We start from the raw sequence: 119570 nt of genomic DNA, 5'->3' as shown, positions 1-119570 counted from the left end.
GATAAGACTAATCATGATGTGAGTGTGCAGTTATGTCATATGCTCACAAAAATAGAGCTTGTAAGCACCATGAGCAGCAAGGCATACTTCTAGATGCCCAAAATCCAAGCCAAAACAAATATTTAAAAGGAAATTCATATACCTTCTGGTAGCAGAAAGGCAGAAATGTATCCCAGATGTCAATAACCCTTGAGTGTATGTACATTTGCAGTGTGAGTGAGAAGCTAGAATAGGACGTCTTTCATTTCTATTTGTCCAAAACATTCTCCTGCAGCTCTGGAAGTACGTTTCCCAGCTGTGATATGTTCAGAATGCAGTTCACAGGGAACAACTTGAATGCATTTCAGAGGGACAAGTCATTCCAATCCCCCTCAGTATTTAAATTGTATGTTTCAGCAGTATGCTCCTCGACTTAAGCCACACACATGAGTGGGAAAGAAACACTTTACCTTCAGAAAGCTGAACAGAGGTTCATAAAAGTTACTATAAGGTTATGTGGCCTTTAAGACACCAAAATAAATCAAATAGTTGTTCTCAATATCAAGAGGACAAAATGGACAACTGTCATGGCAGTGTCTAACGCTGTGTCTGCATCCATACATATGCATTATTCCCAGGACTGCAAACACTGGATTGAAACAGAGCACCTATATTTCTGTTACATAACATATGGCTCAGTTCTCTTTTTGATTACATGACTAGACAAAAGTTTAATTGAAAGTAAGAATGATTTTATAAAGTCAAATTTATAAATAAGTATATTTTCCTATTTCTAAAGGACATAGTGTTACTTTTTACTAGCCAAGACAACTATTTTTAGCTTAATCCAGGTACTGTTGAAATTGTCCGTATAACAAATGCTAGTTTAACAGATAACACATAAAATACATGACAGCATCTCTATATGAATCAACTTTAAATGTTAGTTTGCATTGCCATTCAGGAATACAGAGACACCAATCCGTGTAAAGCTCATGGAAGATGCTGGAGAATACACCACTGCAAATCCAATTCAGAACTAACTGCATAGTTTATAAATCTGTGCTCTGGTTGCTATGGTAGTTTTAGTTTTGGTTTTTGTGACTCAGGATTATGCAGCATCAAAAAGTAACCCACCTTGAAATGTCAGGTTTCTGTACAAGAATCTTACTCAGAACTGACTAAAGAGCAAGAAGTCTGCTTCTTATGTAGTTTTATGTCTTTTTTTCTGGATAAGGATTGTACCAGAGATTTCATTATTACATGTGTGGATGCATCACACAATCAGGGTAGAGAGTACACCAGATTTAAAGATAGAAATGACTATGACTATCAAGTAAAACAATGAAAGAAATGCCTTATTCTTATGGTAAGTATTTCTGTTCATTTGAAAAGATACTTTTATACTTTGTTATCCTTTCTCTCATTTTACCATCCATGATTCCTTCTAAGAATCTATTAAATGTATTCGAAAGTTTTGTGTCTATATATATATATGCAATATTTGTCACTATCCTTCAAATTACCCTTTTCTTCCCAGAGCCAGAATTGATGACATTAACTTTGATATATTAATTTTCCTTCAAAAAAGAGAGAAAAATATTAAGACAATTTTTTTAGAAGCCACACTGTGTGTAATGCTGTTCAAAATGAGAGACAAGGCAGCAATTATCCAGTTGAAGGTCAGAACAAAATTCTACATCCCAAAAGATGATGATTTTGAGTAGTGCAAAAGCTTCATCCGTGAACGTCTGTTGTCTAGAAGCCTGTGTGAAATAGCTTTGAACAATGGTTGTAATGCTTTCAAGAATAAAAATGGAAAACCAGAAAGCACACTGATAGCAATCTCATTGCTAAATCATTGTATTGATCACTTGAAGCCTGTTGTTAAATTAACTGGAAATATGTATACATGTAGATGTTATCTCTGTAAAATGTTTACATGGTTACCTCTACAGAAAAGCAGTCCTACTGAATTAAGTGCTAATATTTGTATGCGGAAAATTACATACTTCATCACCTTTAGTGTTGTGTATATACACGCAAACAAAGGATTTAACAGGACACCTAGTGTGTTGGGTTGCTTGATAGCAATACATCAAAAAGCCCGATAAAACTAGGTCTTAGTGTGTCCTTAAGTTGCACTCATAATGTAGCTCAAATGGTTAAGCATCTCTTGTTAGCATACTATGATCACTGTAAACACACTTGCACACTTATGCAGTTATCTAATTCACTCTTGATACTCTCTTGCAAGTAGTGACACTTTCAGAATTAATTTGATGCTCATTTTTAATATGGTCTTTAAAGACAGCTTTAATATATGTTTGCTCTAGTCCTCTGCACAAGTAAATTTAACACTCCATTCTTAGACGGATAATGGGAAAAGAATTTCATATTTCTACAGAAATTATTATTGGTATTTACATATATTTATCTCAATTAGTACAGAATTAGAATCTGTACAGTTTCAGCTTCTCTCAGCTACACTGAGAGAATGAAATGGAATGACATTAAATATGGGGTAGAATGGCATTACAATGGGGTAAAGAATATGGTCCAATATGCCTTTGCTATTGAAATTAAAAACCTTTATGGGATATATGAGATAGGAAAAAATTAGAAATTAAAAATATTATTAGTAGTATTATTTTTCCCTTCTTGAAGTGTGAACATTTGTGGATATTAACTAGTTTACATCAATGACAGCTCTACTTTTTGCTTAAGGAAGACCGTATGCTTTGCTAGATTTAAGAACTACATATAATTTCCTTCAGAGCACACAGCTATCTCCAGAATACCTTTATATTCAATATATATGGAATTTCTGAGTTTCAGCTGACTGTACAAATGAATCATATCTTGCCTGTAGTGTCTGCAAAACCTCTCAAACATAACTCCCAGCCATGAGGTGCAATCCAAAAAAATTTAAAAGTCAAGGAAAATAATGTCAAGAATGAGGAACATGCAAATAGCTGCAGTGTATGGAAAAATATTTGCTGAAGTTCTCTGAAAAGCTGGAGCTGAATCAGTGAAAAATTTCCTGGAAAGAAGAATAAAAGGAAAGTATGAGACCTGGTTTTTAAAGTCAAACTAACTGTATGATACTTAAGAACAAAATTGAGTTATGGAACCTCTGCATTTCACTAACAAGCCAAGAAGACCAAGTTGGAATTAAAAGAAGGTCCATGACCAGAAAGAAAAAGCTGAGCTGGAAAATTGAAATCAAGGAGAAGGGATTGGAGCTCTGATGAAAACTTAGTAACATGCTCCATGACATTGAAATTCCTGACATAGTGCATTTTGAACATGCGCCTATCGATTTGCCTAGAATTGCTTTGTTGCTAATAAAGCACTCTATATAAATATTTTTGTTGAAATCAAACATTCTTCAGGTATGAGGTTTCTTGAAGAGTCAAATTTTCAGACAGCCAACTGAGAGAGAAGCAGCATGATGGAAAGGTGACTTGTAAAATATCTGAGACATCTGGGGCAGGAGAATGCAATTTTTATCTTGCATTACCTTTTTCTGGGTTACAGTTTTCAAGTCCTTAGGAAATGGCATTGGGTTGAGAGTCTGTCCCCAAGGGAGTTTGCCCACAAGGACAAGACAACAGCAGGAGGCTGGAGCCAGTGCAAATTCCCTCCTTAGACATGAGTCAGGTGATGCAGCCAAGCTCCTGGCTGGTAACTGTCCCTGCCATGCTGATGGTACCAATGCTATTCCAAAGCACAACTAAATCACTCGTGTGAGTAATAAACACTGCAAAGACTGGTTTTGAATTGTACTCTGCAGTCAGCCATATTTTCAAACCCAGGAGTCTATAAAATGTACCCCTGGATAGTCACACAAGCTGCCAACGGGAAGGTATAAATTAGGTGCCAGGTAATCTTTCATCCACCTACTTAGACTGCAAATCTTTCCCTGGCAAATCTTTCATCTTGACTACCAGATGTTGTCTTTTGTTCTCAATCACATTACGCCTGCAAACTGTCAGTGCATGTATCTCATGCACTGCTGTATGAGTAAATCTGATGGTTATTATGCAAATATCTCCAGATGAAAATCTGTTCTGAAAGACATTAAGAACAGCACGTTGCTGCAGGTACCTTGCAACTACTACTTCTTGTGAAATGTCATTGACATCTTTATCAATAAAAATGGAAATAAGAGCCTGAGTGAGCTGCAAAGCTGCCCACCGTGAGGAGACATTATAAAAAGCACAAATCATGCAAAATTTGAAGTGTATGAGGTTTGGTGACCCTCTCAAACTATATTTTGTTTCCTATAATTAGTTGAAAATAAAACTTATTTTCCAGTAAGTTCAAAACCACATTTTATCCCCAGAGATTATTCCATTTAAAGCAAAATACATATTGCGTTTAGCTAAAGAAAACATGCTGTGCATAGAAAAAAACTTTATTATCTGTAATAGCTTGGTTCCTAGAAGTTGTATCTCTGAACAAATACATTTTAGTCTTTGTATCTTCAAACGCTGTGTGGTTTGTAACTACTTGTTTTCTCCCAAGAGAAAGGATGGCTGTGCTACCCCAGATTTTGACATCATGGAAGTCAACTGTAAGTGAAATGGACAATAAGCACAGGGCTTTGTCCACTGCCATGTAGAATATTAGAATAATAGAAAATTATCAGGTTGGAATGGATTTTAAAAATCATCTAATCCCAATCCCCTGCCATGGGCAGCAGCGACTCCCACTAGACCAGCTTTATCAAACCGGCTTTGATCACTGCCTTGGCTGGGGCATGCACAACCTCCCGGGGCAGCCTGTTCCGGTGTCTCACCACACTCCCAATAAAGAATTTTTGTAAAAATATCTAGTCTAATTTGTACCCATTACTCCTGGTTCTATCACTTCAGTTCCAGACACGGAGACCCTCTCCAGCTTCCCTGGAGTCCCCCTAAAGTGTAGAGGCAAATGGGAGTCGGTGCTTTCGTACATCAAGCTGGTATGAGGTGGTCATGTCTAACCTCCCAAAATAAGGGAGCCTCAAGCAAGTTGCTCCGTTTGTTTCCTGTTTTCCCGTCAAGTGGCTGCACGTGCCCCGTCTGCCAGAACGCAGGCAGAAACACCGATGTCGCCGCAGGTGACAGAGGCCGCAGGCAGGGACGGGCACCGCTTGTAGCGAAGCTGCCCGACAGACGAGGGACTGCCCTCCCACTCCCACTCCCACTCCCACTCCCACTCCCACTCCCACTCCCACTCCCACTCCCACTCCCACTCCCACTCCCACTCCCGCCCGGCCCCGCCTCGCTCGCGCACTGCCTCCCGCCCCTCTGCCCGCCCCCCGGAAATCTCGCGGGATTATGCTAACGCCGCAGCCACCGCCCCGCCCCGCCTCTCCGCCCCCCGCCCGCCCCGCGCCCTCCCTGGGCGGGTGAGCGCGCGCGGCCGCGGTGCGCTGTGGGATAGTGGCGGTATAAAGTGTACGCTCGGCGCGGCCGTGGCTGAGGGGGCCGGCACGAGCGGGGTATGAAGATGGCGGACGCCAAGCAGAAGCGGAACGAGCAGCTGAAGCGCTGGATCGGCTCCGAGACCGACCTGGAGCCGCCCGTGGTCAAACGCAAGAAGACCAAGGTGAAGTTCGACGACGGCGCCGTCTTCTTGGCCGCCTGCTCCAGCGGAGACACCGAGGAGGTGCTGCGACTGCTGGAGCGGGGCGCCGACATCAACTACGCCAATGTGGACGGGCTCACCGCTCTCCACCAGGTCGGTGCTGGGCCGATCGAGGGACCCGTGGCCGGACTGGGGTGGAGGGGGCGGCGAGGTCGGCCGAGAGCCCCCCCTGAAGGAGGAGGTGGAGGAGGAAGGGGCCGGAGGCGGCTGCGCTCCCTCCGCTGGGGGGTGTCGGGGCGGGGAGGTGGCGGCAGGGTCAGCCTGGGATCGGCCGCGGGCCGAGCCCCGGGCCGGCGGGGCTGCAGGGGCGGGAGGCTGAGCCCCCTCCCCGCGGGCAGGGCGTTGGAAGGGGCGGAAGGGCCTTTCCTCCGGCGGGAAGGAGGTGCTGCTGACCCTCTTTCGTTTTCCCCTCTTGTCAGCGCCTCCTTCGGAGGGCCGAGGGGAGCGGGCCCTGCCCCGTATGTGCTGAGGGGGCCGGAGGCAGGTGCCCCCCGGCATGGGAGGGTGACCGCAGGTGAGAGAAGCGGTCTGGCCTCGGGGGGCGCTTCCGCCACTGCCCCTTTCCCAGGATCCCGGTAGTAGTTCCCTGCTTCCCTCGTCTTCCCGGTTCCGCAGTAGTTGAGCCGATTAAAGCCCGCTCGTGTGTGCGGGCGGCCGTGTTGAGAGACGGATCATCTATTTCTTTCTGGTTTCCAGGGGAAACCGGTGTTTTGTTCATTATACAGAAACGCGTATCAGTAAGGGGCCGTTTGTTTTCGTTACCGATGGCTCCCGCCGCAGTGTGAAGGCTGAACTTAAAGCGGAGCAGAGGTCTTAAATTTTTCTTCCGTGCGTTGGAAAGTAGTAAAAAACCCAGTCTATATAGCTTTGTTCTCGTGTGGGTATGTGGAAGAAGGGGCTGGTGCCGAGGGAGGTTACTTTCACTTGGGCCAGGGGGGGAATGGACGGGAAACTGGCTGTGAAGTTTCCTCAAAATGGATGCTTTGTGCATGTTGAACTTCATAGCAGTCTGATTGGAATCTCAAAACGTTAGCCAAATAAGGAAAGGCTGTGGCAATCCGGAGATAATGCGGGTTTGGCTGAATAGTTTTTTTTCTCTAGAAGGCCAAAAGCTTCCACACAATATTAGATTTGCTAAATATCTGGAAAGCAAATCTTTGACAGGCTAACTTCTTGTTCTTAAGTTTAGAAGTTGTTCAGTAGATTAAAACAACGTCTTAATGGTTCTGTGTTGTAGGTTGATCAAGTAGAAATCTTCCCAAAATGGTTAGGTGGTTTCTTACATTAAAAAAAATGAGATGGTGAATTTTTTTTCTCTATCCTGTATACGCTTTTCAAGGATGTGAGGCTCTAGAAATACATAAACTGCCTTGCAGAACTTGATATAATCCACTCTTGAACATTGGGTATAAAATTCTACGACTCTTTGCTTTTTTGCTGTATTTGAGTTGTCACTTGCTCCACTGTAAAGGGTGTTGGTTTACTTTCAGTTGTGAACTGAACTGGAAGAATGAGTGTGTGTTGTGGTTAAGCCTGTCAGCGTGTTACTGCAGCACGGTTACCTGACTGCAGGCTAGCCTGTCACTTCACTGCAAAGTTTTTTGTCTTTATCCTCTTCTAATCAAGTTATGGTAGCTTCATGCTTCCAGGGAGCTCTGTATGAGAAGCCATACCTTAACTGGTTAGATCCTTGGGTCTGCACATTGCTGTACTCCAGCCATTGGTAGGGAAGGATGACGTTAAGTTTAACTCTATTGTTAGAATAAGAGATGGTGTTCTCTCTTTCTGATGTCCAGATGGCATTTTTAAGATATCTTTAATACTATATACAAAAAAGCTTTCATCAGGATAATTTTTTTTTTTTAACAATGTAGTCAGCTTGCAGTTTGGAAGGGCAAAGTCTAAGGGAACAGAGGTAAAGATTTACATTACTGCTAAAATTCTTGCTCATGCTCCTGCTTCCCTCTTTTTTTAGTGATACCAAAAGACCTTTTCGGATTTCATGATACTGAAAGCAAATAAGATCAGTTGTGAAGTTACAATCCTCTTGAGGCAGTACAGTAAGTCAAGGTTACCTGTTGCTATAAAAAAAGGCATAAAACAAATCCCTACCATGGCCAAATCTGAATGGTTTCACTTCGTTATTAACACAAAATCTTATTTTCCTCTGATATGCCGTATTAAAGGTACAAATCACACATGATGCAGCCTATTACATGAAGTAATTTAATAAAATTTGGCTGCAGCGTGAATAAAGCTGTATCCGTTCTCAAAGGAAACTCTTCAAAAACTTGTCATTCTTCTTGAAAGTTTTGACTGACTGATGATAATTGTGTTTAAGTCCATGTTATTGTGTTTAAGATTGCCATGGTGTGCTGTTGCTTTGTGGTTCTTTGACTGGTTGGGTTTTTTGTTTTGTGTCGTCTGTCAGATCCCATGTAGACATTGCTGCTTCAAAGGAATAAATTTATCTTAGCGAAGATAAAATTACTGTACTTTTTTGGGTTGTGTCTTTTATCGTCTTCCATGAATTTACTTTTTTCCAGTTATTAAGAGCATACGTGTGAAATAGCAATAGAATTAAATATTTAAGATTTAGCCTTTGATTTTCCTGCTTCATGTGGCAGTTATAGGAAGAGACTTAAGCTTTATTTTTCACAATAAAGTGTAAGTGCTGAGGGGAAAGTACCATTAATCCTGAAATTCTGGTGAACTTCACGTCTAGTCTTTAATGGAGCATCAAGCTTTGTTGCTGAAGCCATTAGCTAAGCTTTTCCTCTGAGTAGAATGCCGTGACCATCAGAAAGCTGCATGTAGAATTGTTTCTCTTCATGCATACAGGAAAGAAAACAATTACTTGACTTGGTAGCTGAGAGGAGGAAAGGGGGAGGATATATATAGGTACTTGCTTCAGCTCTTGACAGTGCCAGTGAGCAGATTTTGTTTTATATCTGCATGTGCAGAAATGAGTGGACTTGAGTGCATCATATATGAGGACAGATGAGTTAAATTGTTTAGTATCTTGCAGAAGAGGAAGAATTGTCATTAGGTGATGGTTATCTTTCCTCTGTGTAATTTTGAGTTCAAAGCTGGCTTTAAGAACTTGTTCTGCACAAGTCTTCAAGTTAGATCTTCGGCACAAGGGCCAAAACTGTTATATGCTGTTTTCCTATCTATGACATATATATGCATTGTAGGATATTGCAGCAGGATAGTATGTGTTGTGCTGCATAGTCTGCATTATATACATATTGTGTGTATGTATCTGTAAGACCAGAAAACTTCTAAATGAGAACTTAAATTTACAATGAGATATCAGTGCCATTACTCTAGTGGAGGTGGAAGTTTTGAATGTTGCACTCCCAGACAGCTGTTACACAAGAGGAGATCTGACTTAAAAGTGCAACTTTTCTAATCTGCAATAACAGTGGCATGTAAGGGGAACTTGAGAAAAGAAAGAAGCCCAAAGGTGAGCTTGCAGATTATTAGTGTCTCCAGAGTGAGGGGTAGAAGTGGCATATTCTGAAATAATCTTGAGAAGAGGCTATATAGTATTTTCAATAAAACCTGATCTCTTCTTAGGCAGACATATTTCTTCAGAGTGGGATTCGGTTCTCTCTCCCAAAAGCTTAACACCTATCGTTCCTCAGAGTTTGGATTCTCTTCTGCTTTCCTTGGCTTTCATTAAAGAGGATTTAGTTCACTAGCTCTGACTGGAATTTGTTGCTTAAATGGCTGAAAGTAGTTAGTCTAGAAGTTACATAAAGCTTTGCACAGGAAAGTGGAGTCCCCCATTTCTGGACAGCACCACGTAAAGGCTGCATGTAATAGGGAGGGACCATGATGTGGCCTGTTTCCTGGAAGACTGGATTTCCTGTGCACATTGCTCCCCTGGGAACATCGGATGTGTAGTGTGGCGTACCTGCACACACCTCAGCACTGGCTGAGATTAGTGCTCAGGTATCGCAATTTATGCGACCTCCTTTTTCACTGACCTTTTTCTTTGAGGCTGCTCAAACTCAGAGCATGGTAACCTTGTCTTTGGCCTCATTCTCTCTGGGTGAGGAAGGTGACTGCTGTAGCCTGATTCCACCACACAGCATGAAAAGGACATGTCCTGCTGTGCTGATCTTACCTTTTCTGGGGAGAGTACTGCTTGTGAGGTAAGGGAAGGGAAATTGTCATGGCTCTTTGTGCATGGGGATCATTATGCACCCAGAGGGGTTTTGTTGGTGAAGGATTCATGTCATCCTTTTTGTCTGTGACAACTACAGTTTAATTAAGCAAAATTCCTTGAAGACCATCTCTCTATCAAGTAGTGTTTTTCTGCAATTCTTTAGGTGCTCAATTGAATGTGAAGGTGAGACTTTGTCATTTATGTACTAGTTTGCAGATAGAGTAGTATGCAGTGTTAAATAGAAGTTTTGATTTGCTGCCACTGTTATAGGACTCTGCTGTGTTTATCCCTGAATACTAAGTAAGACAGTGTGTTTGACAGAATGCTTGCTTACTCTTTTTGGGTAAGGACAGTTATTGCTATCTTAATATTCCCGTTGGGTTCTGTGAGATTTATTTCTTAGATAAGAAGTACCTTCCTTTGCAGGAGTTTTTGCAACTGTTTATGAAAAGTTCTGTCAAGGCTTCTGGTGGCATATTCTTAGTACCTGATATGGTAACGAGTATGGATACCTTTGGCACCAGCTGTGTCCTTGTTATGACACCCTTTCAAACTGCAAACAGTGATGCAAAAGGGACATAAAAACCTACCAGCACTGGATCCCTTTGCTTTGGAACTTGATAAAGGGTATTATGGCTGCACTGTCCAAATTCCTTCTGATGAATGATAACACAGGTCATGTATTTGAGCTGGGGCTGCAGCACATCAAGATGTAAGCGCAAAGACCTGGTTGCCAGAGTCTTAAATCTCTAGAATGTTACTCTAGGATACTAGATAGCTCGAAGCTATCCTAGTAACCTCCTGGCTGTGACTTCTCCCATGAGTCTTTTGGAGAATGAAAATGCTGGAGCATACGGTAAACTTGTTAACTTTTCAAAACTGTTGCGTAGGAGGACTTCATTTTGTACAGGAAGGTTTGTACTCTGTTACAAAACTGATGTCGAAGTCTCACTGTTTGGAGGGGAGCCAACCTACTTATCACCAAACCTCCTAATGTTCTCGCTGTGGATGTTCTACCACTGAGAATTTTGGAATCATTTTCTGGCTTGTTTTGTTGTTCTTTTATCATGGCTTCTTTTTTTTTTTTTTTTCTATTTTTTATCTGTGCAACAAAGCACAGGGAAAAGGGGTCCAGAAATAAATGTACTGTTGACTTCACTCAGTGATCAGACTACAGGGGCATATTTGTTTAAATTCCTTTTTGTAATTGATTTTTGTGTGGGTTACAGATCTTTCTCTCTGTAGTTACAGTAGCTAGGTTCAGATGGTACAGTAAGTACTTGTTAACTTCCTACTGATATTGTCATCTAAGATTTTAATTTTTTTAATCTTTGAAATGGAGGCAATAAGAGTGGGGGGAAAAGGTGTGATTTTTTTTTTTTTCATAATATACTATGAGTATAATAGTGGAAATTTAATTACTGTATTCAAAAAATTGTGTTCTCCTTGGTGTTTTATGAAAAAAATGAGTAACAATCTCTTCAGCTTTTTAGATTTATTGTTTTTGAGTGGTCTGTTAAGTCTGAATCTGGGATTTCTATGTATTTTCATTGCTATGGATATTTCTTGTGCACAAACCGAATAACCCAAGTGAATTCTAGCATATAGAAATTACTTAAAGTATTTAAAGCCAGTTTAGTGTTAGTGCAACTGACAGGTTTCTTAAACTTTCTGGTCATAGAGGAAGAGTTCTGCATTCCAGTGTAAGGATGAATTCAGCTGGTAGAGCTTTAGTATTTACTGAAGCTAATGTTCAGGCACAATTTCTGCTGGTCTCTAGATATGAATTTCACTGTAGCATTAATGCTGCTTTTACAGTACAGCTTTGTCTGTAGTGTTTTATGCATTCTAGTCTATTTTTGGTATTGTTAAAACACTTCCTCCTGGTAAGTAATCAAAAAGCACCTTGAAAGGGTAGATGAGATGTGCTTTTGTATGTATGAATAAAATTGATATGAACACACTTGATTTAAGGCCTTTATGATTTTGACATTGTAGTAGCAAGAATGCTGTTTTAACCAAATCATTGAATTTCAGTTGTTAGCTAGATCTGAGGCTAGGAAACAGAAGCAGTCAGTATAAATCACTAGTAGATGTACCACTCCGGAGGGATCTGTATTCCAGGCTTAATGATATATGCTACATTTTAGTTGGAACAGATGGTTTAACAGGCTCTGGTCCAGTTCTTTATTTGTTTATCCCTTTGCTCATGCTCTCAGTTGCTCCCTTTATCAGAGTTATTACTTAGGCTAGTAAGACACTTAGTGCAATCCTCTCAAAAACTGAAAGCCCTGTAAATTGGTAGTCTCTCTGTGTAATTGTGTTTCCTGAGGCTGGGCTCACACCATGTGAAACTGAGGAAAATGCATGTGTTGTAGCAAATACTGAAATTTTATCCAAGGATATATTAAGATGGGTTAGACTTAGACAAACTAATACACTCTGAAAGTAATGTGGAGGTAGTTTTGAACAACATTTTTTTGTAGTGTGAGTACACTTCTCTGGGATTCTTGTAACCAAGAAACTGTAAATTGCATCTTATTATTGCTGTATTGTAGTATAAGTATAGAACATACTAAGAAAGACATGCAGCATATGAGGACATTTGCCAAATAAATGTGTTGTCAGTGCCCAACAGTATATTTTTCTTCATTGATCCTGACAGCTGTAAAATTCAAACTGGAATGCAGCTGTAAGGCAGTGGAGCCACCCCTAAGCTGGTCAGCCTCTGATGCTGTTGGATGGGTGGAGACATTCCAAGCTCCTTTACTTTCCTATATGCATTCCTGAAATGACAGTCAATGGAAAGCGTGGCATAAGAGCAGCAGCATTCCTCAGCTGTTTCCTTTCTAGTGATTTCAAGTCTGTAAGATAAGAATACAAGAAGGCAAAAGATGATCATAGTACTGGGGCAGGGGGAGGGGGCACTGTTGAATTTTTTTTTTATTTTTCTTTTTTCTTTTTAATTCATTGTTTTGACAAAACCTGGTACCCAGCTCTTGTGTTTCAGTTACTGAGCACACTGAATCAGCCACTGTGCTTATCCTGGAAACACTGAATCTTTGCCGGCTCGCTGACAAAACCAAAATTAGAGCAATATGGAGAAGTCTTTGAACAGGACTGTTTCCCGTTTATGCCTGAGTGGTGTTAGCACTTACCCCATTAACAATATATTTGTTAGGCTAACAGCTTCTAAAGGTCTGTTAAACAGAGTGAACTGTGGAGTTGGCTTTAAGAAGAGGGTGAAGCCCCTGAGAATCAAATGTAGCCTCCTTTTGGGCCTACACACAGAAGTAGGTTTATCTTCAAGATGGCAAATAAATAGTTCCTGTACTACTGTGGTTTCTGAATGCTTAGATTTGGTCTATAACTAGCACATGACCATTGACTGATACTAATTTTTCTTTAAGCTATGGTTATCAGTGAGACCATTTGAATGTTCTAGGACTAGAATAATTTCTAATATTTCTTAAAAATTCTTTTTAGTTCAGTCTGAATTATGTTACGATTGTAGTTCAGGGTCTTGAGTTGGAACTATGACAGCTTGCTTTTATGTGATTGCTTTGCCAGCCAGTGGTGATTATTATACAAGTTTTAGTTCTGGGGTGATTACTTAGTTTTGGAGCTTGTTTTACCACCCTGACTGTGAAGTTAGATGACTAAGTCGAGTCATATATATATATAGATATAGATATACTTCTTGAGTATTTGAGGTTTCTTGTACATCAGGGAATTACTTGCAAGTGTTAGCTTTGTGTTATGGATCTGTGTATATATGTGGTTTTTTATGTATATATGTATATCTTTCGTTTTTTTCAGTTTTCTAGGTTTTTTTTAAATTATTATTTCACAGAACGACTGAGATGAATGTTAGCATGAAACCTATTTGTTTGTAGTTCTAACAAATCTCCAAACTTATTGGATGAACTTACCTTACCAGTTTTCTTAAAATTTCACGCTTGAAGCAAGTATTTGTCTAAGGCAAAATAACAGTATCTTCATCTGGTAACCAAGGTGAACACTTGTGAAAAGCGTGTACACTGTATGTGTGTGGTCAGTGCTGCCTTCTAAAACAGTTAACTTAGATGAAGCTTTCACTGAAGAGCTGCATTCCTCTGTCAAAGCCAGGATCCTTGTGGGCCCCTTTTGAAACTGGAATACCATCTCAGACTTATGGCTTTGGAACTTTCAGCTTACAAATCTCCTGAAATTTGCTTTGCTGTTCTTGACTGACAACCTACGCTTTTCTTGCTCAAGTGGAAAAGTTGTTATTTTAAGGCTGCAAAGCACGTTGCCCCAAGTTTTAAGGAAAGTGTTGTTGCAGTGTGTTTGCAAATAGATGCAATTATACTTGAATAAGTAGGCTTAATTAAGTGAATAATTTTATCAAAATAAATCCATTTTCCAAAAGTGTGCTTCCCCATCCCAGAGATGAAACAATCTGAAACTACTTGTATTTTCTCAATCAGTGTGAATTATGACTACTAATCCCATATTCTAGAAAATATAAGTAACCCTGCTTATTGTTGTTGCAGTATTAAGTTATTTATTTTTATTTATATTTTTATGAAAAGTCAATGCTCTTAAACTTGTTTTGCTAATCTGCTGTTTGGAAATGTTTTTAAACATGGTGCTTTAGGTGCTGAACCTGCAAATATTTGGGCAAAATGAATTGCCTTAGGTTTTATCCAAAATGAAGACTGAAAATGGGGATGCCAGCATTGTGTCCGCAGGCCAAATGTGGATTCCTGATAAGTAATAATCTCATTTCTATCCAGTCATATGAAACAGTATCTTTAGAAAGCTTGCCAAACTTCACAATTTCCCACTTTTATTCAGCTACTGTAGCAAAATTAATTATTTTAGGGCCTTTTTTTTTTTAATGAGGAGCCTGCACTTCATCTCCTCAGTAGAAAATAAGAGTTTAGTGTTTACCTCTGAAAGGAGAATTTTTGTGTAGTGTCAGTTTCTTGGTTTCTGAGTATAACAGAGCAGAGGGGTGAGTTGTGCTAGCACTGGGACTGTCAGTGGGTTTTTGTTTATGAACCTCTCTGAACGTGGCTTTCTGGTCACTCATTGTCTACTTCCTTGCAGACAGCCTAGACGAATACTTGGCACTGGTGTCTCTAGCTGTGTTTGTATGTGTTTAATAGTGGTCGTGAGTGCTAATGCTAATGTTAGTGTTTATCAGGTATTTGTACACTTAGGAAGAGAAACAGCTTTCCTTTATCTCTGCAGAGGAGTAACTGAACAGGTCTAGTGTCTCTTGTATTTAACATTTCTAATAGACTTATTAAATATTGAAGGTGTGCTTTGGCCAGATCTATCAAACATGACTCCTAAGAAAGCTCATGAAGTTACTGTAGTAACAAGTTTTATCTCTAGCTCTAGGTAAATACAGGAGTGGTGGTTTAAAAACCACCATTTTTAAGGAAAATAGGGAACAACTTAGTACGAAAGACAGAAGATACATAATGTATTTTGTCAAGTGTTTTATCAGTTACCTATGTGGGATCTGGAGGTAGGAGAGCTCTTTCACAATTATTTTCTCAGCAATTGAAGAGGTTGCAGTACTCTATAATAGTAAAAAACCTGTCAGTTGTAATTATAGCAAATAGCACTTGCAAGCTCAAGTAGCTGTTAGGATGTAACTGCTGTAGATAAGCACTATTAGAATTTTTTGCTGCAAGGAGCCTAACTTTGTGAGAATTGCTGTACCTATGAACAAAGTGTCAGCTTTCTGGAGGAGCCTTATTAGTAAGTTCTATGGCCCAAGGAACATGGAGACAGGAGTTTTTCTGGATGTGGATGGAGCAGTTCCCAAGCGAAGGTCTGCAGCTTCAGTTTGACTTTGAAAATCTTTACAAAAGCCAGGAAAGCCTACTAAAACAAAATGCATGATTATTAAGATCGTGGATTTTAAAAGCTGTTGCTGCAATTGTGGTTTGGCATCCTTTTTTAGAATAAGGCACCTGCCATGTCAGGTGCATATGCTGGATTAAAACATGAAACTGAGAAAGCTCTGGCATAGAAAAGCTTGCATTATAGTAGTCCTATTAAAAATACTTTTCTTTTTAAGTTTATTATTAAGATTTTTGTGTTGGTTTTCTTGTGTGTGTGGTAGGTTTTGTTTTGTTTCCAAAACACAGCATATAAATGAAAGCATCACTAAAAGTTGAAGGCAGGCAAACTGTGGGGATTCAAATAAAAGGCCAAATAGCACTTAGGCACTTGTTAAGGAGCCTTGGCATCAGAACCATATCTTCTTCAGTGACATAATTTATCGTTAGCTACACAGAGATTTGACTGAAGTGTTTGCTTTAAGATCTGATGTGTAATATCCCCCTTTTGGGAGATCCTCCAAGGGCTTTGTTTCTCAATAGCTGCTTACTTACTTGCACATATTGTAACAAGTACTTTGTCTTTTCAAGACAAACTCTCATGACAGATTTTGAAAGACTTTGTTCCTTAATTTCTTGTAGGATTTTGAGCCCTTTTAATTTCTTCGCTGTAATTATCTAATTTTTATATTGTTAAATGACTTAAATGTGGGAGAATTTTCTTGGTGCTTTTTTTCCCCTGTTCATTTTGCTTTGTCGTGTTTCACTGCTGATAATGTATTTGATAACATGCTTTGAATTCTGTTAATACTTGAAGGGTGCTTATGCACCCTATGTCAACTGATTCGGACTGCTTCATTGCACCTTAAACTGCAAATATTACTTGGGTTTTAAACTTTAAGTCAGAATCTTCACTTTTTAAAACAAAAATTATTTAAAATCTGGGTTCAGCTGTTCTGCAGTTGAGCTCATGATAGGCTGTAAAGCTGAGGAGTGTCACTTAACTAGGAGTGACATCACAAACTTTATTGATACACTTCTGTGCTTATCTTTTAGTAGCAGTGATTCATGAGACCCATATTACACCATGCAGCTTCATAAGTTTCTCTTTTTAAGAAGTTCTGTGACCTAGATGAAGGTGGGCATTGGGAAACAGGGTGGAAAAATCATTTTCTGATCCTAAGATAGAACAGTGACAGAGGTAGGAATTCTTTTAATCCAGGTGAATTGCCCCCCTTCTTCTGTCCTCCTGTCTTCTTGCTCTACTCCTGTTACAGAAACTGGGTTTTTGACAGTCAAATCCATCTGCCTTGTAGCTTTTAATAAATAAGCAGTGCTGGTTGGTTATTGGTGCTTCTAGAGTTATAAAAGCAGTCTCCAAATTCAAGTCTTAATCTGTAGAGACCTTAAAAAGGTGCTGGTGTTCTTAGAAACCCAGCATGTGCCCTGCTTTGATTTCTTTCTTCAAGAAAGGTCTGATGAGTGTTGGTTCTTTTAGTACTATCAGCAACCATTGAGTCACATGGTGTTTACATGTCTGCTTTTCCTCCTCCTTGTTAGGATACCTAAGATGACTCTCCATACCCTCCAAACCCATGAGTGCATTATAAATTTCTCTCTGTAATGTTTTAACTTTGCTTAATGCAAGGAATTGCAGAATACAAGGAATTGTTCCTGTAAAGCCAAATATGTAAACCAAAGATTTCCATATACTTTGGCTCTTGTCAGCCTCAGAGTGTACATTGTGAAATGCTTCTGGCACTTCCGGTGACTTGATTCACTGAGAATATGACTCTGTTAAGGTATTTACATTCTTAATCCCAATTATTTTTCATATAATCATGGAATGTTAAGGGTTAGAAGGGACCTTAAAGATCATCTAATCTCAACCAAGCCCCTGCCATGGGCAGTGACACCTCCTGCTAGATCAGGTTGGTCAAGGCCTTACCAAAACTGACTTTGAACACTGTCAGGGCTGGGTCATCCACAACCTCCCTGGGCAGCCTGTTCCAGTGTCTCACCACATTCACAGTTAAAAATTTTTCACAGTTAAATATTAAGTTTAAATTTCCCTTCTTTCTGTTTGTACCCTTTACTTCTGCTTCTGTCACTACAGTTCCTGACAAAAAGTCCTTCTCCAGCTTCCTGGTAGACCCTCTTCAGGTACTGGAAGATTGCTATGAGGTCTCCAGGCACCCTTTTCTTCTCTGGGCTGAACAGCCCTCATTCTCTCAGCCTGGCTCTACAGGGGAGGTGCTCTAGTCAACTTCATGGTCCTCCTCTGGGCTTGCTCCAACAGTTTCATGCCCTTAAGTTGGGAGCATCAGAACTGTACACACCACTCCAGGTAGGGCCTCACAAGAGCAGAGGAGAGGGTAAGAATCTTCTCCCTTGACCTCTGACTGCACTCCTTTTGACACTGCCCAGGGTATGGTTTGCCTTCTGGGCTGTGACTGCATGCTGACGGCTCCTGTTGAGTTTTTCATCAGACATCACCCCCAATTCATTTTCCGCAGAGCTGCTCTCAGTCATCTCTCTGCCCAACCTGTAGGTGTGTCAGGGTGAAGTCCACTTCTAGTAATGCTCTGGCTTTAGAAGTTGCATATAAGAATATCTCTTAAAGTCTTAGGTTAAGATGCAGATAGTACATCTAGTTTAGACACAGTGTGATGGGGGGGGTTCTGCAGTCTTCTTACTTTCTGCATGTAGGACTTTAAAGTTCTAGACAAATGCAGTGCTTGAATTTTATCAGTTGGTGGAACGTGACTCTGTGATAACAGATGTTTGGAAAGAAGTTATTAACCACTGTAGTTGCTATTGCAGAAAGTTGTCAATTTCTTAGAGGATAAATGATTTCCTCATTACCCTAAACACTGTATTCATACAATGGCAATACTGTTGCCAGTTTAGCCAGAATGAGAAGGAAAGTTCTTCCTAATACATGATCATAGAATCAGCTAGGTTGGAAAAGACCTTTGAGGTCCGGTCCAACCTATGAGCTTAAACCACCTTGTCAGCTAGACCATGGCACTAAGTGCCACATCCAGTCTTTCCTTAGACACCTCTAGGGATGGTGACCACCACCTCTTTGGGCAGCCCATTCCAATGCCCAGTGACCCTTTCCATGAGGAATTTCTTCTTTATGTCCAACCTAAGCCTCCCCTGGCGCATTCTGAGTCTATGTGCTCTTGTCCTATAGCTTGTTGCCTGGGAGAAGAGACTGACCCCTACCTGGCTACAGCTCCCTTCAGGGAGATGTAGAGAGTGATAGGGTCTCCCCTGAGCCTTTTCTCCAGGCTAAACGTCCCCAGCTCCTTCAGCTGCTCCTCACTGGACTGGTGTTCCTCACCAGCCGTGTTGCCCTCCTCGGGACATGTTCCGGCACCTCAACATCCTTCCTAAACTGAGGAGCCCAGCACTGGACACAGCACTCAAGGTGCAGCCTCACCAGTGCTGAGTACCAGGGAAGAATCACTGCCATGGTCCTGGTGGCCTCACTATTTCAAATACAGGCCAGGATGCCGCTGGCCTCTTGGCCACCAGGGCACACTGCTGGCTCACGTTCAGCTGCTGTTAATCAGTACCCCCGGGTCCCTTTCTGCCTGGCTGGTGTCCAGCCACGCTGGCCTCAGCCTGTAGTGCTGCGTGGGGTTGTTGTGGCCAAAGTACAGGACACAGCACTTGGTCTTGTTGAGCCTCTTATTATTGAAGCCCATGGATCCAGCCTGTCCAGGGCCTTCTGCAGAGACCTCCTCCCCTCCAGCCGTTCAACACACACACACACCCAACTTGGTGTTGTCTGCGAATTTCCTCATGGTAGACTCGATCTCCTCATCCCGATCATCATTAAAGATATTAAAGAGGACTGGGCCCAAAGCTGGTCTGTGGGGGATGCCATCAGGGACCATCCTCCACCATGCAGCACTGTTCACCACCACTCATTGGGCCCAGCCATCCAGGAAGTTCTTAACCCAGTGAAGGGTGCACTTGTCCAAGCCATGAGCTGGCAGCTCTTCCAGGAGTATGGTGTGGGAGATGGTGTCAAAGCTGATGAGTAGCAGAGTGATGAGGTCTTCTGGAATAACTAGGGAGAAGTGTTGTCTGCTCCATTCTCTGCAAGAGGGCTGGAGGGAATGAGAATAGCCTTTAATTTGAAAGTGATGCTAGGCACAGTGTCTAAACTGAAACATACAGCAGGACTGTAATATACTGGCTAAATGGGCTGGTCTGTCATGATAAGAGAGTCCTCTCTTCAGCCAGCAAGGGGTGAGTTTCTGCAGTTGAGTCAGTGGTGTGGCTACTTTGCTGTCTTGGTTTTTGATATGTACTCTGAGGCTTGTTTAATATGAGACTTTTGACTTGCCATCAAGTGCATCCCTTTGTCTCTGTCACAGGTAATGTCAGGAAAGCCAGGAAACAAAGGGAACTGCTGCATCTCATCAATATAGTGCAAAAGGTCCAATTGAACTGGTTATGGTTCAGTAACTGTAGGACTTAGAGTATTGAGGAAAACTTATTGGAAATATCTTTCTGAAGATGCTATAGTTACAAGCAGTTGTGGTCAAGAAAAGCTGCATTTTTGCAACAGGAATAGGTATTTTTATAGGCAAGTTATAGATAGATCAGAAGGTTATAGATTAGAGCAAACTCATAATGGTTTTGTTTGTTTACTTAGCTTCAGAAGTATTTGGAGACTTGACTTTCTATTCTATTTCTCTTAAACAACTTTTCCTTTCTACCCCAAAGAGTGGTAGCCTGTTTTTAAAACAGGCTGCTATGATGGCTATGGTCTAAGTGGATATACTTTTCTCCCCTCCCATTTCAAGTGTAAGTTATATTTTATGGTTAATAATTCTTAACATTGAGTGGCTTTTCTTTGCGTCGATTAAGAGGTGTTTTCATGTCATTTAGTTTTTATTGACTCTTGTGATGTCCCCTGGATTCAGGGTTGAATAGGCAGGTGTGCTGTAGAACCTTCAGATGTATAGTAGTGATGGAATTAATCTGCAATATCGCCATGTCTTCAAATTGTTTTTACTAGAGTTTACAGTTACTACAGTTACTGTATGGGTAGAACATATGCTTAGCTGATTGACAGTGCTCTTCAGCCATAAAACAAGGACCTAAAATGTTGGATTTAAATCTCTGAATCCTTGATGCAATAAACTTTTGCAGCATTCTTTTTGAGCTTGGGAATTGAAGCCAATGTCAGTAATTTATTTTTTTTAGAAGAATGTTCAAATAGACAAGCTTTAACTTCCAAGTCTCTACTTTAGTGTTAGTGTTGGCTTTCACCTGTGATTTCAATATACATGTCACAAACAATTGAATAATTTCTGTATCACCATAATTCTTTCCTGTATTTTGCTGGTAGTTGTAGCAACTTGTACTTCCACTAAGCGCCATAAATCACTATTCCTTTTTTCTTTTTCCCCCCTGAGTTCTTGCAAAGGACTGTAGGGAAGGAGAAAAATTGATGTTCTGTGTTTGTTAATTGGTAAATATGAGGTGTACATGCCATTGAATTTGGAGATAGAGAAATCTTTGAATGTACGAAGCCAAAATCCTGGCTCTCCATCACTGTGATATGGGATTATTTAATTTGTAATTTCATCCAGCATTTGAGCTAAAACTGCTAGAAGTAAATACTAAATTCTCCAGTAGCAGCTGAATCTCGGAAGTGTAGTTCAGTGCAGCTTTTGCCTTGATGAAGTCCTGTAAACTTGCTTTGATGAACTTAGATTTTATTTTGTGCATGTGCTGGCACAGGCAGCTCCTTCAGCTTGTAACCAACTATGATGTGTAATCAAGTATAGCCAGATTGCTCTGACCTCCTGCAAGCTGGTCTCCTAAAATGGAAATTATTCATTTTGCAGATGGAAATTGGAGCCAAGCAGCTGTGAATTCCAGGAGACAAATACTGAAGCAAACTCATAACTTTGTTCTTCTGTTTAAAAACCAAAGCTGAGTCTTGCATTTGCCACTTGCTTTCAATATGTGATTTTTTCCAAAAAATCAGCAAGTATTTGTGTGAAGGCACTGCTTACTATCTGAAGTTTTTTTGTTTCTTTTTTCACATAAGTCTTTCCTTCATAATTCTTACTTACCCGAACTTCCTCTCCTAAAACAACAAACCATTGCTATTTCCCAACCTTTACTTCTGTGGCTATTGTTTTAGGGAGTTAGTGTAGATTTGGACTGAATAAGCTTTTACTGATTGAATGGCAGGAAACCAGGATAAGTTGACAAATATGTATATTTTCATGTAGCAGTGATGCTGATCACCTGCAGTTGTAGAGGTTGGTGTGGAATTGCTTAGCTAAAAAGCTTATTGAAAGCAGAAGTGACAAATTATATGCTTAAAAGGACACTTGCATGAATCTGTGGCTCAGAATTAAATGTACTGCCTAGATGAAAGATTTACTGTTTTATCCTGGGTTTAGCTTTAGAAATTGAAGACAAAAATTGGGTGAAATTGTATTAGTTGCTAGTGTTCTGTGCTGTTCCCAGGAGACTACTTATTTAAACTTATAAAACCGTCATTTAACTGTTGTAAACATCTTTAGTTTGTGTGAAAGCTTGCTGCATATTTTAGGTTTTCATGGAGGCTTGCTACCAGCATTACTTCAGATTTAGTTTTTGACAAAAATCTGACTTGTAGGCAGAAGCAAAGCTGGCAATATATGCAGGCAAACCACCAAACAGTTCTCCTAACATGTTCCCAAGGGTCCTACATAAACTGGAAGGAAAATTATGCAGCCTTCTTAATCTGCATTCCTAGTAGCTATACTGAAACTTTGCCTTTAAAGAAAAAAAGTCTCTTGTGATTGTGCCCTAAGGCTGCAAAAAAACCCCCCAACTAATGCAGTGAAAGATGCAAACTCGTAAAGATCTTTCCCAATATCCAGATCACACTAAGAATTCTTTTTGGTGCAAAGTGCTTTTTGGGTGACCATTTAGAAGATGAAAAACAAAATAGAGCTGTGATTTGCTAAAAATTATGTAAAAGAGGAAGAAAACCCCTCAAACACAACCAAAACCCTTCTACTGGTCCTTGAAGACAGAAATCTGCTGTTGCACCGGTTTTACAACCTTTCAGATTCAGTTCTCAAGTGGTAGACACTGTGAGCATGGTACTTTCTCTTATGTGGTGGGCTGTATTTAAAGTATATAAAGTATCTTTAAATGGTGGCTGTTGAGTGTCTAGTGGAAGGCAGTCCTACTTCTGACACTGAAGTATCTGGAGGATATTTGTCTTTAGCCTTTGTCTCCTTACTTTTAGGTGAAATAGAAATGAGGGAATTTTATTCTACTTTAAAGACTTCTTTTTTTAATCTGAGGTATGAGGCTTTTGACTTTCAGGGTCTAAGGAATTACAACTTCTTCAAATCCTTAGCCATGGAAAGCAAGTACATAACTAGAGATGGGTTGAGATGCTTACTGTAGTTCTCTACCAAACAGTCTTCTGTTTCTTGCTGTATTCTGGTGTCTTATTTTTTTTTTATTCCCAAGGTTGCCAGAAGGAATAAAATGATTTTTGCTTTGCAGGTCTTTTTACTATGTGCATCTAGCCAGCAGTTTTAGGATGCTGTTTCATATTATATTGACCTTGCTGGTGTGTAGTGTGGTCTTTCTTGTTTTAGTTAGTTTGAGCAAGGAGTTTCTCTCCAGTCTAAATGCAGCCATAAGGCTTCAGCCTGCTGAACAGGGATGTCTTTGCTCAATCTGTTCCTGGATCTCAGAGCTTACTTTTTTTTTGGCAGGTAGGTAGGCATGTGTTGTAACCTTTTCACTTCCTGCAAAGTTAGTCTGGACAGAAGTGTGGTCTTAATTCCTGAAAAGCATGACATAGGAAGCAGAGAGGGTGGAAAGGAGGAATTGTAGCATGCCAAGCAGAAAAGGTTTGTTACAAAAAAGGGAGTAACAAGTTTTGTTATAGCAAAGCATTCTTTGTTCCACAAAGCAGAAATGTAAAATGCGGTTGTTAACTTTAATGCTATGTAAGTAAGGAAATGTTTATTTAATTCATGGGTTATTTTACATTACTTTCCTAGAGTTTGCAGCAATCTTGCCTTATATTGTCTTTTGACTTCATTTTTTTTTTTAATTGCCTGTGACTGAGAGGTGCCAGGGGGGCACTGGCTTGATGAGAAATGAGTTTCAACAGAAGGTATTTTTGGGTGTGGCTTTTTTAAAATGAAAGTATGGTTTAGATTGTCTGCTTTGAATAATGATTCTTTGAATGGGATACAGAAACATAGATGCCCAATATAGTTCTTCAGGAGTATTGTTTGGGGAGATCAGGACTTCTGCTTGTGTGCTAACTAATGCTTGTTTCTCTGATTTTCTTGTTTTATTTTTAGTTGGGTTTTTTTATTCGTTTTTGGAGACCCTGCCTTTTTTTTTCTGCACTCCGGTGGCTTTTTGGCTACTGAAGCAAAAATCTCTTCCAGAAAACCTGAATTACTCCACAGATGGGGATCTAGATCTTTCTGGAGATCCTGGTCTGGTGTTTAGAGCTCTTTTACAGTAATATGGGAACTTACGTGGCAACTGCTGTATTCAGTGGCTTTTCTCACGGCCGTGACGTACAGACACAGCAGAAATTGCTAATGAGACAGTGGCTTCGTTTGTGCTAGGCTTTGGATAGACCCCTGAAGACATCGTTCCTGCTCTACAGTGCATCATAGTGGAAGATGTCTATGAAGTTTGGGGAGGAAGAGCACCGTCAAATACATGAAATATGCTTGCTTGCATTTTAATGTTTGATTATTTTTGAAGACAAATTTTTGTTTTACCTATGCCATTCTGTCAAACATAGATTGTATGTTCATTTGTGTCTGTAACTGGTGAATTGAGGGGCACTATAGTAGTACTGGAGGATGAGGGGTGTAGGGGGTGAATTGTCCACGATTCCTGGACTGTTTAATGTTTACTTTGCAGTGTTTTGTTTGTTTGTTAACTTACCTGATTAATTTGGTAGTTGGGTAGACAATTCAGCTTCTTTAGGGTAACTTTACTTTTACCTGTAAAAATTTAGGCATTTTTTTTGGAAACAGGAATGCTGTCATGTGAAATCATCTGATCTTGCAAAATGTAATTTTTTTTGGTAATAGTTTCTTCACATATTTAATGTAATAACTATTAAGGAAAAGAAATGCTATCTTGCTGTTCAAAGACTTTATTTCTAATGTGACAGAGAGGATCTTTTAACAGTCTCTAATTTTTATTAAGTTTTCATTTATATAAAGTCAAGATCCTAAAGTAATAAATTAAAACTACAGTTGATTACCTTCTTGCATATGAGATGGTGTAAGTTAAGATCCCTAGTGGTAAAAAGATCTAAAAGTTGTGTCTCTAAAATCCATCCAAGAGATGATAAAACTGTTGCTGTGTATTACTTGAGGGCAAAGAAGGAATGGATTAAATTATGTATATTGATATTAAAGTATTCTGAAGATATTGTTTTAAGTACCTGGGCTGTAACTCTAGCTTGAAGCTCATTTTTATTGTTCATTTCAGCAAATTTTATCTTGCTTTAACTATAGTTCTATAGCTGTGATGTTCTCAACATGCTTAGACTTAGAGCATCCAATAAAAACAAAGTAGCTTGCTTTCAGTAATGGAAAAAATGACTCAGTCCAAGTTCAGAACAGAAATTAGCTAAAAGGCAAACAGTAATTCTTAAAACAGAAGCTAAGTTTAAGCACTTCATAAACGAGGTTGAAGATCGTTCTGTACGTCTGGTTTTGCAGTTACACGAGTGCTTCAGTCATAGTGTTCATGTGTCGCTTTTAGTAAACTTTCCCTGTTTTGCCAAATAGATTTCACACTTTGATGTGCTAGGATTGGTCTGCTACTACCATAAGACAACACAGTACAGTCATCTGAGATTAAGGTACAGTTGAACTGAGGAAGTTCATGCTGCATGCTTATAAATGACACCTGAAGAATAAGGGTGGTGCCAGTTTGCTTGCCTTCTGCAAGTAGCTGTGTGCTTCTTTGGAGTCACAAGGAGGTTGCTGGTGACCCAGGGACCATCAGCTGTTCAGCTTCTCTGGTACCAGTCTGCATGCCAGAGTTCTGAGACGTAAATCAATTCTCAAATGAAAGAAATAAGCTATTTCCTTATGAGCAAGACAAATCATGTATTGCAGTTCAACATTTAACCTTCATTTAGACCTCATATCTTCAGTTCAAGACCTTAAGTACAGGGTAATTTTGAATATTAAGCATTAATAGGGAAGATTGCTGTAATTAGGGAGTCATTACTTCATAGTTGAATGAGGCTAGCTCATAGATGTCTCATATAAATAATGATATTAATCAAATCAACAATAAGGTGATTCTTTCCGTGGATTCTTGTTTAATTCAAACTGTTCTAACTGCACCTTTGCCCAAGCTAAAACTAGTAAATAGAATGTTCTTTCTAAACTGCATAGTCATATTCTGTAGTCTTATATTCTTGCTAGGCCTGTAGTTAAACTGTAGCAAGTACCTACCAAAACAATACTTGGAACTGGTGTTGTAATGCACATTGCAGTTGGGTAGACATTTATTTTGTAGGTATTTTTGTTACCTTAGTGCTCTCTAAATATACTTATAAATAATATGGCAGGAATGGACTCCTGATTTTATGACATCCAAATGAGTTCCAAATTACACAAAACTGGCTTTGTCATCAGGTTTTTTCAGAGAAAGTAAAAATTAAACACTGAATCACTTTTTTTTTTTTTTTTCCAAGGTACTGATTGTCAGTTTTACACTTTCTACCTTCCCACATCCAATCTTTGATGTTGGCTCCTGCATGAATGCTCTCTCCATTATGCAGATGGCTTGAGGCACAAGCGTGCATAGACTTCTTCCCTAGATAGCATTAGCTTCCCAAATAAGAATGGGAAAGTTTTGGAGTAAGGGCTTTGGCGTACCTTTATAGGCACTGGCCACATTTCAGTCCAACAGTTTTCTAATCTCATTGTTAGACTCCACAGACACCTGAACACAGCAATTTAAACCATGGGGAAAATTAATACAATAAGCCCCTTTTTAATTTGTGAAAACATCGATTCACATTACACTTGATAACTTCTTCACCAGCTCTTGTTGATCACTTTTAAGAACATTATTAATCAATGCCTGACACCTTCATCTGAAAATCTCAATTTTCAATGCTTATGTAAGAAACAATAACTCATTTCTTTATAAGTCTTTATAGGGCTCTACTGTTGACAGTAGTGAGCAACAGACACAGGAATTGGATCTTGTTTCTACTCCTGGAAACACTTAAATTTCTGTAAATAACACAACTTCAATAAAATTATTTGTGAAGCTTGCAGATTTGCAGCCAAATTCTACAGCCCTTGGTATTCTTGGAGCATCCTTTTTCAGTACTCAAATTTAAAATTATATCTTCTAGGTTCTCCAGAACTTTAGCTATGACTTTAACACATGTTTCTGGGTTTTTCATTCTCTGTAACAATAAACAACTCATATCCAAGCACAGGGTTTGCATCTGTTGTAGCTAAATGAGTTGCTTAGTAAAAGGAACTATCTATGGTAATATCTAAACCTGTTTTACAGCAGTACTTATCAAAGTACTTTTTCTGGTCTGTTAGATAATTATATGTTCTGCTTTTGGAATAGTGTGGTTAAATGCAAACCCTAGAGCAGCAAGATGGTGTAAGTGTGCTCTGTGTCACCATTGTTTTTGCTTGCCATTTTTATGTGGGACAGCTCAGCTCAGTTTTATTCAGCTTGGTTAATAACCTTAGCCATTCATAAATGTGTGGGTGTCCTGTTGCTTTTCATTAAGGCTGTGGGAATTGAGTCTCATAACCATCTTAAACCTTCTTCTTCTGAAACTCAGCATGTACACTGATTTTAGTGCAAATATGAATGTATTTTATTAATGAGTGTATCAATAAAATTATGTTGTATGAAGATACAAAACACAGCTACGAAGTTACTGGAAGTTTCTTGGCCAGAAAGTGCCTTGGCTTGGATCAAGCAGTCTGGATCTGAACTTCTTAACTTTGAGCTCAGAAAGTGAGTGTTGCATTCTGCTACATACCTTTTCTCACAACTCTCCTCTGCAGCTGAGATGCAATTTTGTGACTAAAAGGAGGATGAGCACTGCCCCAACACGTGTTCAAGGTCAGCTGTTCTTAGGTTTTTGAAGAATACTTTACATTTGTGATCTTACTAGGCTTAAAACTTCAAAATCACATATTAAAACTTTTGATTTTCCCTGACCTGAATATCTATTATTTTCCTAAATGATCATAAAGACTGGTGGGGTGATTTTTGTTGACAATCAGTTACCATCTCTTCTCACTATTCCTAGGCAGCAGGACTAGAATAAGGAAAGGGGAAGATATGAACTGATTCTAAGGTTTTTAGCTAATGATTTCTAGTGACTGGATAAGAAGGCTCAGAGTGACTGTGCAGCATCAACTCCTGTTTGTGTAGGGCCCCACATCTTGTGAATTGCAGCTTAAGATGTTTAATTGCAAAGTATGTGACTGATTTAGCAACCTGTTCTGTCTCAGACATTAGTGATTTCCATGGGAAGAAAGTAAACTATAGCCCAGACTAACTTGGAAAGGCAAAAACTCACCTGCCATCTCATTTCCTTCTCCCTCTTGCTCACCGGCATATTACAGAGGAGTGCTTGTGATATTCATATGTCTGCAGCATGCTCCAGTTGTGTCATCTTTTGCCTAACCTAATTCAGTCTAATGAGCAAGTTCTCAGCAGAGCAGTAGTAGGTGTTTTCTGTGCCATTCCTAAAGCCAGGAGTGTTAATGCTGTATTTATTGCTTCAGTTTTATTCAGTGCTTTATATTTAGTGTAGGACTGGTAGGGAGTGACTTTTACTCTAGAAGTGTATCAATATTATCCTTTCAAACAAAAGCTCAGCATCCTAGCTGAGGCACCCTACAGAGGCAATCTCTGCCCTTAAAGATCTCTTTTAAGGAGAGCCCATATATGTGGCTTTTTGAATCTAAGACCTTGTAAAATGTACTTTTTAGCAAGCTGATACCCTGCAGAGCAAAAATATAGTTGTAGCTGCTCTAAAGTTATCTGAAGTAGATTGGTATAATGGTACATTTTTCTGAACTAAGAATGCATTTACTTTAGATAGGGGTATAGATACTGTGAACTATGGTGCTGTTGTTATTATAGACTAAATGCCTACTTTAAGCATAAGTAGGCAGCTCCTGTGCATTCCCATGCCCATTTACTCTCGTGTAGGGAAGTTTAATTTGTTCACTTGGCAAGTCATGTGGTAGATGAGCTTGCAGTTGGAGTGCAGTAACTTCTAAAATACTGGTGTAAGAACTAATTGAGCAGTCCATTAAATTGCTACTTAGGTCCAGCCAATGACACGATTTTGAGAACTAGTCTTAGCTCTCCTCTGTGGATAAAATTGCATAAATCTACAGTTTCTTAAGGAATGTTTTTAATTTGAGGAAATGTTAGCCCTCAAATGAAATGAAATTAATTCCAAACTTGAGTAGAGATGGCTCCTGATTCACAGTCTGGCATATAGATTTCAAATGTGTTTAGCCTCAGGGTCAAATTTAAGATCAGACTAAAGTTTCATCTTTTACACGAAGGTAGTTGTAATTTTTTTGTATTTTTACAAAAAGATGTAAAAAAAAATACATATGTATTTTTACATATGGTCACATATGTACTCAGTTTCTATAATAAAACTGGTTCTGGGTCCTGTTTTGCTACACACTGCTTAGTTTTTCTATTTTGTTTTTTGTTAGTGTCTTTGTTAGATGGAGTATATTTGCTGAGGTGCAAAAAGACAGCAAGGTCTGGCAGCAGCTGATATTTACTGGAAGAAATAGTTCTGTTCAGATTGTGTTAATCTACAAACACTTTTTTTTGTCCTTATGAGTCAATAGACTATGTGTTGATTGAGGAATTACATTCTAGTCCTACCTAAAGTAGGTGCAAAATGGCCTACTTAATTCAACAGATCTGGTTGGTGTACAGAATACTGTCTGGTTTGGATATCTGTTTGAAGAGGAAACCCAGCATTGACTAAACTATGCATTGTATTGGCGAAACTGACATTTCATAATGGTCAGTTGTGAAATTCTTATCTAAAAAGATTAATGCAAATATTAAGGGGAGGTAATATATAAAAAGCATGGCAGGTTTCTCTAGAAATTTTGATTGTGTTAGAAGTGTTGCTTCCCAATGTTTAAGTGCTTGATTCCTGCTGAAACATAAACCCTAAAGCTAAGAAGATACTGTTGCCATGCTGGCACATATCTCTAACTGCAGATTTTTGTATTCCTGTATTTATCTGTCTAGTCCTGAAGTTCATACTTACTTCTTTCTTGCCCCTTCTTCTAGACCAGTGTTTCCTTCCATTGTCTTGAAAGTTCCCTTGCCCTTCTCAAGTAGAAGCCCTGCAGTTCTCTCTATTTTACACCCCCATCTGCTGAAGAATGTTGCTTTCTTCAGTTCTCCCTGTCCTTTCTCTGTAGACTGTGTATTACCATCTCCTTATAAGCACTTGCTCGTTAGAGTTATTCTTGTTGGAATCTAGGCTACAAATAATCTTTCCATGCTGCAAGTTGCTGCCTCTGATAAATGCAGGCTTCAGCCAGTGGCTGGCAGGGAGATAAATTCACCGTCAGACCCCTGAATTAGGCTTTTCTGGTACTTTTCATTTGCACCAAAATCAAGAATGCTGTATTTATGAATGCTGCCTGCAGTTTTGAAATTGATCTGGCCTTATTATTATGTAAAGAAATGCATTCAGTTGAATGTTAAGCTGTAGATTCTTCTGGAAGGGAACTTACATGAGCTCAGTTGGGCAAACGTAATGCTATATGTGTAAGATTTAATTCTAAAGTGTCTTAAAGCTGTACTGCAAATGTTCATCTTAACTGTGATATATAAACTAAATAGACTACATGGATAGATTTGTATAAGCATTTTCCATGGGAATCCCAGTGCCTTATATGGTCAACTTGCTTTGTAGTGTTCCAGTGAAATGAAGGCAGCCATCCAACAGCAGGGAAAAAAACCAGCCCAGCTGTCTTTAGCTTTGTCTGTAAAACCCTCTTTCTTGGCCTCCTTCAGTAGCACAGTAGCTAATTATTAAAACTGAAACTGTGGTAAGGGCCTATGTAGCTAGTAGAAAACATTTCTTTCGTGGCAGTGACTTTATACTAAAGATTTAATTAAGTGTAGTAGCATATCGATAACACTGCTTTGTTGCATAATGCACTTTTGCTATCATATAAGCTGTTGTGCCTGTACCCAAGCTTGTTGTAAACTGGTCATAATTCCAGTAGCTGGAATTACAGCCAGAGCAGAGTAGAGGGGGAGAATCCTCTCCCTTGGCCTGCTGGCCACACTCCTTTTGGTGCAGCCCAGGGTTGGCTTTCTGGGCTGTGAATACACACTGATGGCTCATGTTTAGTTTTCATCAACCATCACCCCAAGTCCTTCTCCACAGGGCTGCTCTCAATCACTTTTTTGCCCATCCCTGTGAGTATGCCTGGGATTGCTGTCTCAGGAGTAGGACCTAACACTCTGCTTTGTTGAACTTCATGAGGTTTGCATTGGCCCACCTCTCAAGCATGTCCAGGTTCCCTGGATGGCATTGCTTTACAAAGCATGGTGTCATCAGATATCATGCTGAGGGTGCGCTTGGTCCCACTGTCAGTGTTGCTGACAAAGATGTTGAGCAGTGTCTGCCCCAACTCCTGAGGGACTCCACTTGTCGCTGGTCTCCATGTGGACAGTGAGACATTGACCACAACTATTACATGCAGCCATTCAGTCATGTCTTTATCCACCAAGTGATCCATTCATCAAATCCATGTCTTTCCAATTTATAGCAAAGGATATCATGTGGGGCAGTGTCAAACCATTTACGTAAGTCCAGGTAGATGGTGTCAGTTGCTCTGCCTCATCTAGCAGTGCTGTAGCCCCATCATATGCTAAGAGTTTAAATAAGCTCCTTTTGAGGCTTTTGTATTAAGGGATTGCTTCAGAGGGTTCAGATTCAGAGCATCTGGGTATAGCAGCACCAGTGAGGTAGTCTACCCTGTACTTACTCTCAAGTAGTAGGATGCACGGCTTTACTGTAATTCTCTGTGTGGTAGTTTATATACCTATACTTGTAAAAACCCTCCTGAATGAGAGGCTAGATTGTTAAGCTTAGTCATATCTTTATTCAGATACGCAGAATCCTATCAAATGCAGGAACATCATTATCTTTACTTGTAGTCCTAATAAAAAAAACCACAACATGTTTTCTATTGCAGAAAAGAAAAAAAATGAAGCACTTCATCACTTACCTGCTCTGATGAGAGAAGTATCAGTAAAAATGCTATTGTATTACATTAAATTCTAGTTAAGAGGGCTTTTTCCTCTATATAGCTGAGGCCTTTAGCATTCTTTCAGTTAATCATACAGCTCCAGTGCCTGATTTGTGTGAAAAGGAGGGCCAGTCTACTGAGAACCAGTGATAAGTTGTCTTTGCTTCTGCTGATATGGAGCATTCCAGTCGGTTCTCAGAAAAGCAAGTTTTGTTTCTTTATGTCTGTTGGTTGCAGCTTCAACTAGCTTCATGTAATGACTTGAACTCGTTATAGCAGAAATGGTGACCAGATTTCTCTTGTTAACGATTTTTAGTCTTGTGTTACATGGTCATCAGTGTCATTTTGTTCTAGGCTGAAGAGTTCTGCCTATTAAGTTCTTTTTCTGGGAGACAGTCCATCCCTTTGACTGAGACTCTGGATCCCTGTAAAGTCTATTCTCTTGCTCTTTTCAGCTATGAAGCTGTAAAGGAGGATGGATTTTTTCTTAATACTGAATCAGATAGGCAGAAGCAAAGTCTCCTTGGATGGATCTATGTTTTAATATTCTAGCATTTTGCAATGAGATAGGATTTTTCAGAAGAAAACCTATTTTCATATATTCTCAGATTTACCAGAGGAGTGCTTCAGGGAAAAGCTGATATCTAAGAGAATGTACCAAGACCTAAAAAAACCTACAGTACCATACAGTAATATACCTATGTTAATTTTGAGTATGATAAGTCAGAACACAGAAGCTGTATAGATGTCAGGGTGCTGTGGACTTGTAAAATACATTTAGACTGAGACTGGTACTATCTGTGCTGTGACCTCTTTGCCTCCACTAGCACAGAGGAGGAAGCTGTAAGATGCAAAAATAGAGTAGGGATGTAGGAGTGAGTCAGAAGAGTGGAGGCAAAAGCAAGCTGTCAGATGTGGGCTGGCTGTCAGGATGAAACTGAGAGTTAGTTATAGTGATAGTGTGGAAAAGAAAGACTGATACTGGGAATACGGAAATAATGGAACTCGGTTGTCAGTATATTAGATAGGAGGTAATTAATGTGAAATCTGTACTTGGACTTAACATGCATTAACCTTTTAATACTCTATTATGTCATCATACCTAGATTATAGGGCCACATAGAGGATTTGTTCTTGGAATGGTTCAGGACATCTGATAAAAGATGCTATTGCTCATCGAACTTTTGCTTTATCAGTGAGGGGGAAAAGAAGAAAATGGTGTGTTGGATAGGAGACTGCAGGGAAATCTGTATGTGCTTGTGACTGTAAGTGTAATAAAAGGAAGCTCTCCTTTAGCTGTATGAAGTACTGGTTATCCTAAAACCTCAGTTCCATAGCATTTCAAATTTTATGGTTAAGTCAGAGAATATGGCTTATGATGGCCTTTTTGTTTGTTTTGTTTGTTTTACGATCTGCAAAGCAATAACTTTTGGGGTGGAGGTTTTATGAATCCTGCTTATGTACCTAAATGGTTGTCAAGTGGCAAGTAAGAGTGCATGAGAGAGTGAGTTGTGTTGGGAACAGGATTTAAGTAGTACAGGCTGTACACTGAACTGTAAAGAAAAATCCATAATTTTCACACATTATGGAAGTACTGATCATCTCACAGATTGAACAAAAAAAGTTCCTTTAACCACAGAGAAGTAGAGATCATGTACACAGGTCATGGGTTTGTGGGGCCAATCGCTTTGGCTTAGGCAGTGTTAATTAAAGCATTTCCTAGGCCTGGAATATTTGGCTGTTCAGCCTTACTCTTGCTTATATATAGGTGCATAAATAAATATTTAATGTCAAGTAGAGTCCTTAGAGAAGCATAAACCTCTAGCACATTTTGCCTAATTTAATAGTGAAAATTAGGCTGGCAGAACAGCTTTCCACTCCAGAAGTCTTTTTGTAGAGGTATGCCCTGTAGAGGAGGAAAAGCAAGCTCAAGGCATCAAAGGTCGTCTTCTGGGATGTCCGGGAGTGGATTTGTCTTTTCTGTACAACATGGAGTCAGTTTCCTATCATGTACTCTGGGGTATTTGGAGTATAGCTCCTAGCCTAATGGGTAGAGCTTTTATGAAAATAGACAACCAGTTTTCAAAACAGTTTGCATTGCAGGAGCTTTCTGTTTACAGCATGAACAGTGGATGATTAAATAGGAGAGAAAGTCACGTGGGCCTTTGTCCATTTGTCTTAAATGTGAAAACTTGGAACTCTTCCCTGTCAAACCCTACCCCTGTCCTTGCTACTGCACCTCCTCTTCCAGGGACACTGAGTGGTTACCCACCAAAACTCTGCAGTGCTTAGACTTTTCCATGCTCAGGCAGCGTGTGTGCTTTCTCCATAAAGCAATTTCATTTTGGGGGAGGGTTTTTTTCACGTGTTTAGCACTTATTTGTATGTATTTGTGGGGGAAATGCAGTCAGTAAAGCCAATGTGCATTCATATGACTGACCTCGAAGCCAATGTACTTTTCAGCCAGGTTTTCATTTTTGTGCTCTTTAATAATAATCATCTTTAACTACGAGTTTGATGTACAAGAAGCAAACTTTAGAACATTTGTGATTGATTTTGTGATTACATGCATACTGCTAAGGTCAGGTAAACAACAGACTTCTGGGCTTTTGTTGTTTCTTTCAAGCTGACACGGTACTTGGTCTGTGGACCAAGGTAAAGAGGTCAGTGTGTTTTCTGTCCTGATACAATTCTAATACGTCAGCAGCCTCTCAGAAGTTAGAAGTCAACACAAATGAGTTACTGCATAATTAGAAATTTAGGTTTTTGTCCTTCTCTCTAGAATCCTTTCTAGAATAAAACTCTCAAGTGGCTTCAGCTCCAGGTGCAACTGAGGCAGTACTCTGCTGCCTTGAAAGGGTGTGCTCTTCCTCCCACCATGCTGTTTTCTTTCCCTCCTCCTTTTTTGTTTGTTTCAGTGGGTGGGGAGGAAGAAAAGGTTGTTTCTGCCTTGCTGGTTAGTGAATTGGCTAATGGAGAGTCTGACAAATGCTTTTGGGAGTGTGCAGTTAAGAATGAGGAGGGAGACTTGGACCTCCCTGTTTGTCAACAGTGAGCTCGTGTAGAATCATGCCCTGAGTGATTATGATTAGTGTTTGTTAGCTCAAAGGAGTAGGGTTTTCTGGTTTTATAACACCACCTCCTGCAGGGAACAGATTATTGCTTAAAACTCGTCTTGAAACATGGGGCAATTATCGGATAGGGATGGTATTTGTAAGTACTTTGAAACATTTTCATCATCTGAATGTCATAGATTCTAAAGCAAAATATGCAGATGAGGATCTAATTGCTATCAGCTGGGATATGTTTTTTGTGTAACTGCTTAAAATCAAGTGTAGCAGGGAAAGATCATAAAAGCTCACTTTCAGTGCTTTCCTGAAGTGTCTGTTTTTATCAGCATTCGACTACAAAAATTTTTAGCAGAGGTGTATTCTCCTAATCTCTTAAAAGTGGTATTGTGTGTGGCTAAAGACAGTGAAAAAATACAGCAGTGGCAAGTTTCTTTAGTGCCTTTTCTTCTTGGAACTCCTTTCTGAGCTTCCAAAATTTGGCAAGCAGGGCTGAGAAGCAAGAGGTGAGCTGCTGCAGCATTTGTGTGAATGTCTGAATTCTTTGTTCTCTGCCAAAAGTGCAGAGGACATTGGGATTTTGCCAGGATGGTTTTGGCATGTATTCTGTGGGTGACAGTTGCTCATCTAGGTACAGTATACAGTAAGCAAGTTATTACTCTTGCTTGCTTGCTTGCTTAGATAAAATTGCTCGTAAGATGGTTAGCAAGAACTAGAAAATTCAGAGTTTAGTAGCTTACAGGTTTCCTTTACACACAGAGATAACTTGATTTGTGAGGCACAAAGTCTCTATAGAGGATGGGGAAAATACTCTGTGTATCCTTACCCTGTCTAGAAGTTCGTCCCTAGAACTTGTTAAGATTTAGGGGATAGCAGACCTGACTTCTTGAGTCAGTGCAAGTTGTGCCACACAGAATAGGCGTGACCTGAGCTGTGACTTGGAGAGTTGTAAAGTCTTGCCATGTGAAATGCTGCAGATCTGCTGTCTTATGTGTTTGGTGACAGTGGTGAAGGTGGTACAGCATGGATCAGAGCATGGAAACAACTGCCAGAATGAGGCTTGAACTGGTCTTGGTACAGGAGTACACACAGCAGTTTGAAGAAAAAGAAGCTGCTTTTGTAATATACTGATGAAAAGTATAACATTTTTAGTATACCAATGCTTCTAATATAGTGACGAAAAGTCAGCATATATATCATTCTTGACCTCTGTATCAGGGTCTGGTTTGCTTTTTAATGCCATGAGGAGAACTGGTTTCAGATACAGTCTAGAGAACTACTCAAAAATACTCAGTTTGTGCTGGGTTTTCATGCATTGTGTGCCAAAACAGCAGTTAGTCTGGTACTTGATGTGGTGAGGGTATACCATGACCAAAAAAAGAGAAATCTGTTTTAACTCAGGTTTGGAGAGACATACTTCAAGGTGTCCTCTCCTGAGGAAGCCTGTTCAGGTTCTGCACTGAAGGTGTCTCTGCTAGTAAGCTTTCATGAACATCTATGAACAATTGTTCTGACTGGGGTAAGCTTTCATATGGCAAAGCTGCAGGCTTAAAAAGCCTCGTTGGACTCGCGTTTCAAAACTGTTTGGTAGTGCCCCAGATCATAGGAGTGAGTTTCAGCTGTGTTCTGTGTTGATCAGTTCTGGCTCTGTGGTGTAAAAAAAAAAGCAGTGATGCCGTTGGTGAAGCTAAGCTAAGATTTTGGGACAGTATAACTGTGTTGACATGATATTGCCACCTTCTTGATAAGCCTAATGAACCTCAGTTATTTTAGAGTGCTTCACATAGATTATTTTTTGTTTGTTTGTTAATTTTTTATTTATTTTATCCAGTATGGCTGAGAAGTTAACATTTTCAGGTATTTCTGTTGCTGCTTTGCAGCGCTAGTACAGTGTTATGAGTCCTTTGCTGTTTTCCAGGTATTTCACAATCTGTTTAGAAGACAAACGTTGGCAAACTTGAAGCTGCATTAGTTCTTGAATAGTGGCTAGGGAGCTGCCCAAGCACACTTGTGATTTGTGTTACCAAGATCTACTAAGTTAAAATAGTGATCCATGGGGTTTAAATGTTCTTCTTTATTACTAGTAGATTAGAAGGTGTATCAACTTCATTATACAAGACAAAATTTTCTGATTCTTTATAAACACAAAATAGAAGTATTTGTTGACCAATTTTCTATATTTAATTATTTATTTATGCCCTATATATTCTTTCTGGTTTTTTTTTCCTTTCTTAAGATTTCTTTAAAAATGTTTTATTATTCCTGCCTCTGACAGCTGTATTTTTTCGTTGATGTAACATTTCTTTCCAGATTTCTACTCTATTACTTTAAGTTTATACTGTTTATACCCATTTTTACTTCAGATTTCATCTTGATCATCTCAGTTTTATTTGTTTAAAAGTTATTTTCAATTGCTGCCATACTTTTGCTTTATTTCTTTACTACTGTAACTTCCTAATAAAATTGTTTTTTAGAATAATGGCTTCTGGTCCATGTGATACCCGTTCAGAGGATTTTTTAAAAAGACTAGAAAATTGGCTCTTTAAAATGCCATGTATTGTGTATATATACTGTTGTGGATGGGTCTAAATAAACTTAGATTATTTTACTTGTTGGCTGTTGTCTTCCTGACCATTTTTCAATGTAATTGGGATGTAAGTGGTTTCTTAAGAACTTGTGATTACTTGCAGTTTCTTTGTTAATCTGTCATAATGAGTTTCTAATGGGACAACTGTACCAAAGAATTTCCTGTTTATATAGACCAGAGGGAATCCAAAGTCAAAGCTGGTACTTCTGTCGCGCTCTTTTGGGAGAGAGAGGGTTCCAAAGTGGATGTTGTTAATTTTGTGGCTCGAGAGAAATCCTAGATGTCTGTCCCTGTTAGGAAGTACTCACGGCTGTTTTCTTGTGCTAGTGAAAACTTTGGATACAATCAAAAGATAGTTCTTGGAGGTGGGACTGGGGTTGCTGCTGGGGCAAAGGAAGCTCCCGCATGGGAGCACAGGTTTTGTCTGCCCTCAGACCGGTGAGGGTTTGCTCTGCAAGTTCACAATGTAGCAAGCCTGTTAAAGATGGTGTTAAGTTACACTGTGGCAAAAACGCCTTTTTTAGAAGTTGCAAAGTTTGTGCAGATGAGCAGCTGCATAGCTGGCCTTTGAGAGAGAAGGGAGTTTGATCTTGGATATTTCTTTTTATTCTTTATACTTGACAGAGGCTTCTGGTGTGTTTGATTATTATCTCTATTTCTTTAAACAAACAATTTTATTAACTATTCTGAAGCATGAATGTAAATTATTTTAGAAGATTGTTTAGCAAAGGGCACCATAAATGCACTCTTTTTTTAACTTCCAAAGGTTTCTTGAAGTGACTTGGCTGACTTGAATTTTCGCTTTAGGTATATCCTGATGTCATCTTACACTTACAGAGAATTTGAGTCTTGGTGACATTTTCTGTTGCAAGTACCTTACCTTTTGGAGACTACAGGGACATTTTTTTTGTGCAGATTAAATGAGAAAAAAGGCTTTGGACAGGTTGTTCCAAATGATGCTCTGTGTGTTCCTACAATGTTGAATAGGAAATTGTATGTGGAAATTACCTGTTACTGAATTTTTTAGCATTGTCTGTACCTTATGCATTCCCCTGAGTAATTCCTTCAAACTTAGAACAGAAAGCAAACCAGGTCCCAGTTTTTCCTGGTTTTGTTCTGAATATATTTCTGAAGGCAGAAATTAATTGAGTGATTGTAAAATGAAGTTATGTATGTATGTGTCTTCCATAGCCATTGGAGAAAAAAATTGGAGAAAACTGGAGAGCTGCTTCCTGGTTTGGTTTTTTTGTTGAAAAATTAAGTTAAAATGCATAGACATCACTGTTATGTGTAAAACACACTGTGCTATGAGGATTATTCTGGAGGTTTCTCCACACTTCTGTGTTTCCCTGCCTCAGAGCAAGGCCTGTCCTGAGGAGTATTGAGGTGTTACTGCTGATACACCTAGCACAGGTCTTGTCTGACTGCTGTGTGGTTGCAGGGTCTGGAAGCTGCAGGTTTCTCACCTTGTTGCCATCTGAATAGACAAAATCTGTATTGAAAATACAGTTTTGAGAAAAAGCAGCTGTTGGATATTTACTGTATTAAGTTTGGCCGATTTGCTTTTGTATGATTTCACTTAAACTGTCTTTAATTGGGGTTTTTTAGAAGAACCTTGGTTTTCTGCTAAAATTTTGGTGAGCCTGTCAGAATACTTTACGTTCATCCTGAACCTGCTGATTTGCAACCTAAGTCAGCTTCAAGACTCATTAGTATTTTTGAAAAGCTGAAAATTATTCCCAATTTATCTAGTCAATTCAATGAATCATAAGTTTGATCACAAATTGAAGATTTTTCTGGGATTTACATTAGAGAAGAGTAGCTTTTCTTTTCCCAGGAACAGAAAGCAGCAGGGGCAAGATATTCTTTCCTTAAAAATGGAAAATTGAGCAACAATTAGTTTCCTTGTTTATATGTAGTCCTACCTTTGTTTAAGTGGCTTTGTGCACAGAATGCACTTTTAAGAAACAAATATATTTACCATATTTAAGATTATCTGATTAATTTTTAAGCAATTTGAAATTCCAGCGTTACTTCTCATTTTATTCATGGTTCCATCATGTATGAGGTTTTTAATTCAGTTTGATTATATTCACTTTTTCCATGTAAAATGCATATAAATCTAACTGATGTATTATTCATACTTCACATGTTCTTTTTTATTCTATGTTAAATTGAATTATACAAATTAGGCTTTATTTGCACAGATTCCCCTGCTTAGGGAGTAAAAGAGCCCTGACTGATACCAGCCTTATCAGCTTACTATACCTGCTTTTACTACTAATATAATGTATAATGCTAAGGATAAAACCACACATGGCAAGTGCTAATTGAATGAATGTCTTACTGCCTTTTTGTACCTGTAATCTTGTTTTTTTCTGTTAACGGTTCTTTTTTTTGTCAGCAGTAATGTGTAGTAGAAAAGTGAGCACACAGAAAATCTGTCTTGATTACTCTAGGATGCTCTATCAGCATGTAAATTATTTCCCTTTGATGGATTGAAGGCCACTTCGCTTAGCTAAAATTAGAAAGCAGTGAAAACTTCCCCTAGATCCTGCTAATGCAGAAGATTAAACATCAGCTGATGACTACAGAATACAAGCATAGCCTGTGAGTTCACAGAGGAGGGCTGGTAGATAGGGTTAGGTTTGCTTTCTTCCAAGGCAGTGCAGTCTCCCACTCTGAAGAACTCAGAACGGTACAGAGATGACAGTCAGAAGCAGAGAAAAAATAGAAAATTTGGCACATGTGGTTTAAATTTAATAGAAGGAACATAGAAATGAACAAACCTATTTGTTCATGTAAACAGGTTCCCCTACAAAGTTTTCTTGATGCCTTTTTGTTTTGTTAGATTATTTTGGTTAAGAAAGTGCATTAGGGAATATCAGGAGGTTAAGTATTTTAAATTGAAAAGCTGCTTTGGCTCAAGAACTTGATTAGTCACCCACATGCTAAAAGCAGGTTATGTTTACTCATGGAAAAAAAAACCTCCTATTTGAAATGCAATTGGCTACTGTTTAATTTAACTGGGACAAAAATACATGTCCTATATGACATTGCTTTCTCCTTCTCAAATGTAATATCTACACATTGTGTGACCATGAAAACTAATCACTGTCTGCCAAAGCTGTAGCAATAAATGCTTAATGAAAGCATAACTGTATAATGGCACTGTATTTTTACAGTATGCCAATTTTGTTTACTCCTGAACCTTGTTCTTTTCCATACTTGTCAGGAGGTAGATGTGGGCATTGTATGTCCCACTGAGCATGGTGCACCAGCCACAGGGCCTGTTCAGCCTTGAGAAAAGACGACTGAGAGGGGACCTCGTCAGTGTCTATAAGTATCTGAAGGGAATGTGTCAAAGGATGTTTCCAGGCTCTTCTCGATGGTACCAAGCAATAGGACAAGAGGTAATGGGCAGAAACTGATACACAGCAAGTTCCACTGGAGTATGAGGAAGAACTTCTTTACTGTGCCCTAGAACAGATTGTCCAGAGAGGCTGTGGGGTTTCCCTCACTGGAGATACTGGAGAACTGTCTGGACACAATCCTGTGCCATGTGCTCCTAGGATGACCCTACTTGAGCAGGGGGCTCAGGGCAGATGATCCACTGTGGAGTCTTCGCCCCTGACCCATTCTGTGATTCTCTGCTCTATTGAAATTGCCTCAGAAAGCAAGCTGCGAAGGCAGAGGCCAGAAAAAAGAGAAAGCCATTTGTGAAACAAGTGAGCCTGAAATTCAGTTCTGGATGCAACTCCCAAATTCACTGATTTTTGATAGGTTTCAACGACATGTAGCTCAAATGAGAATCTGTCATACGTGATTTATACATACTTACCTGCCTAAGCCTTCGGGGTTCAAGATTGCTTGTGAATTTTCACATCGTACCAGCTACAATACCCCATGGTGGCAGTCAGATCTTCGTTTCTCCATTTTGCCTGGTTAAACTCCTGTTCTTTTACTTGGTATGTGGTTAAAAAGCTGCCTAAGAAACCTGGAAGTATGTTTATAAGCACTACAAAAAGTTCTGGTGTTCTTTTTAAATTGAAAGAAGTCAGAAGGAAAAGCAGAAGTTGTTTCTCAAGCACTTAATACCACAAGTTTAAGAAAAAGTCTCATTTGCGTGAACTTTAGACGGAGATTGGTTCACAGAGTCCGGTCTCTTCACCAGCTTTGTTAATATGTTGAGCCAGGAGAAAAAAGGCCATTCAGGGCAATAGATCTGCACCAGCATCAGTAACTTAGTCTCTCAGTGCTATTTGGTTTGATTTCTTCCAAAATAATTTTTTTTCCATGACATCGCATTTTCCAAGAATTATTTGAGGGATTTAGGCAGATGTTTTTGGCAGGTTGTCTTGAGATTTTTCTTTGAGTTACAGTAGATGAATACCATTAAAGTCTAGTAATACACATTTAGTACAGTGGTTTTAATTAGGAGATAACTTCTGGTGTGGGAATTTCAAGTGTTCCTGAAAATAGATTTTCACAGACCTAAAAATGAAAACAAATATTTATTTGAAAGCACATTTGCATATAATACTAGGTAGCCTGAAATAGCTGGGATTATTTCAGCAAGAGCAGGAAAGCAGGTATTAGACAGGGTTGTTTTGTGCATACAGTGTCTGTCAGAATGAGTCTTGATCCATTACTGAGATTGGTAACACTAAGGGGTAGCATCTCTGGTTAGAGCAAATAATGTTGCAGCAGCCAACTCTTGTCTTCTCATTTATTTTGGTAGGAGGTTAGAGGGCAGAAATAATTCTACATCTACTTGAAACACTCTGGAACTACGCAAATATCTGTATCCTATTGCTGTCCTGATTAAGATCTATGATTAAGCATTCATTAGGATTTAAAGAGTGGGAAATCCCTATGAGATCAATTTTTTAGCGTGTAGATTATATCGGTCTCAACAGCAATAGATTTTAGTATTTTCATGAATTGTGTCCATAATTAAACTTGCAGCTTTAACTAACTTACAAAGTAGCAAAGCTTAAGGGCATGTAATTAACTTAGTAATTCAGTGTAGCAAAGAAAACAAGACAGAACTGTAAGATGGAAATTACATTATGCTCTTACTGCATATTTGTGCTAAAGATTTACTGGTTTCATGTAGCTCCTGGTTTTATCTTGGAGCTGAAAGAAAATCTTAAGTGAACTTTTGTTGAGATATACTCATGTATATCTCAGAAAACTTAGCCAAGTTGTAAAGTGGAATTAATAGCAAGAGAAGTTTGAGTACTGGAATGATTTGTCTATTTTTGTCAATGTTTGACAGTTCTACAGGATTTGAATTAAGTAATGATGGTTAATAGGTGCTCAGTTTCAATAGCCTCTGCATGCCTTCCCCATGAGACTTGAATGGACATGAAACGTTGCATCATCCTTAAGTAGTGTTTTTTCCTTAGGAGAAAGTGTCTTTCTCACCTGCTTTTGCAGGTGTATAAAATGATTCTCATTTTCTGCACATAAAAGTGACATGTTTCCAAGAAATTTCTCTGGAGAAGAGTTTGCTGTAACTTGCAGAAGCCATGAGATACTCTTGAAATACTTTGGTAGTTTGAATTATTGGATATGGTAATACTAATTTTAACTATTTTTTATGGGTCAATTCTCCAGGATTTTAAATAGTAGACCATTCTTACAAAAAAATAACACACAAGTATGTCATACACATAATATTTATAGGCAAGTTAAACAAAATAACACTAGTCTAGCAAAAGCATAATATTACTAGGTTATCAAGGATATTTTCCTTGTAAACCATACCATTTTACTAGAAAGCATACTTTAATATTCAATCCTAAAACTAGATTTTGTCAGTAGGCAAGGTATCTGGTATTACCCCAGCTTGGTGAAAAACCAAAATTGTGACTTGTGGGTTGGCTAAATGAACACTTAATTTCATAATTGAGTAACATTTGTCATCTATAATACCAGATGAATGCCTGAAGTTCTGTTACAACATCAGAACTCTTCTGTTTCTTGACATAAGCATGAACATCAACAGCAGCCTCTCCACCCTATATGTACTGTATTAAGCAGAATACTTGGAAATGTAAAATACTTACTTTTATAGTGATTGCTTGAATAGTAAATAAGTGTAGTAATCACTAATATTTCAAAACCTCATTTGTTCATCATTCTTATTACCCTTCATCCCGAAAGTGTTCCATTCCAAAATATTGAAGTGAGTCTTAGGACACAGTCATTATGAATATTAGAACCTTAAGATGTTATACTTTGTATGAAAACATTGAATTAATCACTGAGTAACAAATTTAGGTGCAAAAAAAAATATTCCTCCTTTGTTCTAGTGGATGTAACTCCCATATTATTTTGACTCTAGCTGGAAAGTTAGATAAGGCTTATGTTTAATTTCATACACCTTACTGCCACTTCACTTGTTGGTGCTTCATTGTTAATTAATACGCAGCATAAATATGTAAGTTATTGAAAGTGGAAAGTGTTGCTCGAACTTGATTTAGTTCTTTTAGACCTTCTCTATTAGTGCTTTATTGACAGAAGAAAAAACCTCTAAGAATTGCAATATGTAAACTTACTCTATTTTCCCCAGTGTCAGTGAAGATGAGCAGAAGATGTGATTAGTGAACTGTAACTCTCTCCTAAGAAAACCTTTCCTCATGAAGGCAAAAGTCATTGCAATGAGACCAGTGTTCAAACCATGGGGATTATCTCGTGGTGCCGTGCTCACTGGGAGGTCAGCACGAGGACTTGGGTAGGAGCAGTAATTGTGGAGTTCACATTGTGAATTTCTCTGTGGTGCCATTATTTCAGAGGACTCATGGTTAAGCACCTTTTCTTGACAACTGATGAATTTAATTCTCTTCAGCCTCTGCTCCTGTCAGTTTGAGTTGAAACTGCTGTGCAAGGGAGGGAGGTAGACAAGGGTGAGTAATGCGATTTCTGTGGCAAGGCTGTACAAGGCCGGGTTGGATGGGGCTCTCAGCAACCTGATGTTCCTGCCTATGACAGAGATTTGGAATTAGACGAGTCCCTTCCAACCCAAAATATTTTGTGATTCTATGAAATACTTAAAACCAGAAACTAGGCTTAAATGTGTTGTAAGTTTAAAAGTACGAGTGGTAGAAGCTGTTGCAGATTTAAAAATATGTCTTTCAAAAAGTGTCAGTTTGAAACAAGAAGCTTTAACACTGGCTTTATAAAGGGTAAAAATTCAGAGTGAAACTAAATTTTGTTTCTCTGATAGTGGAATTAGGACATGAAAATGAATTTCAGAACAATGCTGCTTCTCTGAATACAAAATCCATTTTAATATAATCAAAGCAAATAATTGCTTTAATCAGATAAAGATGAGTAAATTTTTCTCTTATTTTATTTCATTTAAAATTCTAATTGCCTTTCTGATCCAGTTTAGATTCAGTTTAGCACAATATGTCAGCATAGCTGTAAGGGATTGTGGTATGTGATGGCAGAGGGAACAAGTAACCCAAGGTGAAGAGAACAGGAGCCACTTTTAACCAGCTCTGCTGCTTTAATTTGATTCTTAGATATATTAGCAAAGATGTTCTTGTCCTGCTAAGTCCTATTGGACCCACTGGAATTATTTCACTTGAAAAGTCAAAAGACGGGATAGACTATTCTCCAGACCCACCATGTGAGGTCTTCTTCCTGTTTCCGGTATTCACATGGCAGTTGAGAATGGCTGTTTGACTTGTTTTATCCATTTAATATATTCTTCTGTGTTCATATTTTTTACTCTTTTCTGTACCAAGAGTAAATAAGGAAAAAATAAGATATGATAGCAGAGATGAAATACATGTTCGTTTTCCTGATAGATGCAAAACAATTTATGGAATAGATCTGAATACTAATATAGTCAGTAAAAGATAGGTTTTAATCTCTCTGTCAAGAATGGAGATAAATTTTGCCAAAACTCACTGAAAAAATATAATGTCTAAATGCCTAAATTAGATGGTGTTACCTCATTAGATGTTAATGTTAAAGAAAATCAATAAAAATTGTAGCCACATGTAAGGTGCATGGTGTGTCTCTGCTTCGTGTGTATGGGACAGTGATCTAACAGACAGATTGCTTCTTTCCCTACAAGATATCTGATTCTTTCAAAATAATTACAGGCTTTTTTTTCCTGTCTTTTGGGGAGGAGTGCTGAATTCTTTGGGTGGTTACTTACTGAGGAACCAAGCACTTCTGATGTTTCTTCTAAAACTATCTCTTTTTAAGGCTGCTGACTAAGTTATATTTACCTATGTTCTTAACATATGGTAGTGTCAAGAGCCACCTATATGAACTGCCACTTGCACTGGAATACAAAGTCATGGCAAATACAGTTAAAAGTCTAGCATGTTCAGCAGGTATCTAGTTATCCCCTTTTGAGTATTTATGGGAAAAGGGTAAAATGTTTCCAGTACAAGCTAGACTAACCTAGGACTGTGTGGGAGCTAGGTAATCTTTGCTGGTTTGTGATCTTTTTTGGTCTTTGCTGGTCTTTGCAGTCCAAGTTTTAGGTTGTTGTACAAATGGAAAGTGGCTTTCTTGTCTGGATTTCAATGTACTTCCTTTTTCCTTATCAGAAAAGGTAACCAGACTTTGTATTTTCAACTTCTTATGACTGATTAGCCTGATTTCTAAATTGGTTCTCAAAGGAAAAGTTTATTGTGATTGCACTGGCAGGTGTCATTCTGTTTGAGGCTTGTTGGCTAACGTAGGTCAGATTTGGCAGGGTCATGAGTGCTTCATGGGGAAATGCCTTTCTACCAGTTCGTGAGGCTGGGGTTGAGAGAGAGAAAAACGAGTTCATGCAATGAAGGACATCTCGTGTGTGAGCTCCCATGTTCTGCTTGTCCTAGGAGCTGGCGGGTGTGTGTGCTCTACAGATGTGTTTTGCAAGCACTTAGAAAGAGCTTTAGGATGGATGACCTGTGGTTTCACTAAGTGACAGCTGATGCTCTGGATGGGAACTGTGGGCCATGAAGGGAGAGACTGGAGATGCAGGGGCAGATGAGTGCAAAGAGCTGAGATGAATCTTGGAAAGGCTGTAAGAGATGTGGAAAAGGAAGACCTGCAGCCGTCTGTGTCCTCTGTTCAGATTCTGGGACAGAATTAATATTGAGAATTTATCTTTCTGAATTACTGCAGCATCAGTGGAACTCTAGTTATTTACATCTTGCATGTACACTGCTTTTTCCTTTGTAATAACTTGCAGGCTGAGGTCTAGAAGGGCTGTTCAGAGGCTAAGTTTATCATGCTGCTCCGACAAGCTTTCCTTTTGTGGTTGAGATGTCAGTCTTTAACAACAGAGGCACTTCTGACACTTGATAAATATTGCTTTTAGAAACGAGTGGTGCAGTAGAAATGGAAATACAATTAGATAAAATTTATTTTATAACATTTGTTTCTTGGCTTTCTGTCTTAAGGTACCTGATGATCGTGAGAAGTGCCTTTCCTATGGAAAGTGCTGAGTGATAGGATCTATCCAACACCTGCCTGTATTTCTGTTAAGAAGAAAAAGGGGACATGGAGACATAGGATGCAGTAGATTTGTGTTTTTCTGCAATAGAATCAATTGCAATTAGTTTTATTAGATTTAAGATAGGCATTACCTTCTTGGAGACCACAGTAGGTTTTTAATAAAATATTTTTGGTTATGAATGTGCAATCTCTGATAATACCTGATAAGTGTATTTGAGCTTTCCTAATTCTTGCCATGTATGGCACAATAAACTGCCCAAATTTGGTCAAATATTTTTAGCCACTTAGTCATATGTCTTTTAATGTGCTGCATATGTAAGCTTTTGATTCACTTAGCAACAGCATTTTTATGAGTATGTCTTGCCAGGTTTTCTCATGTGTGCTTGAAAAATAGGCAAGGATTGTGCTGTGTTGGGTCGTGTCACAACCAGATGGTTAGGTTTTTGGGGGATTTTTTTGTTAATAGAGCTAATCAGTTTTAAGATAGCTTTTTTTTTTCCCAAAGATTCTGAATTTAATATAAACAAGCATGCAGCATATTCAAATATAATATTAAAATACCTATATTTGAAAAATGTTTCTGATATTTTTTTATTTTTCCTTATAATAGCTACTGAATATTATTATAGATGTAGAATATCAGTGGTTGGACAAATTGAATAGCCAGAAAAACTGGATATATGACTATATATAGTTGATGTTTCTGTTAAGGGTAATATCTGAATTTCTTGAATTTGTTTTCCTCCTAAGCTGATTAACCATGTCTTGCATTTGATTCTTTTTCATTAAGTTAGAAAATGTCTTACAAAAAGAGGTGATTCTCTTCTTTCAGAGCTTGTTATAAGTGTATAATCATTGTACACTGTTGATAAGTGGGAGAAATTGAAGACAAATATGCTTGACAAATTTGTAGTCTTTATTGTTGAGTACGTTAAGAAATTATTTTATTAAAAGAACTGCTGGTTTTAGGGATGGATATATGACTAAAAAGTTTTCAAATCAATTTTCAAGAATACCTGGAAAGGTAGGGAGGATTTCATTCAAGAATAGGGTTTTGTTTTTAACTGAAAAACAAATAATGCAAGCAGTGTGTTGCAGTCTACTTGCAGTCTAGCTGTACCTAACTAAAGCAAATGGAGTTAAAGAAGGGCAATTTGTGGGTGGCTTTGTTTGGCTGGTTACACTGAGCAGCAATGTTCTCCTCATGGTGTAGCTGTTGCCTCAACATTGCAGAATGGAGAAGCTTCAGGATTCATCTTGGAATGTGCAATTGCTTAAATGGGGGTATCTGAGTTGTTTTCTTTCCATGGTAAAACATTATGTAATTTTGGGATTTTTTTAAAACTATTCGGAAAAGTAAAATTTATACCTTAATTGCATTTCATTAGAGGCATAATTCCCTTGTAGGATTTAGGAGCACAAGAGTAAAGGTTCTCATTTCAGCCTTGTGGCTATGTAGTATTGTTGATTTATTAAGCTAAAAAATTAATACCAGTCTTGTGGGGTCTAGCTGCTTGGAGTTTCTTGCTGCCCTGAAATGCAGAGGGACTTTTCTCTCAGTTGCTCTGCCCTTTTAAGGGCAGCAGGATAGAAGTTGGCAAGAAAACTTACCGAGCACCCTGTGAGAAAAATACTCGAACGCAGAGAAGAAAGGCAAAGTAGGAGTCAGTCAAGATGGAGGTCTGAAGAATGGCAGTAGTTCTGTATCTGAGCAATGCTGTTTGCTTGGTAATTAAGAGATGTGGGCAGATGATAATATTTTTACAATCGTCAAAATGATACTCAAATAAGTTTATAAAAAGGACTGATTAATACACTGTTAAAAGATTTATGGTGGTATAGAATATATTGCAGTAGAAAACAGTAGGAGGGGTGTTGAAATACTAGGTAGCATCCCCTTTATACTCCATAGTCTCATCTACATTACAGGTAAAATTGCATTATGGTCTTATTTTCAAAGTGCTTCCTTAGCTCTTAGTCACAATTCTACTTCATGGTGTAGCTGTTTATTCAGTTTTACTGTTCACTCAAGTGGCTGAGCTGGGCCTGGGACCAAGTGAGGACTTGAGGAACCTCTTTATATTGGAGAAGAAGGTTTCAGTGGAAATTGTAAAGAGCTTCTCACAAAACCAGAATGCATTTACCTGAGAATTTTTTTTTTATTTTTTTAAACTGTTTAAACTCATTTATTTAAAAAGTTTTATAAATCTGGAACACCTGCTGTTTATCTCTCAAATTTTACCTGTCTTGCTGTCATACCCCAGCAAAGAAACCCTACTTCCTCATCAGAACCGAAAATACTTAACTTTTCTCCTGAAGGTTTTGCTTAAAGATGCACAGGAATGTAGAACAGCTTTGATATGAACTTAACTTCTTAACTCTTTCTTTCTTTGTAGGCTTGTATAGATGATAACGTAGATATGGTGAAGTTTCTGGTGGAAAATGGAGCAAATATTAATCAACCAGATAATGAAGGCTGGATACCTCTACATGCAGCTGCTTCCTGTGGATATCTTGATATAGCAGAGTAAGACTTTTTCCACTATTTTATAATCTATGTATTTTGCTAATACATTGCTAGAGAGACAATAGAAGCAGATGGTATTCATAAATTGTGTTTTTAGTTGCCTTTGGGATATGTAGTGAGGAAGAAAGCTTTTATATTGTGTGTTGATTGTGAAGTCTTCTGTGTCTATAACTTTGTGTGTTGCATTTTCTCTTTCTAGTTTTCTTAAATTGCATATTAGGTAGATACAAACATAAGCATAAGACTGCCTATGATTGTCAGATTATTTCTTTATGCTATTTTTTTCTGTGGAAAGGTTTTTATGGGGGAGGTCACAAAGACAGTGTTCCAAATTACAAGTATTATTAGTCTGAAACATTATCCTGGGATGTCCATGTGTAGGAGATAAGTTTTACAGTTGTCTTTGCAGTCTTGAAACATTTGTTTTTCAACTATGGTATAGAACAGTTGACTAGTTTTTTTGGCTGTGGAGAAAAAGCCTAAAGAAGAAGCTAGATGCCTGTTTCAGTATTAGTTAAGGCTTACTCACTACCGAATTCCAGGAGTGGTTTTGTTATTTTTGAAGTCTGTTGAGGGCCACTTAAGGTGTGCTAAAACCACATTTTTTGAGAGGTTGTCTGAGCCTGAAATTATGATTCTTTTGAGGAAATGTGTGGCGTATGTTGTTCAGCACATTGTTGTTGCAGTTAAGCAGGTAGTAAAGTCTTTTTTAAAACCCTTTGGGTAAATAGAAAATTCATTAATTTTGCCAAACTCATTGTGACACCTGATCCAGTGTAAGATTTGGATAAAACAGAAAGTAATATTTTATCATGTAATTGTGTACTAATTGCAGCGGTGAAGAATGAAAATTGTGAGTTTGTTTTGAGAGTGTTACTTGCTGCAGTCTAAAGGGAAGTGAAAAATTCTGGGGACAGTAGTATATAATTTTCCCTGGATTTTTTTTTTTTTTTTAGGTGTTCACGGTGGTATATCCGTGGTATACCTGGGGTACTGTGTGACCACCAACTTTGTAATATGCCTTTCTACACTATGCAGATGTTTGATGCTGTAATCCTCCTTGCACGAGTTCTGGAAGTTTTTACTTCTTGGCTATACTACAACAAGAATTTCCCTGCAAAATGAGATAATATAAGCTTTTCTTCAGTTTAGTGGAGGTACACACGCCTTTATTCTACAATAGGAAAAAGTTTAGTTAAGTGATCTTGATTTGGCACTGAAGCCAAATGTAGGCACTTGTTCAGGAAAGAGAGAGCAATGTCCCCTGTCCACTGAACAATTTTTCACTGCTGACTCGGATATCTGAGATTTGTCTGGTTCTTATTCTCTCAGAACCTCTCTGCATATTTTCTGCAGATAGCCTTTAGAGAAATGGAGTTATTGTTATAATATAGTCCTTTGGGATGTGAGACATCTAAGATGTTGGAAGAGCAGTGTTTCTAAGGTGCATGGACTATTGAAGACAAGCTGTTGAAAGAAATTTCCATATACAATTGAGAAGTGTAACCTGACATGAGTGGAGCAATATTTATATCTGATGAGGCCCATAGAGTTTAGATCTTTTTCAGACTGCTTCCGCAGGATCTCAGCTTCAGGTAATTTAGAAAAATGAATTCTACAAACCACAATTTGCAAAACTGGGGGAAGGTGAAAGGATAATGCAATAAACTACCAGAGATTATAAATTTTATTTTACTTTACTTTTTTACTTTAATACATAGCATGTACTGGATCCAGCATATACTTTAGTGAGGATGCATTCCTGGGAAGCATGAGAATGTGTGTTTGTGCGTGTCTGTGACTAAATCTGATATATTTTACTTTTAGCACCTATTTTTGTGCAAGAGAAAAGACAGTCAGGGAATGAATTCTGGTGTTTTCTAAGTTTGTTAATAAAGGGCTGGGGAGAGTCTGATCTGTGCTTCCCTTTCTCATCCTCCCGTGGAACTGCCTGTTACACAGCTTTGTAGTGCTTCTCAAACTGGGGACTTGGCAATCTTGTTTCTGCTTCTTTTGCTGTCATCTTTCTTTCTTCCTTCCAACTGTTCATTTAGAATTTACTTATTCAACTAGCACAACTCTTTTAAATCATCCAAATTTGCAAAATTATTTAATATATAGAATTTGTTTATAATTTGTAATTTGACAATTTGTATTTTTAAATTCATAAGAAAAATATTACATGATAGCATACTTTGATTATATCAGGCTTGCATGTCTCAAAATCTAAAATTACATTTTAGAAAGCAATTGAACTAGGAGATTCTAATCCTAGTCTTAGAATTATAGAGTATTTGAGATTACTTATTTCATAGGTCATCTAGTCCAACCCCTCTGCAATGACCAGGGATATCTACAAGTAGATCAGGTTACTTAGAGCTGTGTTCAACTAGGCCTTGAATAATTCCAGGAATGGGGCATCTACAACTTCTCTGGGCAACCTGTTCTGGTGTTTCCCCATAAAATTGTGTTGGAAAACACTTCCAAGATCACCGAGTCCAACCTTTGACTGAACATCACCATGACAACTAAACCACAGCGCTAAATGTCATGTCCAGTTGTTTCTTGAATGCTTCCAGTGACTCCACAGCCTCTCTGGGCAGCCTTTTCCAATAACTGCCCTTTTCAGTGAAAAAATTCTTCCTCATGTCCAACCTGAACCTCCCTGGCTCAGCTTGAGGCCAGTTCCTTTAATGCTGCCCTGCTGCCTGGGAGAAGAGGCCGAGCCCCACGTGGCTACAGCCTCCTCTCAGGGAGCTGGAGAGAGGTCTCTCCTGAGCCTCCTTTTCTCCAGACTAAACAACCCCAGCTCCCTCAGCCACTCCTCATAGGACTTGTGCTCCAGACCCTTCCCCAGCCTTCTGGGCATTCTCCAGCACCTCAATGTCTTCCTTGCAGTCAGAGGCCCAGAACCAGACACAGGATTTGAGGTGTGGCCTCAGCAGTGTCAAGTACAGGGGGACAATCCCTGCCCTCGTCCTGCTGGCCACACTATTGCTGATCCAGGCCAGGATGCCTTTGGCCTTGTGGCCACCTGGGCACACGCTGGCTCATGTTCAGCCACTGTCACCAGCATCCCCAGATCCTTTATCTCTTGGGCAGTTTCCAGTCACTCTGTCCCCAGTGTGTAGCACTGCAGGGGTTTGTTGTGACCCAAGTGCAGGACCCTGCACTTGTCCTTATTGAACCTCATCCAGTTGGCCTTGGCCCATTGATCCAGCCTGTTGAGATGCCTCTGCAGAGCCTTCCTGACCTCCAGCAGATCAACACTGCCACCAAACTTGGTGTTATCAGCAAACTGACTGAGGGTGCCCTTGATCCCCTTGTCCTGATCATCCATAAAGATTATAAACAGTAGTGGCCCCAGTACTGCAGAGCCCTGGGGAACACCAGCCACTAGTTGGATGTAACTCTGTTCACCAACACTCTCTGGGTGCGTCTATCCATTTTTTTGTCCAGCGAAGAATGGCCTGACCAGGCCATGAGGAGCCAGTTTCTCCAGGGGAATGCTGAGAGAGTGTCAAAAGCTTTTCTGAATTGCTGGTAGACAACATTCACAGCTTTTCTCATCATGGGTCATATAGGCACAGAAGGGAGATCAGGTTGATCGAGCAGGACCTACCTTTCCTATACCTATGCTGGGTGGGCCTGATCCCTTGGTTGCCCTGTAGATGACACAGTGAAGAATTTCTTAATATCTCATCAAAACCTTCCCTCTTTCAGTTTGAAGCCATTCCCCCTTTTCCTGTCCCTACATGCCTTTGTTAAAAGTTCCTCTCCAGCTCTCCTATAGGTCCCTTTAGGCACAAGAAGGTTGTGATAAGTTATCTATGTGTGCTGTAATGTACACATTACTCTTAAATAATCCCTGATGCTACTCAGATGCTACTGAGTGAGTGCACCCATGTGGTGGAGATGTGTGAGAAGTATAGAATATGGAGGTGGTTGGGGAGCTTCTCTGAAAAAAAATCTGGGTGTCTCAGAGTCACCACTTCAGCGATGTTTTTGCCTTGGCTCCATGATAATTGCTAGTGGGTTGAGTGAATTTGTAGCATGGCCTCCCACTTGTTGGGATTTTGTTTTGCTCTGTACTGTCTGGTCAGTGGCCTTGTCATTGCAGGCATATTCCCTGTCCCTGTTGTCCTCCACTGTGTTCACCAGTCCTGTGACAGCTTCTCCCAGCAGTATCTCCTGTGCCATTTCAGTTTTCTGTCTTTCAGAATAGCCATCTTCTCTTGAATATGCTTCCTGTCTCTTCTAAAAAAATGCATCTTCCACTTTAAGAAATGTTTGTCTTATAGAAGGACATTTCAAGTGAAATACAGCAAAGAACATAGTTTAGTGTGTAACAAACTGCCAGCTGCTTGCAGAGGGGGAGTTGAGCTGTAAAAGTAAAATTTTTGGCATGGAAGGCACCTGCTCCTGTTGTTTCTGACGTCTGTAAATGCTGGGAGTGTTTTAGCTTACTGGAAATTCTTTGAATACTTTAATTTTAGAATTGTCTATTTAGATTGCTGTTCATGTAGCTTATGATTATGTAAATCACCTTACAAGTAATTGTGATATGAGCATGTTTTAAATCAAAATTCTTCAACATAGCTATAACAGCTGGATTTTGTATAGTATGTTCTCTTTTCTGTTCTTCATTTTTTTTATACACACAAAGCTTTACCCAAACAAGCTTTTTTTTCACTTATGTGTTAGTATAAATTAAGAAGTCAACATGAAATGCTTTGTAAAATTATAGTTATGTGAAAAGAAACTTGAATGCAGGAGGACTTGAACAGAAATTTTATTTGCATTCTTTAGGATGTATTTAATCGGTAGGACCCTTAAATTTACTTTTGTATGAGTGTTTTCTTGTGTATAATGAATTATTTTATCTGATAGATCTTTTCTGCGGTTGAAAAGTTTGTATATTATTTCAGTATCAGGGAATAAACAAATAAGCTTTTTGAATGCAAAAAAAAGGTAATGGAAGAGGGAAAAATAATGCAAAGTGGTATTTAAGAAACAACTTTAAAATGCTTACTTTTTTCTCTTTGCTATGTGTTGCACCAGATTAAAATAAATCTGAAGTAGTAGAAATTTCTCTTTTGTTCAATAATTAAAGTTTGTGTTAAAAATTATTTTCTTGTCGGCTTTGTAGGATACCTAGTTGTAAGTGTGTAGTTGCTGTATTTTAAACCTTGTTTGCAACCTTTCAGAGGCTACTGTATAGTTATACTACTTAAATAAGAATGCTTTTTCATTTTACCCAGAATGGAAGAAGTATCTTCCAAGAAGTATAAGAAAAGTGTTTTTCTAAACTAATATAAAGTCAGTGATACTTACAGTTTTGTTGCAAAAAAAAAAAAAAAGCCCAAAAACCGAAGGGGGAGAGAGGATGTCTGCTGAAGGAAGAATAGCATTTTCATACCTTCATGTAGTAGGTATTACAATAGTTTGACAAATGTTGCAGTAGATAGCAAAATTTCTTATGGGTTCAAGGGGTGAGAAATCCATGGAGGGTGGATACATTAAAAAAATACTAATGCGGAATACATACAAATGGAATCTGATTAAGAAAGTCCATGAAAGTAGTTGGAAAGGCATTATATGAAAAGTAGCATGTATTTGCTCTATTTTTATTCTCCTTGGAGATCTTATGTCTGAAGATGGTCTAGATGTTAACTGGATATTTGGACTTATTCTGTATGGTAGCTTTTATGTTTGAGAAGCATAGTAGTTTGATACTCATAAACCTAAGACTTAGCACACTTTCAAAAGATACATCCTTTATTTTAGAGGTTTTAAAGGCTGAAGCATATGATTACAGTGAGAAACAGAAAAACATCTCACATCAAAGTCTCCTCAATCAGTTTATTTAGGAAGAGAATAGTAGTTTGACCAACTCTGCTGCTGTAAAACACAGCTCACCCACTTTTCCTTTGTGCCCAAAGTTTCCTATGTTGTATATCCCCTCCTTCCCCTAATATTTAAAGCAGACTTTTAAAGGCTTGTGTGTAACCACAGTCTTGCTGCTGACGCCCATCTGTTCTTCCAGACTCCTGAAAGTGAACCCAGCCAGACTTGTTTGCTGAAGCCTTTGCAAACCATTGTCCCAGGATCTTGCTATTTTAGTAACAGTCCATTAAGACTAAATGAGTGATCCTTGTCTGATAGATAGAGGACTCGAGATCCTGCAAGCCTGTAGTTGGGTATCTAGATGTTCAGTGATAGAGGTGGTTTTCTTACAGCTCTAATTGCCTTGGGGGGACTGCTGTTGGTGCTGCCTGGGAGTGATTCCTGCCTGTGGTACAGGACCAGTGCTCATCTGGCAACAGCTGGTCAAAAGAATTCAGTGGAGTTTGACAACATGATTAGAGTGATCTAATTTGAGACTATTGCAGAAGCAGGCAGATACTCACTTCCGCCCTTGGTTTTGCCTCCTCCCCCCCGTTGCATTATCTAATGATCACACAACAATATGGGAACTATAGGCATAAGAATAGCCTTCAAGGTCTTTGGAGGCTTTATTCTCTTTTGGATCACTGAGCTGACCTCATTTGCCAACAGCACTTGGCATAGATACACAGGTGAACAAAAAAATCTAAGCTGCTTTTCAGACCTATCTTGTACTTCTGATCAAAAGCCTGGCTGAATAGAGCTGCCTGTTCAGTGGTGGAGTCCCATGCTTCATCTCCCACCTCATGAGCCTGAACCACCTGATACTGTTCAGTGTTCTTTCATAGTATCTAAGAGTGTTGGTGCCAGAAAGTATGTTTCTAAGCAGTTGTTTTCAATCCATTTTCTCTCCAGGTTTTAATAACTTGATCATTTGAAGCTGTTTCTTACTTACTAGTGAGTTTTAATCTGAACTCTTTTGCTGTAGCCCATTTTAATCCTAAAGAGCAAAACATGACTTAGGCAAAATGCACTAATAAAAATGTCAGGGATGGCTCCTATCTCCTTCAGCTTGGTTCCAAGTTACGGTTTTAATTAAGTGAGGAAGAAGCGATATTACCAGTGATACATTCAAAAATGGATCTTCGGTGAATAATCAGAAGTTTGGATTTTTGAATGACAAGGTAAAGCTTCTGTATGACTGAAGTGGTGATAGATTCTCTGTAGACTGTGGAATTTACGGAATTATTAGTGCTGTTGTCCACTGAATATAGTATTTATTGAGTTAACAGATATAAAAATAATTTAATTTACAGCAAAGGTGGTTTTGAGGATTATTTTCTAAGAGAAAACAAGGTTGTGGTATAGATTATCACTTCTGTGCATCTCGGTTTTTATTTTCTTTCAGCTTTTACATGAGTGGTTTTCTCTGTTGTGAGTTTGACCCTATTCTGGCGCATGCAGTAGACTTTCTAGTGACACTAAAGCAATTTATTACTTACTTGTCTTGTCTTAAAGCCCTGTCTTTTGTTGCCTGTCCTAAACTGCATCATTTCAGTGCAAATGATCCTAATTAGTGTGTGTTTTTCTAGTCTTATTCCTGACCGAGTCAGGATAAAATATGTTTGAATTCTTCTAAAATTCATGTAGATGTAGCCATAGTATCTCTAGGCACATAAGGGCTGCTGTGCATTGATGAAAGTGAGTTACTTGGGTACAATTCAGATACCAAGACAAAGAAATGTGAGGAGGGTTTTCTATAAACAGTGTATCTGACAGCAAAAAAATATAAAAAAGGAATTATTTGAAACCTCTTTGTTGCAGACAAGATACTGCTTATCAATTCTGAATGAAGGATAGGACTTTGTTTTGGAAGAAGAGTGATTTCAAGGAAATTGAAAGGGGACTGAACATGGAAGCAATTACTATGAAGTGCAGATTGCTGGTATCTAAGTGGGGGTCAGACTAGGTTCAGTACTACTGAGTGATGCTAGAAACTGCACTGTAGTAGTATTGTTGCTTTACAGAGAGATCTGCGTACTATGTTATTATGTAATATAATTACAAATAAGTTCTGTGATGTAATATTTATGTATATGCTAAGATCTGTTTAACACAGGAAAAGAATTGATCTTGTTTTAAATTTTTGTGATACAAATGTGAGCATGTGGCTGTTGGAGAAAAACAAGCCTCTTAAGTCCATACTTCTGCTGAAATAGAAATCAACAGGTAAAATAAATTATTTTTTATGCTACCATACCCAAATATAGCAATGCTGTTTCTGGCATAAGGCTGGAGGGCTGGTGAGCTGCTGGTGGGATCATTTTTTCTTAGCTGAGGAAAGTGGGAAGCAGAATGATCTTCCTTCTCCCTCCTCCTCTTCTGCCTCCATGCTGCTACCTCTTCTCAACCATGGTAACTCAGTCTCAATTGTTCACCTTGATGATGGTTCTGCAGATCACCACAAATACTTGGAGACTTGCTATAGGACAGCATTCCAAGCATAGTGTTGTCAGCTGGAGTTACACTATGACCTCTGCAGCTGCAACAAGGTATTTTTCATACTCAGCCTTCACTTTTGCACAATATGCTGCAAACTTCAAAATAAGCACTCATTCATGAAGTGCATCATGAAAATAACATTCGATGTGCACTTTAAAAACACTTCTTGTTTTACTTCATTTCGTTCCTGCTGAAATTTTTCCCCTGTATTCCTCCTGGCAATGCGGGGCTCCAGTTCTATTTTTTCTTGGGTCCTCGTTTGTTTTGGTTTTTTTTTTAGTGGTTGGTTGGTTTTGGGTTTGTTTGGTTTTTTTAAATAGGCCATATGTTTCCCTATATGGCTTTCTTTGTGTTTTCTACTTTACTTTCTTCACTCACTGTTTATTTTCACCTAAATGTTGCTCTGCCACCTCTCAAATATCTTTTCCTCTATGTGGAAAAGGCAAAATATGAAGACTTAGTTGCTTTTCAGATGCTGCAAGTAGGAATTTTTCCTGTTCCATCTTTGCACTATTAAGTTTAGCTGGCCACCTACGTACAAATATTTCTAGAGCTGGCTTCTTTCAGAGGTTTCTTGGAACACAAGAGGACTAAAACTAACCAGATACTGTTATCTACACTGTTTCTTTTATGCTCCTGCATACCAAGAAGAAAGACAGATGGGATTCTACTTAGTGTGCTTCCTTGGGCAGGCAAGTTGCAGTCTAGGCTGGGAACAGCCAGCTATGTGCAAAATTCAGTGGTGTGTTGGTATGCTAAAGAATGTTGGCTTCATAGTCATAAACATGTTTTTTTTATAGGTACAATATTTATAAGTAATGGAAAGTGCTGCTTACATAGGAAGATTATTTTTTCTTGTTGTTTTACTACTTTGATAGCTTTAGAGTATTTGACAATTTTGAAGAAAAGGTTTGTGTCTGTCCAAGATGCTTTTCATAAGAGCTTCAAGAGAGAGAATCAGAAGCTGGATTTGATGCTATCTGCAAGAGCTATTGCATATTGAAGGACATTAAAAAGTCTTTGCAAACTGCTTAATTATTTAGGAAAAAACATAGAAGTTTTAATCTGGATTATCCTGATGAAAATTGAAAATAAATGTCTCCTTATAATTGCTTAAAATCTTTTGGCCATTTGTTTCTCAACTGGTTTTTGTTACTCTTTTTTAAAGCATCTCTAGCTATCAGAAATTCTTGGGTTTTGTGTTCTCTGAGAGGAAATCATAAATTTACCTCAGGTCTCTTGTTGATGTTAGCTGTCTTAAAATCATCACTCATGTATTTCAGGATAAATAATTGTCTAGTTAGGCCAAGTAACCCTAATTGGTCTGATTTAACTTGGTGTTTTGCACAGCTGCTAGCTGATGATACTGCTCATAGTGGGAGCATTCCTTTTTCGAAAGTGCTGCAGCATTTTTTTTTTTCAAAACAGGAAGATGTGAGTGAAAGTCTTTTGGATTTTGCAAAGCAGCGTAACCTTAAAAGTGCCTGAGTTTTTTCATGATTTGACTTAAATTTAAATGCCATCACAGAAGCCGTCTTTCTTGTGCCAGTCTCTGTTCAGTTTTAAATGTTCAGAGGCAGAATGTTGAGGCATAGCAGTGACTGACAGTGGGATGGCATTTTGCAGAGTGCCTGAGTAAGACATCTCTGTGAGTTTGACTTTGTTTTTCAAATAATTTGATTTTTTTCTCCTTTGGTCTTAAAGTCATGCAGGAGAAAGGATTCTAGGCCCACTTGAGTTTCTATAGATTTGGTTCCAATGCTGAATTTGAAACCTTCATTTTCTCATGTAAATCATAGGCTGAGAAGAGAGGACTGCAGTAGTACCTCACCTGTGGAGGAAGGAGCTTGAGGAAGGTTACCTGATGATTTTCTCTCAAGGGGTGAGGATGTGCAGGGCTGGTGCTGTGTGAGGGTCCCTGTCCAGGCAGGCTTCTCCACACTGGGCGAGACCTGCCATTGCCTGCCCCATGCTGCACACATTTTAACGTTCTCCACTACATGCTTATAGGAGTTACAACATAGGTTTCCAAAACTGTGAACTTGTGGCTTATTATCATGACGTTTATCTGGGGTTTGAATTACATGTTCAAAAGTGAGTGTAACATTGTGAGGGTGCATGAGGGAGTGATTGAGGGGTGGCTGTACACTGGCTGTTCACACCTATTCAGTCAACTGTATATTTTCCGTGGGGCTTGCCCAACAACACAGGGCATATTTGTACTGTATACCACAATCAAATTTAGCATAATATTACTCTTAATGCTGCTGGATTTGCTTCAGCTTTTTGTTCTTGTAAAACATTCAAGAAAAATAAAAAGACCAGGCCTTTCTTCAGTATCTTATTTTGAGAAGAGTATCCTTATAATTCAAGAATCACATAGAAGGTATAATCCCTTCTCTCAATGTCATCCATACAGGTATGTATACCTTTGCTTACCTGTCCTTTAAGTGTCATTTTTGCTGAAAATTAAATACTTAAAAAAAACCTCCAAACTGATAAAACCAGACCAAAACAAAACTACACACATTTGGAAACAACAAGTAATCCTGAGGCAGCATTTCTACCTTGTCTGAGTTAGTAACAACATTGTTAGGAAATCAGAGTGGAACTATTTTACAGTTAGAAAATATTTTAAGAAATATTCCCGGACATTTAAAGCAATAGAAGGTCTGAGAAGGATCAGATTTTACAGTTTCAGTGTACTTAAACTTTTTTTTTTTAGAGTTGGAAAATAGCAAATTTCCAATCATAAAATAGGAAATAGCAATGTTAAATGTTATTTGTTAAATGTTTCTTGAAGGTTGTTTCACCAGAGTTATTATAAATGTATTTTTATCAGTAATATGAAAGTTTTACAAAGACGTACTTTTAAAAGTGCATTGATACTTTATATTTAAAAAAATAAACAGTGAAACAATTCTGAAAGGCTTTTTATTTTAAAAAAGGCAATTAAAATACATATTCCAAAAACCCAGTTTTTAGTTTCTTTCTTTGTTGTTTCAAATGAGGGTTTACACAGCTGCATGAATACAGTGATGCTTTTTCAGTCTCTGGCTCCCTATTATCATTCAGTTAAGATACTCATGGAATTAATTTGAACTCCACTATGTATGGATTTTTTTTTAACTAGCTAGGTTTAGCTGAAATCTTAAATGTTAGCTAATTAGTTAAAAGTTCTTGGCAGACCAGTTGTGCTGTTAGTTGGGGCCCCCACTAGCAATTAGGCCATGTTTGCGAGGAAGGACACTGCATGTTTATTTAAAATGTATATGTAGCATTTTTTAGGCAGGTTCCTCTCATCACATTTTAGGAGTCAGGAACTTCTGTCCAGTCTTGTGAGCAGTCTGATGGGACCACTTGTTTGCACTAGTGAGTCTCCAAATGAGCTCAGTAAGCAGTTTGTAATGAACTGATTAAATTCAGTGGCCACTTCTCTGCCCTTCCCTGAGCTTGCCACCCTTCTGATGACCTTCAGGTTCAGCCAGTACTTCAAGTTAATTATATCTGTAATGACTTTGCAAACTTGTTTCCAGATACTGTGAACTGGGCCAAGGTTCGAATGTAAACTTAGGCCCCTCTTTCTGGGCTGAGATAGATAACATGAAAATGCTGTCTGCAGTGTGTGCTGTTATCCAAGTTGGAGCATCTTCCAGATCCTTAAGTTCTTAATTCAGAGATATGACTCAGCTTTGTATACAAAGTGTCTTAAGAGAAAGGTGTTTTCCTCTCTTTTTGTCTATATATGCATTTTCTTAACAGATGTACTCACGCACAAAATTCAGTTGTAAGAGTTTTTTATTATTTTGGGATTTTTTAAAAAATTCAGAATGTAGGCCACATTGCTAGTTAAACTTTTTCATTTCCAGTTCCTGGGATTGGTTTTGGTGTTGACTGTTTGGCTTTTGTACTACTGTGCATCTGATCTCAGAGGGTTGGTTTTTATTGTCTCAAATATACTGAGATTCCAACCCTTTATTCGTAGTATAAAAATGTATTTTTCATGAAAGGATGAGACAGTATCTGGGTTTCATAATAATTATAGAAAAAGAAATGTTTGCGCTTTTTTTTCAATGTAATTAATTTCAGTTTTCAGGAGCTATTGAGGAATATACAGCAGTGACTCCTAAAAGAAAAAATTCTATTAGAAGTATATTTGCCCTCATAAAGCAATGGCATTGAAAAGCGAACTTGTTCTTCCAGTCTTACACAGACTGCATAAACCTTGTCATGGAAATATTAGGAAAAAAGTATCAGGATTTCTTTTCTTTTGCTGCTTTTGTCTCTCCTAGTATTCCTGGGAAACTTGCTGTTCTCTATATTTAGACCTCAAGAGTCTAAAAACAGTACCTTTAGCTTCAGTGTTAACACTTGAAAGCTTTAACTCAGTAAAAGAGCATGGTATGAATCAAACTACTGTTTCCTTGTCATCTATTTAGAATGAAGATCTTCCAATATATTATATAGATTATCACTGGATTTTCTGAATTATTCTTCTGTAGTTGTCTGTTGAGCATGACCATTTTTGAACAAGTGGATTTCAAAAGATACAGATTCAAGTGCTATACCAAAAGGTTTTAGTAGGTGATGGTGAAATTTTGTTTTTACTTTTTCACTGCTTCCAAGTTTACATAAAGCACCTTTTTCTAGACATGGTGTCAAAAGACATGGTTCTGGACTTTTCGTTACACAGCTTCAATTTCCTTTTCACTGTATACATGTAGCTGTATAAATTAAATATCTGTCAAGGAAATGAAGTTATATTATGTTTGCTTGCTTTAGAATAATGAAGTTTTGAAGATGAAGGTAACATTTAGTTTAAAAAGGTGAAATACAAGCAGTTGTTTGTTTATGTTTGGGGATTTTTCCCAAAACATGGAAGTCTTAATATAGGCATACATACCTATGCACAATAATACACTGTTACATGTGAAGATTTTAGTATATGGTACCAGGATAACTGAAATGTCAAATATACCCTTATTTAAAGTCATACTGTAAGTTTTAATTATCATTTAGTTTGAAATAAAGTTCATTCGAGAAATAATTTTCTCATATAAACAGCAAAATCTTCTCATTTTTAGGATTATTCTGGTACTGTCTCCTGCTCAGTTATGCCCTACAAATTCAGGGCATCATTCGCTTGGTCTTGTTTACCAAATCTGTTTTCTTTGTATATGTGATGCAGAGTCAAGTTTTCTACCCATCAGGAGAAATGAGGAGAGGAAAATTATTCCTTTCCATTGGTAGCACTAAGTTTCTAAGAAAACCATTGATTTTGTAGGTAGCAGGTAGACTTCACGTACCATGTAAACCCTTTCATTGCTTTGCTGAACGTAGCTGTACTGTAAGTAAACAAGTGCATACGTACACTTTTACAGGACAGGGTAATCTGAGTGATATGGAAAACAGAACAAATGTAGATTTCATTATCAGGTTTAAAAGGTATTTTTAAAATAGTTGGAATTTGAGTTACTTTTTAGTAATTCAGATTTCTAGTTAATTCAGGTTTATAGTAAATAATGTTCTTTCACTAAATTTACCTGAGGGGATCACTGTTAATTTTTTGAGAGGGATAGCAGTGGAGAGGCCTAGTTGGAGTGCTGAAGAAAGGCTGAGAAAAGTGTTCTCATTTCTTTGGCAAGGAGTGTGCTGCCTTTCATCTTTGTTGTGTTTCTTCTATCCCTTTAAATCCTGTGAACTTGGAGCAAGTTCATGTATCCTTCCTTTGCTGACCCAGGAAAACCAAAGCCCTGTAAGTACCTGCAAAAGCAAAATCAGATAACTCTACTTCTTCAACCCTGCTGATCCCTTAGCATTGTTCATCTGATTTTGATCTGTAATAAGCAGCTTCATTTTGAAGTCTGCTTTACAGGATCAATTGATCATGAAGTTGTCCATCTATAGCAATAACTCTTCAAAATGCTATACCAACCTTTTATTCATTCCCTACACTTTTTATACATTCCTTCTTTTATCATAAGTATAGATTATTGACTGAGTTGACCAAATACAGCTGCTTCAATGACATGTGTTTTCCTTACAGAAGTGGTTTCATTTTCTGCAAGTGGTATTATGTGGAAAGATGTAAAAATTATTTTTTTCTTGTCTATATTAGAACATAAACATTGAAATAACTTGAATATTCACTTGGATTTTTAAATAAAGATATTTTTGGAAGTGGTTGACTTCATTTTGACTTTGTAAAAAAGTTGATTTCCCCAGTGCTGTTTCTGCCTGTTTAGCAAACATCTGCATAACAATTACCTGATCTGTGACCTGGGGGGCTGTTTCACTATTAATACAACTAGTATTGTTGAGAAATATGTTCCTGTGTATTAAATTATCATTCCTGTAGAAGTTCAGTCTTTTAAAAGGGGAGAGGTCAGAATTAGAGCACCGCACTCTTTCAAGAAGAACAGTATAAAACCAACGTGGTATACCAGCACTGAAGTTGGTGGCAACTGATGATGCATATGCCAGGACATAATAATTGCATTTCTGAGAATTAGTTTTCATTTTGTGATTTACTAGTTCTTAACACTTCTTGATGTAATTGCAGAGATGTAGTAACAAGTACTATTTACATCATACATTAAAAAATACATATACATGAGAGCATTCAATTCTGAGTTATTGATTAAAGACACCAAATTCCAGCTATCTAGGATGATAATTAATTGGCATAAATTAAGCAGCAATAAATTACTTAAAAGCATTTGTATTAGTGTTGAATTAATTTTGTGATTGTCTCCTGCATAATTTGACATTCTGTAATAGTGAAGGTAGGAAAGCACTTCATATTTTGTATACTTGTTGTGATGCATGATTGAATCTTCAGTATATCCTGATGTTTTTTTCTCAAATACATGGAAAATATGAATTAAACTGTACAAGGTAGAGGTGTGTTTGCAGCTTTTTGCTTGTGTTGACTCCTGTCGTGGTTCAAGGTATTGAAATTTTTAGGTAAATGGAAATACTATGTCAGAAGCTGCAAGACTAGTGATCAGTTTTAATTGTTCACTAACTGTAGCTTGTCAATAACTTCATAGGCTTGTGGTTTAGTACAGTTAAATGATATAATACTTCTGTGATCTGTTGTGTGAATTGATCCTTCGATGTAATTGGAAATTGAGAGTTTTGGGTTCTTGATTCCTGAAACAGTAACACATTATATGAGAAAGCATAGCGGGCTTGAGATGTGTAAAGTACTGTTTTCTTTCTCCCCCTTGCCTCCTTCCCCACCAAAGCTGACCTTATGAATACTTAGAAGGAAATGTAGTTTTTTTTTTTTTTATTAACTTTAAGAATCTGCCAAAGAGATCCAGGAGTCGTCATTTTGGCAAATTGTAGAAACATTATGTGCTGCTGAATTCGTGAGTTGTAGGAATAGTGGCTTAATAAGAGGAGGTCACAGGACTTATTGATTCCATCTCTGTTCAACTTGTCATCACTTTTGGTCATTTTCTAGCCATTTTCTTCTTTCATTTCCTCCAGGTATGTAAGAAACATATCAGGAGTCTTTGTGGCAAACTAAGACCAGAACGCTATTTGTATTAATGGGTATTAGGATGAAAAGACATAGGGGTGTTCATATGTGCAGACAATCGAAAAGGTTTTTACTTACACCCAATCAAAATGTTTCTATTAAATGTATGTGTGGATATGATATCCTAGTGGCTCTTTTTTCTTCCATCAGCTTTGTGGTGTTATTTACAGGCTTTTTTTCTTTCTCTATTGGCAGGTATTTAATTAGTCAAGGAGCACATGTAGGAGCTGTAAATAGTGAAGGAGACACTCCATTAGATATTGCTGAAGAAGAGGCAATGGAAGAGCTGCTTCAGAATGAAGTAAATAGACAAGGTAATTTTGAATACAGAATTATGGTTGTATTTGTGGACACTAAATGTATTTTTGAAATCTTGAGCTAAATTGTGACTGTTAAAGTCCATTTATTTTAAAGAGAGTTGGTCAATATAGAATGTACAGTGTTTAAATGTCTCTTAAAACAGATTTATGTAACTTAACAGTAAATTGGAGTTGTTTCAGGCTTTGTCCAGTTTTAATTTGTATGCTTAAACCCATTTAATGCATAAAGCAAATGCTAAAAAGAAATTGGAAGACATGATCTGCAGGGAAATAAGAGATACCTGCTGATACACAGAAGTAGACAGTGGATTTGCAAAGGCTTTGAGTCAGTGAATTGGTAGTGTTAACAGAAATTTGATTACCAGTTTTTACAGTTAGCACACAATGAACATTAGATTAGACAGTTGTGTGTATTTCTTGTCTGTATTACCATTTCTCTATTTTAATTAGTTGTTCTCTTTTCTAACAGTACTGTCAGTCTTTGCTTGAGAGTTGTTTCTGGAATGCATCTCAGCCTAGATTTGTTAAGGTTGTTCTTGAAATGCTTGGCTTTACTCATGTGCAATACTAAATGACTGCAGTAGCTCTTTGTGAAATTGGAATTACTTGGGGAATTAACTCTTCCAAGATCTCTCTTTTATACATGACTGCTTTTTAAAAAATAAATACTTAGTTACATGGGATTTTACGTACATTTTTATAATGCGGATATTCAACATTACACAATAATTTTTATTCTTCTGCAAGTTTAATTAAATGATTTTGAACAGCCCAGTTGTAAAATTAGCATATTGCCACAGCACTGAAAATTTTAGTGAGGTTTACATATTTCCCAATTTAAGCTAACTGTAAATTGTGTGCGATACTACCCTTATAAATCTGAGAAGAAAGTACATGTTCCCACTCTGTAGCTATTAGCTTCTAAAGGAATAATTTAGGTTGTTTTAAAATACTAAATTTCACTTGGTATGGACAACCTACTTTCCTTCCTCTTGCATTTTTATGGCAGTTGGTTTGCTTGCTTGTTTCACGGAAGCAGGGAAAAAGGCATGCATTATCCTTCCTTCTAAATTTGTGTTTGAAGGCATAAGAACTAAGGGTTTTTACATGCAGAGATAAAATCAAAGGACCTATTTCATGATTGTGGATGAGAATGGAATAGAAAGGGTATGAATCTGGCTGTGAACTTAGAGTGCATATCAGGAGACAGTCGTCTCAGCAATAAGGTTTTAATTACGCACCTTGGATGGCATCCTTAGGTTGAATATAGATATTACCTAAATTTGTGTGTTAATGTTACATTAAAAAGGCTTATTTACTCATTATCAGAATTACTTAGTGCATAATTGTGTGTCTTGTGGCCAGAGAAGGTAATAGCTCTAAACTAGGAACCTAATTATTTCTCTCAATGTGCAGTTGACAGTGAGGCATTGTGACAGTTTCGTCTTTGGCTTTGCATGTAGTTGAATATAATTATCCCTCCAGCAGTGAGATAATTCATATTTCTTCCATATGATACACTCCTTCATATCAAATAAAGCAGTGCTACAGTTTAGATAATGCAGGTTAACAGTGGGGTCTGTGGAATGATCAGCCCTCAGTGTTAAGGGTAATGGAAGACCAGCCTATTTATGTTGAAAATAAACAAGCCTGGGTGACAAAATATCCTATCTCTGTGTAGATAAAATATGCAGTGTGAAAATTAAGTAGGCGTTTCCCATAACATTTTTGCCTTACAATCCTTTCGTGTGTTTATTTGTACATTCATTGGAGTTTCGTTTTTGTGTTGCAGTGTTAATGCTGTAAATTTGGCTTCCTACGTATTGGCAGTCAGAGTTGTTTGGTGGCAAAAGATTGCTTTGAAAGATCGGTCAGGTTCATTGTGATTTCAGATTTAAATGATAAGATTTGATGTTTGTTTCCGTTAGAAGTACAAGAAGAATCACTTGTTATATCTCCTTTTTTACTGCTTTTGCAGGCCTTATGTCTTTATAGGAAATGTCAAAACAGGCTACTTAGCTACTCAGCATTCTATGAATCATCAAGTCGTACTTACGCCCAATTTTTGGCAGGTGTCAAGCTGTATTTTAAGGACATATCTTATTACAGGACAAAATGTGGGGGCCTCTAGAGACACTAAATGCACAAAAATAAATCATAGAATACAATACAGTTCAGTTCTGTGTGACGTTACAGGCTTAATAAAAGGAAGGATCTGCAATGTTTCCTCATCCTATTTTAGCATTCAGGCTCCCGTGTCTGATCTGCCTAGCGAGGAGATGGTCAGTGATCCAAAGTAATCTTGTTATACAAGTTCTATTGTAAGGAGTGTTGGCCGTTAAAGAAGAAAGATTTTCTAGTATTATTGTCCAGTGTCTGTTTTTCTTCAGTCGTTCTGATCCCCACATGCTACACCTCTAAATTGCACCAAGGGTCAGGTGCCTTTTACATGTGCTCTCTTGTGTCCTGCTGAGCAAATAGCATGACTAGATAATAATGAATTGTGCAGAATTGTGAACTAACGGAATAGCTATCCTGTAACTGAAGCTGTACCACTCTGACAGTTAGGAAAATTATTTTTTACCCTAATCTTTAGTGGGGAATTACTGCCTTAAATATTTCTTAAGCTTAAAATCTAGCTTAGTTTTATAATTTGTGAGAAGGTAAATTACATGCTAAAGTAAGGTATAAAGATATTTTTGACCCAGTTACAAACACTTCACAGATAACAAAATCAGGTGTTTTACAGAAAATATTCCAAAGTAGTGCAGAACAGCTCTTATGTTGGCATGCCACATGGTTAAACTATTTCGTGTGTTATAAAAAAACCCTTCTTCTAGGACTTGTTTTGTTATTCCACCATATGACTCATATCTTTGGCATTGGTCAATCCCATGTATATATAGGGGCCACTGTAATCCTCAAAATCATTTCACTTCATCAAAAATATTATTTCGTTTTCAGTGTGACCTGTCATGTTTCTGCTCCTCAGTGTTTCAACACAGAGTTGTGGAAATTGTCTTTCACCAGTAAAGTTTTCATTTGCACTGGTGAAAACCAGCACACTTGAAAGAGATGTAGCTTTAGCCCTTGCCAACCCTGGCCAGTTTTAAATGTTGTCTCTCCTCAAGGCTCGAGTGGGGTTAAGTATAATGGTTTGAAGTGATTTTTTTGGCTGTTGATCATCAGATGTCCTCTTAAAATTATTTTTAACTGCTTAAGCAGTTATTTTGAATTATAGGAAACATTCTCAGGAGGCGAGTTAGTGGGGAGAGATTATGTGAGGTGAATCAGGAGTTCAGCTATTTATTGGCTATTTATTATTATTATTATTATTTGGTAGCTATTTATTCAGTAACTATCAGAGTGGTCACTCCTGTTCCAAGGAGAAACACATGTTCCTCATTCTTAATTATAGGTAATGTAACAAGACTCTACCAGATGTATTGCTTAACTCAGATTTGTTTATATGGATAAAATGCGAACTATTACATTTGTATATAAACATTCACTTTGTGAAGTAAAAAGTGGGTTGATCTTCCCTTCCCTTCCCTTCCCGTATCTATAAAACATGCCTTTATATGGCTGAGTCGGCCTGAAACAATGATTCAGCAGTTAAATTTATGCTGAATTTTCATTAAATGCTCACTGAACGGCGCCCTATTTTCAAACCTGTTTGGGGCTGTCGACTAACACTTGTTGATCAGAAAAAAAAAAAGTGAAAGCATTTAGCAATAAGTTATTAATGATTTAAGTTGTTAGGCTGCCACAGAGGTTAAGTGCACTGGTGGTGTGAGCAACTGCTGTGGCTGAGGCTGAGCTGGGAGGCAGCGCATTGCCATCTATGGGCCGTCGGGAGAAAGGGTTGGAAACAGATGATGAGCATTTTCTTTTCTCCTGGTATTTTAGTTGTGTCTGGAAAACAAAAGGAAGGAGAAAGGCCCATACAAGGTATAATAAAGGCTATTTACATTCCATTTTCTGTAGTTAATAATGGGAATTGTATTTATCTCAGAGCACAGCTTTTTTTTTTTCTGACACACAGTTTAATTCCCATTTTCACACCAGTTATTAATGTGGAATGTTTTATTTAGATTGGCAAGATTCTGATACTTTCTTTTATTGAATATGACCAGAAATTTACGGTCTTGTAAAATAATATATCGATGCAGCCATTACTCCTCTGCAACCATTATATTTTGTTCAGGCTTCAGAAATCTAATAGTTCATGATATTAATAGAAGTCTATATTGAGTATTAGTTAATTTTTCTGCAAAAGCATTGCTATTTTGACATAATAACCTGTGTTGTTAGGCCTGTCTGGAAAGTAAGCTTAGATGTGGCCCATTAGAAGCTCACAAGATCAGGGTCTGGAATGAGGTTTTTCTCTGTTTTTCCTTTATACAAAAGTGCATCCTAACAAACAGCTATGTACATGAACAGTTTTACACTGATAGGAATTTTTTTGGATTCTTCAGGTGGAGAAAGTCACTCATGTTGATAAGGATTCATAATTGGACTTGAGCATACAAATAGGGAATGAACATAAATGTGACTAAGAGATGATCAAATATACACGATATATTTACATAGTGTTTTTGCAGGCAGCACTGATGTATAAATGACTATATGTATTGTCCCAGGATCTGCTGATCACTGCTGTGTCATTCTGAACGGCAAGCAGATGCTCAGGCCCCTGAAGTTACAGTTTGCAGTAATTCACATAACAACATGTAGGACCTTCCTGAGGAATGAGAATATGTGACTATCAATGTGGTATTGATTCAGAGTTCCTCATCTTCACTCTTCATACTTGTCATATTTGGAAAGTTTTTCAGCTTTCTCCTCTGTTGAGTCCTTCAACAGCCTTGTGTGTCTTCCTGCATCTTGAAGACTCAACGTCCGGATTATAGCTTTTCATCAATTTCTGATAAAATGTAATTCTGTTCATTTTTTACCTAAATTGTCAAGATTAAAATGGGTTTTGCTGGTCAATTAATTGCGTGAGTCTAGGTGTTTGGTCAAGTCCTCAGAACACTGACTGTTTAACTTGCTTCAATTACATTATGGTACTTGAAGTTTTATCTTTTGATTGCCTTTAGCATAAAGTTTTACAGTATATACCTCCCAAGTCCCTGCATACCAGTGTGTAAGATTAGAGAAATCATACATATAAAAATATTTTGTTGAAGGTTGGGCCACTGATTTTGTGATAGAAGTCTACCCAGATACTGTTTGTGCTCTTGATGATCACAGTTTCTGAATTGTTTTTCCGTACGAGTTGTCCCCATTCAGCCATCATAGATAGAATTATGCTAGTTCTATTCAAGATCTCTTTCCTGCTATGTTCTTAAGTATTAACTGCAAAAATGCTTGCAAATAATGTGTTTGCATTACCCATTCAGGGTCTGAATTTATTTCTATTTGTTTAACCTGATATACTTGTAGGTATTATGATGGTAGGTGTTGTTTCTCCCTTTCATCAGTGTATGATTTTTTTTTGTGAGACATACTGTAAAAAGTTTTCAGTGTTTTTGGTGGTTTTTTTAGTAGAGCTGTGAAATGCAATTTCCAAAGTGTTGTCTATTTGTGTGTAAGGTTTCTGATTCACAGTGATAGGAAACAAACCGGAAATGCTTCAGAAAGTATAAAAGATATAGCTCCATCTTGTCATCAGTATTAAGAAGCAAGATTGTTTCTCTTCCCATAGAGATCTGTTTGTAAAACAACTTCAGCTGTTTTCTACTGTATACAGATACATCAACACAGACTTATTTTTTGGTGCTTTGAAAATTTAAATACAATTTTCCTCTTTTTTTTTGGAACAGGTCATTTCAGTAGTTATTAGTGTGATAGCAGACATTCTTTAAAGATTGAGTTTGAAGATTTTTAGTAAATTGATTTTTATTATTATTTATTTATAATTCTTTTCCCACCTAGCCCCTCCTTCTGTTAAAAAAGGCATTATGCAAGCTGTCTTACAGTATTGGATGTTTCCATAACCTTGGAATTAGTCTTTCAAAAAATATTCATATTTAACTCTGAACATTATTCATATTGTTTCATTTTTATTTTAGTATATCATATAAATGTGGCATAAAATTTGTTATATAATTGAATTGAATTATTTGAATTTAAATATTTTGTGTCTTCTCTTCCCCTCTCCTCCTCCTCCCTGCCTGCATTAGGGGTTGATATAGAATCAGCTCGAAAAGAAGAAGAACGAATAATGCTAAGAGATGCAAGACAGTGGCTCAACAGCGGCCATATAAATGATGTCAGGCATGCGAAATCTGGTGGTACAGCACTTCACGTAGCTGCTGCTAAGGGCTATACAGAAGTCTTAAAGTAAGTGTGGTTTAACTTTTTCATATTTTATTGTCTTAATGTAATACTGCTTGGAATTGGGCACTTCTAACTTTCAGGGAGTGTATCCTGAAAATCCCAGTCTCTCTGGAACAATCTATTCTCAAAGCTTGATTTTATGTTTTCAAGCACTCATTAATCATGATGTTGTTAGCTTTCTATTCTAAGTCATTCAAAATATGAATACCGTATACATGTTGAGCCTAAATACTTACTTAAGAGAAGAAAGCTGATTAAAAACTTGCTGTTTCTAAGACCAGCTATGTAAACAAGCTTAAGACCTTTTCATAAGGCCAGTTAGCATCCTGGTTGGTGCATATTTTCAAGACACTCTATTTATTTCCATACATAAAGCAGAACTAGTAATCCAGGCTAAAAGTTTTTGCATTTTAAAACCAGATAATTTAACTTTGTGTTTTGATGTTGTTTTTAAAAATCATGACTCTTGAAATCTTCCCTGGAAAGCTTTAGACTTCAGGTGTCTCCTAATTCACAGCTTTTGATTAATGCAATATCAGTACATATTGTTACATAATTAATTTCTTTCTATCAAAGCTCTACTTTTATTGTAGTAAAGCATAATTAGTAATACATTGCTTTAACACGATTGTAAATTTATTTGACTGCTTTAGCAGTGCTAGGAGCACTTACAAACTGTAACATGAGTGAAAATGAGCACACATCCTGACTGTGAGTATTGGTGTCTTGAAGGTCTTCAGAGCAATTTATTGAATGGGGGTTTTGTTTCAAAAAACCCTGATGCATCAACATGATGAAGACAAATTATTCTGTTGGAAAAGAGTAATTTTTGGTTTAGAGTAGCAGCTGTCTGAGGGAGTTGTATCTATATAACTGTTTGGGTGTTTTTCAGCTCCTTCAGATTTTGTCTTTTTTGTAGTCCAGTCTGTATACTTCTCATAGGAGAGGCAAAACATACGTGCAGGCAATTTTTGTGGTTGCTTCAAATTATCAAAAATGTGCACTCTGTATCGGATGTAATACTGCAAGATTTGCAGCTGAGCATGTGTAGAAGTTGACTCATTGGAAGGTATTTCTATAAGTATATTGGCTCTTGACAAACTGAGAGAAGTTTTTGAAAAGAATATTTTGTTCCTATGTGATTTTTAACAATTATGGATAGTGGTTCAGAAAGCTCTTAGCTCTCAACATAAAAATACTTGTTAGGTTAAGTGTCCTTTGTCACGTTGATGTTCAACTGAGAACCATGATGAATGTGAATGCTGAATGCTGGCAGAACAGTAGGTCCTCTCTTTGAGGAACTCTGCACCCTCTCAGGGAACAGTTGAAGCATGTAAACTAGATTCTTGCAAAAAGTTAATGACAGGAAATTAAGGTTTCAAGCAGCTAATTTTAGAATAGAAGGAGGTTTTAATAGTTTACTAATAAGAACACTGTATCTAACAAATTTTTACATTTTACAGCTCTTCTCCTTAAAAAACCTTTTGCCTATCATCTACAGGGAAGAATAACTATAGAAAAAATGGTCTTTGGAGAGGAAGTGAATCGAGAAGAAAATGGAAAAGGCTGTTTTTCTTGATTTTCCTTAAAATATATACACACACACCTGCTAAACAATGAAAAGGCCAATGTTTCTCTGAGAAGTAAATTTAATCAGTTGTCAGTAGCCCAACTAAAATATCTATGAGAGAAAAGGAGAAAGATAATACCACAGAGCAGTTTCACAACTTTTATGAAAATTTATTTATCCCTGTCAGTAGTGTCAAGATCTATTTCTTTTAATTTCTTCAGGCTTTTAATACAGGCTCACTACGATGTAAATATTAAAGATTATGATGGCTGGACACCACTTCATGCTGCTGCTCACTGGGGTAAAGAAGAAGCATGTCGCATTTTAGTGGAAAACCTATGTGATATGGAGGCTGTCAACAAAGTGGTAGGATTTTTATGTAATCCTTGTCAAGATACAAAGTTCTGGTCTCTAAAGTGACTTTAGAAGCCAGGGTAAGAAAAGTGATGATAAACTGCTGTTTACTGTACGTGGAGCTTTATATAATGCATGTGTTGTCAAAACAGCATGGTTGTGTTCAGAACTAAATTCTCTGATTGTCTAAATTAATTTCTAGGCCAACTTTATGCTTAGTTCTGTATTAAATGATCCATTCAATCTTTGACATGGAAATTCACAATTGAAAGGGTTTGTGGACATTTCAGAAGTGCAAAATTAGTGACTTGATGGATTACCTTCAGACTTTCATTTGATCTCTGAAGATGATGATGCCTTTGGGAAGTGTTTTAACTCTTAAAATCAGCTTGTGTTGGTATATTAAAGAGTTGTTACTATATTATGCTGATTTGGGTGTGGTGGAAAAAACCTGTAGGTAACTCTGGGCCCCCTGGACATAACCTGAATGCTTCCTAAGCTCTATTTCTTCTGACATTTATGCAATGTAGCTTGTGTAGCTTGATGATCTTGCTCCCAAGAGACACAAATATGTTCATGAGTTCACACAACCATCAAAAGGATCCAAACCTTTTCATTCAGCCATACAAGTGCTGAGCTCTCATTCTTTTCCTTGTGTGTTTTACAGATAGATTCTGTTCTGCTTCCAAATTATATGTTAGCTTTTTTACTGGGGTTGTGAAAATGTGGATGTTATACACTAGAGAGCACTCTTATGAAAGTATGTTTGAATCCACTGGACAAGAATAAGAAAAAAGGAGGGATAGAGAGATCAGCTGGTTTTTTTTGTATATGGACTTGTTTCTGCAAGCTAGGAAAGTTTTGCCTCTTTTTAAGTAAGCTGGTAAGCATTTTTGCTTTTGGAGGTATGAGGATTGAAAACTCTGGATTTGGTTTCAGTTGTATGTGCTTAGCACATCAGAGAGCTCAGCCAGTATTGTTTTGGCACCTGATTTCAGGTATCAGCTGTTGCAGATTTGGGTTTAAGATGTAACCTTCCAACTTTTTAAAAATCATGACTCCTGAAATCTTCCCTGGAACAGGGAACTTGCAACAGTTTTCTGCAAAGTGACTTTTTGTGGTCATAGTAGGTCTAACTACCACATAATAGCTACCTAAAAATAGAAGGCCACGTTAAAAACTGTAATCCAAATATAAACTTGTGATAATAGTCATGGCAGAAGACCTTAAGCTTTTTTGTCTAATGCTTGTTGAAAGGTGCACATGCTTCTGCTGTATGATCAATCAGAATTAGTGGTTTAGAGGTTCATCCTTTCTAATCAGTTAAGATAGTCTTCATAGTGTAATTGGGAATAAGTTTGCCTTTAGTTAACATTTTGAGAAACTGAAATAAGTACTAACAGGAGCACCTTTCATTATTGTTATAACTGCTGTGGCCACTTTTAAATGACAGCTCTGTTTTTATTACTGGTTATTGTACGGAAGTACTTCCTAGTTTGGTGTTGTCATGATCCCTCCAGCATTTCAGTAAGTCCACCCAGCATGTTGAAGCAGCTGCATTTATGCCAGTGAATATAGGACTTTGCCTAGATCCCAGGCTTCAAGTATATGTCCCATGGAAATCATACCCTAAGGAGAAATAACGATTAATTATAGCAGATACTTTATAAAGTAGAATGTAAATTGTAAAATACAGTTTGCCTGTAAAATGGGAATGCATGACTGCTTAAATTCAGTGTAACTCCATTAAATCATTAAAACTTAAAAATCAAGCTGTATGTGCTAGTCTTAAGATGGGCAGGATACTGAACTGCTCAGGATCCATCCATTCAGCTGCTATTGTGAACAGTTGTTTGGCACTAATACTGTGAGATTATATTCATCAATCTACTTTTCCTTTATAGTATTCTCTTTTTCCTTCAAACGACAGTAAAATTTTATTGTCATATCTTTATCACTTAAAAATATGTTTACTCATCAGGTATAAATACTTTTGTTTGAATTCCACCCCACTCCACTCCCTCAAAAAAAAAGAATATTGCAAAATTGTTTTCAAGTACTGACAGACTAACAGTTTGCAGTAGAGCTTGATTCATATTTTCCAATTTCTTTCTCTAAATGTTCTCCTTAACCTGCATCATCATGTGATGAGAAGACATCGTAGTCCGATACATTTAAATTCTGTTGCACAATTATGGTGTTTTACTTCTTCCCCTTCCCCAGGGTCAGACAGCGTTCGATGTGGCAGATGAAGATATTCTAGGATATTTAGAAGAGTTACAAAAGAAGCAGAATCTGGTAGGCCTTGTGCATATATTGTATTTTATTATACATATGATTGTGGTATCCAACTCAGGGCAGCATATGGATTAAAACCAAAGTTTTAAATTCAGGGCTTAAATTCAGGTGATGCTAGAGTCATCTCAAAAAGTCTTTTATGCCCTCAGTTGGTCACCTTCGATGATCAAAAAAGCCTTGGAAGAAAGAAGGTGATCTACAACTTGCCGTGTCTGGTGGACATTTTATGATCTGAAGTATGAACAATGAGCTTCTTACTTGGAATAACAGTTTCTAAAATTTTTAGAGCTTTGAACATTAAATCTTTGAAAGTTTGTACACATTCTAGTGTTTGCATTATTTAGAGATTCCCCTCTATTTGTATTTTTGTCACACTGATGCCATTCTAACAATTTAACTGCATCATTCTATGTTTTGAAGCTTCATAGTGAAAAACGTGAAAAGAAATCTCCCCTGATTGAATCCACAGCCAACCTGGATAATAATCAGACACAGAAAACATTCAAAAAGTAAGTAAAAATAGGAAAAATTATGAAGTCTTTAAAAAGATGACTTTACAAGCTGTCACAAAGTCCTACTTAACAAGCATTAGTAAATTTTTCAGTACTTAATAAATACTTCTCTTTTCAAACTCAGTAAGGAGACACTGATTATAGAGCAAGAAAAGAATGCATCTAGTATAGAGTCTCTGGAGCAAGAGAAAGCAGATGAAGAAGAAGAAGGAAAGAAGGACGAATCCAGTTGTTCTAGTGAAGAGGAAGAAGATGATGACTCAGAATCTGAAGCAGAGACAGGTATATTATTTGAAGCATTGTCTTTCATTAAATATTTACTTTATAAATTTACTTATTTAATATCACATGATACAGAGTTAAGTTACATTTCACTTATTCTTCTGTATTTTGCTAAGTTTACAGTTATTTTAAAGTACATTTATATATGTCTAAAGTCATAACAGATGTATCAAATAGATGTCTTTACTGGTGACTACTTAGGTTAAAGCTATTAATCAGCTTACTTGGTTGGCTGCTTAACAAATTGATGCTTTTAATTAGATAGAATAATATATGCCTGAAGTAGCATGTTGGAAACATTGAAAAAGTTAGAAGATCAAATTAAAGAGGAAGACTTCTTAGAAATATTTGCTTGTGGAACTGATACAGAGACTGGATCAGCAGAAGTGCAGACATTCTCATTTGTTCTTATCATATTGAAGTAATTACCAATTAATCTGGCTCAGGTATTCATCAAGTAGTATTAGTGCATGTATTTTCAGTATGTACTGAGATAAAGTTATTTTAATGTTAACTGTTACTTCATATATAGCTTCAGTTTAAGAGGAATATTCTTTGAAAAGTTTTGCATTTTATGCAAAGTTGTATGCACATTACTCTCTTTCTCTCTTTAGAAATGGAATTAGTGGGTTGTTTTTTCTTGAACAATTACCAGAGTAGCAACTACTGATACAAGAACAGCATAGTATCTTTTCCTTTCAAACTAGAAAACAAGTGTCTGGCAATAAATGTTTAAAGATGCATCTTCAGTCCTGATAAAGAATCTTGATAAAGTAACCCTTTTTTGATGAGCAGTCAGTTTTCATTTTAATACGTTCTAATTTCTTCACTTGAAAAGACTGAGAAGACATTTTAGAGCTAGCCAATCAAGCAAAAGCATTTCATGTAGGTAGAAGTAAAAATAACTTGCCAAACTAAACTTTCTGTTACGGTTTAATTTTTTTTTTTTTTTTTTTTTTTTTTTTTTTTTTTTTTTTTTTTTTTTTGTAATTTGAAATAATCCAGCACTTCAGTATTAGGCTGAAAAAAGGTGTCTGGCAAGCTTTGTAATTACTCTTTTACCTTTTACCTTGCATCCGTTATGTACTGAGCTTTGCTAAACTCAAACTACTTATAATATATAACATGTAGTAATATCTCTGTCACTGAGCTGACTGTAATGTCTGCTGAACTTTATGACTCTGGTAACTGTGTTCTCTTCATTGCCAGTAGTTTGTGCCAGGAAAATCTGACTGTGACACAAGAATTAATTTATGTAAACTTTGGGGGTTTTAATATCAACAAGGCTTTATCATACTTTATTTGGCAACATACACTTTAAGCTTTTCTCTGTAGAGCTACATCTCTTAAGTTCCAAGATTTTACTTTCCCTTTTTTTACCATTATTCAGCTTAAGGGACAGTGAAAGATTTTTCTAGTGAAAAAATCTTACTATTATAAGGAGCATTCTAGCTGTGAAATATTTTAACAGTGTTCAATATTCCAAAGTGCTGGAAATTGTGGTCTCTAATATTTTTGGATAATTAAAATATTTTTCTATATTTTTGTTTCATTAGTTACATGAGAATATAGTTTAAAAATAAATACACATATGTCTGTAAGACCAGTAAGGGGAAATATGAATATGAAATGAGCTTATTGCAAAGGACAGGGAAACAAGATAAAAAATAAAATGTTCATCGGTTGAAGTTTTATAACTTACTTTTTTTACATACTTTAATTATTTTTAATTAGTCCATATCAGCTCAGTCATGTGTACAGCTATGTTCTTGCTGTTTTGGAAATAATTTCAGAATACAGTTTTGAAAAATCTATTTTTCTCCTTCCTTGCTTTCACCCCTGATGACTTTCTCTGTATATTTTAAAGATGTACTACTTACAAATTTCTATCAGATTACAGCATCTCAAATCATACTGTCAGTCCACATTGCCTTGTTCAGCTTTTTATCACCTTAGAATTTTGCCACCATTCTTTTTCACTCGTGTTTGAAAAGAACTTTCTATTAAGTGCCATTGGTCATGTAAGCTGTTTATATTTGTATTTGTTTACTGCATAACTAACATTCAAAAGATCTATTCAGCTATGTCCATAATTAAAATAAGTGTGTAACAACAATATAATGGATCACACAATTTCTAATTGTAGATTAGTAGTTTGTTAATTAAATGTTAGTTGTGAGAACACTGCATAAAAACCTTTCTAAATTAATTCCTCCTAGGCTGTATGGGTCATCTAGATGGAAAGATGTGTTTATAGTAGGACCAAAACTAGTGAGGATTGAACCCCATGTTGCTTCATATTGCACTAGTAAGTAGGAGGCAACATTTGAGCCCAAAGAATGTGGAGTTTGAATACATGAAACAGAAGTGGGGTGTCACATTATGAAGCTCAAGCAAAAGCGGTGGCAGCAGTTGTATCACAATCATGACAGTTTCTGTGTGTTTGTGTAAGAAGGGTTAAGGTTCATAAACCATGGACAGAGGAAGGAATTTGGACAAAGCAGAAGAGAGTAAGTAGGTAGACAGTGAAATGTAGGTAAGAAAAACAAGGGACAAAAAAAGGAATGAAGCCAATGGAAATTTGGTGTTCTGGAAGGCAAGTCCCTGCCTCAGCTCATTCTGGTGACCAAAATTCATGATAGGGTTCTCTGTGCCATTAATTGTTTCATTGAACTCAAACATGCATAGTCATCAGAGAATAAATGTTTCACTTTAAATTGGCATCTGCCTTCTGTAGTTTGAATTAACTTCTACAGAATCACAGAATCAAAGGATAGACAAGGTAGGAAAGGAGCTCTGGATATCATCAAGCCCAACTTCCCCTGCCAAGGCAAGGTGACCTAGAGCAGGCTACACACAAAAGCATCCAGGTGGGTTTTGAATGTCACCAGAGAGGGAAATTCCACAGCCTCCCTGGGCAGCTTCTTCCAGTGCTCTGCCACCCTCAGTGTTCTTCCTCATGCTGAGGTGGAACTTCCTGTATTTTAGCTCATGGCTATTGCTCCTTGACCTGTTGCTGGACACCAACAAAAAGAATCTGGCACCATCCTCGACACCTGCCTTTGAGATATTTATATGCATTAATGAGATCAGATAAGAAGCTAACATATCTCCTACTTTTACAGTTTTTATGGTCATTAGCCAGCTACTAAAATACAGGCAGTGTGGGGAGACTGAAATGTCTGTCTCCAGATCTTTCCAAGATGTGACTCATCAAAGCCTTGAGCAACCCAATTTGTAGGCAGTATTGACCTGCCTTTGAGCAGAAGGTTGTATTAGGCGATCTCCTGGGCCACTTTGAACTTGAATGATTCTGTAGTTCTGTCTCTGCTTCTCTGAGTGGTAACACTTGAATGAATACAAAAAAATTGTTACATGAACAACCTTTTTTTCTAAAAGTTGGACGTAACTAAGATAAAAATTGAGAGTGAGGGAGAAAACAGAGAGAAATAAATAATAGAATGCTGGTCATAAAGTTAACTGTTAAATTTGTTGGATAGAAATTCAGCTTGGTGTTGTAAAGGTGATGAAATTGTGAATTAAAAATGGAGATTAAAATTTTGTAAATATTTTGCAGATAAGACCAAAACCTTGGCAGCTAATAATGCAAATACCACAAGTACACAATCGGCGTCAGTAGCTGTGATGGCACCTTCAGTAGCTGGTGGCCAAGGGGCACCTACATCACCTGTTAAGAAGGTAAAAGAAAATACCTTTTTATTTTCTATTATATTGTAATCTTATGATTTTCTATTTATTTTTTCTGTGTAAATATATATTTTTTGATTCTAGTATAAGTAGTAGATTTGGCTAGCTGGTGAATTGATAAAAATATGCATAGAGTCTAAAAATACTTTCTGTTCTTCCCCAGAAATTGTTAACGTTTTAAAAATTTTGAATGGCTTTAATTCTAAACAAGGACCTAAAATACTATGAAAGAACTATGAAATAGTGTGAATGTAAAATCTTTCTAAAAAAAAATACTGTTGCACAGTGAGTGGAGTTCTTGTTTTTTCTGAGGCTAAATGTCGTCTCTTGAAAGTCCTTTCTATGTCAGACTCCTCCAGAATTTCTAGAAGCTCCAGTTTTAGTGTCTCTCTATGCCTGTATTTCTGATGCACTTAGTTCAAGGGAGGCAAGCATGACTTTGTGACTTCTAGGAGTCCCTTGAAGTATTCAGCTAGTACTTTGGCACAGAAGTTGAAAATGATACCTAAAATAATGAGCAGAAAGTGGTGTGGGTCTCATCCATGTTTTAATATGGTTAGGACCTTGTGGAAGAGGTAGATAATAGGGACACATGATTTCTTCAGTGCACAGCTCAAAGCCACATCTAGCAAAACCATATTGCATGCTGGAAGCTTTTACAGCCTGTAACTTTACAGGAAAAGTTAATTTGGATGAACTTTAATTTTACAGGGCAAGGGGAAAAGAATTACAGTAGATAATAATGCATAGTCAGAAGGCAACATATAAGTTAAACTTTCAGAATATCAGAGCATACTGGATAGTAAGCTAGTAAGTCTTCATTTGACATTTATTACAACTTTTCTATACACATCATCATCAAAATAACTCTCTACTGATGCATCTGAAAAGCTTGTTCAGGAGAAATGGTAACTGATGATATACTGCAGCCACAGTAGAGAGAAAAGACATACTACTAGGAGAATGGTATAAGCTGTATTTTGCTCCTGGTAGCTTACTGAGGTTAAACTTCCATATTCACATTAGACTCTAATAGTGATTCATCTTACAAGTACACTTTAATGTAACAGGTGCAGGTATGTGATTTAATGATGTGGGGAAATATTTTGATAAGAGAGGAAATAAGCTTGATTTTAAGCTAAATTATAACCTTTTACAAATCATCAGTACACTTCTAATTTTGTTATACAGAAATTAATGGTTTATATTTTGGTCTACGTAAAAAGTGCAGGCTAAAAATAAACTGTAGTTATATTCCTATTACTATGTGAAAAGCTCAGGGTGTTCTGTAGCTACTAAATAAATGCACATTATATCAAAATTATTATCTTGTACCATAGCAGGAACATGTGATCTAAAGGAGCAGTTACAGTTCCTATCAGTAAACAAAAATGCTTTAAACTATTTTTACCAATGAAGGTAAAGCAGCACTCTGTGTGATCTTGCACCTACCCTTGCACCTGCCTTTTTGGGTCTACACCATCTGATCTGCTGTAGCTGCACTTCTGCTTTTACATCATAGATGGTCAAACCAAGGAGTGCAGATGCAGTATACTAAGCTAGAAGTCAGGTTTCCTTCAGTCTTGGTTGCTTTCAGTAATGCTGCTCTGCAGGTACTGAAGGTAAGGCAAGTTTGGGAGGATAGCTGTGTTAGTGTGGGATGTGATTCAGGGATATGAATGATACATGGTAAGAAGATAAGGGGCATGGTAGTGTGAATCTTCCAGTATTCTCAGCCGTGTGAGGATTTAGGCCACGGACCTTGTAAGGTCACAGGCTTTGTTTTTCTATTCTTTGTGAGCTGTAATTCTGTCTCTGAATGAGCTAAACATGCTGTGTTACATTTAATTGTAATCTTGTTACTAAGGTTTTTTAAGTGTCTTACTTGCTTTTTTGGTATTTTGTGTTGCAATGAGGAGTTACTTAATATAAACCTAGGAACAGATTATATGGTGTTAAAACAACCTTTTGTTTCTATTTTCCTTCTTTTCAATCTTCATCTTTGTCTTGTCTTAATTGGCTTTAGTATGATTTCATTCCTCCTATCATGCCTGTCGTGGAGTCAGTAGATCCTGCATCATGGAGGCAGGGCTTGCGCAAAACTGGCATTGTTCTTGTGCCCAATAAGGGTGAAAAATCTATGGTGAGGTTCTTGTGTGCACAGGTTTATGTGCAGGTTGCAAAATAACATATTTAATCAAAATGTTAATACCAGATTTGCATGTTTCTAAGTTTTATCTCAAGTTCACAGCGTGTATTACAAAGTGTGAGTTTTGTTAAGCTAACTTCTATAGGAGTGGTATTCCTTGACCAGTCTTACATTTCTGATCTCATTGACTAATTCAAGAGAAAAAGTGCCCAGGTTGCCTCTCACTATAACTTCCCTACGAATTCAGCACTTATGATTATTAAAAACGGTTGTGTTATCAAGTCTTTGCAAGGAGCATGAATTACCACGGATAATAGAAATTAATAATTTAAATTCATTTTCATGTTTTTTATAGTTTCCAACATCTACAACCAAGGTTTCTCCCAAAGATGAAGAGAGGAAAGATGAATCTCCTGCTTCATGGAGGTTGGGTCTTAGAAAAACTGGTAGTTATGGTGCACTTGCAGAGATAACTGCTTCCAAAGAAGCTCAGAAAGAAAAGGACTCTGCAGGTGTTATGCGTTCTGCATCAAGTCCTAGACTTTCCTCTTCACTGGACAACAAAGAAAAGGTAATAATTTTCAGGATAAAACAAGATTTTGAGGAATTCATATACCTTTCTTTGTATAGATGTTAATGATATATTATAGAAGTAAGATTGTAGTTCACCTCTGTTCTTTACTAAGATTCTGAAAAGTTAAATTACAGACCTTCTTTGTATTCTCTCCCAAAATGTAATGTGCTCCTTCATTGTCTGGTGACCTGGTGCATAGGTCTGGCATTTAATCTCTTTTTAGGACTTGCAAAGCTAGTAGTCATTTTTACAATTTGGAGACATCAGAGATTTGATAGCTTTTGCATCACTTGGAGAATGATGCTAAAAGAATTTTATAAATGAAAGAAGTCTCTTTTGTATTCATTTTCATTTTCTAGTGATTTTTTATTTTCAAAAATTGGTTCTGTAACTAAATATGGATACAGATAAACCCAGTGTTGTTCAAGTAGATGAGCAAAATAGAACTTGTGTTTCTATTTCAAATACAAATGTTTGTATGATTTAAAGATTAAGAATTAATAATGTACTGTACTGTATAAAATACTGAACCTGTTGCTTTCAGGAATCACTGTTGGAATTGTACTTCAGCAAAGCAGAAGAAAGAGAAATAAGTCATTAGCATCACTAGAATGGAAATATTAGCAGTTTCCTTTTCCTGTTGTAGTCTTTTATGATATTTAACTAAAGCTTAAAACTCATTTATATAATCGGGTCACAATAAATACAACTGGAGTTGGCATAATGATGATTTTCCAGACAAGATAATCCATAATAGTAACAATTAACAAAGAAGCTAATGTCTTTCAGGAGAAAGATGGAAAAGGAACTCGACTTGCATATGTTGCACCTACAATACCAAGACGGCTGGCCAGTACCTCTGACATTGATGAAAAAGAAAACAGGTGACTCTGAAGTTTGCTTTTTTTAAATACAAAATTTAAATAAGATTTTACACTGACTGACAAACTTACATGTTTTAAATCAGTGCTAATTTATAACATTACCTTGCTGCATAGATTATGTTAATTCATACAGCAGTCCAATTCCTGAAGGTTTTTGTTCTTGTAAATGATAATAACCTTTTCTACAGTCCACATTGTTCTATGACAAGCTCAGAACTAGGTGAAGAGTGTTGTCTCCTTGGGAAAGAAAATAAATAAAATCGAAAATATGAAGTCCTAAACTTGTAAGCTATTGAAGGGTGCTAAAAGTATTTTATTGCTTTGTCTTGAGTCACAAAGTGCTGCTACTGGGCTACATTATTACTCTTGATTATGATAAAATGATGTGTTTCTTATGGACTTCACTTAAAACCATATTGTGCAGCAGCAATACAGGAATCATAGGTTAGATAAGCAATTCTACTTTTCTTGTTTACATGTTGACCTTTCATTATCTTTCTTTGCTGCTATTGCTTCTGTAGCTTTCAGAATAAAAGAAACAAATAGGTAAATAGGCTTGCTACCTGTTAGGATTTGGGGTATACTTTCATGGTGTATTTACACAGAACCTTCCTGTTCTTCAATTCTCCTTTATTGAGGTTCTGTGGGGATGTTTTCTGCAGTTACTGTCAAATGCATAGTACAAAACTTAGAGGTCTCTATAATGCCTCGGTTTTGGTTGGGTCATATCTAGATAGATGAATGCTGGATGACCTGAACTGAAAATCATTTGATTGCTCAAAATGTGCTGTTGTAATCCTTGTATGTAAGATTGATAATCTCTTTATACCTGAAGAAGAATGTCTTTGTTGCTGTTCTTGAGAACTGTTTGTTTCAATGCAAACACAAGATAAATACTGTCTTTTCCTATGCTTGCAGGAAGTTGCTTAAGTTTAGTCCCTGAGTGACAAATTCTGTTTCGAAACAGAGTTTCAGATATTTCAGATCTCACACTCCCCTGAAGTTCAGTATAATTTGTTAGCATTTCTCATTTTACTTAGCCAGATGTTTTTCAATCTGTGTTTCTATAAGGGGGAAACTTTGGAGTTTCTGTTTGTGCTATAATTCTCTCAACTACTATATTCTTTCAGACTGAATTTGTTTGTTTTGGTTTGTTTGTAGAGATTATTATTGTTTCAGTTTTTATTTTTTTCATTCTTCTTAGAAGCTCTTGTTCTCCAAAAGTGCCTTAGCTAGATGATACCTTAAGATTGGAATAAATACTTCATTCCATTTTATTCCTTAGAAGTTGATATTGCTTGTAACAAAGGGATTAAGTTTTTCTTCCGTGCTGAAGTCTATTTGTGTTCTTGAGGTGCCAGTCTTGACTTACTCACAGACACAGTTCCAAAAGTGGTTATCAGTAATAGTATAGTTTTTCTCATATGCATTGGGTTAGCTGCAGTCACCAGACTTATTAGTCCTAGTGCTCATCAATACAACTGATCTTCTAAGAACTTTCTGTATGCCTTGTTGTACCAGAGATGAAGCCTGCTTCTAGACATAAGTACTTTACCTACTATATGATATGGCAGACAATCCAGCCTATCTAAAGCCATAGGAGGTTTTTTGACATTTATTCTGACCTTGTTTACATGAAGAATTTAACCACCTCTCCCACAGATACCTTAATAAATTTTTAGGGTCTCTGCCTTTGTCAAAGGTCTTTGTCCTTGTTTCTGTTCTTGTTCTACATAACACCTCCTTGCCTTGTGAATTGGTGATGTAGTGTAATCCTAGCTAACATCCTGTGTGAGTGACAGAAGTCATTCAAGATGAATCCTAGCTGGGCCTTTAGATTAACGAATCTCAGACAGCCAGCCTCGATTGAGTAGTCAGTGCTATGGCAGAAGTGCTATAGTGTCTTGGCAAATACATCTTTTCAAAGTTTTGCTTTATTATGCCTTATACACCTGAATGACTTATATATAATTTTTTAAAAGACATATTTTATTCTTCCTAGTGTCTGTTCAAATCATGAGCTGATATTTTTGTTAAAAATTCAGTTTTCAGGATCGTTTTTTAGGTAGATTTTTGCAAGATTATTCCTTGCAGCTATAAACTGCAACAACAGTCTGGAAATTCCTTGTGACTGAAATCATGTCAGTTCCCGGTCCACATCAGACCCCTCAAGAATGGCTACTGCAAGCTTAGTTACACCGGTCTTAAATTATCATGAGTTCTAAAGGCTTGTCAGCTTCTAAACTTCTTACATCAAAGAATGAAATAGTCCATCAAATTAACTATTAAAAAACCCAGGTAAAAAAATCCAAGTAGATTTCCCTTACTGCACTGTATAAATCTCAGGAGTAAATAGAAAAATGTCTTGTTCCTCTTTTGAGAGAAACAAAGCCAGCAATGACCACAGATAAAAGACAACAATTGATTTCATGTTGATTAAATCCTCTTTCACAGTTTTCTTTTGATGCTGCTTTCTTCTTGTATTTCTAATTCTGTTAGTATGAATGTAATATCTTTCCACAGAGGCTTGAAAATTATTGTCCATAAAAGCAATTTTATTCCTTATTCAGTTATGTTTATTTTAAGTGTGTTATCCAGGATTTTAATTCGAAGCTCCTGTTCAGTTCACATCAAGAACAGCCTTCTTTAATGTGAGTCTGCTAAACTAAAATCTCTTTTACAGGGATTCGTCTGCTAGTTCAATACGTGGTGGCAGTTCCTACACCAGGAGAAAATGGGAGGAAGATGTCAAGAAAAACAGTTTGAATGAGGGTCCTACATCATTAAACACAAGTTATCAAAGAAGGTGTGGGATTTTCACTTTTTTTTTTATATCAAAATAGGCTTAAAATTTAACAAGTACTGAATCATTTTGTAAAAACATTTTAAAGCTGAATGGTGACATTTTGCCATGTTCATAATAATTGCAAAGTATGTATTGCGATAGTTTTGCTGGTTTTAAATGTGAAGTTGTATGCTGATGCATACAACTTGTGCTGATTTTAAACTATGTAATTAAAGTTTGATGCTTTCTTTTTCCTATTTATTTCAGTCTGGGGGTCATTTGACTCTTTCCAGAAGAGTTCAGTAGTCAAAGATTTTAAATGTTGCAATAGAGGTAATTCTGTTTGGTATATGAAAAGGGGGAAAACACTGTCTCTGTTGAATTCTGGTTATTGCACGACAGTCTTGGAGGTATGGGACTGCTGTCCTTAATTGTAAATTATGGCCATACCTGTGTTGAGTATCAGTATCACAGGATACATAAAAAGCACTTGAACGCAAAGTAAATTATGAAAATGTTATGAGAATAGTTCTCAGGTGTGCTGGTTCCTGATTTACAGAATCTTCTCAGGAGGAATCATATGCTGCACATGTATACACTATTAACTTTGCTGCATTGTGTAGTTTCAATGTAGTTATTTGAGTCAAATTCTTCATTGTAATTAGTTGGGCAAGAAATAGCCAAAATGAATAGATCAAATGAGTGAAATAACTAAGCTGCACGTTGGTACGTGCTGCTGATGGAAACAATACATACTTGGCATTTTTTTGAGACTTGACGTTGATGTTACCAGTAACCAGGCTGTCTCATAGAGCATAATGCATATTTATTTCTTGTAAACCACTGGGTCTGCTTTATAGCTCAAAGAGCAAGGGAAAAACCTGAGTGGGAGGTTATTCTTCCTGGGAATGATTAAAGATTTTTTTAAAATGAGGCAGTATATTTAATTGCTTTCAAATTATAAGAGGAGTGATATTGATGACATTTTCTTTCCTGACAAGCTGTGCAATAAGGTTCTGCATTTTCTGAGGTATTCAGTGTGGGTGAAACAACAGTTTAAAAATGGGACTTTGGGGGCCCTATATGAATACTTTAGTAGATGTGATCAAGACGTTCTTACATAAACGAGTGAGATTCCATTCTTTATCCTCTTTGGTGAAGACATGGTCGGGACTAAGGGACACTTCTACTGCCTTCCGAAGTCATAAGTTAAAAGTCCTAGCCAAGGAAACAAGGGAAAAAATGCTTCTTTTGCACCAACTGCGACACAGAATACATGGGCAGATATTGATTAGATCATTCATAGCTTGGTGATAGTTTAATGAGTAAATATAAGTAATAAATGCAGCCATTGTACATGTCTCTCCTTCAGTGGCTCCTTTGGTAGAAGACAAGATGATTTGATAAGTTCTAATGTTCCAAGTACTGCATCAACAGTTACCTCTTCTGCTGGTCTTCAGAAAACGCTGCCTGCCAGCACAAACACTACTACGAAGAGTACAACAGGTTCTACTTCAGCAGGTGTACAGAGCAGGTAATGGCACCAAGACATTTTCTTCCTTGTTTTTTTTGTCAGGTCTACTGTGTGCTTATGTATGTGCATGCGTTCTCGTTTAGTAGATCCTGGGGCTCTGGATTTTTTCACTTTCCTGTTAAATTTGTTTTGATTTTATACAATTTGGCTCAAAAGTTGTGAATGGCTTTCTACTGTAACATGAAAGCCATGCTGATATAAAAGAATAAATCAAATGTTAGAAGGGTCTGAAGAATAAAAGTTCAATTATTGTGAACTGCTAATTATTAATTTATTCAATTTAATAGCTCAAGCTGAGCTTTCATAGTAGAGACATTTCTCAGTTCTCTTAAAAAAAAATCCATCCCTCAATTTATATGTTATTAGTTGTTTAGTAAAGTGCTTTCATTGTTTAGCTGTTTCCTTTTCTCTTTTTTTGTGTTGCTGCTTGTTATGCTGTAGTACCTCAAATCGTTTGTGGGCTGAGGATAGTACTGAGAAAGAAAAGGACAGTGTTCCTACAGCAGTGACCGTTCCTGTTGCACCATCTGTTGTAAATGCTGCAGCCACTACCACAGCCATGACTACAGCTACTTCTGGCACTGTGTCCTCAACATCAGAGGTCAGGGAGAGACGGAGGTGTGTAAAGGTCCTAAGAGTAATGTTGCTCTTACACAAAAGTTATACTTTATTATTTAAAGGAATGTGTTGGTTACCACAGATTTGAACAGTACAGTTTGTAAAAGCAGTGTTGTTTTCTTGCTGTGTATTGAAACAACTGGTACCTCAGTTTATCTAAGAGCTTAGTCCTAGTAGAGACCATTCATGAAACCTAAACTTTGATACTGTATGTTTTTGACTGGCCTTGGGTTCTCATATGATATATGGTATTTTCAGATTTATATTTCTCTTAACAGATTAAATGAGTCCTCTTAAAAATACCAGTAATGGAACTCTGTAAAAATCACTGAATTAAAAATAATAAAATGGGTAATTAATTAATTAATTACTACAAACTATGTTCCTGCCGATTGAGGCAGTGTGCCATTGGCAGTGTGCTAATAAGTCACAGCATAGCATTTTTTCAAACAATTTTGTATGCCTGACGTTATTGAGAAGTGAGTATTGAACCCAACACATTCTGTTTATTTCATTGCATGATTTAGGGTCTCTTCTAGTTTAAACATAGTCAGACAATTCTAAATGCAATGATTTAAGGGATATTCAATATGAAGAATGAGTAAGAAGCTGATGTAAATCTTGATTTAAGAATTTGGTGGTTTTTTCTGTTTACAGTTATGTAAAGATGAGTTAAGAATGGTGCATATTTGTTTACATAAAGAATTGTTTCCTTCTATTTATGGAAGCAAAAATAAAATTTCAAAAGATTGCTAATTCCTGTTAACTTTCTCATGTTCTTCTTCTGGATATTTATAAATGTTTATCCTTTAACACTCCTGCTAAAATGCAAGTTCAGATTTCTGTGTTGCTCCTGTAGTAGTTTTGAAGTGTACCTTCTGTATCAGTGCCAGATATGTGTATCTCTGTATGTTCACATAGGTAATGAAGCTGTTTTTTATTACAGAAGAAAATTGCATTCTTTTGGTTCACTTAAGGCAGCAGCATTTAAAGATTGCTTATAGAGGCCTAATTAGGGTAGTCTGTTTTCTGTAGTCTTCCTTCCTACCCAAAACTGAGATGAAAAAGCTTCTATGATATGTGGATTTTTTTTTTTATTATTCCCCACTGTGATTCAGGAAGGGTCCACGTGTGCTAACAATCTATTTCAATAACTACTCAGTGGCTACTGCTGTAGTCAGAACCTGCATTCTTCATAGTGAAATTTGAACCGAACCCAGCAAATAAAAGCATAACCAGCAAAATGCGCATTTTCTCGGAAGTAATTCAAAGTAGTTAAAATTCTAAAATTCAAATGCTATTTCAGTCTCACATCAGCTGGAAAGGCAAGGAAAATTAGAATTAGGCTTTTGCTGCCCTGTTTGCTCTCACTAGTGTGTGTATACTAATGTGCATATACTACATATGTTTTAGATACCTGCAGTTGGCCTGAAATTCTGTGGTTTTCTCTGACTGGCTGATTACATAATATACTGTTGCAAATGCATTCTTGATGGCATAATAGTATGTCCATGAATGTTAGAAATCAAAATTGGAATAATTTCTGCATGCATTTGAGGATGTAGTGCTCTGAATATGAGCACAAACATATATCTGTATGTATACAGATATATATATGTGTGTGTATCTACATATGTTTCTATGCACATGAAATAATAAATGTATATGAAATATTACATGCTGTATATTTTCTTAAGTAATGAAGTTGGTTAATCTGTTTTTATAGACTGAAATTGTATATTTAGAAGATATGTGTAGAAGAGTATTTCAAAGATAGTTGAAAAGTAAAGATATTACGAAGTCCTTTATTGATGAAGCATGTAAAGATGCATTCTTTTGGAATAGCTGAAGAAGCTATATTCTTTATTTGATTTTTCGGATTGTTTTAGAGAAACAGGGAAGGAAATGACAAACCTGAGTCTCTTAAGTCTTTGTGTCATGAATAATACAGCATAGGTAGCTGTGTATGGCACAGACAAGGGATGCTAGGGACGAACACTTTCTACTCTTGACTGTAGCTCCTGTGTGCACCTGAGAAGTTGAGACTTTTCATTTTCTCTCGGTGCAATTTAAAGTATTTCAGATTTATTGGAAGGTAGGTGTAGCTACAGCAGTTACTAAAAACAAGTTATGGGAAACAGTTTGTAGCAATTTCAAGCCCTAAAGATAACACCTGCTCTGCAATCAAGCCCTCCTAGGTGGTTCAGGTCAGGTTAACTAAAGCAGCCTAACAGGCACCCTTTTCCTTATGTCAATACAGCCTAGAGTTTATTGGGAAATGGAAAGTCAAGTCTGTTTGCAAGAGACCCGGATAAGGAAGTCAAATTTACATAGTGTGGGTTTTTTAAGATGTGCCATAAGATGGGAGTTGTTTCAACCTTTTTAAGTATAGCAGTTAATTGAAAGTATTTTAATGGGGTAGAGCATAGTTTGTAATCCATAGGTCTGTGTAAATGAAGTTTTTAACTCTTATCATTGTTTCAGAGCTCTTTTTAGTATGTGCTAAGGCTACCAAATATATTACTAGGTGACCAAACTGCTCTTTCCATACATAAATTATTTGGGTGGTAATAGCTGATAGCATAAGCACTAGCTAATTATTGAATCCTTATCTAGTGATTCTTAACTATTCTTAACTAATGATATATAAAAAGAGAAAATCAGAAAATAATATAGAATCTGATGTAAAGAAACTCAGAGAGGTTTTAACCAGCCTTTTAGCAACCTTTTGATTTCACTTTTTTCAAATATTTTTTCACTTTTTTTCTAATTTTTAGCCAATCCAAGGATTTAAAAACTGCGTGAAATTATAGCAGCTTCCCTGAATACTCTGCCATAGAAAATGAACAAATGCATTAAAAACTTTTAAGTTATTTAATTATGGGTTTACATGCATACAAATATATGCATTTGTGCAGTCTATATCTCCTGTTGGTTTCTTTTACCTGTTATCTGGATTACAGAATTTCTTAAAAGGAGTCCAGACCTTTTATATCTACTCTAGTAGCCTTTTATCTTTGATTGCAGTTACCTGCTTATTCTGCAGGATTTCTGTGGGTTTCATGAAGATTTATTTTTAAGCTAATTTTTTTTCAAAGGGACTTGGATTACTCAAAGCGTGGGTGATTCATGTGAAAATGTAGTAACCACCTCCTCAGGGATTCTTAATTTCTGGTGAAATAGATTATATGATTAAGTTTTCTGGATTAACAGTACTTTTGGCTCTTTCTAAAAGCTTACAAGTTATGTTAAAAGTTAATACACACACATATGTAATATGTAACTGTCTAACTGGCTGAATCTCTGAGGTCTTCTACCCCATGTTAGTAGACTAGTGAAATACCAAAGGAGAGGAAGTTGTATTTATAGAAAATGGTAAAAAGAAATCTAAATTAAGTAGGAAAACTATGTATTTTAATTGAGTTCTAAAGCTGCTGTCTTGATGAATAAGTAGATCAGTATGATATGGATGAAATGTCTAGAATATAATCTATCCTCTATAGTTATATATTTTCTTCTGACTGCCTTGATTTTCAGTCTGTCGTGTTGTGGGGTGCGGGGCATTTGACCACTTAATAAATTTATGCAAAAATTATCATGTGCCAATTTTGTTTGTAATTAACTCTTTAGATCATACCTCACTCCAGTACGGGATGAAGAGTCCGAGTCCCAAAGAAAAGCTAGATCTAGGCAAGCAAGACAGTCTAGAAGATCTACACAGGTATAGTATTACTAAAACTTCTACATTTTTGAAAACTTACCCATAACATCTTTCTTGAGAAACAGGCATAGCATACTACATTTGCATCCATTTCTAATTTTTTTTTCTGTGCATGAACTGTTGTAGATAATATGATTGTAATATGATTGACCTGATCAACATATGGATAGCTAATAAGATTCATGACATAGAGAAAAATACTTTTAATCTAGTTTCTCTGGAGAAGGAAAAATACTAAAAGAGTTTTTTATTGCATGCTAATAATCTAGTATTTAACTGCATGTCTCCTTGCAGCATTTCTCTTTCTTAGTTTACATACTGATATATTTGGAAGTTCTTCCCAGTTTTTATTCATATCTATCAGCAACTACCACAATCCTATCACAGGGACCAATGTGGCAGTAGCAAAATAGAGTATCTATAATGGTATTTGAACGCTCTTTGGGCAGCTGAGCAACTGTCAACCACTGTCTGCTGGTAAACTGAGAATAACCAGCAAATAGTCCCTGAATAAAACAGCACAAAGAAATACTCTAGCCATTGTCCTTACCTGTTTTTAGGTTGAGTCCATACATTGCTTACTGATGTTGCTTTCAAATCTTTGCAGTTTTAAACCCCTCAAATGCTTCTGGTTAACTTTCCTAATGAGAGATCTGTGCTGCTTGATAAAACTTCATCGTACAGGAGTTATTTTCACTTTGTAATACTAATTCAGAACCCTGAATAATGGTCAGCCTACTGGCCAACTATTGCTGAATCTTTACAGTGAAGAAGCTCTCAGGAATTAATGGATTAAACTTTATCAAAACTATAAACAATTAAGTAACTGATAAGACGTAAAGTTGGCTTTAAAGAGTAGATTACAAAGTGTTTTGAGCAATGTCTCACTAAGATACATCAGCTGAAAAGCATAGTTGAGAAAGCTGTCTTCATAAAGTTGTTTGCTTTCTGAGCTTATTTCAAAACTAGTTTTTAACCTAAAAATAACAAGTGACTTTTTAGTGTGCTGACCTAAAAATCCAGTTGCAAGGAATTAATTTTTAAAGTATTAACATTTCTGAAAATATGAGTATTATATTTTTAGGGTTCTTTCAGAAATATTTTAATATGCTTATGATCATATTAAAAGCGTCTGTTGGATTCTTAAATTATTTCTGTAGGATCTTCTATGCAATCTGTATCTACTAGTTCAGCTAAAAATTGGCTTGTTGGAAAGTCTGTGGTAGATTGCATTATAGCAAATACCTGCCACCTATGAGAGGGCTGTTTGGTACCAAGGCTCAAGAGGAAAGCTAATACATAGAATATATAGGTAAAATTTATTTCTTAATAGATATAGTTTTCTTAAGTTGAATGTTTTCTTTAAAATATGTATGTAATGTGATCATCTACATTAATGTTAATGCTGTGTTTAAATGGTTTGCTGACTGCTGTTTTCACAGGGTGTAACACTGACTGATCTTCAAGAAGCTGAAAAAACTATAGGAAGAAGTCGTCCCACACGAACCAGAGAACAAGAAAATGAAGAAAAAGAAAAGGAGGAAAAAGAAAAGCAAGACAAAGAAAAACAAGAAGAAAAGAAAGAATCTGAAACTAAAGATGATGATTATAGACAAAGATATTCCCGAACTGTTGAAGAGGTATTTTCATGATGAGTCTCTTTAGGTAGAGAAATTATATGAATCTTTACTCCAACAATATTATTTTAATTTCAGTACTACGATAAGAATCATTTATATAGTTAAATGTTTTCATGTCCCATGGTTTGTATTTGTTAATCTTGGTAAATTAATTCTGACATTTTTCTGTTGAATAGCCGTATCATCGCTATAGACCAACTTCAACTTCATCTTCTTCATCATCCACCTCTTCGCTCTCCACCTCCACTAGCTCTCTATCAAGTTCAAGTCAGCTAAACAGACCAAACAGCCTTATAGGTATAACTTCTGCCTATTCTCGGAGTGGAACAAAGGAAAGTGAGAGAGGTAGGAGTACTCTTCATGAAGGGACTTTTTGTTATTTTAGTTGACAAAGGGCAGCTTAGATTTCTGGAGGTATTTCAAAATGGGATGAGATACGTAAGACCACTGGAGATGTACTTTGCTCAAAACTTCTGTAAGAAATTTCAAAACTTTCATATAGAGAGAAAAAAAGATTTTCTGTATTTGGTGGTGTTTTGCAGCCACTTGGTTTTTTCCATTGTTGGGTCACAGAAGGTTCAAATATACTCCCACCTAATGCTTTAATTTCTGCTTTAACACAGCAACTGTAATAAAATACCGTATTTCAGAATCTAAATACTTGCAGGTATTAAGAAGGAATTTTACTTGATTAAATAATTGCTTAATAACTAGGGGTTTGTTTCAGTCCTTCCACATTGAAGGACTGGAATGATGCTCTGTTTCTTTTAGGACCTCTCAGGGGTGTATGAGCAGCTGGAAAAGGGGATGTTTCCCATTGTAGTTCAGATGTAACCAGACTTCTGCATACTTTAGCTGGTTTATAGAATCTTAAACTGAGGATTAGATGCATGATTCAGAGATCACAAAAAAGTTCTTCTCTGATGTCACAGAGATTTTGCCCTCATTTCAAATGTGAGTCACCTGCTATAATTCTGAGAGATATTGTGACTGATTCTTTGCGTGTCAAAGGAGGAACCTGTTAACATACAGTGTAATTTGTTCTTGGACTGGCCACAGTTGGCTTGAGAGAAATACCTTAATTCAAGTTATTGACCAGTAACTTCGGTAGGATTACTGATTGAAATTGGTAATTTTGTTCTACAGAGGGTTAGATAAAAAGATTCACTGATGAAATCTTCATGAACTATATAGCAGTATTGCCATCTTCCCAATGGTGTTTTCTGAGGAAGTTCCTGGGGCTAGGCTTCATGGATATGCTTTCTCAATTTTTTCCCCTTTGTCCAAAAATGAACTGAAATTTGGATTATGATTCTTTCATAGTGCATGCTTACTCTAGGAAACTCAGTCTAGATTGTTCTATGGAAAAGATTTTCATTGATAAATATTAGCTACCGCAGGTTCTATTTTTTTTTCAAGTTATGACTTTTGGAGGAGAAATACACTACCATCTGAAATCCTAGTTTATTAAATTAGGAAAGGTGTATGTTCACCACAAATGTATTTCCCTTCTTTCCTATTTAATTCTTGCTTCACTCTGAAGTGTTTGTTTACCTCTGAAGACTAGTGATGGTACTTATTAATGTTTTGTGATTCTTCTATCTGAACTCAACTCTGTGGTTTCTTTATTTAATAAAAGAACATCAGACTGAGCAGACTGCATGATAATAAGTGAAGAACTTTGGTTTGGGCAGGTTTGTTTAATGTTTTTTTTGCACAAATTACTTGTAAACAAATAGGGGAGCAAACACAATCCTGAGTTGTTACATCTATTTTGAATTGCAATTGCATTTGTTTTAAAGAAAAAGGATGTGTAATACTGCAATAATCTAATCTAGGAGGTCCCAATTTATTCTTCCTTAGAGCAAAAATGGAGAAGACTGTGATGAAAAGGAGGACTCTTAAGGAGGACTTTCAAAAGTTGTTTTTTTTAGTACTGCATCCTTGATATATACAAAAAAAAAAGTTGTTTGAAGAATGGTAAAGAATTATCTTCTCTTTTTTTGTACTTTTATACATCTGGTGACAGAGATGTTTCAATTATTACATGACAGTTTTGAAAACTGAATTGTAAGTCCAAGTTGTATTGTATTACTGTTACATTAAGACATTTTGTTTAGGTGACTGAGGTGAAATTAGTATTTACAGTATTTTAGAGCTATGTGTTCTGGGGAGTGTATATTACAGTAAATCCTGTATATGGTAAGAAGCTCTTCAGTGAATTTATTTCAAGTGGAAAGAATTTATGGTGAGCATTTTAAAGACTGAGAAGAAGTATTTCAGAAGATTAGATTGTGTCATAATTCAGTGAATGAGAACGTTCTTATTAACAGAAGGAGGCAAAAAAGAAGACGAAAAGGAAGAAGATAAGTCACAGCCTAAGTCTATAAGGGAAAGACGGAGACCAAGAGAAAAACGACGATCTACAGGAGTTTCTTTTTGGACTCAGGATGTGAGTAAATTTCACTTGTAGTAAAATGAAATGTGTGTAGTGTACTCTTAAAATAGAGAATTGTCTAGAGTAATACAATATGTAAGTAATTGTTCTAGAAAAAATTATGCTTTTCAATTTATATATTCCTTGGTTTTGTTTTGATGCTTTCAGGAGCAAAATCAAAATTAAGTATTTTCAGTTGATACTGCTAACAAGAATTCTGGAACAATGTAGTAATCGTAACTTAATAGGAATTAATCATAATCTAAGGAAAAGAAATAAATCATTGAACAAATGTTTTCTATTGCAAAATCTATTTCTATACCAAAGCTGTAAAAATGAGACTCTTTATTTGGCACATTGCCGGTAGCTATGTAGTTAGCAACTTAAACATCTGCTGTCAGATTAGAAAGGTTATAATTAATGTTTCAGACTATTTCTTTTCCCTTTTCTGTGTCACGGGATCCATATGTAATGTAAAAGTCAGATTTTCATGTGTCAAATGCAAAATTATTTCATCTCCTGGTACTGAAAACATGTACCTGTTTGAGAATTTTCTTCAGATATCCTGTGTATTCTCTGTGGAGTATTCTGCTCTTATATTTTCATATTCAAAGAGTAAAATGCATTAAAATCTTGCTAAACTTTCAGCAGTTTAATTATTTTTCCTCTCCCACCTCTTTCACCAGAGTGATGAAAATGAACAAGATCACCAATCTGATTCAGAAGAAGGAACAAATAAGAAAGAAACTCAGGTAATTTAAGAAAGATAACTTGCTCATTAACTTTTAAGAGATACATTTGGATTGTAAAATGTTTGTTACAGTTGAATTTACATATCAACAGTGGCCATAACTGACCGTTTTGTCTTCCATTCTGATTATGCAGTATTAGCATGCAGAAAGTGTGGATTGGATTTTTGACACACAGGTCAGGGGCATGATGCAGCAGGTTACTGGAACAAGCATTCAGTTTCTAACTAGCAAAATCTTTATTCCACCAACGATGTTATATTCAGATAAATTATGTCCAATTATTTACACACACTAATTAAAATCTTTGACAATTAAACCCAGTGTTGTCATTGTTATAATTTAAAAATTATATGAGAAGTTAATTTGAGGAAACTCAGGAAGTTGAAGAACACAGTGTATGTAATTTCTTCAGTGAACAAAATGGTTTTCTGAATATCCTAAATGAGTATTATTGGTCTTGATAAAAGGTCAGTGGAAAACAGTATAATAAGCTTGATGGGAAAAGTCCTTAAAAAAAGAATGGTGGTAGACAGCGGCATGAAGAGATGTTAAAAAGGAATTACTTACATAAGCTAGGCTATAAGAAAAATGTATTTCTTTTGACCTAAACCCTGGAGTAGCACACTACAGAATAAGGTTCATTACTTAGGGATAAATATCAAGTGTTTTTTTCTTTTTTGTAAAAGCTTCCATTACACATCTGTTAAATATTTTAGTTAAGAGACTTGTCCTGTGCAATTTTGATTTGCTGTACCTTTTATTTCTGTGCCACATTAACATCACTACATAGCTTTGTTTCCTTTTCTCCCAATAGTACATATCATTATCCTTGGATCTGTAATTACTTCATACTCTGTTCTGTAGAGATGAATTTTGGTAGAACATGCTGTGTGGTGCTTCTGGTAGAATTTATAACATTACAGTGAAATAGGGCTAAATCAGTCCCAAAATTATGAATATTATTAAAAGAGTGAGTGTGTTGGGCTGGAATGGTGGAGAAGTGTAGAATTGACAGACCAAGAGTTCTTGGACAGGTGCATTTTTTGCTATGTGCCCAGGCCCAGAGAGTGGTAGTGAATGAAATTCCATCCAACTAGCACCTGCTCAGGAGTGGAATTCTCCAGGGTTCAGTGTTGGGGCCAGTCCTGTTTAATACTTTCATCCAGGAGCTGGCTGAGGGGATCAAGGGCACCCTCAGTCAGTTTGCTGATAGCACCAAGTTTGGTGGCAGTGTTGATCTGCTGGAGATCAGGAAGGCTCTGCAGAGGCATCTCAACAGGCTGGATCAATGGGCCAAGGCCAACTGGATGAGGTTCAATAAGGACAAGTGCAGGGTCCTGCACTTGGGTCACAACAAACCCCTGCAGTGCTACACACTGGGGACAGAGTGACTGGAAACTGCCCAAGGGATAAAGGATCTGGGGATGCTGGTGACAGTGGCTGAACATGAGCCAGCGTGTGCCCAGGTGGCCACAAGGCCAAAGGCATCCTGGCCTGGATCAGCAATAGTGTGGCCAGCAGGACCAGGGCAGGGATTGTCCCCCTGTACTTGACACTGGTGAGGCCACACCTCAAATCCTGTGTCTGGTTCTGGGCCTCTGACTGCAAGGAAGACATTGAGGTGCTGGAGAATGCCCAGAAGGCTGGGGAAGGGTCTGGAGCACAAGTCCTATGAGGAGTGGCTGAGGGAGCTGGGGTTGTTTAGTCTGGAGAAAAGGAGGCTCAGGAGAGACCTCTCTCCAGCTCCCTGAGAGGAGGCTGTAGCCACGTGGGGCTCGGCCTCTTCTCCCAGGCAGCAGGGCAGCATTAAAGGAACTGGCCTCAAGCTGAGCCAGGGAGGTTCAGGTTGGACATGAGGAAGAATTTTTTCACTGAAAAGGGCAGTTATTGGAACAGGCTGCCCAGAGAGGCTGTGGAGTCACTGGAAGCATTCAAGAAACAACTGGACGTGACATTTAGCGCTGTGGTTTAGTTGTCATGGTGATGTTCAGTCAAAGGTTGGACTCGGTGATCTTGGAAGTGTTTTCCAACACGATTTTATGGGGAAACACCAGAACAGGTTGCCCAGAGAAGTTATGGATGTGGTTTGGTGCATGCTACAGAGAAAATTAGAAGAATGACAAGAATAATTTCTAGTCTGACAACGTTAAGGAATCAGAAAAGTCATTGTCTTATTCGTGTCAGAGGTTTTTGAAAGAACTGTCTTGTAAGATTTCAGTTGGTCCTTTCTTGTTCTTCAGAACTCTTTTGGCTCCTCAGATGATTATTTGTCCTTAAAGGAAAGCTATTGAAAAGAAGGCAGACTTTGCTAAACACTTTTGACACTTTGAGGTTGTTCTCTAATTCTGTTTAGGCTTTTTAATATTAGCAGCAGAGAATTTCTTGAATGGGCACAAAAAATGCCATGTTGTTAAAGGAAATTGGTGTTTGTGTTAGAAGAATAGTCTTAGAACTACATTGTAGGATAGCCACTTAAAAATAAGGAAATTGGAAGCTTTCTTTGGTAGATTAAGTGTTTCTGTGAAGCCAGTTAAGTATGATGGATTGCAAAAAAAAAACCCTAGCAATTTGAATAGATACTACAACTGTGGTTAGCTTATAATTTATGAACTAACTGTGGCGTATTCTACAAAATCTCTTAATTTGCAGCATTATTCATGCTCTTGACAGAAAATAGTGATGTTTAATTAGGAGTGGTTAGGCTATAGCATGTACCTTTGATATTCTCTGTGCAGTAAGTGCACTTCAAGGTGTCAAAGGGGAAATTGAGTGTATTGTGGAGGATGTGGCTGTTTATCTATGTACATTGAAAAAATAGTTTCCTTCTATAAAAGGAAACCAAGCAAGCCACATCAGCCCTCCCCCAGAAAACCACCTATGGGGAAGGCTTCAGCCACTTCTAGGTGAATAGCATTGGAGGATGTCCAGGTGATGATGCATCAATAGAGTTTCTTGACTGAAATGTCTTCACTCAAGATTGGAATAATAATTGGAAGAAGTTATGAATCTGTATTGATCACCCAGAGGGGAAGAAGGTTTGTATGACTGATGTAATGCTTAGAGGACACTCCCTTACTCTTAAGTCATCAATTTTAATTGTGTTTTGCTTGTCAACTAAAGAGAGTTTGATTATTTTTTTTTATATTACTTTCATTCATTCCAGGTGAATCCACAGGGACAAAATTTACTGTCATTTAAATTTAGTCTTAATAAGTACTTCCTTATGTTGTTAGTGTAGTAAATTGTTTCCAGTCACACCATGTTGAAACAGTGATCCTGTATCTTAATGTGTTGTTTTGAGCTGAAGTCATCATGTTCAAAACATTATAGCTGATGTTAAAGAAGTGAAAGAAGGAACAGTGAATTTGAGGAGCAGTGTTCTGATGCCTTTGGGAAGCAAACCCAGAATGCACCAACTGTTGAAATAACTCCACTGTTTAGGCCACTCCAGACTTTAGGAGTGTTATGTTAATTTCCTTGTAAATCATATTTTGTCAAGTGCATTCTAGCACATATTTCTTCTCTTTTCCAGGCATAACGAAATTTAAGTTTGACACAGTTCAGATAATACATACCGGTGGATAGCATGTGCATTTCACATAGCTGTTTAGTTGTATTTGTTTACAGATTGTTATATGTTTTGATTAAATTATTGACCAATGAATTCTTTTTCTCTCTTTTTACCTCTCCCCACCTCAGAGTGAGAGCCTTTCAAGGTATGTGTACCATTCAAACAAATTAATTGTTATAATTTCTATGCACATGTTGTCATTTTAAGTTCTTTACATACAAATTCTCCTGAAGTCCAGTAATTGGACTTAGCTTTAAAAGGCTGTGCTGATACTTATGTTTTGCATGAAGTATGAATGTAAAGCTGCCACGTGTGTGTGGAATACTTCATGCTGGGGAATATGTTGAACTCTGTAACTGTAGTGCACTGAAGGCAGGCTGGGCATTTCATGGAACGTAGTGGACACTGTACTACGCCCTGCAGATTTTTCAGCATGAACCCAGCTTTTTCAAAGAAGACAAAGGGTTCTTGTTGCCTCTCTTTTAGAATATCCTACTGAAAATTTCTTACGTAACCTGAAGAAAAATACAGCCTCTGAAAAACATACTTCCTTGAGATTTGTTGAAAAGTAAATGCTGAAAGATCAATAATTTATTTTTTTTAATTTAATTTCTTTTTGGACCATTAGCTTTGATTATCAAATTTTATTATTTTTTAACTGATGAAAATCTGTTAAATAAAACTGCTCGAACACATGAGTAGTAGTGAAGAGTGAACAGTGTGAAATTACTCAGTTTTATTAATACTGGTTGCTATTGAGTTACTAGGATAAAGACTACAAAGATTTGTTTCATCAACTGCTTGTTGAAATACTAGAATTCACAGCAAATAGTTTTGAAATCCTGGTTTCTGTAATAAAACTTAAAATTCATCGAGTGTTTTCTAAAACACTTCAATGAAAAATATATGTTCTTTATAAAGAAGAATTAAGCTATCTAAGCTAGTTTAAAGTATTTTAAGACATCTAAATATTTGCTTGTGTTAAATAATTTAGTTACATTTAAAATATTTCTCTGCATGCATTACTCTGCAGACTGAGCAATCTGAAAACATTTTCGCCCAGAATCTTGAAGTACTGGAGAATGTAAAAATAAAATTTGCATTAAATTAGAAGATGGTAGTCTAAGTAAAATACATAATTGTATTTGGTTGTTTTCAGCTGGGTAGCAGCAAACTCAAAATGTTTGAGACATTCAGGGGTCTCAATTTGGCTGCAAAGGCAAAGAAAAATCAGAACTTTTCTTTTACAGATATGATACAGGGTCGCTCAGCGTGTCTGCAGGTGATCGTTACGATTCAGCGCAGGGACGATCAGGATCACAGAGTTATCTTGAAGATCGAAAACCGTACTGCAGTAGACTAGAAAAAGATGATAGCCCTGATTTTAAGAAGGTATCTGGTCCAATAAGTTTCTTGCAAAAATAGAACTTCACTGCGGCTGATCTTGAATTGTGTGAAAGTAGTCTCACATTGCATCAGAAATGCTGCTTAAAGTAACTTAGCTGAATGGGGAAGCACAGCAACCACTACGGTGGGGAAAAATACACTTTATGAAACATCTTCTGACTTGTACTTTTCAAGGCAAGGGAGAAACCTAGAGGAGCCAAGATACAGTCAAATAAAATATGATAGTATTTATCATAGGAAATGTATAATTAAAACTCACGTATGCATGTGTGATGCCTGTTATTACATGTTTGCCATCTTACATACATACAAGGTAAAAATATGTTTAGATCTTGTTTTAAAATAGAGGAGGAGTTTGTTGAAAAGTTTACTGTGGTGGGGTAATCTGTGACGTCTGAAGAAAAAGAGGTGGCTTAATTATATGTAAGGTAAGCTGTGTGCTCTCTATTGAAAGCTGCTTGTTTCTAGAAATATTTAGTAACAGTTCTTTACCATGCTTGCTAATTTTAAACATCTTTATTTTACTTCTTAGACTGTTAATGTATTTGTTAACTTTACATGTGGTTCAATCATACTTTTGAAGTTTTTTTGCTTATCTCACTATAATCTGATATTTTTTAACAAATATTTTCTCTTAGCTTTATGAACAGATTCTAGCTGAAAATGAAAAACTTAAAGCACAGTTACATGATACCAACATGGAACTTACAGAACTTAAGCTACAGTTGGAGAAGACCACTCAGGTTTGTATAAAACAAAAACACATGTACTTAACCAACAATGTAAATAGTAAGCCAGAAGCACCCCAGGCCATGGCCTGCTCTTTACTGGGCATTAACTTTGATTTTTATCCGAAGATGGGAATGGAGAAGAGTATTTCTCTCTTTCAAAGAGAAGAGAGTGCAGGATTCTGGTCTTCAGCTGTGAACGAAATGTGTGAGACTGCTTCCTGCCTACTTAAGTAGTAGTGGTTCTTGCCAGCATATATCTGCATGCAACTTTTTTTAGGAGTAAACACTTTACACTGGTAAGCTTATATTCAAACTGACAATCGGGATTGATTGATTGATTAATTCATAAACCTGCTGGCAAATTGGCATAACCTGCCAGTTTTTCTCGCAGTTATGCCAGTTTGGCTGGTTAGATAGCTGGTTAGTTAGCTTTATCTTGGAAATGAAGAGCAAATAGTGCATTCCTATTACCACTAACTGCTGTCAGATAACAGTGCTACATACAGTTAAATAAGACACATACACTGGAGTTAGACTTGTCTAAATTTGTCTACTCTTGCTGTAGAATGTTTCATATTGTCAGATCATATTTACCACAATTTACTGTACTTAATTGTCTTTTATGTGTACCCTGAAAATGTTAGTGAAGAAGATTTAAAAGATGCCTGTTCTGTAATGCTTTTATGTAGAGATACTATGTTACTCCTGTTAGCCAAAGGCTGTGTAGTGATTAAATTACAGGGGTGGTCACGGAAGTGCATGATAAATCCAGCTTATTCTTTTTCAGTTTTACTTCCCTGAACACACTTTAAAATGTTCTTGATGACATACTTCAGACAGAATACTAAAATGTCTAATTGGTTTTTTCCTCAGTTCTGTGTTGTTTCAAAGCACATGTCAATGTCTTCATCAATTCTGTGTTTCAGAGACAAGAAAGATTTGCTGACAGATCACTCTTGGAAATGGAGAAAAGGGTGAGTTTCTGTCAAAGAACTTCTGAATACTCCAAGCTTTGTTTTAGTTTGTTTTGTAACTCCTGGTTTGGATATATTTTAGTAGGAACAGAAGACTTTCTTATAACTTGCATTTTTTAGAGGATTTAGGGATTTTAGGTTTCAAAGTGGCAATGAATGTGAGGTGGGAATTACTCTTAATAATTGCCTTTAGTTTGCTTATTCATTCCTGATAACCAGTTTCTAAACTCTGCTGCCCTCCAGGGATCTGCCACTTGTTCCATCTCATTCAAAACAATGTTGGCATTCCAGAGGGTTAATCAGATTTATTGTGTCTCATCTTTTAACACATTTCCAAGATGCAGAGAATTTCCTCAGAGTTTTCCAGAGGCACCCATTATTGTTCCTAATGAGATAGCTGTTTCTGCAGCACAGACATGAGACCTTAAAACAGCTAATAATACAAGATTATCTGCCTCTTTCCTTGCACTGTAACCTTTTCAGAGGAATATGATAATGGAGTAGGGGGAGGAAGTGGAAGAAGGAGTAAGCAGTGCAGGAAGAGGGGCATCAGAGTCAAAGACAACCCTAAATTGAATGAGAAAGAAGTCCTGCAGTAAATTCATGTGTGAGATAGACACATGATAAAAATTTTAGGCTGTAATTTCATGCTAATTTAAAATCCAGCAGTGTAAAAGTTAGGTTTGACAGCAGTGTAAAGCAAACTACATTGATTTTGTGGTAGTCTTGGCTTCCTTCATGACTCTGAACACTACGTGTTCTTTTCCCTTGATCCTGGAGTAGTGACACGTTAGAGACAAACTGGAAAAAAATAATTAGACTTTGACAGTAGGAAGTGATGTAGTAAACATTTATTTCTCCTCAGTAAATTTCATATTCATTAGCCTTTTGCATTGATTTGCCAGTATTTTAAGTTTCAAAAACAACTTTTAGTTATAGAGAGCTGTCCAGTATATAAACAAACAGATTTTACAGGAGCACATGGAGATGTAGAAATACTCTCAGGCACTTCTTGAAGTTTCATTATCTTTATCTTAATAGTCTCTGCAGTTAATTGCAGGTGCCATATAGCACCTATTTCACTCTACAGTTTTTTGGCATCCTAGTGTGGTTTCATCAGTAGAAAGGTTTCAGCAGCAGATAATTGGTTTCCTGCTTGCTAGCATGGCCACACAAGTGGACATTTAATTATTTAATAGATGTAGCTGCATCCATTACTGAGTTCATAGGTAATGCACGGAGTACTGACAGGCCATTGCATTAAAACAACTGTCTTTTTTAGGAATTTTTGCACTTGTTTTTTAAGACATTCAGTTCAACAGAAAAATGTCTTTCAGAAATGTTACTTTCCCTAAATGTTTTAATATTAAAGCTAGTGGATAAAATAATTAACTTAGTAATGTATGTATGTAACTTAGGTGCTATATGGCTGAAACAGGATTTATACAAAATTTGTATATCTGAATCTTGGTTATAAGGACATGCTTCTTTTCACACAGGAATTTAAATGAGGAATATATTTATGATGGTATTTTCTGTGTTGTTTAAATGGGAAGTTTCACTTTGAATGTGACTGAAGCAAGATTCTCAGCTGCTAGTCATCAATAGCTGATCTCTAGAAATAAGCTTATCAAATTCAACATTTTAAAATAATTTTAAAGAACCTTTTTAATGTGTAATGCAAAAATAAAAATGCAAAAATGAAAAGAAATTGTGGAGTATTCTAAGTATACTTTTCCAAATATATAGCTTCACTAAAATAAAATACAAAACTAAAGATTTTTTTATAAATTACATAGAGAAGAGGGGAGGGCAAAAGTAAAGTAGTGAGGGAAAATTGTAAGAAATAAAAGGCTGACAGAGAAAGAGCTGAAGGTATCTTCGGACCATGACATTTTCAAGCTGAATCCTACCTTTTCAGTGAAGAAAATGAGACTGTGTATTAAGCCTAGATTTGCACAGTAGTAAAATGCAGAAAATACGGGCTTTGAATTTTATTTAAATTCACCCTTCAGAAGTGGGTTTCCATGATACTTGGTGATGCACTGTGAATATTGTTCATTTTAAAGAAAGGGGCTTTTCCATGGGGATGGGGGGTACAGATCAGAACACAAGTGCAAGGGCAAAAATAAGGGTTTCTTTAACAACCTGTCACTATGCCAAATATGCTAACAGCCCTTTGCAGAATTTTGTGTGACGTGGTAATAAAACTTAAAACCAGAACTTAAACTTATAAGTTTCAGTCTAGATTAGAATTCAGAAAACTGTAGGTGCCTTTAAAGAATTATTTTCCCAAATTTAGAATTCTGGGAATTTGAATTGTGAAGAAGTATATTTCCTTGTATAATTGAATATACAAATACATGTAGGCATATATATCTGGTTTTACTTCTTAAAAATTGTGCGGCTCTGAGGGCTCAGTTTTTCATATGTGTATATCTGTGTACCTCAGTTTCACTGCACAATCCTGTGGGTGCTAGTTGCTTTGATAAATACAAATAAGCTATTGTATTTCATAAGATGAGAGATTAGCATGTATTTTTTTTTTGTGAGTTACAAATGTTCTTTGACATACCTTACAGAGTTGAGGAAGTATATCATAAAATTTTAGACGTCATAGATTTTAAATACTTTCTTTGAGTCCAGGAAATAGTCTAATAGTACTGGCAAATCTTCTCAGTGAAACTGAGTGCATTATTTCCTTGGCATCCCTCAAGCCAGTTCCTACAAGAGTAAGCAGTTCACAAAAAAGAGGAGTAAAGCTTCATCTAATAGGAACAAAACAATTTTACAAAGACTATTATATCTAGACCAGTCTATTTGTTCCTTTTGTATAATGTGAAGTATAAAAAGTCAGATTTTACTGAATTGGTTTTTATTGCTAATAGACAAGCTCAACATACTAGTTAAGCAAATGCTTCAAAAGGATTAAGAATACTTGATACCTGAAATTTTGATATAGATTTGATCGTTCATCTCTAGGTAATTGAAAAAAATGTTGACAATTGCTTAAGATAAGAACACATAATATATGTTATTCTGTAAAACTAGTAGGTAACAGATAAAATCGTAAGTATTGTAAGACTGTGGGATTTTTGTTAGTTACTTACATCCATTAATTTGCTGATACTTATGCTCATTTCTGTCATTATAAAAGAAGTCTTAATTCGAAGGAGTTAAGTACATTAAGTAATAACAACTGCAGTAATATATTTATTACTATGATAGAAATTAAAGTTGTTTGCTATGATGGGAAAATGTTGGGTTATAACTGCACTGTGATTAAACTAAATTCAAATGATTTATATCTGAAAGGTGTCCGGCAAGAGTCAGTATCTACTGGGCGGTATGATCTAACCAAAGTTTTACACACCTCAGTCAATGCTGCTTGCTGTTTGCATAACACCGTTGTATGCAGATGCATATGTCCACTCCGCAATAATCTGTTGCTTTTGCCGCTCACCCTCTGGAAAAAAATTCTGAATGTAGAGTACTGATAACTGCAGCTGCTTTTAAATGAGATACACTGCATCATCTGACACAGGAAAGCAAGCAATCAAGCTATAAACCCCAAAGTCTATTGCATTAGCTGCTCATCTGTCAGATGTGTTGAAAAATAGGTTTAAACAAAATAAAAACTTATCTGCACTGCAGACTGCAGTGTAATATAGAAAACCCTAAGCTAACTTTCCATAAGCTGGCTTGGTTATATAATCAGTGCAATCAAATTCATATACAAAGGATATTTTCTCCTGCTTCTCAGGTAAAAAGGGAAATAAAAGGAAAATTACACTATACGAGAAATGCAGAAAATATTCAGGAAACATTTTCTCAAGAAGCAGCTGATCTCACATAACTGGATTTCTTTGGTACTGAGCTAAGTCCCGTAATGTCAGTTGTATCAACACTAGGTTGCGGTTTGGAGTGTGGACAGATCCCACTGAGCTGAGACACATATTTCAGCTACTTTTTTCTGTGAAAGTTTATGCTTTCTGTGCTTTTAATATTCTTGTGTGTTTCTGATCATTTTCTGCATTTCTTGGAAATAAGGATCTTAAAAAAGCCTAGCTCATAAAAAATAAATCCAAAGAAGTTGTACTTAAAACCTTTCTAAATTAGTGAAACGGAAGGGGTATGTTTTGTAGGACTGGATATGAATTTCTATATCTCTTCCTCTTTGGATATTAAAATTCCATATTGACCAAATCTCTATATATCACTGCCGTCACGAGTTTTCTGTCCACACTATGCTTTTGGTTGTATGATCTTTGAAACTTGAAGTATTTCACTGTTACCACAGTATTTACAAGCTGTAATTTTTTAAACGTTCTGTTGTTCAGCATTAACACATATCTTCTGATTTAGGAAAGAAGAGCGCTAGAAAGAAGGATATCTGAAATGGAAGAGGAACTGAAAGTAAGTAAATTAATACACTATTAATAACCAAGTGTATTATTATGTCAGCGAGATGTAGTCTGGCAGTATTACTGGTCTGTATAATTTCACTAGAAAATAACTAAGTTACAGCTGCATGTCAGAGTCACTCCTGTCATACTCCTGTAGCAAAGCTGCAGTGCTGGCGTCAGCAGCTGTACGTGATCAATTAGGAAGAAGGTGTGAGTTCTAGGATTGTATATAATGGCTAACAAGAGACATTCAGAGGTGGTTAGAGTGAAATGTCTTGAGCTAATCAAGATGGAATTGCAGTCTACAATTTTAATGTGATACTCGTAAGTTTTATTTACTAATTACTGTCATGAAAATCCATTATTGTGAAATTGTGATAGCATATAATTGTATAGATATTTAAGCATTAAATGTTGTTTCAATCTTTATCTCATGTTCTTTATTAATTAGATGGCATGTTGCAATATCAAAAGAAAAACTTTTGTTTGTATAGTTTGAATCAGTTTTTAGTTAACAAAATGCAGTAGGTAGATTTGAGCTGTTGACAAATGAGTAACATTTACCATATGGATTTCTGCTTTTTTCAACTAAGTATAAAGTGAATCTCAGAAGCAATATTCTTTTAACAATAAATTTCATTTCTGATTTGTTTGGGTTTTTTAACCAGTCTTTATCAATGTTAAACCCTCTGATATGATTAGGAAGGGTGAGAATTTGGGTGGGTTTATTTTCTCTTATGTCCTTTCATATAAACATTGGATATGGCCAACCAAAGTCATAGAATTTAAGTGGCATGTGAAAGTACCATTATTTTGACATTTGATACTTCTCACTGATTAATAAGTAGTTTCTTTTTAAGATCATTTTTTAGCTCCCTCTTGTGCTTGGAAATGGCATTAACTTCCAAATACTTTTCATTAAAATATATGCACCAAGTTCTGTTGAAGTAATGGAAGCTGACAGGCAGAAGAGCAACTGTGACACCTCTGTCTGAGAGGACACAACTGTCTGTGATTCCTTGAGGTGTTTTCAGAAGTGAAATACAGAAAAAACAAACTGTGGTAGAGGAAAATAATTGTCTGCCTAAGAGTAGAAGACAGGATGTAAGCTTCTAGGGAAAGCTAGGCTTCTGATAAAAACAGAGAATACAAATATATTGCTTTTTCCAAAAGTATACTTTCAATAAGCAATAAATTAAAGTTTTGAATGAAAGATTAAATATTCTTCCCATAGGTTGTTGCACAGTTGTTAAAAAGTGTATGTTAAATGTGTCATTATGTACAGGGTTTTAGGAGATTCAGTTTGTGCAATTAGGATGTTAAGTGAAGAATTCCAGGAATAGCTCTCATTGTTAATGCATCCTGAACTGTTTTGGAAGGCTGTGACTAATCACTACTGGTACTTAGATTGCTTTTCAAGAATGTGCCACTTGTTTGATACTTTCCTTTCACGGCGGCTTATTTACTTTAAACAGGACGGTCTCTTCTAAGTTTTCTTTCTTTTCTTTCTATCCTCTAGGATACATGTGGGTTTTTTCCTCATTTTCATTCCTATTTCTTTGATTCCTGCAGAACCTGCAACAAATAAAGCAGATTCAATCTTTGAAATACCTAAATGAGCGACTGGTGACTGAGAATAGGGCCTTGACCCGAGTGCTTGCCAAGTTGTCAGGGTCCTGTAGGCAACTGCGCTCTGTGGACTTGTAATTTCTTCCTTCTCCTTTGTTTAGCCAGGCAGGTGTTGACATTCAGTTTGTGCTTGGGCAGAATTTTACTGTTAACACTTGTGTGTCAGAAACTGATGTAGTGCTGCTTGATTCTGGAGATGTGACTAAAGCTAAAGCATGGTGCCCAGTGTACAAGCTAGAGGTGCTGCAGATGTGCTGGTATGGTGTGGTATTGTCCCTGCTAGCACTGAAGCTTATCCTTGAAGATAAATTGGCAAGGATCCAGGAGACCTTTGACATGTTAAAATCTTGGCAACAACTGAAACGATTTGGGTTTGCATGAGGATACACTATTGTCAGTCTCTTATTTTCATGTTTGTGTAAATGCTCAAATAGTTTTCTAACTAAATGCCTCTAGTTTTCTAACAAAATGAAATTAAGATCTGAGCTTTCTTACTGCAGTTTGGTTTAAATGCATAGAGTTGATAAAAGTTTAGTCTTAACAAAAGAGTGTTTGAGAACTGGCTTCAGTACTGTACATTCCTGAACAGTTGCATTAGCAACCATTTTTCTTACATTTGTGTGTTTCAGTGTTTCGGAGGGGACCAAGGTATTGTTTTTTCAAAAATGTATTGGACTTTCAAGTTGATTACTGTTTTCATGTATTAACTTCCCATTTGAGTCTTGCCAATCCTTATTTTTACCTAGACAGCAGAGTTAAGATTATTGTTTTATATTGCTACCTATATAGGCATCCCGGTGTGGATGAGAGTCCTACAATGCATGGACTGTAAAATCACAGACACAAAACAAACTCCGCCTAGTGTGTCAGATTGGTTAAGACCCGTTCTGATAAAAGTATGAACTGCTTTGAGTTTCATCTTGGAAAACAATGCTATTCTGTTGTTCCTAGTGTTATTGCAGGGCTGTTTCAGAAACCCATGGACGGGTCAAAACCTACATGAGGATCAAAATGTGGTTTCATTATACACCAAATCTATATGCCTTTCATCCTCTTAAAAATAACAAGTGTCTAGGCTGGAGGTTACAGCGAGCTTTTAAGGTGTGTAGTTGAAAAAATAAACCAGCCTTCTGCACAGTGATTCTTGCTAAACTGCTTCCTTTCATCTACCCCCCTTCCCACTTAGAAAGGAATGCAATGAGTGTGCATTCTGCTCAGAATCTGATTTTGGGTTTTCCCCACTAAGGCCTGAAGTGAAGAGGTTTATCCTTTTGCTTAGTGTCTTTCTGGAACTGGACTAACAATAGGATGTGGTGTTCCTGATCCAGGCCCTGCATTCCTCAGTGCTCCCTTATGTTAACCCTTACTGAGCAAGTGAGGTCGGCTCATTGATGTGGCTGAAAACAAATCCCTTTATTCATAATAACACTTGATCCATCCCACCCCAGTATTGTTGGATCACTAAATTAACTGTGGAGAAAGCAGCAGGAGCACACTGCTGCATGAGGAGGGAGAGCTGTCCCTTTAGGGCAGTCTGTCTTGCATCAGCCTCAGCAAACAATGTGGTTTTTCAACACAGCTGAGCTAATCTAATGACTGCTGTCCACAGCTGCACATCCATACTGTCTTTTTTTGTTAGCATTGGCATTCCTTTAACCATGATAAGCCATTTGGGGTGTTTAACCACAGCAAACCATTCAGTGTTCTTCTCCATAGCAGAAGTTTTCAATGGCAGTTCGTTGTGGAGCTTGAGTAGCCTGACCAATAAAAGAAAAGCAATGGAAACACAGCAGGGAGCCTTGACAGTATGATGGTAGGTTAACAATAAAAATGTGCCTGAGTAACCTGAACAGGTACTTCAGCAGTTCATTAACTTTTTGTAATCTTTATTAATCAAGTTGCTTTGTATGTACAAACTGGTAAATCCTCCAGCAAACACAGACATCATTATTACTGTACAGATCTGAGATGGCTCCACATATGTCAGGTGATTATTGAATCACTATTTGCTGAATGATAACACTGAAAAGTTACTAGCCTAGTCATGATACAGACAGACAAAGCAGTGCATTTTTAATGTTATGCTGGAATCTCATCACAGGAATATACTTCAAAATTTTAGTGAGAAACAAATTAGAATTCAAAGCGTAGTATGTTACTGTAATTCTCATGAATTTACTGCAAAGGTGTTTTTTCCTTCCTCTTGACATTAAAGGTGTGGGTGTCACCTCACAAGAAGTTTGAGTACCCATAGAAATGCATTGCTCCAAGAGAATTTTTTTAACTATGTGGGGATTAGTATAGATGAGAAGTGTAAGTATTTTAGGTTACTTGTGCTTACCTTTCCTGATGAATTTCCTGCTATTCGCAGAATTGTAGAATTATTTAGATTGGAAAATACCTCCAAGATCATCAAGTCAAACCAGTACTCCAGCACAACCACCGTGTCCCTGCATGCCACGTTTACACATCTTTTAAATACTTTCAGGGATAGTGACTCCACCACTTCCCTGAGCAGTCTTGCTTGATAACAGTCTTGGTGAAGAAATTTTTCCTACTATGCAATATAAACCTCTCCTAGTGCTACTTGATGCCATTTTATCTTGCCACATAACCCTTTTGTCTCCTACCAGTCTTCCCCTATTCTTTAGCAGACTCACAACAAAAGAGAAAATATTTCCTTAAGACCTATTCTACCTATTAATTGAATCAGGATTAAAATTTACCTGCAGAGATTTGCAGATATATAACGGTACTGGATTATGTTAAAACTCTCATTTTGAACAGTATATTTTGTTGAAGTAATTCACCAGAAAATCTACCTCTCTGTGGGTCTGTCTCTATGTAATTAACCACTATGGGCTGCAGCTCCCTCCTTATTCAGTAAGTTGAAAGAGGACTGTGACATTCCTGGATTTACTTTGAGGTTTCATTGGAATGCACACATAACACTAGTTCTTAAGGTACCTATTTGACCAGTACAAAAGCAGACTCCTTTGATTCCCTGTGCATGGCTACATGAGGGCTGTTATGGTTTCACCCAGTACCTTTGGTACGAAATCTGTAGCAGAATGGAAAGGAGAAAGAAAAGGTTTTGGTTGGTTTGCCTGAACAAATGGCCCTTCCATTGTTTGCAGACACATGCATATTATCTGGATATGACCCCTATCTTGGACAGCAGTAATTATTCTTTACAGCTTAGATTTAAACAATAATGCTTGAAAATTGCAAAAACATCACTCATGTTGCCCAATTTCAAACATAGTGACATGGTTTTTGAAAGCAATCAGCATTTTACAGCTCTTTTTGTTCAGAGCATAGCTTTCACTTGACTGTAATGGAAGCTTCCCTGTGACTCTAAAGAGCTCAACTTAGGTGGCTTCCCCTAGGCTCCACCATAAAACAAAGCTGGAATCAAGGATAGCAGAATGATTTTTGCCTACTTTAATTGTAGAGATCACCATTTTTCTTCTTATGATCTTCTGTCAACTTCCTTTCACATATTTTGGTATTTGCAGGAAAATAACTAGAGATCAACCTCAGTAATTTTCAGTTCACCATTGTGTTTCACTGTAAAAGGGTCTGCAGTTCAGTGAAGTGGGTGTGGACAGGAGATGTAGAAATGAAACCTCTAGTGCAGAGTTAATTAACCCTGAATTTTTGAATTTCACAATTCTTTCTATTTCATTATAATGTTCTGAATATAATGGGATTGAAAGTATAATTTTGATTGAATAAAATGAAAATAAACTAGTGCCAAGAAAATAATGAAGAATAGGGTAACGGGTGTTGCGTAGGTTGGTAGCTGAACTTCCTGCATACACTTGTACTTGAGGTTACTGAGTAACCACTGTGCAGGCATAGGCTGTTACCTCCTGTGTAAAACCCCTGCTAGAATCCATAGTGTAATTTAGCCGTGAGTGTGATAGGTGGTTTGTTAATCAGTGTGTGAATGTAGATACAGAGAACTGCTGAGATACTTCCTGGTTTCTCTGGCAAGCTGAATTCTCCCAGTACCAACCTCTGTGCCCTGACTTGTCCTCCTTTCCTATTTGATCCAGTCCAACTCTCATCTCATTTGGCTTCTGCCTTGCAGCTTTTGTGCTTGTGTGTCACCCATCCCCTTTGGCAGCCATAACTTGCCATTCCCTAACCTGTCTGCCTGAGTGTGTAGCCTGGTGTTGCTGTGATCTCTTTCAATTATCTGATCTTGTGTGAACTATGCTATTCAGGGACATGATCTCAAATTACAGGATGTGTGCTTCAACATGACTTTGGAAGTGGTTGGAGGATTAATGCTGTGAGCTAACAAGCTGAATCACACTGTATCTCATCAGGATGAAATCATCCAAGGGCACAGTGGTAGAGATGCTTAGCCACAGCATATTTTTTTTAAACTCTGCAAGTGCAGTATAGACAAGCCTCTTTAAATTGTTGGTAGTTAATTTCCCCCTGCCCTCCCTCCCTTCCCCCTGGAATTTGAAGTATTTCATTACTTTCCTCATGCTACCATAAATGCTTTTGTCAGAGGCTGGTCATCTGCACCACTGAGTTTTAGTGCATCTGGTCCAAGCAAATGAAAACTTCTAATCTCTAACCCTTAAATATATCATGCTAAAAGGGGAGATTTTTATGAACTGCTGATATGAAGTGTGAGAACTGCCAAGATACTTAAGCTGAATAAAGATTTTTACTCGCAGTCGTTGTCTAGTCTTGTTGCTTTTACTTGGGGTGTAACAGCAAATAACCACCATGTTTCATTTTTCATAGATGCTACCAGACCTGAAGGCAGACAACCAGAGGCTAAAAGATGAAAATGGGGCCTTGATCAGAGTTATAAGCAAACTTTCCAAATAAAGAGTTTACTACAGCAGCAAGTAATGGTATTGCACATCACTAGTAACTCCAGTGGACCATGGTATGGCAGTCACTGGAAGTATGGGAAGATCCTTCGGAGACTGTCATTTTCAGATATCCTGCCAAACACCCTCTTACCTGTGTGTTTTTTTGTATCAAGATCATTGTTTCTGTTAAAATGCAGCTGCTGAGAAGATAAAATGACTGAGAAATCTTGTTTACAGCCACAGCATAATAAGGAAAGTATTCAAGGCCAGATACGCCTCAAATATTTAACCAGTAAGCCTTAGTTGTACATAAACACTTCTACATCAACAAAAGCTTTCAGCTCTCACAGACGACAGTTACTCAATAATGTTTTTGTTGTGCCACAATTCCCATTTTTTTCCTATACTCAGTTTTTCTTTAAGATTTAAGTTTGGATTTTTTTTCCCTTCTAATTTTTTGTGTACCAGATTTTCTTGTACAGTGTTTTCACAGCTTTACCATTTGCAGAGACCACACACCCTTTTAAATTACATAATTTGTGTAGCTATCTAGAGTTGTAATGTCCAACCACCTGGAACAGAGATGTTTGGTGGAACATTTGCTTTCACTGTTTGTGCAATATGCATTTATTTCCTATACAAAATGCTTTAAAAGTCAGTTGAAACTAGAAATATTTTAAGAGTCCTGTTTTCTGCCTTTATTGGTCACTTTAAAAAAAAAAGAAAAAAAAGAAGTTTGTAGTGAAAGACGTTAGATCCTGTAATCGTCACATTCATTTGAGCAGGTACTGAGTGATGCTGTATATATAAATGTGTACTGGTTTGATTTTTCAGACCACCACGTGGCATGCTTGAATATATTTCCCTATTGCAAATGTCTGTTAATGCAAATTAGGCTATCCAGAATAGTGTGTTTAACAAAGTTCGTTAATTTTTATGGTATAAAGAATTTAGACATTGTAGATTGTATGGAGCCCTATCTTTGCAAAAGGTCTAAACTATATAAAAACTTTATTATCTTTTTGTCCCTTTTTTTTTCATTTGATAGTGTTCACCATAATAAAAAAATGCATAAATATAACTGCTTCACTACATTTCACATACCTGTATTTATCTGAGTGCTGTCCAAAACTGTTGTGCTAGCCAAAGTAATGTACTAAATCATTTGAAAAGCATAACCCATTACACTCACAATAATGTTTATATGCACTGTTGTTGCCATGTGAGAAGGCATCCAATTTGATAACACCGTGTCAGACCATTTTATACATTTCAGTGGCCTTTAAAAACAAAAAAAGTACTTAAGTGAAGATCATTTTTGTTAGGAACAGCTTTTATATTTTCACTAAACCATTCAAAATGTGACATCTTATTGGCACATAGTTTATTGCCTAAAACCACTGAACAGATCAGCCATTAAAACAAATTGTACATTGTAAAGCTTGTAGTAGCTATTGTATTATTGATTATATTGTATACTATATTAAATGTGAATTTGTACCCCTTCATTTAAAAAGGTCGTGTTCTACTGCCTACTTGGGGGGGAGGGAGGGTTAGCTTTACAGGGGTGGGGATATGTTTTGGTAAGGAAGACGTGATGTCCTCTCTCTGTTGATTGGTTTTTTGAAGATGTAAGGTTATGCTCTTACTACCAAGCTCAGGATTTTTGATTTTAAAGGTACACGGATAGTTTGAGATATCTTATTGTAATTGATCTGTATGAGAGGTGGGTCTGAACCATAGGGACTTCCATTGTCTTAGGCTAACATAAAATAAAGAATTGAATGGCTGCAACATATTGAGTTCTGTTACAAGACAGTTAGGCATATTCTGGATTATATTGGTAAAGTTTGGGTGCCTGTGAATGATTAAATACGTGTTTCTAATATTTTAGTGTTTTATATTTAGGTTATTTATTCTTTATATCTAAAAAATGAATGGCTACTGTGCTATATTGATTTTATTGGTAGTACTGAGCAGACCTTGTATCTGCATGAAACTAGTTGCAAAACCCACTATTTTGGAAAAAAAAATGTATTTTGACATATACAAATAAAATGAATACAAAATATTTTAAATGTGTGAAAGTTTTACTGGTAAGACATTGAAATTTGTTATGAATTTAAACCATGTTATAAGTTTGCTATTTAAATTCTTTGGTGGGCATTTTTCATTCATTGCGTTACTTGGATGCAAGGTTCAAGTACCTTTCAAAGATTGTAATCAGATTGTGATTATTTGCACATCATTGTACATGCACATCTGTAAATGCAACAGTAAAAATGCCATATTTATGCAATCTGTAACAACTTGGACAAATGTTTATATATTTTACATAAACCTGTCTGTGTGCAGAATCTGAGAACCATTTTTTATGTGATATTAACCTAATCTCACAAAGCAATTGCTAAACTTGTGTCATTGTCTTATTGTTCCTGATTGTGTAGAAGATCCATTACATCCCCAGAAAATCCAGCTACAACAGAGAGAGAAATGGGTCGTGGAAGACTATTTTATTATTTAGGAGACTGTTTGCATGTAAGAAGAATATTATTGCTGGCTGGTGACTCTGACAAGCATCCTTAAATGACTAATGCCTTAAATGGTAAGTCAAACCAGCAACTTAGATTTCCAGGGGACTTGTCACAGTGTGGAAAGGGATCTCTGTGTTCAGAATTAACATCAAATACAGAGGCACGGAAGTAGCTGGTGTGGAGAGTGAAGAGACAAAGGGCCTGCCCAGAACCAGCTCCAGCCATGGAGGGAGCCATCACCTGGGGAGGAGGAATGAGCACTGGAAACTCAAGTGGGAGGAGAGTGCAGGAAGCATGGCTCCAAACAATAGTAGTTACCTAGAAGACAAAACTCAGAGCTGGAATGTCATTTTTTGCCCACCTTGTCTCCCTTATAAACAATTTCCTCTGAGCCTTCCTAATTCCTGCTACATACTGCTTTTACTGCTGTTTTCTTGCCAGATCCCCAAAAGCGCAGTTACGATTCATAGAGTGCAGGTCAGTGCGTTTGTTTACTCAGCAGCAAGTACAAAATGTGAATCTCAGAATTCACTCATTTAGAAATTCTGTCCTCACTGAACTTTGGTTGTGCTCACTTGAACATTAAACTAATATTAATCTTACCTGTCCAGTCTTCCTGGCCACTGTTCATCTGCTGCCATAACAGCAAACCGGTTGCCATACAAGGGTCCTCGCATTTCTATTTCAGGAAGAGTAGTTACTTACATACGTTTTAGACAAGGAAAAAGGCATGCTTTTGGGTTTCTGAAGATACCTGCCTTAGGAGATGTGCACTGAGGGAGAAATTTTAATCATTTCACCTCTGTCAGACACAAATGGACTTCATCTAAGAAGGCTCCTACCCCTGCTAGCTGGCATAACCATGAGGTTTATAGTCAAGAGTGATGGTATAATGCCAAAATATGATAGAGAGGAAATCTACACCAAAAAAGCAGGGGGTGAGGAAGAAGTACACCATGATGTCAGACCAGGAAAGGCAAGACCAGGTCAGAAACTGAATGGTTTGCATGATGGCATCAGAACAAAATTGGCCCCAAGTTGAGAGTTCAAGGCCCCGTTTCATCCAAATTCCTGAACAGAGAAATGTCCAGTGCAGCCAACAGTATGAGTTATGGCTTGCTGCTGGCTCATAACACTGTTCAGAGGAAGTATTAATTTATTTCTAAATTGAACATGGAATAATCATTACATTGACTTGTACTTGATCTGGTGATCCTAGCAGTGTCTTGGCTTCCTGCAGCTGGCACTTGACCAGCTTTTATGACCATTTTGAGGTATTACTCATCTCAGTAGCACATCAGCTCCTCAAGAAAGGAACATGGACCCTTTTGTGTCTTCCCTGTTGCTTGTGGTCTTGTGACAGAGGTACAAATGGAGGCGGCCAAATCTGCCACGCTGAAATGT

General features: G+C 37.1%; 1 protein-coding gene across 4 annotated transcripts; it reads left to right on the top strand.

Moving 5' to 3' along the window:
• Window positions 1–5344: 5344 nt before the first annotated feature.
• PPP1R12A (protein phosphatase 1 regulatory subunit 12A) lies at window positions 5345–117703 on the top strand. Of its 4 annotated transcripts, none has more exons than XM_088164989.1 (25): window positions 5345–5709; window positions 49520–49650; window positions 65783–65901; window positions 72096–72255; window positions 74044–74188; window positions 76400–76474; window positions 76895–76983; window positions 77111–77268; window positions 80846–80967; window positions 83481–83696; window positions 84489–84583; window positions 87267–87389; window positions 88741–88902; window positions 89344–89520; window positions 93151–93241; window positions 94684–94881; window positions 95058–95226; window positions 97215–97333; window positions 98005–98070; window positions 101770–101786; window positions 102892–103033; window positions 103687–103791; window positions 104706–104753; window positions 109119–109169; window positions 111740–115552. In XM_088164989.1, the coding sequence occupies exons 1-25, from the start codon at window positions 5473–5475 to the stop codon at window positions 111899–111901; spliced, it is 3177 nt and encodes a 1058-aa protein (XP_088021115.1). In that variant the 5' UTR covers window positions 5345–5472; the 3' UTR covers window positions 111902–115552. The 4 variants fall into 4 exon arrangements, with proteins under 4 accessions (XP_088021115.1, XP_014744148.1, XP_088021116.1 ...); XM_014888662.2 differs by lacking the exon at window positions 111740–115552 and adding an exon at window positions 115559–117703 and having other exon boundaries at window positions 5347–5709; XM_088164990.1 differs by lacking the exon at window positions 111740–115552 and adding an exon at window positions 110732–111658 and having other exon boundaries at window positions 5347–5709.
• The last annotated feature ends 1867 nt before the right edge of the window (window positions 117704–119570 follow it).

Source organism: Sturnus vulgaris, chromosome 5, assembly GCF_052056855.1.
Source record: "Sturnus vulgaris isolate bStuVul1 chromosome 5, bStuVul1.hap1, whole genome shotgun sequence".
Lineage (NCBI taxonomy): Eukaryota > Metazoa > Chordata > Aves > Passeriformes > Sturnidae > Sturnus > Sturnus vulgaris.
This window is presented reverse-complemented; position numbering and strand designations above follow the sequence as displayed.

Excerpts from the sequence above, each read along its gene's own strand:
- PPP1R12A (XM_088164989.1), top strand. The coding sequence starts at position 5,473 with ATGAAGATGGCGGACGCCAAGCAGAAGCGGAACGAGCAGCTGAAGCGC. Across the intron at positions 76,475-76,894 it reads TACAAAAGAAGCAGAATCTG|CTTCATAGTGAAAAACGTGA; the intron begins GTAGGCCTTGTG and ends TATGTTTTGAAG. Across the intron at positions 77,269-80,845 it reads AGAATCTGAAGCAGAGACAG|ATAAGACCAAAACCTTGGCA; the intron begins GTATATTATTTG and ends AATATTTTGCAG.